Source organism: Nannobrachium achirus (genome assembly GCF_963921795.1).
Source record: "Nannobrachium achirus genome assembly, chromosome: 5".
Taxonomy (NCBI): domain Eukaryota; kingdom Metazoa; phylum Chordata; class Actinopteri; order Myctophiformes; family Myctophidae; genus Nannobrachium; species Nannobrachium achirus.
The window spans coordinates 34604839-34749017 of NC_137814.1; the positions used below are offsets into that span (position 1 = coordinate 34604839).

General features: G+C 43.4%; 3 protein-coding genes and 1 long non-coding RNA gene across 8 annotated transcripts; 2 read left to right on the forward strand and 2 right to left on the reverse strand.

The window, feature by feature from the left end:
• Positions 1-12487: 12487 nt before the first annotated feature.
• LOC308285460 (insulin-like growth factor-binding protein 3) lies at positions 12488-18326 on the forward strand (the record flags this gene model as incomplete). The annotated part of the gene is made up of 4 exons (XM_080726230.1): positions 12488-12872; positions 14075-14322; positions 15989-16108; positions 18201-18326. 4 exons carry the CDS (start codon positions 12488-12490, stop codon positions 18324-18326), a joined length of 879 nt encoding a protein of 292 aa, XP_080582356.1.
• A 1296-nt stretch (positions 18327-19622) lies between these two features.
• LOC308285907 (insulin-like growth factor-binding protein 1) lies at positions 19623-23374 on the reverse strand. Its single transcript, XM_080726807.1, has 4 exons — positions 22922-23374; positions 22606-22745; positions 21958-22086; positions 19623-21288 (listed from the first exon to the last, which is right to left on the reverse strand). The coding sequence occupies exons 1-4, from the start codon at positions 23265-23267 to the stop codon at positions 21163-21165; spliced, it is 741 nt and encodes a 246-aa protein (XP_080582933.1). The 5' UTR covers positions 23268-23374; the 3' UTR covers positions 19623-21162.
• LOC308285908 lies at positions 23143-27780 on the forward strand. The gene is made up of 3 exons (XR_013962092.1): positions 23143-23280; positions 26051-26163; positions 26618-27780. It is a non-coding gene; the product is annotated as an uncharacterized lncRNA (long non-coding RNA).
• A 14927-nt stretch (positions 27781-42707) lies between these two features.
• Positions 42708-101424, reverse strand: LOC308285906 (adenylate cyclase type 1-like; the record flags this gene model as incomplete). 5 transcript variants are annotated; one of them, XM_080726805.1, is made up of 21 exons in its annotated part: positions 42708-43214; positions 46342-46466; positions 47005-47119; positions 47438-47536; positions 48428-48574; positions 49486-49602; positions 53017-53143; positions 54532-54794; positions 56319-56408; positions 56854-56938; positions 57988-58085; positions 58449-58652; positions 63421-63576; positions 66936-67077; positions 67380-67538; positions 70327-70454; positions 82460-82571; positions 91934-92052; positions 94072-94221; positions 100497-100778; positions 101086-101424. In XM_080726805.1, the coding sequence occupies 21 exons, from the start codon at positions 101422-101424 to the stop codon at positions 42780-42782; spliced, it is 3492 nt and encodes a 1163-aa protein (XP_080582931.1). In that variant the 3' UTR covers positions 42708-42779. The 5 variants fall into 5 exon arrangements, with proteins under 5 accessions (XP_080582931.1, XP_080582930.1, XP_080582929.1 ...); XM_080726804.1 differs by having other exon boundaries at positions 49474-49602; XM_080726803.1 differs by having other exon boundaries at positions 49441-49602.
• Between the last annotated feature and the right edge of the window lie 42755 nt (positions 101425-144179).

The following is a 144179-nucleotide window of genomic DNA, read 5'->3' on the forward strand; positions in this document are numbered from 1 at the left end:
GGGGGGGTCCTTCACATGAAAAAGTTTGAGCATCACTGACATGGAAACATAGGTTTCTTGGCACACATTTTCATGATTTTTCAAAAATAGCAGATCTACAAGCTCGCAGCGCGGCACTCGGTGCCGCGCTGTGAGCTTGTATATCTGCTATTTTTCAATAGTTAACATTCATGGGGGGCCCGCAGTGAATCCTTGTACCCACAGGGCCCAGAATTTGGTGTGACGCCCCTGATCTGGACAGCTCTAACTGCAGCCAGCTGTGATGATGAGTCACTCCTCTCCACACAGGCAACTAAACCACATCTGGCGACCACAGACCACCGTCACTTCCAAGATAAATGGAGCATTGAAGAGTCTTGTGTCTGCCGGGGCGAGGCCTCCCTCCAACTGCTATGCTATGCTTTTGCCATTGTTCATTGTCATTGACAGTGTTGTCGCAGATATATCATAGCTCATATTATGAGCTAGTCTGATTACAGTACACATGAACACATTTACACGAGGGGCCTTCAACGTTTTCAGGCCAAGGAGCCCTTAGTTGAGAGAGAGATGGAGCAGGGACCCCCCATAACCTTCTCATAGGTTCCATATAGTTTCATCTTTTGACTAGCCTAGTTCCAGACCCCGAATCGCTAGCCACACCCCTTTAAATTTTTGTTTTGGCGAGTGAAACGAAATGTCAATTCAGGCTGAGTGTCAGGCTATCGTTTGACAGCACAATCAGTGTATTTTGGATTCATGTCAATTTGTGTTTTCAGATATTTAACCTCTTGAGCCGTCATTACCTAATAAACTTGACCTTTTACTCTGTACTTAGTCTGCTCTTTTTCCCCTCTACACCAAACCTCTGCCAAAAATAGCCGATCTACAAGCTCACAACGCTTGTAAATCTGCTATTTTTGGCAGATTGGCTATTTATGTTCATAAAAAAGGATTGGAAGATTTGGAGGACCCCCTGTAGTAACTCTGAGGACCCCCTAGGGGCCACGGACCCCCTGTTGAAGACCCATGGTCTAAAAGAATGTCTTAAAACCCTGCTACCCAAAGGAGGGGCAAACAAATCGGGGAAATCTCGCTCTGGATACATTTTAAAGTTCATATTTTAGCCGTTAGACTGATCAGTGTAACATTCCCAGAGGCCAAGGAAGGACCTCTAACCCAACTCTTTTTGATTGATTGATTGATTGATTGATTGAAGACTTTATTAGAAGTTTGCATAGGAAAAGGTACAGTTTCATGACGGTACAGTTCACTGGTACAAGGTCTACTAAAAGGAGATCCATGAAAAGACTAAGCTTATTTCCACAGGAAACCATTTAAGTAACTCTTTCACATCGGCCTGTTATACTGTAGCGTCGTCAGAGGCCGATCTTTGCAAAAAAAAAATTACATTACACACATTATCCTACATATTCTTTCCAAACCTCACACCATTCAGTACACATTATCTCTATGATAATGTAATCAAGATGTATCAGATGTGTCAGATAAGCTAAAATTGCCTTCCAAAGCTTACAATGGCCCGTTTTGAATAAAATGCCACAAATCAGAAATTCAGCATTCTATTGCCACGAAACTTTGCACATGCAGTCCCACTAGACCTAGGCCAAGGAAATATCACCCTACATTTTTCAAATCTGCCTTATGGTGGCCTATAAAATGCCAATTCACGTTTTCCACTTGAACCGTGGGTCATACAATCATAATATATTTCCCCTGGATTCCTTGGATCCTTACCCAACTCTTCAAATCTGACAAGACTTTCAGTCAGGTTGTGTTTTTTTGCAACTCCAACCGATTGTGTCCAACCACACCCAAATACACCATATCTCTGCAATCATGTGATCTAGATGTATCTGCCAGATTATTTGGATTATTTTCTGATTCCTTACGATTGGTTCCCAAAGTTTGAGGGAGAAGCCAGTTTCGCACGAAATGCCACACTCCCAGTAGGCCAAGAAAGATCACTCTGTGATAGCACCATTAGGCAATTTCTTGCAAAACCTGAACTGCGAACCCACATAGGCCACATGGTATATGAAGTGACTGAGCATCTCTAGTCGACATATAAGCTTGACTTTTTCATCATTTGCTGTCCTTTAAGCCAATGGGGAGACTTCCCGGAGACTATCCCATACTCTGAACGGCAGTGTTGCGTGCGTCACATCCTCCATGGCTATGGCATCCCTCTGGTGAAGTCAGGTAGTTTTTTGTAAAATGTTACTGACCAACAAAAAATTGACCATGATACTGAAATGAAACAGCACAACGGGCAAATAGTTACTTAGGCTGCAGTAATAGAACTGCTCATGGTGTCCAACTGCGTTGTACAGCACTGCAGGTCTTAATTCAAACCTTTGGAGGACTGAACGCAACATGAAGTCTACGTTTAAGCTCAACACACTAATACAACAGCGCATTACTTCGTTTTATTCATTTATTTGGGAGGGACAGCACGTTTTCATCAACGTGGAATATCAAAACTACATACAGTAGAGTTGAGGACATAGACCGTAAAATATATGGACAGTGCGAAGCCATTGGTTTCTATGCAGCGCAACTGAAGTATTTTGGGTCCTTGGACCTTGGCATGGGTGTCGCCATCATAGATTGAAATGCGAACAGAGGAGGCTATTGGCTGCCAACGGTCACGTGCAACCGCAGAGATACATGGGAGAATGTGGTCGGAGCCTCCCGAAATACAGCACACGAAGAAGAACACTGCCCAGTAGGGGCGAGATCATTTAGCGACCTACAACTGGGTTGCAACCTGGTCGGTAGTTTTCACCGACTGGGTCGCTAAATCTACCGACTGGGTCGCTAAATCTACTGACTGGGTCGCTAAATCTACCGACTGGGTCGCTAAATCTACCGACTGGGTCGCTAATCTACCGACTGGCTCGCTAAATCTACCGAGTCGCTAAATCTACCGACCGGGTCGCTAGATTTACCGACCGGGTCGCCAAATCTACCAACTGGGCTGCAAAATCACCGACCGGGCCAGGTCAGTGATTTAGCGGCCCGTTCAGTAGATTTAGCGACCCAGTCGGTGATTTACCGGCCCCGGTCGGTAGATTTAGCGACCCAGTTGGTAGATTTAGCGACCCAATGGAGAACAATTATTTTTGCGATCAGCCGTGGGGAAAAAACAGCGCAACTAGCGGCCAATCATAGGAAGTTTTAGTTCCGTATTGGAATCATTTTAAATCGGCGGAACTATGCCCCTGACGAGAAAGAGAAATGAAGAGAGAGAGAGAGAGAGAGAGAGAGAGAGAGAGAGAGAGAGAGAGAGAAAGAGAGACAGAGGAGCACATACAAATAGACACAGACTACAGACAGGAAGGAAGCAATAGTGTGTGTATGTGTGTGTGGGGAAACCTGTCCCCATCCTGAGAGGCACCACCCTCCTCAACCCACTTCAGGCTCTCTGCAATCTGTCAGACGAGGTGTTGAGAGCTCCTCTCCCTCTCTATCTCAGTGCTTCCCAAGCCTTTTAGCTCCAGACCCAAACACAGAAATGAGACGTTTGCCCGGGACCCAAACTATAGTGAAAACAGCAGATGTACAAGCGCACAACGTGTCGCTTCGTGCCGCGTTGTGAACTTGTAGATCGGCTATTTTCACTCTTTTATGGAATTTCTTAGATCATTCTTTGATTTCTTCATGAAATGACTGAAAAGAAATCATTGAATTTTGTTTTGAATGTCTTTTATATATATATATATATATATATATATATATATATATATATATATATATATATATATATATATATATATATATTGAATAATAATTAAAAGGGACCCATAAAAATATGTCCGCGAAACACAAATGTGTCCGCGACTCAGTTTTTGGGAAACGGTGCTTTATCTCTCTCTCTCTCTCTCTCTCTCTCTCTCTCTCTCTCTCTCTCTCTCTCTCTAACCGACCTAATTAGGGCCTTGGGCTGCTTGGGGAGGCCAGGCCTCCAGTGGTGGAAAAAGTAGTAAAAGTAACAATACTGCAATGTAGAAATACTCTGTTACAAGCAAATGTCTGGAATTAAAAATGTACTTGAGTACAAATATCAAAAGTAGGCCTATTCATTGTGCAGAATGTCCCATTTCAAGCTTTCAAACGTATGCAAATGTTTTGAAAATGGCAGACCTACAGTGAGCTTGTAGATTGGCTATTTTCAAATAGCCGAAACGTATAGGGCTGAAGTTGTCAATGTATGTTTTGTAATAATAATCAAGATCTACAAATTAACTACTAACTAAAGTTTTCAAATAATTGTAGTGGAGTAAAAGTGCAATATTTGGAACCGAGATCTAGTGGAGTAGAAGTAGAATTATTGTAAATTGGAATTACTCAAGTAAAGTACAAAATAACTGTAGCTATCTGTACTTAAGTGTACTTAAGTACGTACAGTACTTAAGCAAATCTACTTTGTTACTTTTTACACCATGCAGGGTCCCTCCATCCCCCTCCGCTCCTCCTGAAGAGGCCACTCCAAAAAAAGAACTAACTGACCCTGGAATCAGATGAAAGGTGACCTTTTGCCCTTTCATCCCTGCATTTTGTTCACTATTCCAAACCGTGTCTCTAATAATAAACGCATAATTGCTGAAGCGCCACTGCGTGCTAACGAGTGCTGAATCAAAGGGGAAAAGGGACATTAGCCATAATAGGGACCTTTACGTCCGATTAATCTGCGATGAGGGAGGGGTCTGTTTGAAAAGCGCTCAGACGGGGACAATTATATGAGAGATTGTGTTGGAGAGATGGTCACAAGACTGGGGGACAGGGAGCAGAGGGGCAGGGGGGCTGGGGGGGTGGAGGGGAGAGAAAAGAATAACAGCGACTGTGCCAGACTTGTCGTGTGATCTTCGGGGGAGCTTCATTCCTAGACAGCAAAACCAACCCGCCCACTGTCCCTCTCTCTCTCTCTCTCTCTGCCCACCGAGGCACATACATCCCCTTCTTCACCAACCACTCACTTACACACCGCAACACCCCCAAAATACCAAGGATGGATGGATGGAGTTATGGCTGGTTGATGTTTCGAGAGTGGGACACACACATGCACACGCACAAAAGAAATAACACATGCACACACACACACACACACACACACACACACACACACACACACACACACACACACACAAGCACACACACACACACACACACACACACACACACACACACACACACACACACACACACACACACACACGCACGCACACACGTACACACACATACATACCACTAGGGGTGTAACGATATAGTAACTGTATCGAAATATCGTTTTTAACTTAAAAAATCGAAGTAGCCTATATCGGAATGAAAACAGCTAAAATCGAATCGAATCGTTTGAATTTGTATCGTATCGAATCGGCAGTGCAAAGAATTGTTTGTATCGATAATACCTGCTTGGGCATTGTATTTATCATTTTTAAGAGGAAAACATGAAAAGGAGGGGTTTAATTGCTTTTACTTTCCATATAGCTACACTGGTCTATCGATAAATGTGTGTAATCTCTGGGTTCATGTCAAGGTGCAGGTTTGTCAGTATACAATGTCCATGTATTTGGCAGATAATCAATGTGTTTACTTATTTACATCCATAATAATACATGTTTCCCTTAAAAACCTGCACTATCCACACCTTTCACACAGATTGAATTTCTTTGCTAAATAGTTATTATATCGATTTTAAATCATTGAATCGAATCGTATCGTATTGCCATGAAAGAAACAATATCGCCCATGTATCGTATCGTCAACCATGTATCGTGATATGTATCGAATCGCTATTAAAATGTATCGTTACACCCCTACATACCAACCACCCTTTACTGGATAAACACCCTCGGCGGACCTCCAGCTGACTCTACAGTATGCTTTCCTCTGTGTGAGCTGTGCCAACCTCCTCACTGTCCCAACAGTGACACTGAACCCCACCATGATGTCCATGGCAACCACCCAGCATCTGACATAATATACTGCACAGTGCCAATAGAACACCGGCTGATCAGCGTCGACCATCAGCGGTCCAAATGGACCCTCAACGGGTCTGTCATTTTGAGAGTGAACAAATGGATTCTACACTGTACAATTCTCAGTGTTTATTCAACTCTGAGAATTTACAGTTGGAAGCAAATGGACGGGACCCGACGTTATACAAACAAGGAAAACAAGGAAAGTAAGTTGTGTTACAGATTACTGAGGAGAGCATGGCCTGCACGCGCGCGCGCGCGCACGCGCGCGCACACACACACACACACACACACACACACACACACACACACACACACACACACACACACACACACACACACACACACACTCACATACACCTTGATTCTCAGGGACGTGCAGAGAATGTTAGACATTTCTAAAGGGGCCTTTTGGTGAAAATATCGAAAATAGCAGACCTCCAAGATCACCACGGTGCTTGATACCACACTGAACTAAGCATAATCAAGTCAATACTGGAGATGTGGCATATTATTTCAACATAAGATGCTGCGTTCAAGTTCAGGAGAGTTTGTTTGGACAAGGCAATTCTCTTGAATGCTGCCTTCAGGTCTGGCATGGAAAGAGGGCATTTGCATTTTGTTTCACCTTAGTAAAAAAAACCTCTCTCTCTCTCAAAAAAAAAACCCCTCGCTCAAGCTCCCTTTGATGTCTATGTGTGCACGTGACTGTTGATTCTACTCAAGTTCCCAAGTGCAAGTGTAGTTGATTTGTCCAAATTGTCTCAAAAGTGTAAAATTGGATTGGGCATTAGGGTTTGACAGGCAGTGGGCCTCTGGACAGCAGCTTATGTTAAACACATGTACAGTAATATCCTGTGTGTAAAAGGCACATTCTTCACACTCACTCTTTATGGAGTGGCTGCACGGCGGGACAACATTCCAGTTGCAAGACCTTCCAATACATTACAGTGGCGTCACAAGGTAGGGGGAAAAGTGGGACTGAGTTACTAGGGCCCAAGGTGGAGGAGGGGCCTTCGTTATTTTATACTTTAGCTATTGAAAAATAGCAGATCTACAAGCTCACAGTGCGGCACCGAGTGCCGCGCTGCGAGCTTGTAGATCTGCTATTTTTGAAAAGTCGTGAAAATAGTGTGCAAATTTTTTTAAGCGAACATTTGTAACTAAAGTTTTGCTTCTGGGGGGTTCCTGGAACTAAATATTTTGAGATGGGGGTTCGTGTGGCCAAATCATTGTGGGGGTCCTTGACATGAAAAGGTTTGAGCACCACTGACATGGAAACATAGGTTTTTCAAAAAACCTTAGAAGGATTTAGAAGACACTTAAAGAATCGGGTTAAAGATATTCAAAGACGATTTTTCTAAAATAGCAGATCTACAAGCTCGCAGCGCGGCACTCGGTGCCGCGCTGTGAGCTTGTAGAGCTGCTATGTTTCAATAGTTAAAGCATAACAAAGTGGTTAAAGTAATAATGCGTCTAAATGGGTTAAACCCCCTCCCCCTATGAAGAACATTCATGGGGGGCCCCGCAGTGGATCCTCGTACCCAGGGCCCAGAATTTGGTTGCGACATCCCTGACATTACAGCCTGGTGCCCAACGCTGTCCTAAGCTATGCCGAATATGCGCAGGTGGCTGAGAGACCCCCTTCCACAGAGCTACGACCGGAGGAGAGGGAGGAAAATCAGCAGGCTTTTTTTTTTTTCAGCATATGAAACAAATGTTTGGCATTCCACTGTGCTGTAGACCTGTCTGTTAACAGGCAGGCAGGACGCCAGGGCTTGCTGGCAACTGGATTGACGCTTGGCTTCCAAGAAATCCGAGGCACAAAGAGGACCTGTACACCTCGCCTATCCCGCTGTTATTCTTTTGAGGTATTTTGGACGTTTTTGTGCGGCTATAGCCTATTCCTTCTCTCATCTGCAACCAATTAATAGCGGACCAAAAAAGAAAATCCTATACAGTAGATGCTATTACTCAGGAATGTCCCACTTGCATGTTTAGCATCATGTCTCCTTATTTTAAGGGCTGTTTTGCGGCACTAACAACAAAGAGCCAGAACGTGCTCAACAATGTCAGAGACACACTTCTGTAGTATGTGTGTGTGTGTGTGTGTGTGTGTGTGTGTATGTGTAATGCTCTGGATTCGAACCCGGGTCTCCTGCGTGGAAGTCTAACATCTTAACCATCAGGCCAAAGGAGCATCCCTTTGGACTGGGGGACTTGGACTCAGATACCAAACTGTTGAGGTCATCAGGCTGAGGCAAGCCACTCTGCTACACTCGCCCCCCTTTTGACCTCCTCCCACGGGGAAACCCGATCCGGGTCACGGCACCGTTGTAATGCCCGGGATTCGCACCCGGGTCCCCCGCGTGCAAAGCCTATAACATCTTAACCACCAGACCAAAGGGACATCCCTGCGGACCGGGGGGAGATACCAGACTTTAGACGTCATCAGGCTGAGGCAGTGAGTCACTCTGCTGCTGCATGTGTGGCAGAGATGCACAAAAACATCTCTGCATTCTGCATGTGATTCCAACTCACTGACGCTCCCATGTGAAGCCCAAGTGTGTCATGTTTTTAACCCATTTAGAACGGGTACACATTATTGTGTAATCATTATTTTATGCTTTAACTATTGAAAAACAGCAGATATACAAGCTCACAGCACAGCACCGAGCGCTGTGAGCTTGTATATCTGCTATTTTTCACTGGTTAAAGCATTCAATAATTCTAGGCCTAAATTTAATTGAGAAATCTGCACCGACGTGGCCGGCCATCTGCCGAAGCATAAATCACACTTCCCCATTTCCGCCTATATGGGGAAGTCCCTTTGAGTGACATTTATAGGCCAAACGCCGCATTAGATGTTGGCATGGAGGACATTGATACCGGGAATAAATAGCAACGATGTGTCACTAACCAATCCAGCGGTTCAAAAATGAGCCCTTCGGCGGAGCCTCAGCATCTTCCAGGCCATGCCCATTACATCTGGTCCACACAAGGAGGGCTTGGTTTACCAATGAATCTTATCCCTAGGATCATCGTCGTTCCATTTTTAGGAAAAACCCAGCCTAGGGAAGTCCTCCAAACTTCCACACCGGGTTATCAGGCCCCGCAAGTGAGGGCCAATTTAAGACATGGCTCACACGAATGCGTGCAGTAATGCCTAATTTACGATCTGGTCCCATGACCGCATTGCCTGCCAGAAATAGCACAAAGCACACCAGACCTACAAGCTCAATATGGAAGGATGCAACGCCTTGTGAGCTTGTAGGTCTGCTATTTTCGGCGCCTGACGCCTCCGTGCGACGAAGCGGTAGGTATGAACTATGAATATGGCTTTCAGTCTGTCCAGGGCAGTGGGACATGAGAGCATGAGGTGATGAGAGGTGACATTACAGGTGAGAGGTGACCGCATACACCATTATGTAAGCGAGCCAAGAGGATAATGCTCCCAAAATAACTTGTTGTTGTGGTCACATGATGATGGCAAACACAGAAAGGGAAGAGCAACACTTAAAAAGATAAGACACGCTTCTATGACATGTAAAGGTGTCTCCTGCAGACTGCACAAGCTGGTCACAGTAGTCAATGAAATGATACAGGCAGGTGTTTGTTGTATATTGTATTTAGATGAGTATTTTATGATTTATACATCTATGGTACACATTATTGTGTATCATTATTTTATGCTTTAACTATTGAAAAACAGCAGATATACAAGCTCACAGCGCGGCACCGAGTGCCGCGCTGCGAGCTTGTAGATCTGCTATTTTTGAAAAATCGTGAAAATTTAAATTTTTGTGAATGTTTTACACAATTTCATTTCATGTACTTACAATATTCAATATTATATCAAGGGTTGAACTAATCTGCTTATGTGTGCTTTCAAAGGCTGCAGTTAAGCCTACATGAAACAGAGGTCATGTTGGGTCATGTGCCGCTCCTTTGGCCAGAATGAATAGACTTAAACGCACGTGTGCACGCACGCACGCACGCACGCACGCACGCACGCACACACACACACACACATGCGCGCACACACACAAACATAGAGCGAACAGTTTAATGTGGACACAAAAAAGCTGATCAGTTGGATCATCTATTCTACTGTGTTGCGCGCACGCACGCACGCACGCACGCACGCACGCACACACACACACACACACTCTTGCCTGGAGTCATAGGGCTCCTTTCTCACAAGGCATCTCAGGCTGTGACATTCTGAGAAACACTATGTGGTTTAAAAAAGCACAGGTAAAAATAAGTCAGGAAATGAATGGGTGGGGAAAGGGCTCGTTTTTAATATCTCCACTGACCACTGCATTCATCTGAGAAACATGGCCAGCCTAAAGGAGAGATATACCTTCTAAAGGTAGGCTATATAAATGAGCAGGATACAGGGCACAGTCAATTTGATGCAATGAATGATTTAGCTCATAATAACCCCCAGTTTTTGATTTAGTCTGTTTGTTTTTCAAACTGAGGAATATGCATTGCATTCTCAGCACAATTCTGGTGCTGTATTTTACTTGTATTTATTTCTGCAATTTGAGGTGACTTGACTATATGTTTAAGTATACTATTGACAAAAAACTAAAGCTGAACAGCAATCGTTTTCTCCTTTTCAAATAGCATTGTCAAAGAGTATTAGCACAGACTTATACCCTGCTAGAAAAACCAGCACAGACCAGCACAATTTTCATGCTGGTCTGTGCTGGTCTATGCTGGTTTATGCTGGTTCATGCTGGTCTGTGCTGGTGCTGGTGCTGGTCTATGCTGGTCTGTGCTGGTCCCATGCTGGCCCACCAGCACAGACCAGCACCAGCACAGACCAGCATGAACCAGCATAAACCAGCATAGACCAGCACAGACCAGTACAGACCAGCACCAGCACAAACCAGCACATGTTGTGTTTTACTGCTGGTCTGTGCTGGTGCTGGTGCTGGTCCAGCATAGACCAGCACCAGCACCAGCACAGACCAGCATGAACCAGCATAAACCAGCATAGACCAGCACAGACCAGTACAGACCAGCACCAGCACAAACCAGCACATGTTGTGTTTTACTGCTGGTCTGTGCTGGTGCTGGTGCTGGTCCAGCATAGACCAGCACCAGCACAGACCAGCATGAAGCATAAACCAGCATAGACCAGCACAGACCAGCACCAGCACAAACCAGCACATGTTGTGTTTTACTGCTGGTCTGTGCTGGTGCTGGTCTGTGCTGGTGCTGGTCTGTGCCGGTCTGTGCTGGTCTAAGCTGGTCATATACAAATAGGGACAAACACCCATTTTAACTAACAGTTTCCAGTGGCGCCGAGGATAAGTGCAGGACTGAAGTGCCAGAGGTAGTAAGTTCGAATCCCACTCACAATGTCAAAAATAATGTCACAATCTAATATGGTCAAATACCCATGGAGCAGAGCATCAGAACAGGATTCAAGCACCAGAGCAAAGAGCAAATTAAACCAGCAAAGACCTGGTCCACTTCTCAGGGGGGTCCCCCGGGGGTCCCTGACCACACCAGCACAGACCAGCACAGACCAGCACCAGCACAGACCAGCAGTAAAACACAACATGCGCTGGTTTGTGCTGGTGCTGGTCTGTGCTGGTTCATGCTGGTTTAGATGGTGGGACCAGCACAGACCAGCACCAGCACCAGCACAGACCAGCAGTAAAACACAACATGCGCTGGTTTGTGCTGGTGCTGGTCTTACTGCTGGTCTTGTGCTGGTTTTTCTAGCAGGGTAAGGATGAAATAATTACATTGGTTTTTAATTCATAATCATAAGTCTTCACCAGCTACACCAAAAGTTGTGTAACATTTCAAAACTTCATTTAAAGATCATGAAAAATAATACGTACCAACATATCTTATTCTAATGTTTTTAAAGTAGCCTAATAACCTAAGCAGATCCACTCTTAGCCAGTGGTTCTCAAAGTGGGGTCCGGGGAGCCCATGGGGTCCTTGAGGGGGTTCCAGGGGGTCCCCCTGATAAATGATGGATAGTTATTGAATGGACCCTAATGTTGCTATAACTCTGAAAGTGTACAAATGGAAAACCCATTTGGTTCCATTTGTACACTCTCAGAGTTATGTTGGTCGGTGGTCTACCCTGTCAAAGAGACCCCCACTGCCAGCTATTTTCAAAAGATATTGACATTCTTTGAAAATATTTGAACATTTTTTACATCACAAATCTTTTATGGGGGTCCTTGGCACAAAGCATTTGTCAGATGGGGGTCCGCGGCCAAATACACATTAATTTAGGGGTCCTTGACAAGAAAAAAGGTTTGAGAACCATTGCTGGCAACCCATCATTCACCACCAGACCGCAAGCCATTCGGGGGGTGTGACTACAGTCACCATGGGTCTATATATTGAGATGTCTTGTTGAGTGGCTTTATGTGAATGAGACAAGCGTCAAGTAAAAAGTACACACGAGCGTGCACAGTGTACAGCTACTCACAAAGACAACCACACCACGTCTCCATTACACGACGATGGACACCTGCTTGAGAACACTTTGCATGACCTTCGTTCTGACATCGTTTACGCGGCGATCAGGTGCCATCGGACCGGTCATCCGATGCGAGCCGTGCGACGCCGGAGCGCGGCTATCGTGCAAGCCTCTGCCCAAGGACTGCGCTGAGAGGGTCCGCGAGCCGGGCTGCGGCTGCTGCATAACCTGCGCGCTCGCACACGGCCAGCCGTGCGGGGTGTACACGGGGAGATGCGGCTCCGGGCTGAGCTGTCAGCATCAGCCCGGGGAGACCAGACCCCTGCAGGCTCTGCTGGAGGGGCGCGGGATCTGCGCGAACGCCACGAGCAAGAGACTGACCGCTGCTGCTGCTGCTGGACCTGCAGCTCCGGCCAATGAAATACCAGGTAAGTGCATAATATGCATGCGTTACACTGGTGGGGAAAAGTAGCCTACTAAAATGTAGCCTAAAGTGAAAGTATCAATACTGCAATTTAGAAAAATAGCCTAGGCTACTCTGTTACAGGTAAAAGTCTGGAATTCTACACATTTACTTGAGTTCTGTAAAATAGTAGCCTCTATAAAAATTAAAATGTGCTTAAAGTACAAAAGTAAAAAGTATGCTACTCCAAGTTTTCAAATGTTTAAAAAATCTTTTGAAAATAGCAGATCTGCAAGCTCACAATGCTTTCCATCATGCATTTTTTAGTTTGTAAATTGGCTATTTCCAAATGGCCGAAATATTAAGGTAGGCTATGTTTTGTAATAGGCCTAATAATCAATCAAAGTAACTATAACTAAAGTTTTCAAATAATTGTAGTAGGGTAAAAAGTATTTGGATCCGAGATGTAGTGGAGTAGAAGTAAAAGTATTGGAAATTAAATGGAAAAATAGCCTAAATGTAGGCTACTTAGTTACTTGACATCACTGACCAGTGATGTCAAGTGTTATGCATGCATTATTTAGCCTATATCATATGCTAAAGTTTCAACGTTTTAATAAAATCCACTTGGCATGTTGCTTTCTTCTTTTAAATGAGTGCATATTCAAACACATAGGCATATAGGCTATATTCCATATTGACAAGATGAAATCAGTATAAAGATGATGAGGGGGGAGGAGAAAACGGGGTGCAGCAACTCAGTATTGAAAATGGAATAAGCAAGTCTTGGCTGCCTCCAATTTTTCATTTTGGATGATGTTGATATCGGAATACTCCCAGAGATGGCGTTTCATTTTCTTAAAAACTGGAAGACAGAAGTTCACAGAAATTCATACTTTTGGCTTGAAAAATGATAAAGTCAATACATTAAATTAAAATAAAAGTGATACATTCATAGTTCTTGTTAATTTCCTGTCAAAAAATCATCAAAAGGCCAGTGTTATCCTCTCATCTAAGTAATTGATTCTTAAAGTAGATTTTATTTGGCCTTTGAAAAGAGCTCCACAGCTCTTGACTTGTCCCCATTCATTGGCTTGATGGACTTAGAAAAACTAACCCTAACCCTGAAAAAGCAGCTGATAGCCTATATTCAATAACAACAGAAATAATTGTCTTGGAAATTGAATTTCAATGTACAGCCATGCATGTGTTTTCTTTGAACTTCAGTGGAGAATGTTGAAAATCCAGAAGACCGCAATTCCACCAGCCCTGGCCTTCCGGCCCCTTTCAGCACTCGCAAACCCATCGCATCCGCAAGACTACCACTTCACCCCTTTTTCCACTCATCCAAGACAGAAGTTCTGAGGCGGGAGCAGGCAAAGAAAGCCCAGAGCTTCAAGATGGAGGAACTCCCCGGACCACTCAGCACAGACCAGCAGAACTTCTCTTTGGAGACCAAACAGGAGCCTGAGTATGTAAGTACTAGAACCAATATTTTTCTCCCCCCAGAGCCTATACTGGCAGGGACGTGCTGGCCATTGGGAAAAGCGGGACAACTCCTGAACGGCCGGTTCATTCTCGGGGCGGTCCAGGCCGGGCCATTAGGAAAAAATTTAACTGTTTGCACAAAAGTAAAAATTAAACTGTTTGCACAAAAGTAGATCTACAAGCACACAACGCCTCACACCGCGAGGCGTTGTGTGCTTGTAGATCGGCTGTTTTCACTAGTTTAAATCATTTTTGAGCGGTGGTCACAACGCTCCTATACGTGGCCGTGTGTGTGGGTCTGTCTGTCTGCGTGTCTGTCTGTCTGTCTGTCTGTCTGTAGCCTGCAGTAACCTTTTCTGACCACACATGTTAAGGGAGGGGCGCTGTTGTTCAGGCCAGGCCAGACCAGGCACACACACACACACACGCACACACACACACACACACACACACACACACACACAGGGGGGAAGGGGGGGGGGGGGGGGAACCACCGCTCAGTTCACACGGGTGTGATTTTTTAAATGATAAATACAAAACAAACGGTTTTGGACATACAAGGTTTCCACCCAACAACAACGAAATATAGGCCTGATTCATGTAATTGGCCCACTGGCTTGTCACTTGTCATGATCTGAAATGGCAAATATTTGAGTAGAGAGAGAGATCTCTCTCTATAGCGTGCAATGAGGGCCTCTCCAACTCTTTTTCCCGGGCTGAATCAGGGGCCCGGCACGTCCCTGGATTATACTGGGGAATGTTTTTCTCCTCTCCCCATGCGTTTTGGTGTTTGTGCTCCCCCTCTGCGGGTGATGAAATGTTTGGGTATGGCGGTGCGGACGGCGGGCAGGCATGGCCAGCAGTAGAATGGCATGGCAGCCAGAGTGGGCACGCTGGCCCCGTGGCTGACCTGGGTCAGTCGCTTGTTTAGCCGCAAGGCGTCCGCGTGCCGGCTGTACAGAGAGCGAGCGGATGATGGATTGGCCAGTGTGACTGCCTGTTTGGACGCTTGGAAGTCCTGCAGCTATTTTGATCTTCACTCTGGCCAGAGAAGAGAGTGCACACAAGGAATGGGCTTTAACCACTTAAGCCCCATTTTATACTTCCTCATACGGCGGTGTTGCGTGCTGAAAATAGCTGATACAATCTTACAAGGCGTCACATTCCAGTGTGTTGAGATCTTGTAGATCTGCTAATTATAAAATAATAATTAAACTATTTTTAACATTGTTGCCTATAGTGACATTCCCAAAATACTGTAGGAAGTGTTTTACTGGATACTTTGATTACTGGCTGGAGTACGTGGACAACCCTATTAGCTCCTTCTTGGGGCGTTTTTAATGCACTTCACCCCCCTTTGAGTAAAGTATTCAGAGTTTTAAGCAGCTTTAGCAAACTCATAAGCCCCCACAAGTTGGTCAGATGAATTCATTAATTTCCAATTTGTCACCTTTCATGTTGAGGCCACCTTTGTTCATGTCTTACAAAGAGCTGTGTGGTGGTGCACCTTACCTGAAACAATCTTGTTGTTTTAGTCAAGAATGTGGAGAATTGACAGTAGATTGCACCTGTATTCTTATACTTGCTTATGATTTCAGTATAATATATATATATATATATAATAAGTGATTATGCATGTTCTTCCTTCTGCAGGGTCCTTGTCGGAGAGAGATGGAGAGTATTCTTAACAGCCTCAAGGTCACAGACATTCTCAATCCCAGAGGGTTCCGCATACCAAACTGTGACAAGCAGGGCTTCTATAAGAAAAAACAGGTAATAAAACCAGGGGGGGGAATTACATTTGAATGTCAACCGACAGACCTCTTGGTACTGTATATGGTCTGGATATTAATTTGCATAAAAGAGAACGGCAACTTGACACTTTGAAAAACGTCCCAGCTTCAATCACTTTGGATGCATGTCCTCATTAACAAACATCCAGCCACTGCAGTGCATAGAGTGACTCCAGCACAGCTTAGATTTTGGTCTGCAGCAGACCCAATTACAGATTGGTATAGGCTAGTTGTCCTCCTGCAGTCCACTGTTAGTTATTAGAGCCTCATCATTGAAACACCACACCAGTGAGGTAGACCCTAGCCGCTGGCTCTGGAGACAGGAACCACAGGGGCCAAACCCCAGTGGGGCTGACGGCGGGGACGACAGGGCCGTTTAACGGGAACCCTCCCAGGGAGACAGACGTCAAGGTGGCCACCGGCACCCGACGTACTCGCCTCATAATTGCTGGACTTTCGCGAAGCAGGCACCAGAAATAGAGCTGCAGCCGTCCTCGCGTTCGCGTGGTCCACCCACGATTGGTTTGTAATAAACGAGTGGTTCTGACGCATTCATATGGAGCCACTTAAGGTCTCCCCGCTCAACAGCATCGGCAGCGCAGCATTTCTTATTACATAGCAGTCTCTCCTCCTCCTGCACTAATGGAAGTGTTCTCCTTGAGCTGCAATCATCTCATAACCAGCGTCCCCACGCCAGACTCATTGTCTTTGTTTATGTAGAACGGACGACCAGAGCCCTCTAGGCGCTGAGGGAGTGGCACTTGTTTCATGTCTGTCAGTTTACTTTGGAGGATTGTGTGACTCCGAGCCCCACAACATTTCTTATTAGGAGTCAATTTAAGTTTTAGAGGATTACGCCCATTGGAACGATTGTTCCAAGTAAGTGACGAGTGCGCTTACTCAGAGTCATGTTTGAAACCGATTCTAAATCTAATTATTGCATTCTTTTTGTTAATTGTTTCCTCCATGCTTCATTGTGTAATGTAATTTCATGTTTGTTTATTTACCCGAGGCAAAATGAACAGCACGTGCGCTACTGCAGCCGCCGTCTAATAACATTTTAATATAAGGTTTCATTTTGATAGTCGTCTCACCCCTCAAACTGTGCCTCAGTGGCCTGATGGTAAGAATCCTGCAGCTCAAATTAAATGCCTGGACAAATCCCCCTGCGATGGACAGAACAGGGGCAACTTCCATGCTGATAGGCTTTAACTTCCCTGCGTAGCAGCAGCAGCAGCAGCAGAAAAGCGTGCTTTTGCCCTTCAAATGAATGGCTGCATGTTTTACTAGAGTAGAGGTTGACCTTTAGTAAAATTGGCAGTAAAATAACAGCCCTTGGGTTAGCTCCACCGACTCTGTAAGTCATTTGTAGTACCCATAATTTGGAGCTGTGGGGTATAATCAGCAACAGATGATTTGTACTGGCCACTAGCTTCTGAAAATAGATCTTGGTTCTCAGTTGTTCACAAACGGGACTAAGCAAATATTTTACCAGGTTTCTGTTTACCTTTAAGGTCTCTATATGTGTGTGTAACAGGAGGTAGACCATAAAAGCAGCTCAAAATACCACAGCGGGTTGGATAGCCAAGTCTGTATCTACTCAGCACAATCTGGACGTTAATGCCTCTCAACTACCTCTGCTCTGCCTCACTGAGTCAGCCCGGCCGCTGACTTCTGTATCGCTGCTGTCGGTCGGAAACATTGGCCATAAGCTTGTCTTCCAATGGATCCAATGTGTAGTTATTAATAATACTTTTAATTGGTTAAATGTTTATAATACCCACAGACAGACTTAACCACTTAAAACCTGGCATCCCTATCTTGGCCAGATCATTATAGGCGGAATCTACAAGTTCACAACCAATCACATCACGACTGTAGATCAGCCATGTAGATACGCGGTTAATGTGTAAAATTGATTTATGAAAAATACAAATAAAAAGATGAAATATGGAGGTACAGGATTTCTGGCCAACACAACGATACAGAATATCTAACAGGAGGTATAATTGTCTGTCCTTTTGTACATTTTGTTTCTCTTTTATTCAACTAGTCCCTTCTTTCCTTCACAGTGTCGTCCATCCAAGGGAAGAAAGCGAGGCTTCTGCTGGTGTGTGGACAAATATGGGCAGCCGCTGCCAGGATTTGACGGGAAGGACCGAGGAGACGCCCAACACTACATCTCAGAGAGCCAATAGGACTAGCGAAGTAGGGAGACAGGGAGGAAGGGAGGGAGGAGATCAAGAGAGAGAGAGAGAGAGAGAGAGACATAAGTACTGTAAACACATTGGTAGAGATGGAAGATGTTGGAACTTGGAAGCGAGGGTCAAGAGATGGCTCAGCCAGGAAACAGATGGCTGCCACGTTATCTGCGTGCCCGTGGGACCCTTAACCGAGGCGGGACAGAGGGAACAGCGGGAGATCGCAAAGAGGAAAAGGAGGACTCCTCATGCCAGAGACATTCTCATCCTTACAGTGCATGACGGGATGTATTCTTTATAAGCTTTACGGGTCAAGACAACCCCCGGCCAGCCTCTTAAGAACGAGACACACTTCCTGATTCACGCTTTTGTTTTAAATCTCAGAAGCCCTGGTCTGATTATCACACACTTGATTCCAGAGACTTTTATACTTGTCACAGACATTGATCGGAGGGCTCTACATTTACGCACAATTAAGTGGCACTATACACGTGTGCATGCTTGTGATGTGTAATCGTATTCGTATGCTTGTGATTGTGTATAGAGTGTATTTGTTATTAACGATTTATTTTGTGTGTGTGTGTGTGTGTGTGTGTGTGTGTGAGTGAGTGTGTGTGTGTGTGTGTGTATGTGTGCGTGCGTATGAGTCTTGAGTGCTAGCAAGGCAGACATACAATGTATGTTGTATAAAATGTGTCTTTCTTATTCAGGCATACGAGTGCTGTTGAGGCCATGGCCTCATGACGGGGCCTTATGATAAAGTGCAGTGCCTTTAGCGTTTGCATTTACACATTCTTATTCTACGTGAATGGGTACATTTTGCAACAATTTACTTCGGTCACGACCCGCTCCTTGCAAACCTTTCAGGGGGAGTTGGACATGACTGGTTCTGTGCAGCTCAATACACTGCAGCGCATGTACACTTGTTATGCTGGCTGGATGTCGAGTAACAGAGGACATTGCCCATAATCAATACTGTGGTTATTGTTTTGTTTCTGTCAGTTTGCATAAGCTGAATCACTGAGGTAAAGGCCACAAACCTTTATCTTATCTGTGTGCACCCTTTCATTGGTTATAGTGTTTTCAGTGATCATTTTGTATCACGTGCAGGTGCCTAAGTGTAGGCAAATATGCTGTATGCATGTACAATGCAACCCTCAGAGGTCTATTTTTAATTAATAAAGGCAGTATAAACTGATGTTTTGTCAGTCTTTCTGTCTGTTTCTCTCTCTCTCACTCTGTCTCTCAGCTGGTGGTGGAAGAATGCATATTGATTTACACACAATCACATGATACGTTTATGACATTTATTGTACCTGTACATTACACATAATTAGAAGAGAAATATGTACACTTTCCTTTTTTCCTCCAACAAAAGAAATAGCAGCATTCTTGGCAGAAACAAGTAGGCCTAATACTGTACATGACCTCAACAATAAACAACAGTATGAACACGCTGAATCATAATAAATACATTCACACTGCAGTAGAGAGAGAACATAAAAGACCATCATCATCATAAGAAACAAAACAAAAACAAACAGCCCTAATAACGTGAGGAACGTGGTTGTGGAGAGCTAGGGATGGGATGATAATCGTTATCGTTTATCATGATAAAAAATACGATAATCGTATTGTGGAGATTTAAATTTATCGTGAAATTATTCTCCGTCATGCACTGGGATCAATTCACCTTTTATTTGCCGAGCAGCATGTCCGGTACCACTTAAACACTCTATAATTGGTAAATCGGAACCTGGAAATAACATACTTTAAAGTATTTATTCACACTCTTTGCCAAAAAATAGCCGATCTACAAGCTCACAGATCTGCTATTTTTTGGCAAATGTTCCGTCCCAGGATAATGGGTGTTGGGGACATTTTGATTATCGTGATAATATCGTAAATTGCACATTTCTTTGGTCACAATAATAACATTTTCATATCGTCCCATCCCCATGGAGAGCTACCAGAGAAGAGCTCCAGTGAACCTTTGCTAAACCTGTAGAGCTGCAGAGCCCCAGTAGAGGTAGACAAATGCAGAGCTGCCCATACTAAACCAAACCGCACGGTGGCTTGGATGAGCCCTGATATGTTTGTGCTGGGCCGCTGTACACATACTTGCGGAACTTTAAGTATTTCCCCCAATAGCCATTGAGGAAACATCGAGGAATACTTAACTGTAGTCGTAATACGGTGTCCCAGGCCAAAAATACCAGCTCCCACAAGCTGCGACATGTTGTGAGCTTGTAGATCAGCTATTTTGTGGTGCGGGAGGGACACTGTCGTAAGACCAAGTATAAATGGATCTCAAGATACATTACAGCACTGTATGTATGAATGAGTAGCTGTGTCATTTTGTGTAGCATGCACAGCACTCCCTTTTGAATTATTATTTTTTCTGTAGACTCTGAAACGGGCTTGGCAAAGCCAGAGACCTGTGGTCTCAAGCAGAGGAGTTATTTAGTCAGAAACACAAATGTACAGTATTTGTGCCCTATTTACAATAAAAAAAAGTAGGCAAACATAAAAAAAAATAACCAAAAAATTACAAACGGGTCACGCTGGACAGCGTATACCAGCTTTGAATAAATAACTGTTGATACGTACACCTAGTCGACGGTACTTCTCTTAAATAGGATTTTATAATGTGAGCTCATGTATACGAGTGTGTGCTTGATGTGTAGCCATTTGGTCAAATTACATGGAATTCGTGTGGTGGTTGTGCGTGGCTTTCCACGCAGTCAGTCTGTGTGTGTGTGTGTGTGTGTGTGTGTGTGTGTGTGTGTGTGTGTGTGTGTGTGTGTGTGTGTTGTGCAGCAGTGTCCATGGTTCAGTGAGTAACTTCCTGGTGGCACTCTGAGTCACCCTGCAGGTCGCTGGAACCCGGGATCTTCTTCCCATTCCAGGAGGACACGCACCAGCAGCGAGCAGGCGGCCCCACCAGAGACGACTCACACTGGGACAGAGAGACACAAACTCATGATGAGAACATCTGCATTCTTTATTTAACTCTGACGACCAGGGGTGTCAGTCACACCAAATTCTGGGCCCTGGGTACAAGGATTCACCCACATTTTGTGCTTTAACTATTGAAAAATAGCAGATATACAAGCTCGCAGCTTTTGTAAAATCGTGAAGATCTTTGAATATTTCAAATCCTTCCTAAGGTTTTTTGAAAAACCTGTTTCTATGTCAGTAGTGCTCAAATATTTTCATGTGAAGGACCCCCAAAGTGATATGTATTTGACCACAGACCCCCATCTCAAAATATTCAGTTCCAGGGACCCCTCCAGAAGCAAAATTTGAGTTGCAAATGTTCGCTAAAAAAATACATATATTCAAAGATTTGCACAAATGTTCACGACTTTTCAAAAATAGCAGATCTACAAGCTCGCATTAAGCTTGTATATCTGCAATTTTCAATAGCTAAAGTATAAAATAATTAAGACCCCTCCACCTTGGGCCCTAGTCACTCAGACCCACTTTTCCCCTCCTTGTGACGCCCCTGACTCTGACGACTGTACAAAATGTAACCATTTGTACATTCTTCAGTAATGCAAATTAATTTACACCGTGTGTGAAACCATACGGATATTTATGTGGTAGCTTTGATATGGTCTCTCACCTGTTTTGACTTGTAGAAGCCATGCTTGTCACAGTTAGGCAGGTAGAAGGTGGTGAACTTCTCTCCTAATTTCTGCTGAGAACTGGCTATCATGTCCAGTGCTGCGTGGAGTTCAATATGACAGGGGCCCTGAGAAAAGATAGCATGAGGAGGAAGGATATAGGCCGTTAAAGCTCACTGGCAGAGTCAGATTATGCATATGGGGCTGTTAAGTCTGACATCATTTTGTAGGCAGAGGAGAACTTTTGGGGCCAAAAGGCCCCAGCGCCCGTGAATCTTTTTACTATTTTTACTATTTACAAATTTTTCTTCTCTTTGTTGTTGAAAGGAAAGTGGTAGAATTATACTTTAGTCGTTAATTTTGTCTCGGATCTGTTGAAATAGCGAGGGACAGATATTGACAATAAATCTGCTTGGAGGTCTGACTACAAAATGATGTCACGGCTTAAAAGCCCCATTATGGGAAATGCATAAACACAATTGCATAAGGCTATGGTTGACAGGTCAACAACATACAAGCTAAAAATTGCAATGTTTTTATAAAAAAATATAGATCAAGTTAATTTCTACTTATTTTCAATAGCCCCCCTTGAAAGTGTACAACTTTTACAGTTTACAAGTCGACATGCAAGTCATGATGTTCCTCACCTGCTGTACCAGTTTGGTGAGGATAGCGTTGACTTTAGCCTTGATGCTCTCCTGAGCCTCAGGATTCTGTGGCTCCAAAGGCGCGTTGAGCCCCAAGAGGTAATGCAGGGAACCGTGGTCAGGGACTCCATCTGCTTCCTCTGAGGAGATCAAAAACAAATAATAGTTAGCATCATCCATGGGTTTGTCTTTGAAGGTCCAACATAGAGGTGGGTCCCCACTGACACATTTCTAAGAACACAGAAATAGAGTGTGACAGATGACAAAGGTGTGGGAGATGATGACAGGAAAAACCTCTTCAAACAATATGGATTACCTTGGCCCTGGTCCTCGGTGCAAACTCCCTGTCCTCTGGTAAGGGCGTGGAGAGGTCTGGGCTCCCCGGGTCTGGGAGTGCAACGGAGCCCCTCGGCACAATGGGCCGTGTGCACCCCACAGGACGCCCCTTCCTCCAGAGCACAGGCCATGCAGCAGCCACAGCCTGGCTCCCTCAGCACCTGCTTGCACCCCGAGGGGATGACGGGACACTGGTTGAGTTTGTCCTGTGTGCAGGGTGCACAGCGGATAGGCTCCGGGCGCACCACTGGAGATGTCCTCACTAATGCCAAGAGAGTCAGAGGCACCACTGCCACAAGCACCAGCTTCTGATTTAATCCAGACATCTCCAGTCCTCAGGTAAAGTTGTTCCTCTTGTTTTTTGTGTTTTCTGTCGGAATGGGGTTTGTACTCTAAAGCTACCCGGCTGTCGTTTTCCTTCTAAAGTGTTTTCCCCGAAACAACTATTTATACAGCCGTCTGGCCTCCAGAGTGGTTAATGTTTGACACAGGGAGTAAAGATATTAAATATTTTGACCAAGTTGCTGTAATGGGTGGATGACCCTGCATGAAGTACGTAGATTCAGGCTGAGGTTCACAAGGGCCATTGTCAATATTGACTCAGGAACATACAAGTGAGTAGGCCTACATCAAAACAAAGTGTTTTTGGACAACTTTGAAGTGAAATCTATGACTGTATCCTGCAACATTATGGCAACTGCCACAGACTTATCGTAAAAATACAAAATGAGCCTTATCCAATGATGTATAAGATAGGGGACAACCTCTTTCTCATGTTATATTAGTTATTGTTGAACGAAGTAGCTATACTTGAATTGTATTTGTAGTCCTGTATAAATCAGGTTTTAATACTGATAAATGTGATTTGACACCACTTCAAAAATAAAACCCAAACACACACACACCCACACACAAAAAGAAAAAAAGAAAAACATATTTGTCAGGTGTTCGAAGGTCCTTGTCAGTCAGACACACAAACAAGATCATTCCGCTTTAGCATTGCATAACCCTAGTATTATGGATTCTGTACAGCGATCATAACATGTTTGTGCAAAGCAAGTCTGTAGTAATTGGTTGTTTCCTTGTTGTAGTATTTTGTGACAGCTATCTGGGCAGAACTAGAGTTAGACAACCATACACACTGTATGCTTAAAGCACACGAGTGCCAGTCCCATGATGTCAACCCACCCTCCTGCTGGGTCAAATTTATATCTCAGTGACATGGCCCCCAGGCCTACACATGACCCTTCTAGGTACTGTTAGTGCATTTAATACCAGTGGTGGAAAAAAGTACTCACATTTTGTACTTAAGAAAAAGTATCAATACTGCAATGTAGAAATCCTCTGTTTCAAGTAAAATTCCGAACACAAAATGTACTTGAGTAAAGGTAAAAAGGTATTGGTATCAAAATGTAGTTAAGTAGCAAATTTACAAAGTATAACCTACTCATTATGCAGAATGTCCCATTTCACAAGTTAAAAAAACTTTTGAAAATAGCACCTGTAGTTCGGCCATTTTCAAATGGCCTTATGCATATATGCCTGAAGTGGGTAATGTATGTTTTGTAATAATAATCAAAATCTACAAAGTAAATAAAGTTGTCAAATAATTTTTGTGGAGTAAAAAGTATCCTATTTGCCTTTAAGATGTAGTGGAGTAGAAGTATAATTTGAAATGTGGACAATAGGACTCCAATAAAGTAAAAGTACCTCACAATTGGACTTAATGTACAGTACTTGAGTAAATCTACTTACAGTATTTTCTGGACTATAAGGCGCACTGTCAATGAATGGTCTATTTTCAAACTGTTTTCATATATAAGGCGCACCTGACTATAAGGCGCACATAATAGACGCTACCGTTGCGTTATGCATCCAACAGATGGAGCTGTGCTAAAGGGAATGTCAATGTCAATGAATGATCCATATATAAGGCGCACTGGACTATAAGGCGCACTCTAGTTTTTTGAGAAAATTAAAGGCTTTTAAGTGCGCCTTATAGTCCGGAAAATACGGTAGTTATTTTACACCACTGCATGGGTCAGGCCTACACGTGACCCTTATATGTACTGTTGGTGCATTGTTTAATACCTGCAGCGATCCACCTTATTCATTTCAAGTACACACAGTTTGATATGCATAGGATTTTTTAATTCTTTTGACAAAAAAAAAAATACCAATCAACAACCACACAAAGAAAATATATGTGTTTGCTAACATAACACAGCTCTCAATGTTAGTACCACTATGCTGTAGTTTAAAACTAAACATCAACTTAAGGACTTCTCCTAAAATTAACTGTGTGAGTTGCCTTGCCACTCACACAGGGAGCTCTGGAGTGAAATCAACTGGCTGCTGGTGGGCTTTGGCCAGCAAGTATGTCTGCCTGTTAGCCCCCTCTGCTCCATGTGTCTGAATCAGAACATCTGCCCCTTGGCCCACCAAGCCTCTCCATCAAAGAAGCCCAAAGCTCCTGCCAAACACTCCATTGCCTCCAGGGCGAAGCTGGAGACTGGACATGAGCCCCCTGTCGCAGAAGAGAATAAGGAGGAGGAGACAAGACCAATCTGGCTAGTCATCGTCAAAGAAAAGGTCGGTCCTTTTCACTTGAGCATAGAAGTCTGTCCTCGAGAGACTACTCAATGACCAACTCATGAGTTGTTGCCTCCTCAATGTTGAACATCAGATTTCTCACCCACTTCGGAAAGAGATCCACCTTGGAGGGAAACATTGAAATTCAGGTAAGAAAGGTTTGAGCCTCGATTTCTTTTTATTTCAAAAGCTGAAACATCTAATATTACTGGTACCCACTTTTATGCTGCGTCTTCTCTTGAAAGGACGCCCCTGTTTGTCTTGTGTCGTGTACCACACTTGCCTTGAGAAGAACCGCCTCTGCCTTCCAGAGGATCCACTCTGTGGGGATTTGAAACTAGAGTTCTCAACGGGCCTGAAAACTAAGGGGCCGGCCTGAGGCTCGGCCCAGCCCTAACAATTGCTATCATTTCAGGCCGGAAAACCCAAGAGAGGGGGGGAAAAAAGAAAGATCGCCAGTAGACAGCAACTACTAAACCACCATCACCCTGATTTGAATTCATTTTCACACCATCAGGACTCATTACTGGTACTCACATCACTGCTGCTGCTCTCCTCTTGGCCTTCTACTGTCCCCCATATGACGTCCTCTTGGTCATCTGCCGTCTCCCCTGCGATGCTGTCCTGTTGGTAGGCTTGTCACAATTATTACAAAATCTCCTAATAATCTATCAAGACAGATTCTGCTAGCAGCAGTTACAGCACCACTGCCTTAAACATGTATTGTTGTTGTTCTGAAGCACCCGGGAGGAAGTGGACTAAGAAAGGGGAGGGGCCAAACCTAGTTCCTGTTTCTACACAGAAAAGGAGGGGGTGGCTTCACCGAATGGGTTCCCAGATTGCATATCCCCTGATGACAGTTATTTGAGATATAATAATCGGCAGAATCGCATCTACTGTATGTATTGTGAGCCTGTAGATCGACCATTTCCACTATTTTAGAAAATCTTTTAAAAAGGTATAAAATGTATTTTCCATGAACACAAATTGTTAAATCGCAATGATTTGTGTGACATGTCATCGTCTACTAAAATGTCATAATCATGACAACCATACCTGTTGGTCTTCTTGTGTCTCCTCCAAGATGCTGTACAGCTGGCGTTCTGCTGCGCCAACCCTCTGTCTGGAGGAGGACCTAGTCTGCCTGGAGGAGGACCCACTCTGCCTACTGGGGAAACTCTTCCTCTGTGGGGAATTCATTTCCACACAGTCTGGCCTATGGCTGTTCAAAACAATATGTGATCATTTGACCATTATCCCTCAAGTGTCCCCTTTCCTCACCTTAAGTCCATACTCTGACCTCCATCGCCTGCCAATGATGTGCTTTTTTGGGCTGCCTGTGGACTGCGGTGGGTAAGTGCTGCGCTGGTCTAAGGAGTGAGAATGTTCAGGTCTCAGTCCCTGTGAAAGATGCATATAGACTCTTTCATTTTCACACAACCAGGACTTGGCAGAGCTCAAAATAATGTACAACTAGAAGCAGTGCTCTAGTTGTTCTCTAGTCGCTCCTGGTGGAGCACAGGTCTCCACCAGGGCAGGTGTCCTGGTGGCGTCACGGCAATTGGACGCTGCATATGATTTGAGGCATTGTGTACCAAAAATTTGTTGTCCACCTGCTGGTGGGGCTATAACAGGCCAATGTGAAAATGGTGCCATTTGTCACAGTAATGGCTGCGTTGATGATTTGAGGCATTTTGTTTAAATACAATTTAATGTGATCCTGCAAACTTTGAAAGCCAATATAAGCCAATTAGATGGAATGTGAAATATTGGACAGATCGGTCTTGACTCTTGATCACATAACTGTAAAGATAATGTGTACTGATTTGCATGATTGTTGGAGTAAATCTGATGGAGTAATAGCAAATAATGTGTTTTACTTAAGTTGGCCTCCTGGTGGCGCTGTTTTGTTTAAATACAATCAGCCTGTTATAGCGCTGTGTTCATAATTTGAGGCATTTTATTCAAAACGGACCAATCCTGCATGCATGCACGCACGCACGCACACACGGACAGGGGAGAAACATACTCTACCCCATGCCTTTGGCTGGTGGAGACAATAATCGAATAGCTTATTACTGGTACTCACATCCGGATGGCCACTTCTGCTTCTCTCCTGTTGGTCTTCTGTTGTCTCCACTGGGATGCTGTCCTCATGGTCTTCCTCTTCCTCTTCTAGCTCTGTCAGCTTTAGAGAGAAAGAATGTCTTACTTTGTAGCCTTTTACCGGTGAAAGGTTACAGTAACGGTACCAACATGGAACACCACCTACTAAAGAATGATTTTATTTGGTGAATGGTTCGTGACGTGAGGTTCCTCATGTGGTTCTAGAAAACCTTTTCTGTCAAAGCACTTTGAGGAACCAAAACAGTTCTATCGTTCTTTGAGGCACCTTTAACCAATTCCACACTAGTGTCCCAATTTTGGGCATGTTTTAACTCATTTACTGCCATTTTGAAACAGCTCCCATCAGGGTTCCCCGCCAGAAGCCTCCATAGACTTCAATGTAATTTATAGTGCACGGATCATGCACGCCCATGCACAGATGATGCACCATGTTTGTGCAGTTTGTTCACAGCTTTCAAACAAAAACATCCGATTGGAAATCCGTTCAGGCATTCTTGAGATAATAGCCATTATGTTTTACATGTTATGTAAACAAAAATGGCCGCCCTGTTTGAAAGATGGGGTTGTATGGGGGTTGAACATGCAAAATCGCGATTGAAATCATGCTTACTAGATTTGATGGGGTCCAAAAATAATTTTTCAAAAATTTTTTTTTTCTTTTTTTTCTTTTTTTCAAACTCATCATACTAGTCATAGGCAGAGTGGACACATCCATATAACTCGTCAAACTAGTCATAGGCAGTAAATGAGTTGGAAAAATACAAATAACGAAGCCCTGGCTGGGAGACACTGGTTGATGAGTCCCATTTTTGTGGGTCACGGGTCAATATCTTTTTAATATTTCCTACAATTTTCTAAATCTGTGAAAAACATATTTCCGCAAGTTGAAGTCGGTCCGCCGTTTTGACCATGCCAAGTATTTTATTCCAGCTCTTCTGTATCCTACCACCAGACCTTTCCAAACCTAACCTAGGCAGGCATAATATTTCCAAGGGCAAAATGCTTAATTAAAGTACAAATGTACCATACATAGTAATACTGTACATAAGGACCGCAGGTCTACACTAGAAACGGAGGGTGAGAGAGATTTCTTCTGTTTGGTTCGTTTGATGTACGTTCTTTCTCCCAGTCCGTACTTGGCCGTATGATAAGGTCTGTACACCGACCCTTCCGTACACTTCCCAAATGAACGTACTGGATTTGTCCGTAGCAAGAAGTAACCGCGGCCACCGTTGTCAACCGTAGGGGAAGTAGTGAGGAACATAACTTTTCCTCTGCAAAAAGAGTGAAAAGATATTAGCTACTGTTGTAACCACGTGAAGAGGACGCCTTGACTCCTCACACACAAGTCCGCCTCCAACACTGAGCGAGACGAGTGCAGTGCAGCAACAACACAACACAAGACAAGACAAGACAAGACAAGACAAGACAAGACACAGACAGCTATAGTAGGCTGAGGCACACAAGAAGAGCTGATTTAGCTCAGTGACTCATTTACTTGGGAATTATGTTCAATACCAGCGGGTGTGTTTTGTTATAATTACTCCAGGAGCGCGAGGGTACAAGGTCCAGATCCATGTAGTTAAATCTGTACCCTTGCGGAGTTACATTTAGACTGCGATGTAATGTTGCCAACAGACAGTAATCGAATAGCTTATTACTGGTACTCACATCCGGATGGTCACGTCTGCTTCTCTCCTGTTGGTCTTCTGTTGTCTCCACTGGGATGCTGTCCTCATGGTCTTCCTCTTCCTCTTCTATCACGGGCAACTTTAGAGAGAAAGAATATCTTACTTTGTAGCCCTTTACCGGTGAAAGGCTACAGTAACGGTACCAACATGGAACATGGTTCTAGAATACCTTTTCTGTCAAAGCACTTTGAGGAACCAAAACGGTTCCACTTTTCTTCGGGTCAAGAAATTCTGTGGTTCTACATATTTTGGCTAAATGCTTCCGTTTACACGTGTGTGCAGAACCACCTCCATAGCTTTAAGCTTTTGTTAGCTATTCTGCTCTCGTCTCGTATGCTCTGTGCTTAGAGGCGCAAATGTGGCGTGCGGCCCCAATGGGAGCAGAATTGGAGCGGAGAGCGGGGTCGGCATGCACAAAACGTAGATGAACTATACATGTCGACGCAATTACTGCATGTACTCTCTCACCCAAAACGTACACAAAATCAAGCATAATATGGAACTATAAACGGCCTTTAACAAGCAGCACTCCTCTAATGTCCCACACAACTGAACTGTTCAGTATGTTGAACATGCCGACTGCTCTGGCGGCCCATGTTTTGAGGGGCCCATTCAGACCAATCCTGCATGCACGCACAGACAGGGGCGAAAACATACTCTACCCCAAGCCTTCGGCTGGTGGAGACAATAATCGAATAGCTTATTACTGGTACTCACATCCGGATGGTCACTTCTGCTTCTCTCCTGTTGGTCTTCTGTTGTCTCCACTGGGATGCTGTCCTCATGGTCTTCCTCTTCCTCTTCTATCACGGCCAACTTTAGAGAGAAAGAATATCTTACTTTGTAGCCTTTTACCGGTGAAAGGCTACAGTAGTGGTACCAACATGGAACATGGTTCTAGATTACCTTTTCTGTCAAAGCACTTTGAGGAACCAAAACGGTTCCACTTTTCTTTTTTATTATTGTTCTTTGAGGCACCTTTAACCAATTCCACTAGTGTCCCAATTTTGGGCATGTTTTAATAGGCAAAATACAAATAACAAAGCCCAAAGGTCCATTCAGACAAATCCTGCACGCACGCACAGACAGGGGCGAAAACATACTCTACCCCAAGCCTTCGGCTGGTGGAGACAATAATCGAATAGCTTATTACTGGTACTCACATCCGGATGGCCACTTCTGCTTCTCTCCTGTTGGTCTTCTGTTGTCTCCACTGGGATGCTGTCCTCATGGTCTTCCTCTTCCTCTTCTATCACGGGCAACTTTAGAGAGAAAGAATATCTTACTTTGTAGCCCTTTACCGGTGAAAGGCTACAGTAACGCAGACCAACATGGAACATCACCTACTAAAGAATGATTTCATTTAGTGAAAGGTTTGTGAGGTTCCTCATGTGGTTCTAGAAAACCTTTTCTGTCAAAGCACTTTGAGGAACCAAAACAGTTTCACTTTTTTTTCAAATTATCGTTCTTTGAGGCACCTTTAACCAATTCCACACTAGTGTCCCAATTTTGGGCATGTTTTAATAGGCAAAATACAAATAACAAAGCCCTGGGAGACACTGATTGATGAAGTATATAGGGTTTAAGTGGGTCAATGGGTCAGGACCCATTTGTGGGTCGCGGGTAAATATCCCATTTATATTTCCTACAATTTTCTAAATCGGTGAAAAAACATTTCCGCAAGTTGAAGTCGGCCATGCTCTTCTGTATGCTACCAGCAGACTTTTCCAAACCTAACTTTGGCAGGCATAATATTTCCACGGGCAAAATGCTTTAACAGGCAGCACTCCTCTAATGTCCCACACAACTCAACTGTTCAGTATGGTGAAAATGCTGACAGCTCTGGAGGCCCATGTTTTGAGGGGCCCATTCAGACAGACAGATGGGGTGGAAAAAGACATCATGTTATCTTCATCCCACAGCTTTACATAATTGCCACAATTGTCCATCTCTCCATGGCCCCTTAGAGCAGTGGTTCTCAATCTGTGGGGTCCCCAAATTATTTTGAGGTAGATGATTAACTTAATGTGCAGCATTGTTTTCTCACTCAACAGTAAACAAACCGACATACATTTTAAGTGTATAGAGGGTATCTGACTATCTGCACATTTCTAAAGTGACAATTTAAGGACTTTTCAATACTTCTAAAATGACAAATTAAACACTGGCCAAATTGTCAAATATTAGAGGCAGAAATTGTGAAAATAGCCGCTGCGAGGCGTTGTGAGCATTTATCAGTATTCTCACAATGGAACCGTGTCATTCAAAATGTAATGCCTCAACTCTTGTGCTCGTCAAGGTGGGGGGTCCCCAGTTCAAATATGATTATTTTGGGGGTCGCGGCCTGAAAAGGTTGAGAAATGAGAACCACTGCCTTAGAACGACTGTTGAATCCATCCATTGTCTTGCGTTTGCTTTTTGGATTTCTCATTGCAGAGCTAGAAGGGCCACATTGCATGGTGTCAATAACAAAGCAATCGGCTCCTCAAGTCTACAGGAATCCTCAAGAGCAAGGGTCTTCAACAGGGGGTCCGGGACCCCTCGGGGGTCCTCAGAGTTACTACAGGGGGTCCTCCAAATCTTTGTGTGATAGAAACCTTTTTTCCCCCTGAGAACCTTAGCCAAAAATAGCAGATCTACAAGCCGAGGCGTTGTGAGCTTGTAGATCGGCTATTTTAGGCAAAGGGGTTTAGTGTAGAGGGGAAAAAGAGCAGACTAAGTACAGAGAGAAACTAAGGTCAAGATTTTGACGGTTCAAGTGGTTAAATATCTGAAACACAAATTGACATGAATCCAAAATACACTGATGATTGTGCTGTCAAACAATGAAACTATGGAATCTATGAACAGGTTGTGGGGGTCCCTGCTTCATCTCTCTCTCAACTAAGGGGTCCTTGGCCTGAAAACGTTGAAGACCCCTGCTCAAGAGGATGAACATTCACTGAAGGTATCATGATTATACCCATCTTGTGTAATCTTCAAAATAAATGTTTGGCTATTCATACAGGTTTTGGCCTTTATTATTGAGAGAGAGACAGAGCCAGTGAGACAGTGGGCCTGGCAGCAGCCCTGCTAATCCACCCATGGGAGGTATTGCATTGCAACCCTAGATTCAAGTCAACATAATAAAACAAAATCTAGTGTTGCAATTTGCAGCTAAATTTCCCCTCTACACCAAACCTCTTTGCAAAAAAATAGCCAATCTACAAGCTCACAAGGCTTGTGAGCTTATAGATCTGCTATTTTTGGCTAAAGTTCTCAGAATAAGGACACTAGGGTTCAATTGGTTAATATAAAAAAAGGAGAAAAAGGTTCTATCACACAAAGATTTGGAGGACCCCCTGTAGTGACTCTGAGGAGCCCCTAGGGGTCCCAGACCCCCTGTTGAAGACCCTTGCTTTATATAATATAATTTAACTTACATTTGGCTGCGAAATATCCATGTTTTGTTTAGTGTCAAGGTGGATCAGATTTTCAGTGCTCCTGAACTACTTGTTAGCAAGTTAGATCAGGTGTGCAAGCAGGTATGGGCAATTAGGAGAGTGGATCAGGTGCACAGGTAGCCATTTACATGACCGTCATGTTTCCACCTCAACCTGGCTTCTAGCGAGGTGGACAAAGAGCAACGGTTTGAGTTACAAACGTCAGATTTCAAAAATAAAGTGCTTACCCAAGTCTCATTTCGGTCAGCAATGATGCCGCTCTCGGATTATTTAATAAAAAGCATTTTTATCTGACAGATTTCTGCTTTCCATTGTATTTCCTGGTTTTCCCCAAGATCTATCTTCCTTGGTTTTCCCAGAGCCCTCTAGTGGAGAGTCGCGACGGAGATAGTCTCGCGTGGCCAGACTGTTGCCTCAGCGATTTGGTCAAATGCTCCCGGCATCTATATAGCATTCAGAGATTGTGGAATAGTTGTCTGGCTACGCGAGACTACGACGGAGATGACGCGACTCTCCACTAGAGGGGGAAATACAAGGGAAAACAGAAATCTGTCGGATAAAAATGCTTTTTAATAAACAATCTGATTTAATGGCAAGATGGCCACCGTGTGAATATGGTCAATTGACACATTTCCAGACAACAAGAACCAGTACGCGCTTGCAGACCGGTTAGTGGAGGCAGTAAGACACATTTTACTTTGCATCATGACTTGAAGTTAACAGCTTATTTTTCGGCCTTACTGCCTCCACTAGGTGCCAAAAGAACCATATTAGATGTGTAAAAGTGCACCCCATCAAACTTTGAGATGCTGTTTTCTTCCCAGTGTGGAGGAAGCAAGATTGAATTTACTGTGCTCTCGCTGAAATATACGGTAGCTACCTTGGTTTATATTTTGTGCTGTTGTTCAAACGGCCAAACCCCACACCTAGCCGCCAGCGTGTCTCAATGTTTGTAAACAAGAAATCCAATTACATAATTACATTGCATAACTAGAAAAGCTTTTATTGTCTAAAAGGATTACACAAAAAGGTCCTGTGAACTTGTTTCCACAAGGTCTATAATTATATTCAATTCATCAACATAGCATAAAAGATAACTCAACAATACAAACAAATCTTGTAGAATTACAAACTTAATAGAACAATTTGCTATTAGGGGGGAAAGCGGGGTAAACTGAGACACCGGGTAAACTGAGACACCCCCTGTATCTTGGCAATGGAACACATTTGTGGTCATGTGACCATTATATTTCCAAGCCCCTTGAATTTCCCACTTGCCATGAAGAGAAAGACCTGATAGTGCTGTAGAAAACATGCTTTTTTCACAAAAATGTGTTTTTTGCATGTAAGTAAATTTTCTTGCTGTCAACATAATCAGCTTTTGTGTCAAAGCAAATTGATGCAGGGAGAACATTTTATATTATGTTGATGAACTACCAACTTATAATTCCATGTGATTGATACTAGCTGAAGATTACCCTGAATTGATAAAAGATATCCCTTTCCCCAAAATGTGGCTGTGGGGTAAAGTGAGACAATTGCTTCGGGGTAAAGTGAGACAGTAGTGACTTTAAGCTAGATGATTTTCAGGACGGTAACGCCAGGCGGACTACGGCTGCTATGATGTAATCGCCGTAGCGATCAAAATGGTTAAGCAAAGCCTCGGCGGCGATGGGTTCCCACCCCTTTCACTGAACGCTTTGGTTCCCATGGCGACGCGTACACGCAGCAGACGGAGTAGGCGCTACGTGGGAAGGGACCTTCTGCCGTAGTAGAGACGGCTGGGGCGACGGCAGGTTTATCTATCGAGCGCAGATCATTTCCGTTTACCGTTGTCATCTGCCGTTGCCGTAGCGTTGCTTAAGGTCGCTACTATCTCACATTATCCCAACATGATAGACAGGGAGAAAGCTGTAAAAACCTTATTAAAGGGTGTACCAAACTTTTCTCTGTTGATTCATATGTATTTTTCCCTGTAGAATCCATTTCTGATATATATCTTTTTGTATTGTACATAATGAATGAGATAATTAGCATATTTTAATACATTTGACTAAATATGATAATTATCTCATTAGTTATGCATAATACAACATATAATAACAAACTGAGACACAAGACCGCTTTTTTTAAAACAATCATATTTTCACTGCCTTTTGTCTTGAATACATTCTCATAACTTCCATTGTTAGGAACCAGTAAGACTCCCTAATCGGGAGATAATCGACCATCAGATCGCAGCGTGATTTTAGGCCAAAATCTGTAGGAGCAGTGTCCAAAAATGTGTTTGTAAAAGTCAGCCTGATGGTGGCGCTATATGGGACAGATCCATGTTGATGAGATGAGTGTAGACATACTGTGTACCGATTTCCGTGATTTTAGGGCAAAATCTGTAGGAGCAGTGTCCAAAAATGTGTTTTAAAAAATCGGCCTGATGGTGGCGCTATATGGGACAGATCCATTTTGATGACATGAGTGTAGACATACTGTGTAGCGATTTGCGTGATTTTAGGGCAAAATCTGTAGGAGTAGTGTCCAAAAATGTGTTTTAAAAAATCGGCCTGAAGGTGGCGCTAAATGGGACAGATCCATGTTGATGACATCAGTGTAGAGCAAGTGTGTACCGATTTGCGTGATTTTAGGGCAAAATCTGTAGGAGCAGTGTCCAAAAATGTGTTTGAAAAGATCGGCCTGATGGTGGCGCTATATGGGACAGATCCATGTTGATGACATGAGTGTAGACACACTGTGTAGCAAATTGCATAATTTTAGGGACAAATCTGTAGGAGTAAGGTACAAAAATGTGTTTTGCAAGAATCGGCCTCATGGTGGCGCTAGAAGCGGGCCATGTGAGAATTGATGGGTTGTGGTTGTGGTTTGGCAGGCAAGGAGTGTGTGTGCAAAATTTGGCATGGATCGGGGCAACGGTTGCGGAGATATGAGCAGGGCAAAAGTGTGACGGACGGACGGACAGACAGCCGGTGGAGGTTTTGATAGTAAGTGCGACCTGATGGTCGCAAACATCCCAAATTACTGGGAAATGTGTCCATTTTTAGTACTGATATATCTTTTAGTTCGCCTAGAGGGGAGTAAATGTAAAATGTGTCTCAGTTTACCCCGCTCTCCCCACAGATAAAATGATGACCCAATTTTGGCCCAAATGTAGGGTATCCTTTACTATACAGACAGACATGAGTATAGGCTAATCATGAATACTACTATGACCCAGTTTATCTAGTGAGCGTTGACCCTTTCAGGGGGAGTGTTGTTTGTGAAGATCACCCTATCAACTTTTACCTTGGATACCCTTCATTGCTTCATGGAAAACTAGCACAGACTTCACCATGCCTGTTAGCAGCAGCTGCATTGGTTCTTCACTACTATGATGTTTCTTCACAAAAGCATCCTACTTTCTGCCGGTGCTGAATTAATTCAGGTGTTGGTAATTTGTTGATTATTTGCCCTGCTCTTGTAGGTTAATCATATAAGGATTTGGATATATGGTGCATATCAGGGTAGTGAGTTGCTGTTTTTGCAATGCCTTTCAGTTGCATTATTTGTATCAGATGATAGATCTCTTTTACAGAATAAGCAGCAGTATGTTTAGTTTGTAGAATTGATTTTGTGCTTGGAAGCCTCTGAAGGTTTAACGGCATGGTCAGCCTTGACACAGTTTCAGTAAACAGTGGTGGGGTAAGAGTTACAGTAGCCTAGAGAGTTTCACTTTAATAGGACTGTGAGTGAATTGTTTATGCCCACCGTGCCATATTTAGACAGTGTTGAAGGGCAATTTGCCAACATGACAATGGTACCCCCCCCCCTCTCCCCACCCCCAGTGCTCCTGAAAACCTATTATCACCATGACTGTATCCAATTTGCAATTCTTTTTGCAGGTAATATTGCCCGTCTCTCTTACCTCACAGAGCAATTGCCTGAAAAAGTGATATGCTGCTATACTCAATGGATGTCTGCATAGTCAGATCAGCATTATGAATTGACACATGAATTGTAATAGCTTTTATCTCCTGCAATCACCTCATAGATTTAACTTCAGGGGAGAGTTCTTGGCAGTAACACAGTAAATTGTTGTTTTGATAAAGCACACATCACACAAAATGACCTTCAGAATCTCTTAAGTGAGAATTATATCTGCAGCAGGCTTCAGAGATCACCAGGGGTGTCGCACCAAATTCTGGGCCCTGGGTACGGAATACAGCATTTTGCTTATCAAAAACTCATCAAAATAAAAGTCCAGTTCCAATGACAATATGTCAACAATAAAATAGCATAATGGCAACTTTGGCAAATAAACATTGCTTTCTATTCGATAACAGTTGTACTACGTCAAGTTATTGATGTAATTTGGTAATTTTTACAATTTACAGATTAGCAGGTTCACACAAAGACTGTCAATGTTTTATCATTACCCATAAGAGTAAAATATACATATTCCCATTTTCTCCTTTACCCCCTGCAGTACCCTGCGTACCCCAAGGGGTACACGTACCCCCCATTTGAGAAACACTGAGCTATGTGCACAAGATGCAAGTTGGCACCTCGACAGAGTGCAGTCTAGTTTTAAAATATTTGTCAAAATAGGGTAAGGCAGCATGCAAGTATGTCGACGGCCCACAGTATGTGGCTTGCTAATCTGAACTAAAACCTTGACAGGTTGTGAGTGACATCCGTACAACACTTGACAATAATAGAAGCTCTCTAATCTTGAGTTCCTTCTTTTGTCAAACTTTCCCCATGTCAGTTTAGACATTGGACAACATTAAACTTTAAAAAATGTAAACTTTAAAAATGTATCTATACTCCATTTAACCTCAAAGTTCTGTATACTTATATATTTATGATACATTATTGGCCTCTCCTGTAAATATTTACACAATATTATTTTCATCATTGCCTCCATTAAAAAGAAAGGGAATTCATGTGTTGTTGACCTCTGCATCCATTGCAAAGAACCATCCTGACAGACTTGGTGAACTTGAAGGGGAAATGGTTGAGCAAGTCTGCCCTTTGTTGACTCAACTGTAGACTGCGTGAACCCCTGGCAAACTATACATCAACGCTGAGAAAACATTGGCCCCTAGTCCATGTTTGGGACATGGTGACATCCGTACACGTAACCGCTGTGGAAATATACCAGGCATAATAAACCTGTCATTGTTTGTGGGTGAAACACTGACGGTATAGTTGACACCAAGGCAAAAGGCACATGCAGTGGTTGCAGTCTGTATAATAAAGCACCAATTATGTGCCGTTGTACAATTGTGTTGCATTCTGAAAATAGCAGATGTACAGTCACGCTCACAACACATGGCATGCTACACTGAAGTAGCAGATTTACAGTACAAGCTCATGATGTGAGTTTGTAGATCAGCTATTTTCGGAGCGAGACACAGTCGTCCGACTAAATGTAGATCAGGCTTAAAGCTATTACTACTCATCATTGTCTATAGCCTGCTATTACAGATGCTATACTTTAACTGTTATTAAAGTGTTTTGAATGTTTGTGTGTGTGTGTGTGTGTGTGTGTGTGTGTGTGTGTGTGTGTGTGTGTGTGTGTGTGTGTGTGCGTGCGTGCGTGCGTGCGTGCGTGCATGCGTGTGTGTGTGTGTGTGTGTGTGTGTGTATCCACCGGCAGGCGGACCATGGCCATGTCACTATGACTTAGACATGATATAGACATAACCATAACGTACAGATTAGTTGTAGTGACCACTGCGTCTCTGCGTACTTTCTATGATGTTAGTCTCGTGCTCATGCGGACATAGGGACAGAGGGACCCACTGTCACCTACACGGCTGCTCAAAATGCATTTAGTGATTAGCAATAACTTTCTGATTTGTAAACCCAGTCAGACCCAGAATCCTGAAGGTCAATTACCATACCAAAAACATTTGCTTCATTTAAAGCAATAACTTTAAACATACATCATTGGATATTTTGTTCACCAATATTGCATTTATTACAAAATATTCCATAACCCAACTTTACACTGTACAAGATACAACATAGTTTACAGCTTTTGGCTATGTACAAAAGTAAATATCTGCATATCAAAGTGAATATATCTAAAAGGCAGGTTCAATCACTGTAAGCTTATTGTTTTAAGTAAGGCAAAAACATGATGAATTTAGAATTTTGCAGATCAAGTGAAAGGTTCTACTCTGTTAAAGGACAACTTTGTTTTTTTACAACAAGGGTTCATATTTTAGATTGTAATTAGAGAAAAGAAAAAGTGAGTGTTAAAATCTTTTCATTTGCTTCGTTCTATTGTTTTATCACGTTTACCGTGCTAAAATGTGGGGCATGCGTAGTTGCGTACGCATTGGGGCATGCGTACAAGTGGCTAAATATGTCTAATTAGACACAATAAGCCAGCAGTTTCTTTATTGCTATTTACAGTAACACTTCTAGCCCCCATAAGTCACATCCAACCATGAAAGGTTGCGTTGTATCTTGGGAATGGGCTTATTCTGTGTAAAATTACATATTTAGCCACTTGTACGCATGCCCCCAGCCACTGAAATAAGAATCTCTAAAACAATAGAAAGAAGTAAATGAAATCAATTTAACACTCATCTTTTATATTCTTTAATTACAATCTAAAATATGAACCCTTGTTGTAAAAAACTAAAGTTGTCCTTTAAGCTAAGATAGTATCTAGACAGATAACAGTATCTAGAATGGGACACATCATGCACGCCTGACAGTGTATCTGAGAGACCTGCTGAAGCTTCAGTGCTCAAGGAGGAATAATAGAAAAGTACCATAAATACGGTTGAAGGTTTTAACGACGAATGCAATGCAATGTAAAAAGCATGGATGTATAATGTCACACATTGCACATAGTGTAAAGCACTCGGTTCAGTCTTTCTGTTCATCGGTAGGGCTTGTGCACTTACTATGTTTAATTGTGTCCCGCACTGTATGGATGATTAATGGATGCTGTGTGTGTGTGCGTGTGCGTGTGTGTGTGTGTGTGTGTGTGTGTGTGTGTGTGTGTGTGTGTGTGTGTGTGTGTGTGTGTGTGTGTTCGGGCATTCACAAATAGTGATTTTTAGTATTCGAATTATTCGACAGGACTGGCCAAACTGTCAAATATGAAGTAAGCAAGAGGTGAACATTGTGAAAATAGCCGATCTACATGCTCACAGATCTGCTATTTTCACAATATTTATCTGCGGAACCGAGTCACCTTAAATGTAATACCTACATTCCAAGTGCTTGTCAGGATGGGGGTCCCCAGTTCAAATATGTTTTTTTTTTTTTTTTTTAGAGAAAACAAAAAAAATTAAATAAGCGAATATTCGACTTCGGTGAACAACATCGAATACTGACTTTGATATTCGAATATTTGGTGAATGCCCTAGTGTGTGTGTGTGTGTGTGTGTGTGTGTGTGTGTGTGTGTGTGTGCGTGCGTGCGTGCGTGCGTGTGTGTGTGTGTGTGTGTGTGCCCACACACGTGTGCAGTGTGCACCATGTGATGGTGGGTAATATGTACAGTACCCCTGTGCGATTACATCTACAGTATTATGAGTGATTGGTTCAGGTTTGGCATTAACTTGAGTTTCAGTAGAAGGCATTGCTCTGCAGGTCAACACACCTTCCCCCTACACCCACTCCTGACCCCATGACCTCCTCCTCAAAGCCATGGTCACTACTTCCTGTGTGTGTAGACGTCATGCAGGCCACATAGTCCAACAACATCCTCAAACAGGGCAAGGTAACGTCAGCAAAACACTGATCATCATGGTCGGTTGGCTACAATACATTTCCACTGGTTCAAAAACCAATTGATGCTTATGGATGGTTCCCCTGATTCAGTATCGGTAAAAAATAATTTATCTTCAGCTGTACCGTGAAATCTTATGGCAATTATTCACCCTCTTTTGCTGACATATTGAGTTCAGTCTGTCACACTTGAGATATATCAAACTACGTACACAGCTCATCCCTGGGACGTGAGAGCAGAGATCTCTTTCAAGTAGGGCTGGGACGATATGAACATTTCATGTCACGATTATTGTGACCAAAAGAAATTGCGATATAATATATTTTCGCCATAATCAAAATATTCCCAACATCCATTTTCCTGGGGTGGAACATTTGCCAAAAAATAGCATACCCTTTATCACGATAAACAATAATAACGATTATCGTCCCAATACTTTCAAGTTGCTGAAAGCCAGCGGTTGAGTTGATTTATGTTTCAATAGAAAAGCTGAAGAAAATTGAACTCACTAAAATGGGGTGTACACATTAAAATTCAAGATCCGTTACTTTGGTTTTCTCTCGACACGAGCAACACTCCTATGGCTGTCAACATTGTTGCCCATGTCTGCTTATTATAAACGACTTTGGGCTTGGTTTGTTGTTTTGTTGCTTGTAAATATTGGTCGTTGTAGGTTGCGTTTAGCTTTTTGGCTTTTTTCCTAATGTTGTTTATAAACCAGTGGTTCTCAAACATTTTCATTTTTATGACCCCCAGATTAATAAATATGTATTTGTCCGCATATCCCCCCCCCCCCCCCCCCCCCCATACAAGATTATTGTTGTTAAAATGTTTAAAAAATATTCAAAAATGTCCAAGATTATAAATTTCTTTTGTTGAAAATAGCAGATATACAAGGTCACAACCACACGTTGTGAGCTTGTAGATCGTCTATTTTCAAATAGCTGGAGCCTAGTCACTTCTTTTGGGTTTGTTTTCCATAGACATGGTTGCTTATTTCTCTTGCAAAATCTGGCAACACTGGCTGTCAAGTGTAAACTCATGCACTACTGAATACTGTAGGTGTAAAATAAAAAAGCATTTTGCTGCCGGATAATTCTTTGAGTATAAAAAAGTATTCTTGTGCTATTCCATTACAATTCCAAGATTAACCATGCATACACACATACAAGTACACATGCATGCTTAGATACAGTACATAGACAAAAATAAATATGTGATATTTTTTCTTAGTTTCCTTTTTTGTTTTTTCTTTACACTGTTAATGATCCTTGGCATAATCAGAGAGGACATACCGAACAAAAACTATAGCATGACCAGCGTTATTGTGAACATGAAGCCTGATTTATACTTGGTTGCAGCCCGGTGTCAAGCACCAAACATACATACAGTAGCACATCTACACGTGAGTTTGTAGATCAGCTATATTCACACGCAACTATGTATAACTCAGGCATTACTGAGATGTGCGTGCATATCCCCTCTATTTGGAATGTGTACGTACAGTGAGAACACACACTGTCCCCAGACCTTGAACAACATAGTTCAGTGGTATTCAACCCTTTTCATATCAAGGTCCATTGTTTATTCGGCATTTGAGCCATGGACCACGATAGCCTCTCAGACCCAAGACTTTGAATATTTAAATGTCATTGTATAAGACTTTGTCCACAATTCCATGTTGTATTCCTGTTGTACCGTAGGAGAGATAACAGGCGAACGTTGATCAAAATAACATTCTCTAATTGTGTAGACTTCTTATAATGTAGACGTGTAACAATATGTGTAACAATAATTTAACTCTTCAGAGCGTAAGATGAAACCATTTGGTTTCATTTTACGCTCTCAAGAGTTAAAGATCAATAAGGGTTCATTTGGTTAGCTGGGGACCACCTGGAACCCCATAAAGGACCACTTTTTGAGAACCACTGACCTAGTTGGTCCATGTCAGAATTTCACATGAGATTTAGATAGCCTAGTCCCAAATGTAATTCTGTGGTTGTGCCTCTAAAACGTGTGGTTGAAGTTCCCTACATACACCAGAATCTTTGTCCCATGAGGTTTCATGTCCTGGAATGGGCTATGGGGAGGTGCCAATAGTAGCCCAGCACTGACAGGACCTGTATGGATGACCTGCCTGAATCCGTGGCCTCCAGCAGCGTTGCTTTGCTTTCTTTTGTTACCCCCCCCCCCCCATCAATCTTGAGTTTGTAGTCATGTTTTTCTCCCAGTTACCCTTACACCGTCACACCTGAGGTGGCTGCCACGTCTCCCATCTCCACCTCGATCTCCGACACCTCCAGCTCTTCCCGCTCCACCTTGCCCAGAGCGGGCACATAGGATGAGGGCAGGCAAGTGGCTTGGCTGTGATGGCCGTGGCTGCTGTTGGCAGTTGCCATCTGGAGGGTGCTACTCATGCTGGCATGAGTAGTCAGGCTAGCTGGGGATGAGGTGCCAGCCTTATTGGTCTGGACGCTGGCCTTGCCACAGGAGTGGATCCTCCGCGCCAGGCTGACAGAGCGCATCACAGACGACGTGGTTGCGGTGCCCACGCCCTGGACCTTGCCCTCCAGGAAGTAGGTCAGCATCTCACCTTTCCCCTTCACACTGACCTTACCTCGACACACCAGGTCATAGTTGTTGTTCAGCAGCCGGTACACTTCCTCGGTCACCTTAGATGATAAATGTGGAAACAAAACATGTTTTACTCTCTCAGGGCCCTATTTCTGGGAAATACGTGAATCGCAGTCAATGGCATGACATTTGGTCTGGACGTTTCTGGGCCTGGAAAAGGGTAGAGAAGATAATGAACTGTGTTACATTAGGCTGAATATTGTTGACACTAATTTCTTCCACAATCAAATTGATGTCCTTGTGCAGGAGTTGCAGAGTCGTGAACATTGTCAGGTTATCTCGGGAGAAAATAACAATGTCCGACACTGTCCCTAGGAGAAGTTTCCCAATTTGCCAAATAAACTACGCAGACGAACGCAAACAATTACCTCCTGCGTCTGCCGAGGCCCTAGAGTAGACAGACGGACATCTGCTCAGGGTCTGCTTTGGATCTGTGTGGACATATAGCGGACCCTGAGCAGATGTCTGCCTAGGAGGTCCAGTATGCAGCAGTATTCTCTGAGCGTACCTGTCCATGTGAACTGTCCATGAGGAATGTTGTCTATAAAACAGGGCTGGTGCACTCTGAGTATGCTTCCAGGACACTGAACTATGAGAGGCTAAATTCCGGACAGTCTGCTGGACTCTCCATCTGTGTACTGTATGTGTCTGCCCCATCGTAAACACTACATAAGCGTCTTAAGAATGACGACGAGCAGAACGCGGTGATAATCTATATAATGTAGCTAACCCGGTGTTTCTCAAACTTTCATATTTGAAGGTCTCCCCTTAACTCTGACAGTGTACAAATGGAACCAAATGGACCCATTAGGGTCCATTTGGTTCCATTTGTACACTGTCAGAGTTACAGACTTGTATGGGTCAATTTAGACACCCCTAAAGGAACCCTCAGAGTCCCTGGAATCCACTTTGAGAACCACTGAGCTAACCAATCATTAAGATATGTATGAAGGAGAAACCAATATTATGCCTGCAGTTTTGTTGGATACAAACATTTCGCTATTGCCACGTGTTGGTTAGAATGCATAAAAAACATGCTAACACGTGTTTTCCAGCTTGAGGGATTCATACCAAAATGAAACGGACAAGCATAACATGTATAAACTGTGTCTATGTGATTTTGGAGACGTCTATCTGGGTTTTCGCCTCCGGCTACTAAGATGTGCCGAAAATAGTGCTGGGCGAGCGGGTGGACAGCGCAAGTCGTGGTCCTCTTCAACCCCAAATTGCAGTGAGCTGCTGATTTGCAAACAACACAACCCCGGCCCCTGCTGCACCTCTCCTCCCTCCGCGGCACACGGCGAGTCCCCAAAATACCAAACACACGCAGACAGGGAAAAACCTCGCCTCTGGAAATTGTCCATGCACCCATTCGCTGCACGACTCACCCGTCACGCCAATCTACCTGTCCCAAAATAGGGCCCTCTCATAGTTAAAACTAGAAGCAGTGCTCTTCCGAGCACAGGTCTCCACCAGGCTGTGTGTCCTGGTGGTGCTACTGTATAATAGGCCAATGTAAAAAGGGTGGCATATGTTCTTCACCATAGATCTTTCATGGAAATCGGATGCTGCATGCATGATTTGAAGCATTGTGTTCCAAAAATGTGTTTTGCTAAACTCTACCTGCTGGTGGCGCTATAACAGGCCAATGTGAAAAAAGGTAGCATTTGTTCCTTGACCTAGTGGGAATATGTGTGGCAAATTTCACGGTAAACGCAAGCTGCGTTGATGATTTGAAGCATTTTGTTCAAAAACGGAGCAATCCTGCAAACTTTGGAAGCTAATATTAGCCAATCAGGATGGAATATGAAATATCAGACGGATCGGACTTGATCACATGACTATAGAGATACTGTGTACCGATTTGCGTGATTTCTGGATAAAATCTCAAGGAGTAATATTCAAAAATGTGTTTTACATAAGTCGGCCCAAAGGTGGCGCTATAAAAGGCTGATGTGAAAAATGCAGGGCAACGGTTTATCCTTAGCCTCTAGGGAGTGCGCTTACAAAGTTTGAAACTGATCGGTGGAATTATAGGTAAAACCACAAATCGGCCTGTTATAGCGCCACCATGAGGCTGATTTAAAAAAAAATAAGTGGCATTTCTTCCTCGGCCTAGTGGGAACGTGTGTGTGCGATTTCATGATAATTGCACTTTGCGTTTGGGATTTGAGGCATTTTGTTCAAAACGGCTCAATCCTACAAACTTTGGAAGCCAATCTTAGCCAATCAGGAAGGAATATGCAAAATCGGACAGATCCGTGTCGATCACATGACTGTCGAGATACTGCCTACCGATTTGTAGGATTTTTGGACAAAATCTGTAAGATTAGTGCACAGAAATGTGTTTTGTGGACATCGGCCACTAGGTGGCGCTAGAAAAGGCCCATTTGAAAAATTTAGGGCAGAGGTTCTAGATTGGCATCCAGGGAATGTGTGTGCTCACTTTGGCAGCGACCGGGCCAACGGCGACTGAGATTAGCTGCACACAAACTGCGAGGACACACGGACGGACGCACGCACGGACACACGGACGGACGAAGGGGAAAACATACTCTCCCCCAAGCCTTCGGCTGGTGGAGACAATAACACCAAATACTGTGGAATACAATACTCGTGGCATACAGCAAGACATCCATAATGCTATGAAGAATTATTATTATAGCATCATTATTTTTAAAGGAAGTTCTGCACAGTTGCAGTCTATATGATAGAATATAGCCTGCAATACAAGTTTCTACCTTCATCAAAGCAAAACATTTTCATTATTTTACCATTACTAATTAAAAAAATTAATGCAACAACAAAAGGAAAAGGGGTATTCTAAACACTAGAATACAAATGTTTTTTCCTTTTCTTTTTTTTCTTTCAAGTTTACAGAGATTATACAGTCTCTCCGTTCTTCAACTTCAAGGTTATTGTCACATCCATCACAAGTGGCAAGGAAAAGAGTGGGTGAAAATCTTTTTAGTTTTCCAGTTTTTCTTTTTGTGTGTGCTCAAGATGCCAAGCTTTTCAGCTTCAAAGGTGGCTTTGCTACAGTACCCGTATCTTTGCTAAAGTACCCGTATCTTTGCTACAGTACCCGTATCTTTGCTACAGTACCCGTATCTTTGCTACAGTACCCGTATCTTTGCTACAGTCCCTGTATCTTTGCTACATTACCTGTATCTTCCCAGGGTTTCCAGTGCTGTCCATCCTGCTGGCCACGTTGACCGTGTTCCCCCAGATGTCATACTGTGGTCTTCTGGCTCCGATCACTCCTGCCACCACTGGGCCAACATTGATACCTGCACACCCACAGCCAAGGGTTCGAACACATGTTGACAATGTTAAAGGAGTAGTTCACCCCCAAAATGACTTTTTTTCTATTGATTACTCATGCCATGGAGACTAGAGTTCAATAATATTTTTTGGTTTTTGTCACATTCCTAAGACAAAAATTTGATATGAGTAAATTTTCCCCCATTGATTCCGGATGGTGACCCGTTTCGAAACGGGTCACCATCCGGAATCAATGGGGGAAAATTTACTGTTATCACATTTTTGTCTTAGGAATGTGACAAAAACCAAAAATTATTATTGAACTCCAGTCTCCATGGCATGAGTAATCAATAGAAAAAAAGTCATTTTGGGGGTGAACTACTCCTTTAAGCCATTGATTCTAAAATGTCTTCTAAATCCTAACAGTTTTCTGAAATACCTATAATGCTATATCAGTGTTTCTCAAACTTTTTCCGTGCAAAGGACCCCCAACATTATATGAATTTGGCCACGGACCCCATCAAAATATAATGTAAGAAATGCAAGTTAATAACGTATACATACCCACTCTCAAGACAAATTCGTTGTATGACTGATAGTTGATTTCATCCAGGACATCAAACATCTCAATGGCATAGTCTGCTATTGTGCTCAGATGGTCATAAGGAGATTTTTTGTCCTTAAGGGCAGGAATTATATCAAGAGATTACGTGTTAAATATTGAGGCACGTATGACTAAAATACATTAACAGCACTCAAATCATGAGCATATAGTGCGAACATACGCGCGCACACACACACACACACACACACACACACACACACACACACACACACACACACACACACACACGCACACACACGCACAAGCACACGCACACGCACACACACACACACACACAGACACACACACAGACACACACACACACACACACACACACACACACACACACACACACACACACACACACACACACACACACACACATCTTTTTACCTTGGTACCAAGGGTGGGGACGAGACCCACAGCTGCCATGTATGTGCTGCCAATGGTCTTGATCTTCTCTATGTCTTTGTAGCACTGTTTATCCATGAGCTGCAAACAGCAATCCAAAGGTGTTTTTTGTTACCCGTTTCGCCATGCAATGAACGGAATCGCTCAAAGAACACCAGAAGCAATGGATAAATAGTTATAGTAGTTATAGATAGTATCATCAACAGTACTGTACAACCCAAGGTTCTACAACATCACTTTAGTTTGAAGCAGTGGTTCTTAAAGTTCCTTACATGTCCGTAACACTGATAGTGTACGAATGGAACCAGATGGACCCTTACTGTAAAGGTCCTTCAAATAAAAAAGGTTTGAGAACCATTGCTTTAACCCATTTAGAACGGGTACACATTATTGTGTATCATTATTTTATGCTTTAACTATTGAAAAATAGCAGATATACAAGCTCACGTTGCCGCGCTGCGAGCTTATAGATCTGCTATTTTTGAAAAATCGTGAAAATTAGAATTTTGACCCGATTCTATAAGTGTCTTTTGAATCCTTGTAAGAGTTTTTGAAAAACCTATGTTTCTATGTCAGCAATCTGGCCAGCCATCGTCAAAGAAAAGGTCCTTTTCACTTAACTGGAGCTCAGTTAGTCTGTTCTTGAGAGACTACTATGTCAGTGGTGCTCAAACCTTTTCATGTGAAGGACCCCCAAAATGATATTTATTTGGCCAGGGACCCCCATCTCAAAATATTTAGTTCCAGGGACCCTCCAGAAGCAAAATTTGAGTTACAAACGTTCGCTTTGAAAATATGCATATATTCAAAGATTTGCACACATTTTCACGACTTTTTCAAAAATAGCAGATCTACAAGCTCGCAGTGCGGCACTCGGTGCCGCGCTGTGAGCTTGTATATCTGCTATTTTTCACTGGTTAAAGCATTCAACAATTCTAGGCCTAAAAATGTAAGTGAACAACTAACACTCACCTCATCGAAGTCAGCAATGATCTCATTCAGCAGTCTCAGACACTCTACTCCCATGTTGTTGCCATCCAGCTCAATGTAGAAATCATTGAAGTTTGGGATGGAGGCGAACAGGACGCCCACTTGTGCGTAGGACTGATAGTATAGATCCTGATGGGGAGGGGTGGGTTATCTGATCAATATATGTGACTATATTAAGGAACATAAAAGCATATAATACTGTATACCAGAGCAGTGGTTCTCAACCCGAGGGTCCCCACAGGATCGCCTCATGGAGACTTGAATTCATGGACATTTGTTTGTTTTTGTCGCATTCCTTAGCCAGTCATTTGATGGTGATAATAAAGACCCTAATGTATCCGGTAGTAGGAGACAAAAGGAGACTCTTGTGTCTCCAACCAGAACCACTGTGTGGGCAATCACATTATTGGCTTAGGAATGCGACAAAAACTAAAACAAAAAATCCATGAATTGAAGACCACATGGGGTGAGTAAATGATAGAAAAGAAATCTTTTTGGGGGTGAACTACTCCTTTAAGAGCAAACTAACTAAAAAAATCGAACCTCGGTTCGAAGTGAAGCGGTGAATTCTTATTCTACGAGATATGAAATCTGTGTCTAGCTATGACATTCTATCTTCTAGATCTATACTTTCTATGTGCTTTAGTTCTATATTTTCATGAATTCTGAATTCTGAATGATTTTGTCTGGAGGGCCAAATTGTCATGTGAAGCTTGACCAATCCTCAATTCTGCATGCACGGGACAGACATGGGACAGACAAAGCCACACCTTGGAAGCGGCTTTCACCGCTTCAAAAACTGGTCAAACATTGGCCAAAATAGGCAAATAAAAGATGAAAGAGGCAAACGTTGTGGGCTGCGGCCTGAAAAGGGTGAGAACCACTGTATTAGGGAATATAAAGCATGCATGACATCTCGTTATTTTAGTTAATGTCTGCTAATTTTTTTTTATGTCACCCACTGTTGTTGTCCACGTGGATGCCTGGCTGGCAGTCTGTCTGTCTGTGGGTGTCTCAGTCCGTCCTACGTGGGGACTCACCATGTTCCTGGGGTTGGACATCAGGAAGTGCTGAGCCACGTGCGCCGGCAGCAGGTTGAAGAGGATCCGCCGGTTGTCCAGCTTGACCTTCTCCATGCCGTCCCGCTCCTCCTCTGCCTGGGAGTAAGGATGGGACCATATCGTCGTTGTCGGGTGAAAACCTTGTATTTCCAAAACCGTTCGTTTTGCATTTATCATTTAAAGTTTTTTACTAAACTACGTGAAAACAGCGGATCTACAAGCACACAACGCCCGACAACGACGATATGAAAATTGTGACCCAAGAAATTGCGATTTACGATATCATCGCGATAATCAACATATCCCCAACTTCCATTATCCTGGGGTGGAACGTTTGCCAAAATATAGCAGATCTACAAGTTCACAACGCGTTGCGACGCTACGACGCGTTGTGAACTTGTAGATCGGCAATTTTTTTGCAAAGAGATTTGGTAGAGAGTGTAAAAAAGACTGTATCAAGTACGTATATAAGTATGTTTTACTAATAGAGGGTTTAAATGGTACTGGACATGCAGTTCGGCAAATGAAAGGTGAATTGATTCTAGTGCGTGATGGAGGACGATTTCACGATAAATTAAATCTCCATGATACGATTATCGTGAGTGTGTTTTATCACGATAAACGATAATATCGCTTATCGTCCCATCCCTGCCTGGGAGTGCACCAGTGGTGGGAAAGAGTACTCAAATGTTTTACATAAAGATGGGGGTACCGGAATATATTCCTAATTGTAAATCTAACTACCCAAATCTATCTCTTGGCCATAAAACGACCATTTCTTGTCTCAGCCGTTATGATTTCTATTGATCAAATTCTACTATACTGAAGTAATAATGAAAACACACACGCACACACAGTCACACGCACACACGCACACGCACACACACACACACACACACACACACACACACACACACACACACACACACACAGACAGAAAATAATCTAGGCAGATCTACATTTTGTCCACATGGGGTCAGTCAAGCACCTGGCGGTGTATCATCATACCATGGACAGCACTGAGCCAGTGGTTCCACTTGACCATTTATTTCATCAGGCTCTACTAGACCTGGGACTCCAGATACTTCAGGAATCAGTGGTGGAAAGTAACTAGGAGTAGTTCACCCCCAAAATGACAGTTTTTGATACTGATTACTCAACCCATGCATGGAGACTTGAGTTCAATAATATATTTTAGTTTTTGTCGCATTCCTAAGCCAATCATTTGATTCTAATAAATGTACCCCTATTGATTCTGGATGGACGCAATGCATTTGGGTCTATATACAAGTACAAAATCATCTAGTCAGCGATTCTCAAACTGTGGGACTGCAAGCCAACCCCCATCTCACAATATTTTGTTCCAGGGACCCCCAGAAGGGAAGATTTAAAAATGTTCGTTTTGCGGAACCAATAAGTGACACGCTATGAGCTTGTAGATCTTCTATATTTGAATAGCCAAAGAAATAAAAAAATTACACAGATGCTTTCCCAGTCTTAATGGAGTCCAAACTATCAGAAAGTGATGGGGATCAAATTTACCGGAACCCCACCCCATTTCTGGGGGGTCATCTATTTTGGGACCTCCCAGAACAGTACGCCAGCCAGTTAATGTCCGATTTTCATAGCAGCCAGAAGAATATCTTTCTGACTTTCTGTGGGGTCTTTCCTCACCTGGCACACCCAAGACTAACCCATATGGCTAGCTTAGTCATCATTACATTAATCGCTCTACTCCCGCTCTTTTCTCAATCAATACAACTTTTACAATTATTCTTTCAGGGGCATCCAGTGACAATCCAGAGACAGAATTCATTTGCAAATCAAGACTGCTGACTATCATCACCTGGATCTCCATATGACGATCACAACACTGACCTCATCACACCCTGGATATCCATAGATGGAGACGACTGGATCATCACCTACAGTAGATCTCCATATATGGAGCTGGTCAATACAGTACCTCTACATCTGACCTCACAGACTCCATATATGGATATAGCTGCCCCTTTCTGACATCATAGTGATGTCTCAACCAGCTCAGCAGAAGGGTACACATGCCAAAGCAACCATGTGCACGCACCCATGTGCGTGAGATCGCTTCTCGCCCTTCGGGCGTCTTACTGGTTATTATCATTATTATTATTTATGGGGTGATGAGGACTGCATATGGTGTGAAATGTAAGCTTCACACCATATGCAGGTGTGAAGGGCTGGGGGGACCACTGTGACATGTTGCTTTTTCACCACAGTAATATAATACACATTCCCTACAGGACCTGCAAGTCAGGACAGTGGTTCTCAACCTACTGTATGGGTCGGGTCCCCACATGACAGTGAAGTGACAATTTAATTTAAATAGAAAGAAAGAAAGAAAGAAATGAAAAAATGTACTACATTAGAAGTAATCAACAAACTATACACTAAAACTGGTCAAACATTGGCCAAATTGTCAAATTATATAAGAAAGAAGAGGAAGGAAAATTGTGACAATAGCAGATCTGCCTCAATTCCTACAGTTCCAAGTGCTTGTCAGGGTGTGTGTGTGTGTGTGTGTGTGTGTGTGTGTGTGTGTGTGTGTGTGTGTGTGTGTGTGTGTGTGTGTGTGTGTGTGTGTGTGTGTGTGTGTGTGTGTGTGTGGGGGGGGGGGGGGTGTTCCCAGTTCAAATATGATAATTTTTGGGGGTCACGGCCTGAAAATGTTGAGAACCACTGACTTAGAAAAACATGAACCAAGCTCCCATCCTGTCCCCACACATCATGCACACAGACACACAGCACACACACACACACACACACACACATACACACACACACACACACACACACACACACACACACACACACACACACACACACACACACACACACACACACACACACACAAGCACACACAGCACGCCGCGTTGTGAGCTTGTAGATCTGCTGTCACTAGAGCAGGGGTTCCCAAACCTTTTTGTCTCAGGGCACCCCGTAAATATTTTTTGAATCCGAGGCACCCCATAGCATATCGTCGTTGTCGGGTGGAAACCTTGTATGTCCAAAACCGTTCGTTTTGTATTTATCATCTATAAAATGTACTAAACTAGTGAAAAGAGCAGATCTACAAGCACACAACGCCTCGCAACGCGAGGCGCTGTGTGCTTGTACATCGGCTGTTTTCACTAGTGCGACGGTCTTGTACTGTATGATGAAGCAGGGCAAAAGACGTACACATTAGAAACTTGGAGATACAAGGTTTCTGCCCGACAGTGACGATATTTTAGTGATTATGTTGCGAGGAAAACATTGAGATAATAGCCATTTTGGTTAGAACTGACTGAAAATAACTTTGTACTTCAAGTTTAAAATTATACTAAATAATATCTTTTCAAGTGTCCAAATAAATTCCAAATATTATCAAATGATCTCCACTTTGAAAACCCCTGCACTAGAGTTTGGGTCCAAAACAGATCTCATTTCTCTTTTGGGTCCTGAGCTAAAAGGCTGGGGAAGCAGCGCTCTGACCTGTACAGCCCATAGGAAGTCCAAACGGAGCTTGAGGTCCAGCTGCCTGGAGTGGAGGGCCAGAGCACTGGAGAAGAGCAGCAGAGAGAGGATGGGCTCGTAGCCTCGGATGTGGAAAGACCCCCCACTGTGGATGAGACCAACACACACGTCAGCACCTCACATTACTGGACCGGACCACACAGACAACCAAACAGGGGGGAGGGGGTGGATGGACCCCCCATGGAGCAAAGAACAAGCGTGGCGTGAAAAGAAGAAAAAACACGTCACAGTAATATACAGGAGTACCGGAGCGCTGTGCCGTGAAAATAATTAAATTGGTTCCGTTCCAAGAAAGAAAAATAATATTATGGTTATCTCTCTAATGCAGGGGGGGATTTTCTTTGTTTTCTTTTTACTTTGAGTTTGAATGTTTGAAAATCTGTTAAAAAAGTTCTTTACCTAGAACACACTCGAAACTAAGAAATCTATTTCTGGGAGGAATATTTGTGATTTGACTAACATGGTGAAGCCCTTAGTGCTGTAGGCCCACACAGGCTTATGATTCGGAGCTAATGAGAACGTGTGCTGCTTCAAAGAGCGGAAAATGAAAGAGTGCGTGGGCAGAGGACAAGCAAAGACTCCTCCACGTGTCTCAGCTCATGTAAATGCCCTTGTGACTGCTGTTTATTTGCTCCATCTCCAGATCAAACAAAGAGCCAACCACAGCACAGCAGCCAATCACACCTCAAGTAATTGAGTGACAGGCGAACGTATGAGGGTTCCTTCCTGCTATGACCTTTGACTGGGAGGCAGGAGTCGGACAGTGTGTAACAAGCACGTACGGTATACAGTGTATAAGTGTGTGTGCGTGCAGGGCAATTAACCAAAAATGTATCAAAACCAAAATGTAGACCCAATAACTGACTTATAATTGAACAATCGAAGAGCACGTTTTTTCTTCTTTTTATACTGTAGCCTACAGTATATCAACATGGAAAACATCCAATACATTTTTTACAATCGACTAAATAATACCCTTTTTCACTGACAAAAACGGAATAAAAACTAAATGAAAACAAAGCTATGATGAGTACAACTAAGACTAAATATAGCCTATTCTAAATTTTGTCAACAAATAAAGACTAGACTGGTTCCCAATCACTGGCTCGGGACCCATCTGTGGGTCACAGACCAATTTTTTATAGGTCACGAATCAAGTAAAAATCCCATTTCTTTTCCTACAAAAAATATAGTATTTAAAAAATGGTCCACTCCCAGAAAAATTTAGAATTTTTACATTTTCGTACAAAGAAACAAACACATCAAATACATTCCATAAATAAAATATAATAATAATTAAGAAGTTCTGCTATTTTCACTAGTTTACGGCCCGGGCGAACATGTAACTTCTCTTTTGGGTCACAGGCTAAAAAGGTTTGGGAACTTCAGCAGTATACTACGGGTGCACGCGTGCGAGACGAGTGCACGTGTGTGCGAGTCCATGTCGGCCCCAGCGGGCGGCGTCCTACTCACCCCGCGGTCTTGCGAAAGCTGCTGAGCTCCAGCACGGTGACGTACAGCACGCCCAGCAGGAGCAACAGCGCCATCTTTGGCAGCCAGGAGACGCGCAGGAACAGCGCCAGGGTGAGCGTGCCCACCGCGCAGGACAGGAAGGCGTAGCGGGCGCCGTCGCACGGCAGCTCGGCCATGGTACGGTTGGCCCCGCCGGCGGCGTCCAGGACCACGATGGAGCTGTTGGAGTTGGCACCGCCCCACAGCCAGGGCATGCAGCCCACCTGGGTGCAACACAGGAGGAGGAGGAGGGAGACAGCTTATCGTCACTGTGGGGCAGAAACCTTGTGTGCCCAAGTTTCACATTTGTACGCTTTTTTTTAAGTAAAGCCCTGCTTCATCACACAAGACTGTCGCACGAAACTAGTGACAATAGACGATAAGCACACAGCATGCTTGTAGATCGGGCGTTGTATGCTTGTAGATCGGCTATTTTCACTATTTAAAATCATTTTTAAAATGGTAAATACAAAACGAACCATTTTGGACATACCTGTACAAGGTTTCCACCCGACAACAACGTTATGTTAGGCCTGGTTGAGACTTTAGTCGTTTTTAGTTTTAGTCTCTGTTATGGTTATGGTCTTTCTCAAAGAGAAAATGCTGCTGTCCCTCAGACTGTTGGCCCTTTTGGTGTCTATTCAGCCCTGCAGTAATGCGTTCGGTTTTATTGTGTATTCTGTAAATGAATGATGACATTTAAAATTGTGTTTTTATTGTTTTAGCCTGATCGTTGATTTCTTTTAGCCCCTTTCCCCTCTCCCTCAAGAGGCCTTAATCGCCTTTTGCCAGGCCACAGTTGTAAATACGTATTTGTTCTTAATCTTGCTTTGCTTTTTTAAAGTAGCAAATCTATAAGCTCACAACATGTCGCAGCGCATTGTGAGCTCATGAATCTGCTACTTTAACACAATTTTAAAGGATGAAGCTGATAAGAAAAAGTAGTAGAGAATCTAGTTCAATGCGTGGCATTCAGTCATTTGCATCCTCAACCTTTTTCATTTCAAAGACCCTCAGTTTGATATGCATATACAGTAGTGCCACGGACCCCATTTCATTGATCTCTGGCACTCCAATGTACTCTAAAATCCTCAGTGTTTTAACTCTGAGTTACAGACCCACAAAGAGTCCATTTGGTTCCTAACTATGAATCCTTGAGCTGGAATCCCCTCAAAATCCCCTGGGGGTCATCCGAACCAACAGCAATCCAGACCGTTTATGCAGCCATATGTCCTAAAAGATGTTTCCAGGAAGCTTCCTTGGAAATGAGACGATCCCTTAATGCAATCACATGGTAGACTATAGTGTTTAGAATGAAAACCTAATGATGGCACATCACTGGATGCATCTGGTCTAGGCTCAAACACATGCTCAAAGCCAGACACCAACATTGCACTCTTCTTTCAAGTCCTGCAGCAAATTGAAAAGGCATAGGCTGAAGCTCAGAGCTTATTTATGCCTATCCTTTCCACATAACAATTTACATTTCCATTTAAAATAAAAGTTAGACACTTGTTCACTCAGGCTTTTGGCAAATAGTTTGTTCATTTTTCTAATTGTAAAGCGTCCTCAGGTTTTTGAAAGGCGCTGTATAGATTCAAGTTATTATTATTATGCTGCATGGTAGTTTTCTTTTTGCAGTGTCATTTGAAATGAATCACAAACAAAATGTTAGAGTTTGAATTTCCTGGTTTTAGGCAGGGAATGATGCAGTTAGCTTTTCGGCTTTGTGAGGGTACTTTACTTACCACACAGGCCTGGGCCACGGCGTAGATTAAGAGCACTATGAGTAATGACAGAACAGTACGGATCTGAATGGTCAGGCACCCTGGAAAACACTGAGAGAGAGACAGACAGAGACAGAGAGAGACAGACAGACAGACAGACAGAGACAGAGACAGAGAGAGAGAGACAGAGAGAGAGACAGTTCCTATAAGTGAGCAGAAGGAAGTGCGGAGGAGGCAAGCTTACCAAGCAGAATGTAAATCTGTAAAAGGCACAAAACGTAATAACTGACGTGGTCAGGAACCTTGAGGACATTAGCCTCAGCAAAGCTGAAAATAATGGATCTATATTTTAAATTTTAAATGCATGCACGAGTGAGAAAGAGCCAGGATTACAGGCCCAATAAATATATCTTCTAGTAGTTTTCGCTCTCTCAGCAGAAAGCACACTCTACTGTCATAGCAAGTGAAGTGAAGTTTGCCAACGTTGGTTCAAATAGAATTGCGTTGGTTATTAATTGAGTGCAAACACCAACCAAAGAATTGAGAAAGTATTTACCTGTATTCTAGCGATATGTAGGTACATAATACAAGCTACAAGGAAACATACACAGAAGACCAGGAGGACCAGTACCACTGTACCCCTGAGAGACAGACAGAAGGAACAAGGAGGAAAAGGGGAGGGTAAGAGGATTAGCAGGTGACGACAACCATAAACCAGTGGTTCTCACACATATTCATGTCAAGGACATGAGGATACTTATTTGGCCACGGACACCCATCCGAAAAGAGACTTGAAACTTGCCTCATGTACAGTACAGTCGGTACGGATGTAAACCTTTACCTCAATGTCATTTTTTTTACAGAGTTATTGTGGATGTGTTCCAAAGTTTTGAATGATTTGAAGAGTCTAGCTAAAAGTAGTTCCTGGATAAAAGATTGATTTAAGAATGAAACTTCTTAACCCTGCAGTGAGGTGTAGCCAACATTAACTCAATTATCAAGGAATGTCAATCTATCTAGTCAAAATCAAAACAATAAAGATGGAAAGAAAATGTCTGTTTATGTACAATACACTGGATCCAACGACAGTATAAATTTGTTTTATTACCACCAAAGGTGACATTTTTGTTTGGCACTGCATTGATGATTGTGCTTTAATTATTGCTATTTGTGTTATAAGCGTTGACTTGCTTTTCGACTTTATGTATATTCTTCTTTTTTGTGCCTTGCTTTTCTACCTACCTACCTACCTACCTACCTACCTACCTACCTACCTACCTACCTACCCACCTACCCACTCGCTCACTCACCTACCTACCTACCTACCTACCTACCTACCTACCTACCTACCCACTCACCCACCCACCCACCCACCTACCTACCTACCTACCTACCTACCTACCTACCTACCTACCTACCTACCTACCTACCTACCCACTCACCCAGCTCCTAGCTCCTTACACCCAACCAGTCCAAAGTGGTTTGAACCAAACAAGAGCCAGGCACTCTCACTAGTGTGGCTAAGAATGAAAAAGGGACATCTAAATTATTATTGATGGCAGAAGGGGCGGCAGGCACACATACTGTATATTGTATATTAACTAGGCTTTAGAGGATATTGTATATTAACTAGGTTTTAACTGCTAGTGAAGAGAGAGATACCTAATGTTTCTGATACTTTCATACATACTGTGGTATGATGAGAAGGTAGACAAGGCCAAACAAGGCAGCTAGGATCAGGGAGAGGACCACCGCGCCGGTGAAGTTCTCATCGGGAACCTGGTGATACTACAGAAAGAACGATCCAGTCACACATTTGGCACTTCGAACATATCGTCACTGTTGAGTAGAAAACTTGTATCACCAAGTTTCAATTTTTTATGTTTTTTTCATAAAGTAAAGCCCTGCTTCACCATACAAGACTGTCACACAAATCTAGTGAAGATAGCTGATGTATAAGCACACAACGCCTCGCGGTGCGAGGTGTTGTGTGCTTGTAGATCAGCTATTTTCACTAGTTTAAATTCTTTTTTTAAACGATAAATTGCGAAACGAACGGTTTTGGACATACAAGGTTTCCACCCGACAACAACAACATCATCATACCACAATAACTAATTTGCATTGTGTGTGTGTGTCGGTCGGCCTCACCCTCTGCTCACGCTCGGAGCACTTGTACATGAGCGTGACGTAGTTGAGATCGGCCGTGTCGGACTCCGTCTGCCGAGCCTCGATCAGCCGGCCGATGTAGCGGTTGACCCGCGTCCTGGGGCTGCTCTGGACGGCGGTGACCTGGTGCGGGTGGTTGGGGCGGTTCCTTATCAGCTTCTCTGGAGCTGTGCGCATGGCCCTCCGCTGCCGTGGGGTTGTGATCAGGGGCGTCACAAGGGGTAGGAAAGTGGGACTGAGTTACCAGGGCCCAAGGTGGAGGGGCCCTAGTAACCTTAGCTATTGAAAAATAGCAGATATACAAGCTCACAGCGCGGCACCGAGTGCCGCGCTGCGAGCTTGTAGATCTGCTATTTTTTGAAAAGTCGTGAAAATGTGCGCAAATCTTCGAATATATGTATTTTTTTAAGTGAACATTTGTAACTCAAATTTTGCTTCTGGGGGGTCCCTGGAACTAAATATTTTGAGATGGGGGGGGGGGGGGGGGTCCTTCACATGAAAAAGTTTGCGCATCACTGACGTGAAAACATAGGTTCCTTGGCACACATTTTCACGATTTTTTCAAAAATAGCAGATCTACAAGCTCGCAGCGCGGCACTCGGTGCCGCGCTGTGAGCTTGTATATCTGCTATTTTTCAATAGTTAACATTCATGGGGGGGGGGGGCCCGCAGTGAATCCTTGTACCCAGGGCCCAGAATTGGGTGTGACGCCCCTGGTTGTGATAAAAGGTGAGTCTGTTTGTGGAACTGTACAGGGGCCGTGGCCGCGGACGGTGCACACGCCACCGCAGCTCACTGACACTGAGTAGACCCATGATGAGTGTATAATCACATTAACGGCGAGAGTTGATGATGAGGAGTCAACAGCAACAAACAATGGCGGCTGATTATACATTCAAATCATGACTTAAGGCCCTCACACTTAGCTTCATTACTGAAGGCACCACACTGTGTCTAAGTGCATCTTGGGAAGGCAAAGTCAGCATTAATTATAATACATTGAGCAGCGGAGCATGGCCGATGAGTTAACAAGGCAGAGTGGATGCGTTCACCTGTGTGTGTGTGTGTGTGTGTGTGTGTGTGTGTGTGTGTGTGTGTGTGTGTGTGTGTGTGTGTGTGTGTGTGTGTGTGTGTGTGTGTGTGTGTGTGACTGTGTGTGTGTGTGCGTGCGTGCGTGACATGTGCACACAGTAGGGGAGGATTGCGACGCAGCATTTGACGCAGCATTTGACGTAGCATTGACGTAGCATTTGTTCGACGTCCCATTAGTTCGACGCTGGTGATGAATGCTAACCTGGTGAAATTGCTAACCTGCCGACACTGGTGAATGCTAACCTGGTGAATGTTAACCACAATGCCTAAACCTAACCCAAAACCTAACCCTAACCTCAGTCAAACTATTCCTAAACCTAAACCTAACCCTAAAACCTAACCATAACCCTACCCCATAGTCGAACTAATGACGCCAACACGTGAAGGTGATGAGACAGCTCAGAGACCACCCGTGTCACAGCCGGGGAGGGGGGGGGGGGGGGGGGGGGTTGCTGGCCGGGGGTGCGGGGGGATCGGGCAGGGGGAGGGGGGCGGGGCGGTTGAGCGAGCAGATAGATGGATGAGGATCACCAGAGTGAGCATGATAGAACATTAATAAGTACATATCGTCGTTGTCGGGTGGAAACCTTGTATGTATGTACAAGACCGTTTGTTTTGTATTTAAAAAATGTTAAACTAGTGAAAACAGCCGATCTACAAGCACACAACGCCTCGCACCGCGAGGCGTTGTGTGCTTGTAGATCTGCTGTTTTCACTACTTTTGTGCGACGGCCTTGACTGATGAAGCAGGGCTTTACTTTGTGAAAAAAACGTACAAATTTGAAACTTGGAGATATGAGGTTTCTGCCCGACAGTGACGATATAGTATAAACCAGTGGTTCTCAAAATGGATTCCATGGATTCTGTGGGTTCCTTTGGGGCGGGGGGGGGGTCTAAATTGACCTTAGTCTCGCGTGGTCAGACAGTTTACTCCGCGATTTGCAAATGCTCCCGTCATACAGTCTGGAATAACGTATAAGAAGAACGATGAGAACAATGAGGTTAAAGCGGAAGTGAAGCCTCCTCCTCACTTCCGTCTCCGTCACACATTGGGCACATTTATCCTAATATAAATAAAAATCATATAAGCATATTTAGCTTGCTGCTTAGCAGAAATGACATTTTAAAATATATTTTCTTGAACAGAAATGCCATGTTTCCATTACTCGCCGTTCAGGAGCTGCAGTTGTTGTGGAATAGTTGTCTGGCTACGCAAGACTAAATTGACCCATAAAAATCTGTAACTCTGACAGTGTACAAATGGAACCAAATTTGGTACATTGTCAGAGTTAAGGGCAGACCTTGAAATTTGAACGTTTGTGAAACACTGGAACAAACGTGACCGAAACAAAATGATTCCTTCCTTCCTTCCTTCCTTCCTATCTTCCTTCCTTCCTTCCTTCCTTCCTTCCTTCCTTCCTTCCTTCCTTCCTTCCTTCCTTCCTTCCTTCCTTCTTTCCTTTTTTTAGGCCCAATTCCAATCCGTTGACTTGCTGACTCACTGACTTAGCCAACGTGCGAATCTGGCCGTAAATTGTTCTTCTCAGTATGGCTCAGGCCCACCCGCCTGAGGATTTAGACCTCTCTATACAGTTCACATGTGGTTGACAGAGTGCCAGCCGCTGAATGTCACCTCGAACAGTGTGACAATGTGTGACCTGAATGTGACATTACCTTTCCTGTGTATGGAAGGTGTTGTTCCAACCCTCTTTTTCTATTTCCCATGTTTCTGTTTTATGCCATTCTGCCTACAATTTACCACTGGGTTTGTACAAATAATAATATGGATGGGACTCGGGAGATACATCTATACAATTATAGATGAACTGTTTAACTAGTGAGGGCTATGTGGATTAATTATTATCTGGAAGGTTAAGTTCACAGTAATTAGTCATTTAATTATTGAGAATAAAACATTAATACCCACAGGTACAGTACAAACACACGCACGCGCACGCACGCAAGCACGCACGCACGCACACACACACACACACACACACACACACACACACACACACACACACACACACACACACACACACACACACACACACACACACACACACACACACACACACACTGATCACACATTCACAACTGCAGCACATACACCTGGTCATCATGGATTAAAACTAGAATTGTACAGCTGCCAATCCACAGGATTGCTTTTCTTTCCGCTGACACAAAGTCAAATAAGAGCTTTGACTGTTTGTCAGATTATCAACATCACTGATGGTATGAGGCTGGGGGAATGGAACATCAATCTGGATGGGACAACAACACACGCTGAAGGGTTTATACCACAGGGTCACAGCAATAACCATCATTTCCATCCACTTCAGTCCACTGTACAGTCACATCACATCATACTAAAGGCTAATTCATACTTCAGCACACGGCCGTGTTACTCAACAGAAATTATGTATTGTCAGTTGAACAAGTAAAGGCATAAGACAGTAATTGGTCTAATTTAGGGGTCTTCAACAGAGCTTTGGTGTAGAGGGGAAAAGGAGCAGACTAAGTAGAGAGTGAAAGGTCAAGTTTTATAAGTATTGACGGTTCTAGTGATAAATATCTGAAAACACAAATTGACATGAATCCAAAATACAGATGATTGTGCTGTCAAAGGATGAAACTACAGTATATATACAGTAGAATCTATGAAAAGGCGTGTGGGGGTCCCTGCTTCATCTCTCACTTAAATAAGGGGTCCTTGGCCTGAAAACGTTGAAGACCCCTGGTCTAATTTATGAAAAACACCCATGATTAAGGGGCTTTGGCCAGCGGGGGCATTCTTTTTCCTGGCTGAAAACACCAAGGCGCTCGCCTAAAAATGCTTCCAACCGCCTCAATTGAAAATATTCCAGCTCTCAGCAAGCAGATAAAAAAGCCACGGCCCACAGGTGAACGCGGGAGGGCAAATTAAACGCTCCGCACCTCATCAAACTGCTGCTCAAAAACATAATGTGCCTTTTAACCAGCAAAATAGGAGGTGTTGAACACATTTATGCCCTATGTTTTATGTGCTACCGTCTAAATAGGGCTATAAAGTGTCCAATTATAGCATATACTGTATGTAACCTTCCAGTCCAAGCTTTAGCAAACAACAGTATGTTACAATGTGTGCAGTTTGTGAACAAAGCCTTAGGAATCACAATTAATGGAGTGTTGAAAACCAGCAAGAAGAATTCAGATGGCATCTGTCTCTGTGGTGAAAAACCAGTCTGCTTGTGGGAGGGCTGACTAATGTCTACTCCACGTCTCCTTTGGCCAAATGGAAATAGCAATCTTAATAAATACGTCACCTATAGCTATAAAACTGCTTCACAAGGACAATGTTGGTGTAACTAAGAGATTCGCTGAAAATTGTTTGGCAACTGTGATTCAGCTGTCACACTCTTTGTGGGTTTTATGACTTTCACTTAACAATGTATTTCGTTCTGAAGCCACATGGGCCATCTTCATTTATGGCCGGGGACGGGTAGTTCTGTTTTGTTTTGTGATATCATGCAACCTAGTGGTGGCAGATATACTGTATAGTGTACACGCACGCACACACGCACGCACGCACGCACGCACGCACGCACGCACACACGCACACACACACAGACACTGTACATACATACATACAATACAACATGCACACATACTATACAAACACAAACCCTGTTCTAACTAAGGCTTGACCTTTGGTGTGACCAAAGGGTGACGAGTGACGACAAAGCATAAATTAGCCAAACACCACCTTACATCCTACATGGGCAGTAGCTACGGACTGAAGAGGACTTAGGAAATGACCGTTTGAGTCACTTTACAGAACAAACACAGAGACACGCACAACACATGCACTGGCGGCCCGTACCTTGTCGCCATCCTCACAGTTCATGACATTGGAGAAAGGGATCTCAGCCTTGAACATCTTCCGGCAGTGCATGAGCTGCACCAGTAAGTAGCACACGGTTTTGAACTTCATCTTTTTGGCAGGCTTTATATCCGAGAGAATCAATCCTGGGAATATCTATCAACAGACAAGCAATGAGAACAGGGGTTTTAGACTGGATCTCACAACACAGTTGTAGGAGTAGTATTGGTTTTGCATGCTTGGAAAGTACAGACAAAATAGATAACACTCTTGCGCTGAAAATAAATTGAAAGAATTAAGTGAATTCAAAGTCCTATCCCTGGTCAATTTAACAGAATCCTCTTGTTTACTGAGTACATCCCATTTTGAATTGTTAAATCCTGTGGAGCCATGGTCCACAATTCAATAAAGTGCGTGCATGCATGGGTACTACGCACGTATGCAGGCTGAGACAAGGCATATTGTAGAAAACATTACAGTGACTGTCAGGCTGAATGCAGAAATTAAATTAAGCGAGCAGTTGAAATATAACAACCTCTGTTCTTTAGCACTCTGCTACCCTCAAATATAAACGTTATTTAGCATGTGTTTGATCGATTGACTGTTTGAATACTTTATTAGTCAGAAATGTAAACAGCAAGAGGTAGAGTCTGACATTAAGGCTAAAAGGATAACACAAACAAGTCCTGGGGACTTTCCATTGTGGTCTCATGTATTCAATTCATCAACATTTTTTGGAGGAATGTGTGTCATTTATAATAATAATTGTGTCCCCTTTAGTTGTTGTATTTGTTAAAGTACATTTGCACACATACTGTATACGTATAATTTGTCCTCTGCATGCTAACTATTAGGAGTCAGTGTCCCTTAGTTCAGTGGTTCTCGACCTGTGGTTCGGGACCCCCAGGGCGCTCCCCAAATTATTTGGGGGGTCCCCAGATGATTAACTTAATGTGCAACATTGTTTTCTCACTCAACAGTAAACAAACCAAAAATAAAGTTTAAGTGTATAGAGGGTTTATGCATATTTCTAAAGTGACAATTTAAGGACTTTTTAATACCTCTAAAATGACAAATTAAACATTGGTTAAATTGTCAAATAATAGAGGCAGAAATTGTGAACATTTGTGAAAATGCTCACAACGCCTCGCAATGCAAGGCGTTGTGAGCATGTAGATCTGCTATTTTCACAATAGAACTGTGTTATACAAAATGTAATGCCTCAACTCTTAGTGTTCGTCAGGGTGGGGGGGGGGGGGGGTCCCCAGTTAAAATATGATTATTTTGGGGGTCACAGCCTGAAAAGGTTGAGGACCACCTTAGTTGCTAAGTGACACTGACTCCCAGACAGCCCCTATACCCTCTCAGCAATGGCCACCCCAGTGTGCAAGTTACAGTATGTTAAGAGGGCATACAACGATGGATTGCCTTTACAAACAAATTAATAATTAAAGCCACCACACAGCTCAGCGGATGCACCATCTCTCTTTGAGCAATGTCTTTGATGAAGTAAGTCTAAATCATCAGCTCCATTAAGAGGATTAGCCAAACTCTTCCTGCATATCAAAGGCTCACATGAGGACACAAAAGCTGATATATATGATCATATTGCATAACGTGAAATCTGCCATCAGTGTGATAATAATATTGCTAGAGTTAAACATTTGACAAGAGGAGGAGAAGGAGGAGGAGATGGAGCTTAAATCCAGATGAGAGGAGAGGAGAGGAGAGGAGAGGAGAGGAGAGGAGAGGAGAGGAGAGGAGAGGAGAGGAGAGGAGAGGAGAGGAGAGGAGAGGAGAACTGATAGTGAGAGAACACTGAAATCCCCTCTCCAGCTGCTCCTGGCACATCTGGTGGAGATAGCCTGTAATGAAAGACAGAAGACTGGGAGGCCCTATATTTATGAAAGTGCAAGTGCGTGCGTGTGGGTCCGTCTGTGTGTGTCTGTCTGTCTTTCTGTGTGTGTGTGTGTGTGTGTGTGTGTGTGTGTGTGTGTGTGTGTGTGTGTGTGTGTGTGTGTGTGTGTGTGTGTGTGTGTGTGTGTGTGTGTGTGTGTGTGTGTGTGTGTGTGCTTGGGCCGGAGGGGGTGGGGTGGGGTGTACACATAGACATCCAGACTTGTTTGTGTGTGCGTGCGTGCATGCACAACACACACATATGCACACCCGCACGCACACACGTACACAAATACAACTGTGTCCAAGCCAGTATCTGTATGCTTGTGAACCCGTGCAGATCTAAGCTGATAGATGCCGTGAGCCGTTTATTACACCCCCCAGTCCAGTACATCACAGGCTGCAAGGCAGATCATCTGAACAGCAAGCAAATGAGAGAGAGAGGGAGAGGGAGAGGGAGAGGGAGAGGGAGAGGGAGAGGGAGAGGGAGAGGGAGACAGAGAGATAGAGATAGAGATAGAGATAGAGATAGAGATAGAGATAGAGATAGAGATAGAGATAGAGATAGAGATAGAGATAGAGAGACGTTGACTGTGTGATATAGTGGGCCTCAGCCCCTAGCTTTCACCACACATCATTTCTATTCTAGGGTCAGCGAGATCCGGCATTACAATAGATTTCCAGCACAAGGTCAACACTGTTCAATGAGACTTTTGTTTAAGCTAGCGGTAGCCTCAGACTTACCTGGTAGGCCCATTAACATGGATTAGCTCCTAGGGAAATTGAGCCAACATACACACATGTGTACGTGTTAAGAGGTACAAGATGCTGCTGGCATAGTAGCTTTCAAGTACTGCCAAGGTCTGAGAAGGAGGTTGAACTATAAGGATATTGCCTCTACAATGTCAGCAGACATTAGCTGGGTCTCGAGCTGTCCCACATTGCCCCTTCAGTCCTTTGACAACAGCAATGGTAAATAAAAACGGGTATTAACGGTGCATTTCTTTTGCACATTTTTCCAAAGCACTTTGCAAATGTGAATTACATTCACCCATTCACACAGCGCCGTTGGAGGCAACCATGCAAGACAGCTACAGTAACTGCTTATCAGGAGCAGTGCCTTGCTCGAAGCCACTTTGAAATGAAGCCAGGAGTAGCCGGGAATAGGGATGGGACCATAATCTGATAAAAAACACTCACGATAATCGTATCGTGGAGATTTCATTTATCACAAAATCGTCCTCCGTAATGCACTGGGATCAATTCCCCTTTTATTTGCCAAGCTGCAAATCCGTTATTTTAAACCATCTCGTCGCGTTTTCACTCTCTTCCAAATCTCTTTGCCAAAAAATAGCCGATCTACAAGCTATCTACAAGCATGTTTCCGCCCCAAGATAATGGATGTTGGGGATATTTTGGTTATCGCGATAATGTCGTAAACTACAATTCTTTTGGTCACAATAATCATTACATGAATTTTCATATCATCCCATCCCTAGCCGGGGATCCACCCGGAAACCTTCTGATTCCAAGACGGCCGCTCTACCTCCTGAGCCACTGCCGCCCCAACAAGAACAGACACTCCGATGGCCACTCATCAACAACCTACGGCACAGTACCTTCCGTCGGTGAGATGGCACTATGAAGAAGGTTTCGATCTCATGCTTTTTCAGAAAGTCGTTCCTCTCGTGTCCGTTTCCGGGCTCCACCTCGTAGTCTCCGTTCAAGCACTCCAGGGTGGATTTGGTGATGTGGACTTTGCTGTGGGAACACAGAGATGAGATGGAGAAATGGTGATGGTGGTGTTCATAGACAATAATCAATGAAGTCAGAGCCAAAAGTTCCCTGATTTTGCATAGCAAGCATGCATGTACAAAATTCAGGGAACATCTCCGAACACGGAGCCCTTTAAGACCAAGTCTAACTGTATTCTGTTGCAATAAATGGTTAAATCTACTTTGACGTGAGTGTTCCTGACTAAAATAATGAAAATGTATAATTTTGTACAGTAAAACACAGAGCAAGAGAGCTGGTGAGATATACATAGCACTACTAGCACTGACCCCGGCAGCCCTCCTGCCTCCATCACATTGGCCAGGGTCACGTCATTGGACCACACGTCATACTGCCATTTCCTCAGACCCAGGACGCCACACAGCACCCGGCCCGTGTGCAGGCCTACACGCATGTTCAGGTTGACCTCTGTGGCCTCTGCAACCGACCTGCAGGACAATGACACACTGGTTAGAATGTGTGCCTACATGCACACAGCATGACGTATTCAAACCAGTAAGACGCCCTAAGGGCGAGAAGCGACCTCGCGCTGAAGCAAAAGAGACTGACACAAGGTCCATATATGGGCATTACCAGATATGGCCTTAATATTGATGACATCAGGGATATCCATATTTGGGCATAAAAGGGACAAGGATGGAATTCATTTGCAAGTGTGACTCGCGTCGCGACAACCACACTGGTTATCATGAGACTGACACAATATGTCCATATATGGTCATTCCCAGATATGGGCTTAATATTGCTAATATATTGATAATATTGATGACATCAGGAATCTCCATATATGGGCATAAATTTAAAATTGCATTTTAATTTACAAGTGTGGTTGCCATGACGTGCGTCACATTCCATTCCATTCCATTAATTTCCCCCGAACTTTTACATTTGATTTTCTTACCTTAATAAACGTTGTCATAAATACTTTATGGTTCCTGTAACTAGTTTAAAGTCTCGTTTCAATCACCATGATTTGCGTTTTGTGAAAATATGGTCCAATTTATGTTATAGTTGATGTTATAGCAGGGTATGCTGTAGGAGGCGCTTGTGATCATAGGCTTGTGATGATTCTTCTTCGTGTGCTTTATTTTCGCTCAAGACACTGTCCCATGTATCCCTGCGGTTGCACGTGACCATTGGCAGCCAATAGCATTCCTTGGGTACCATTAAAACAATGATGGCGGCACCCATACAACAGCCAAAAAAGCTTCATTTGCGCAGCATAGAAACCAATGGCTTTCCACTGTCCATATTTCTTTTTAAAGTCGATGTTGTAAATCCGTGTTAGGGCTCCAGTATGGTTTGAATATAGTTTTGTGCAGTTGCTGAGCTATCATGGTTACCAATGGACAGATTGTGTACTGTACATGTGTGCATGTCTGCTTATAACTCACTCATACTAATTCTTAGCTCTGGTCCATCGCGTCACCTCCAGTGACGCTCTGACAGACCCGTCGGCAAATGAGTAGACCCTACGAGCGCTCAACTTGAGTCAAAATAGACAAAACTACTTCACTACTCACCAAAAGGTAGTTTTGCGTTGTTGAAAGTCTATATTCTCCACGGTGGTGAACCCCTCAGCACCCCACCTACTCTGTAAAATACATTATTTTTGTCATGAAATAAAACGCACCCACCTCGAGCCACCCAGCGGCCACCGCAGATACAATGGTTCACAATCCGGAAATAAGAGGCGGTCGAGTTGGATGCACTTTATTTCATGCCAAAAATAGTGTATTTTGCAGATTGGGTGGGGTGCTGAGGGGCTCACACCACCGCGGAGAATAGACTTTCAACAACGCAAAACTAACTTTGGTTTGGTGAGTAGTGAAGTAGTTTTGTTTATTTTGACTAAAGTTGAACGCTCGTAGGGGCTGAGAAATCGCGGTCTATTCATTTGCCGACGGGTCTGTCAGAGCGTCACTGGAGGTGACACGATGGACCAGAGCTAACTAATTCTCAGCTTTGAAACACATCTCCATAAAGGAGCATGAAATGTGTTTTTGTACTCTCTCACACTCAACTGCACCGCTTACTGCAGGAATGCATTAAACACCATCCTCACTTCTAGAAAGGAACGCCTCGTCCGGCACTCACTTGGTCTCCACAAGATAATTGATTTATTTCCGGCAGACCTCATTTTTAAGTGTAGAATATCGTCACTGTGGGGCATAAACCTTGTATCTCCATGTTTCAAATGTGTAAGTTTTTTCGTAAACTAAAGCTGCTTCATCATACAAGACTGTCGCACAAAACTAGTGAAAATAGCAGATCTACAAGCACACAACGACCTTGTATCTCCATGTTTCAAATGTGTATGTTTTTTTCCGTAAACTAAAGCTGCTTCATCATACAAGACTGTCCCACAAAACTAGTGAAAATAGCAGATCTACAAGCACACAACGACCTTGTATCTCCACGTTTCAAATGTGTACGTTTTTCTTTCGTAAACTAAAGCTGCTTCATCATACAAGACTGTCGCACAAAACTAGTGGAAATAGCTGATCTACAAGCACACAACGCCCCAAATCACTTTTGAAATGATAAATACAAAAACGAACGGTTCTGGACACGACACAAGGTTCCCACCCGACAACAACGATATGTTAATCACAGACCAAAAATGGAAACGGGGCAATTATAAATAATTGTCAGGCCACTCGGATGATCAAGGCAATTACTAAATGTGTCCGCCAAGGAGGGAGATAAGTGGCAGTGGCAGGCAGGTGTGACCCAGGCACCAGGGGCGTCACACCAAATTCTGGGCCCTGGGTACAAGGATTCACTGCGGGCCCCCCATGAATGTCAACTATTGAATGAATGTCAGCGAGTGCCGCGATGTGAGCTTGTATATCTGCTATTTTTGAAAAATCGTGAAAATGTGTGAAAGAAACCTATGTCAAGGACCCCCAAGATGATATGTATTTGGCCACGGACCCCGATCTCAAAATATTTCGTTCCAGGGACCCCCAGAAGCAAAATTTGAGTTAGAAATGTTCGCTTAAAAAATACATATACTCAAAGATTTTCACACATTTTCACAACTTTTCAAAAATAGCAGATCTACAAGCTTGCAGCGCGGCACTCGGTGCCGCGCTGTGAGCTTGTATATCTGCTATTTTTCAATAGATAAAGTTATTAGGGCCCCTCCACCTTGGGCCCCAGTAACTCAGTCGCACTTTCCTACCCCTTGTGACGCCCCTGCCAGGCACTCACGTTATGGTGTCTATCATGTCCAGGCCCATCTCCACACAGCAGTGTGCGTGGTCAGCCTTGGGCTGGGTCAGCCCAGACACACAGTAGTAGCAGTCCCCCAGGATCTTAATTCTGCGACAGTGGTTCTCCTGTCCGCCAGATGGATATGTAGAGTGAGAGAGAGAGAGGGAGGGAGAGAGAGAGAGAGAGAGAGAGAGAGAGAGAGAGAGAGGAGGGGGGGGGGCAGAGAGAGAGAGAGAAACATACAGTAGTAAGGGGTGAAATGCACTTTAAAAAAATGCGCTGCGATTCAGCGATAGAATTTCATTGTTGTGACCGTTCGGTGTGTCAGTGGTGTACTGTGCACCTGTCCTGACCTGCACGTGCTCGGATATTGTCAGTGGTGGAAAAAGTACTCAGATCTTTTATTTAAGTAAAAGTATCAATACTGGAATGTAGAAATACTCTATTAGGGTGCACACACACCAAAATACCTAGAGTGGAATCTGCATTCCGCCAATGCATTACAGTTAGTCCATGGGCCATACGAGATGTCGGTATCCGAAAGGTGGCAAAGGTCACCATGCATTTTGAAAAGCTCTATATCTGTAGATTTTGGTATGATAACCCTTTCTATATCTGCGCGCCGCGCCGACCTTGCATTTATGCTGGAGCAGATAAATTCTCCACGCAGATTCTGGTTTCCCCCCCTCTGTCCAATCGGGTGAGTCGAAGGCAGAATGGGGAGGGTTCTGGAAGTGACTGACAGGCGTGGCATTGGCTTTGGGACAGAAGCACTCTGTGTTTTCAGTCAGACGCGCACCAAAAGAGTTTATCAGACCATATTTTGGTGTGTGTGCACTCTTAGGGTGCCCTCACACCAAAATACCTATGAGAGTGGAATCCGCGTTCCGCCAATGCATTTCAATGAGAGTGAAGCGGTTTCATGCCAGCAGAGGATTTCTGCAAAAACGCTCCCTTCTCATTGAAATGCATTGGCGGAGCGCGGATTCCACTCTCATAGGTATTTTGGTGTGAGGAAAAAGTCCTAAAAAGTCCGGAATTCAAAATGTACTTGAGTAAAAGTACAAAACTATTGGCATCAAAATGTACTTAAAGTATCAAAAGTAAAAGTACTCATTATACAGAATGTCCCATTTCAGGATTTCAAATGTATAAAAATCTATTGAAAATAGCAGATCTACAAGCTTGTAGAATGGCTAATTTCAAATGGCCATAATGTATATGGGGTTGAAGCGGTAAATGTATGTTTTGTAATAATAATCAATATACAAAGTAATTAGTAGTGACTAAAGTTCTCAAATAAATGTAGTGGAGTAAAGTTACAATTTGCCTCTGAGGTGTAGTGGAGTAGAAGTAAAAGTGTTGGAAATTGGAAATGCTCAAGTAAAATACAAATACTTAAGTACAGTACTTTAAGTGAATGTACTTAGTTACTTTCCACCACTGGATATTGTTTGTTTGCAGACACTCTATCCAACACAAGCTCCTTAGGCTTTGAGCTTAGATCAGGGCTTAAATGAGCCCTCCAATGTGGCGGCTAATCAGCGGATCACTCTAACTTTGGTGAATAGGTGAGTCATGTTCACTGTAGTGTCCAGAGGCAGTTTCATGAAAGGACGGCGTATAAATATAACCCGTCAAGCCACAGACATTCATCTAAGCAAGGAGGCACGGACGCACGGACACGTTCTCATAACCTCCCATTGTTCCCATGGAGGTAATGGGATTGTGGGCCAAGCATGTGAAGCGCACAGAGACTCATAATTATGCACATCGGTGTGCACAAGACGAGGTTGGATGCTCTATTTTTAACATGCAAGCCGTGTGAGTTCCAGGAAAGTGAGAGACAGTGACAGCTTGTTAGCGGCACAAAAAAAAAAGACTATTTGCTTTAAGCTATTCTGACATACTGTATACAGTACAGTAGTATTCTGTGAATGCTCGGCAGCAGTGAGGCACACTATATGTAGAGTTCATGTCAAATATTACATATATATCCTGTATGTACAAAGAAGCACTAAGGAGCAGCCACCTTTCTAAGTTAAGCAGCAACAGAGAACTGTACAGTACAAAATAGAGGGGAAAATAAAGGAATCTCACTAAATTGTGCTTCAGACTTGAATCAATATTTTCTCAAGTAAAACCTCAGGACTTGTCAAGCTATAAAACAAGCATCGCAATTAACCCTAAAATGTATACTAAACAAGTACTGAAGAGAACGGAATTCTGACTGTGACAGTGAGAAAACAGTCATAAATCTCCATTAAGACCCCACAAGAGACCAAAGTCTGCTGTGCTGGTCTCCCTGGGGCCCTCACACCAAAACATGACCCATTTTAACTACACATCAACTTGAATTTGGACGACGAGGGATAAGTCACATGAAGTCATACGGGCTCGGCTCAATAAAAGGTTCTCCACATTTTCTTATCATATTTCTAAAGCACCTCATTTGTGTTCTTAATTTTCTAAACACCTTGCCTTCAAAAGATTGTTATAGCCTAACACAGTGTTTCTCAACCTTTTTTCTGCATGGGCACACTTTTCATGTCCCAAGAATCCATGGGCACACCAACATAATACGCGGGTGTAAATATTGTCACTGTCGGGAAGAAACCTTGCATCTCCAAGTTTCAAATTTGTACGTTTCTTCGCAAAGTAAAGCCCTGCTTCATCATACAAGGCTGTCGCACAACAGTAGCGAAAACAGCAGATCTACAAGCACACAACGCCTCGCACCGCGAGGCGTTGTGTGCTTGTAGATCGGCTGTTTTCACTAGTTTAAATCACTAGTTTAAATCATTTTTAAAATGCCAAATACAATACTGGCTTTCAAGCAGTTTCAAGGGACACACTTGGCCCTTCTCAGGGGCACACCAAAGGTCCCCAGGCACAGTGGTTGAGAAACACTGGCCTAACAGAATATACGGTGTATGATTCTGCAGGGTTCAGTGAGGTCGTTCAGGGGTAACTCAGGCCACGTCTTCTGAGGGACAGCAGCAAGGCTGAAGCATGGGTGAGGCTATAGGAAGCGCGCAGGGAAAGCCCCCGTACTTAGAAAGTCTCCGCCTCAGTACTTCTTCGGTGTTAATCTGCACTATAGGGGTTTAAGGAGCTGATTCAGACCCAAGCAGGATTACCATGGTCATGTGACTCAAGCACTATGGACAATCTGGGTGGTCATGTGCATACATGTGTGTGGGGGGGGGGGGGGAGAGAGAGAGAGAGAGAGAGAGAGAGAGAGAGAGAGAGAGAGAGAGAGAGAGAGAGAGAGAGAGAGAGAGAGATCTTACACTTGCACGTGAGTCTTCTAGTTCTCAAATTCATATACCGTAGTCATAGTTTTTGTGGAAAAACAGCAGTCAATTTCCAAGTGTAAGGTCCATTGTCATTTTCTTTGATTCAATCAATATTGATTGATTGAGTATTTTATTAAACAAAAAGTAGAGAACTGAACAAGTATGGTCAATTAAAAGAATGTAGGACAGTACAAGTACAGATTAAACACCCTGCCTAAAAGGAGAATCCCAAATAAGTCCATTTACGGTCTTTTCTTTTTTCGTCGGAAGTCCTAGGTATTCAACTCGTGGATATAACAAATAGCTAAAAAAATAAATACAAATAAAAAATAAACATTCAAATGTCAAATACACTGTATTGTTAACAGAGCTAAAGGATATGTTGCTCTTTTACAAATGTTTCCTTGCTCGCTGCTGTTTATGTGTGAGTGTGAGCCATACAGCTATAATGCTGATTGTAAAAAGTATTCTGGCATTAAAATCCATCGTCTATCAAAATTCCACTTTCAAGCAATGTGACCATATTTCATGTGGCCATTAGGCATAGTTTCTATGGCATGTTATAGCATGTTTTAAGTCAATATGGTCACATTTTAGACACCTAGAGCATGTATCGCTGGGGGCCTCTAGTGGGCAAAGGCACTAGACATACTGGTATTACACTTTCACTCCCCCCCCCCCCCCCAACACAATAAAGCCAAATGGAGGAGAAACGTTTTAAGTTAATGAAAACAGATAATAAAGCTGCTTCTATATGTTGCATTAGAAATAGTTTATTAAACTTCACATAAAATCAATCAATCAGTCTTGTGGAGGCCACTGGGGTAGATGGGGCTCTTGGGATGACGCCTTTGCCTCAAATCATGAATGCAGCACCAGATTACAGTGAAAGGCCGAAGAAGACATGGCACCCTTTTCACATAGGACTATCATAGCGCCACCAGGAGGCTACCTGGCGGAGGCCACCTGGCGGAGGCCTGTGCTCGGAAGAGCACTGTTTCTAGTTTTCTTCTTCTTTTTTTCAGTTTAGCTCAGCACCAGAGACGGAAGATGCACGTTGTATTTCCTTTCTTTTCCTCAGCATGTCCACTACTATCCTCTGAGCACCAACCACATCAGGCTTGACAAAGCATGCAATGTCTCCTTCATGGTCACCAGCGGTAGACCAGCGTAGAGGTCAACACTGTCGTCTGTGTGTTTCGTCCACTGGACATCCTGGGCTGTATGGAGTATCCTGGTTTAACACCTGTCCAACGAATTCCCTTCGCAAGCACAGCAGTGTTCGAAAATGAGCGCGATGTCGTTGACATAGTCGAGGTCAGGTGACTGTAACAGCTGGTACTCGACGACTCCTCCTGAGTGGAAGGGAGGACCCGAGCTCCAGTTCATGTCCACTACAGCGATGGTCTCACTCAACCAGGGACATGCATTGCTGGGCCCCTGATTCAGCCCGGGAAAAAGAGTTGGAGAGGCCCTCACTGCTACTCAAAGATTTGCCATTTCAGATCATGTGACAAGCCACTGGACCAATTACATGAGTTATATTTTGTCGTTGTCGGGTAGAAACCTTGTATGTCCAAAACCGTTTGTTTTGTATTTATCATTTAAAAAAAAATTAAACTAGTGAAAACAGCCGATCTACAAGCACACAACGCCTCGCACCGCGAGGCGTTGTGTGCTTGTAGATCTGCTGTTTTCACTACTTTTGTGCGACGGCCTCGTATGATGAAGCAGGGCTTTGCTTTGCGAAAAGATTTACAAATTTGAAACTTGGAGATACGAGGTTTCTGCCCGACAGTGACGATTTACTTTGTTGGCCACCCAGCCCCCAAAATGGAACGAAGGCCAACATTTTATTTTAATGTTTTTCCTAATGGCCGGCCTGGACCGGCCGGGAATGAACCGGCCGTTCGGGAGTTGTCCCGCTTTTCCCAATGGCCAGCACGTCCCTGCTAGAGTGCAATAACGAGGGTGGTAGGGAGCAAGAGTGTCACCCTGCATTACACTGGTGAGGATGTCTCGCTGTCAGCCAAGAGGACTGTGGCTGGAGTGTGCTCATACGACCTGCCGATACTGTACTGTAGCCTGGCACTAGCCTCTCAGGAATGCTCCATGCCCTAAGCTCAGAATGTGGATGAGTTTGCCTCAGTGGATTGTATCCAATTCATATCAATTTGTCTCACGGTGGGTCTTTAATAAAAAAAATTGTATTAACTAAAAATGAAGAGTATTAATTAGGGCTGTCGCGATTATGACATTTTACATTACGATTAATTGTCCCTCAACTAATTACGATTTAATTGTGTTTTTGTCGTTGACAATTACATTTCTGTTTGGCTTTTAGGCTTTGAAGTTGCACATGGTAGATATGACACATAACCTAAATATACAAAGAAATTACTGACATATTTGACAACTTTATACTTAAAAAAGAATATTGATGCGACGTGTTGTGAGCTTGTAGATCTGCTATTTCCACTATTTTTTTTTACTTATATGAAAATTTTTCAACATTGAAACGATTACGACGATTATGAAAAAATAAATCGTGATTATGTCAAATAATCGCGATTAGACGATTATGTAATAATTGTGACAGCCCTAGCATTAATAGTAACATATAGGTGCACTAGCAAATCAATTAATCTAAAAGTCTGTACAATTGCATGCAGGATAGACGTGTGTCGTGTGTTTTATATTTTACAAACACGTGCTTGCAGAATCACGCGGCTAAATTCATGTAACATGAACACAAAGTGGGTAGGCGGATTAGAACTCATCCTAAAAATGGAAGCAGAAGGAAAGGTAGAGGGAGCAGAGAACCATGGGGCATAAAAAGACACAGTTGAGGGAGGGAGGCTGAAGCACGGCGATCAAAAGACCGAGAGACAAGGAGCGGAGGAGTTGGAGCGCTGTGATGCGAGGAGGCGCGGCGAGAGGAGAGACAGGGATGAAAAGCTTTGCGAAAATCTGCCATGGAAACAGAGGCAGGCTGTTTGGAGCTCACGCAGGGAGAAGTACAGTTTTATAGAATAGAGGATGGCTTTATTTTCTTCATTATGTTCTAATTATAAGCCAAAGCCTCTACTTAAAACAGATTTCCACTCTCACTTGTTTAACACCTGTGACAAAGTGTGCAACAATAACACACTGAGAGGGTACAGCATCATAACGACTACACTGGTGTAATATGTGTAGTTATGATTGGAATATGTAGCATTATCGCTTCTAGAATAAAAGTAAAAAAACACTGCAAGCTCACGTCGTGTCAAGGTAGCGCTCCACCGCGGTGGTAAAGGTCTTTGCACACTGCTGCGTTTTTTCGGGCCGAATATCGGAGTGAATTTCGGAGCACACAAATAAAAATATCTACCTCAAGTTATGCCAGTCACGTTTGCACACTGCCGCCCGTTTCGCACACCACTCGGTCCCTTGCTCTCTCTATCTCTCTCTCTCTATCCTTGCCCTGAAAAACGCATTTCGCAACGAAAAACGCAGCAGTGTGCAAAGACCTTAAGCATTGGAAAGCGTCTGTGGCCAAAGATCTGTTGTCGAACGGGCAGTGTGCACACTGTCGCGTCGGGTCATAAGTTTAAGTTGTAGGGAAGTGTTGAAACTTGCTCGGTCGGCCTTCAACCGTTGGGCTGGCAGGGAGGAGGTAGAGCTCTCTGGTTGGCTGCTAGGAGGGTAGCGGGGACCCCTTCTAAAATGCAATAGGCCTACAGAGTATGGCTGCTATTCTATAGAGCAGGGGTTCCCAAACCTTTTTGTCTCAGGGCACCCCATGAATATTTGTTTAATCCGAGGCACCCCTACATTATAATTTTCACTCCCAGCACCTTATATTTATAGCACATCGTCGTTGTCGGGTGGAAACCATGTCAGTTTTGTTCTTATCATTTATAAAATGTACTAAACTAGTGAAAACAGCAGCTCTACAAGCACACAATGTGTGCTTGTAGATCGGCTGTTTTCACCAGTTTTGTCCGACAGTCTTGTTGAGATAATAGCCATTTTGGTTAGAACTGACTGAAAATAACTTTGTACTTCAACTTTAAAATGATACTAAATATTCTTTCAAGCAAATTCCAACTATTATCAGATGATCTCGTGGCACCCCTGGACTGCCCACTTTGAAAACCCTTGCTATATAGAGGACTTTTATTTTTAAGACTTTTTCACTCTTACAAGCTTATAACGAACAGTGCCAATGGACTGTCGGAGAGCCTGTTTGATCCCATTACTGCTCCAAACATGTACAAATGCTAAATATGAGGTGTTTGGCTTCTTGCTCCAAGTGTTCCATCAGGAAGCTCTCTGGAATGTGTCAGTCCATATTGTTCAATAATGTTTTACTCAAGCTTGTCTCGGAATTTCCTCGATTTCCCAAATGCAGTTGCGCTCATTTGGGGAAACGAGGAAAAGCAACATTGATTCCGAGAAAAGCTGGAGTAAAACTATAGCCTGACACATTCCAGAGAGCTTCCTGATGGATAGAGAACACTTGGAGCAAGAAAGCAAGCATATTATGCCATTGGCACTGTTCGTTTATTATTTATAGCTACTCATTCTCTTTTTTCCACACCTTCCAACTGACTGATCTCCCGACTTCATTCGACTGCCTTTCTGTAGTTGTCTGAAGTAGTCTGTTTGCAGAGCCACCTTTAGTTTGTAGATCCTCCCCAGACAGCACAGCGACATAACGCCGATGTCTTCTCTCCCTCTGTAACAATGTAGGCGCTATGTAGCGTCGGGAGCGTTTGCTCATTGGGAAGATGCATTTGCGACGTCGCTGCGCGAACGAGGAGCTAAATTGGCAAGCGACGTCGCAAATGCATCTTCCCAATGAGCAAACGCTCCCGACGCTACATAGCGCCTACATTTTTACAGAGGGAGCTACTAGGTCGCTGTGCTGTTAGGGTCATGTCTGTTCTGTTGCTGCCTAGTGCTTACTGAAGTTAGTAAAAAAGTATGTACATACATTGATACACGATGAAGATTAAGACCGAACACAACTAACTACTGTAAATGTTTCACTCTTAAAATCAAGTCATTAACTTCTTCCACTATTGGATAGAATCTCTGTGTGACCCTGTGCCTCTGCCCTGTTATTAGTGGTATCAGGCTTCTCCTGATCAAATGATGTATGACGTTCAGAAACAAATCAATCTGCGGCTAATTTGCATATAAATGAAGTTCACGTAAACAGGTTGTTGTTTTTTTGGGCTATTTCGGGGTCACAGCTGTGATCAGCCTCTCCACAGACTGAAATATTGGTCCCGCCCCATCTCTTCTTGTGAATGGTCGCTTGCCCTAAAGCTGACATTGATGAGTAGTGCTGCTCTGCAAGGGTTTTACGGGATGTGTTTTTGGAAGCCATCCAAAAACAGACACCAAATGACTGCAATCGATCAGACAAAAGTGAAGCACAACACAATGTTAAAAGACGTGCATCTGCCGCATGTTTACATTGATAAACAATGAAACACAAAACTGATGGAGATGGGCTGATGGAGATGGGAGGGGAGGGGAGGGGAGGGGTAAGTCTACTACATGAGTGGTTCTCAACCTTTTCAGGCCGCGACCTCCCAAAATAATTATATTTTAACTGGGGACCCCCCCCCCCACTCTGACGAGCACTAAGAGTTGAGGAATTACATTTTGTATAACACAGTTCTATTTCTGCCTCTAATATTTGACAGTTTGGCCAAGGTTTAATTTGTACCCCTCTATACACTTAAACGTTATGTCGGCTTGTTTACTGTTGAGCGAGAAAACAATGTTGCACATTACGTTAATCATCTGGGGACCATCCCAAAATAATTTGGGGACCCCCCCTGGGGGTAATGACCCACAGGTTGAGAACCAGTGGTCTACTACATCAGTCGGACTTTGGGACAGCAGCAGCGCTACATTCCTGGCCCACTTCCTGTGTGTCTTGATGAGTCCATAGAGTGAACAGGTGGTGTGTGGACGGCACTGGGATGACGCAAGGAAACAGTGCCCAGTGGACATGTGGCATCGCCCGCTCCTCGTCTGGAACCGGGAGAGACAGCATGCCCACTGTGGCCGCGGCCATGAGTCATTGCCACTGCCACTTCCTGCCAGGGTGGATCAGAATGAGCGGGGCTTTGGGTCAGACGCAGAGCAAGGCTAAAACCTTCTGATGATGGAACTTATGGGAGCCTATCAGTGTAACTACTCCAAGCTCCCCGGCGAGCCACCAAAGAGCCCGTAACTCGGTCATTCAGATCGCAACGATGAGACAGTGATATGTTTCCAAATGTATCATTTTCATCCAAATAAATATCCAATTAAAATGTGTCGACTTGTTGACATGAATGGATTTATAAATGAGTCTGTATATCGTCGTTGTTGGGTGGAAACCTTGTATGTCCAAAACCGTTCGTTTTCATCATTTAAAAGAATGAACTAAACTAGTGAAAACAGCCGATCTACAAGCACACAACGCCTCGCACCGCAACTTCACTACTTTTGCGCTACGGCCTTGTATGATGAAGCAGGGCTTTACTTACGAAAAAACGTACACATTTGAAACTTGGAGATACAAGGTTTCTGCCCGACAGTGACGATATATTGTTGCATGTAATAATTGGTTCTCCTTATTTAACATGCTTAATTGCAACTCGGGATAAAGTACAACTTTTACAGGGATGAAGGAAGACTGTAGCACACATATGGATACGCAAGACAAACAATACTAAGTTTAATGAAGCAAAAGTGACCAAAACCGTTTCATGTAATTTGAACAACCAAAACACAAGAAGAAAACAAAAATGCTGCTCCCAAAGTCATGTTCAATTCTATTTTGTGCATGTAAACAAACAAGTTAAAAATAGACTCCCCCAATAAAGCCAAGAAAATGTTGTATGAAAGCAAAAAAGGGTTAGCTGTAATCCGGCGGATTAAGGGATTTCACAGGCACATGTGCCTGATAATAGAAGTAAGTAATAGAGGCCAGATTACATGCAGATAAGTCAGCTGCGGGGTGATCTGCAGGAGCAGTTGGGATTCAAACCTCTCACCAAACAAACATATGTGTCAGACAAACTCACACCGGCCAGTGAGCCACGGAAATTACAATATCATTCGGTAGAGGCACATAAAAATACAAAAGATGCAGGGGCTTCAACACAATTTTGATTCATACATTCGCAATAGGAAATCCCCGAAATCGAGACAAAACTGAAGCAGATGTCATGACAGATGTGATGATTTAACTCTTTCAGAAATAAATTAGCCGTGTGTCTATTTTTACACTCTCAGAGTAACCTATATATTTTGACCGGGGTCTGTATTACCACCCTACTTTTTTGCGCTGTGAGCTTGTAGACCAGGGTTCCCCAATTAGTTTTCCCCAAGGGCCGAATTATGTCTAGGGTACCAAGCCGAGGGCCACAACATTGCAGGGGGCGACAGTGGCGTTCCCGCTACTCCAGCGACAGTTCAGATATCGTCGTTGTCGGGTGAAAATCTTGTATGTTCAAAACTGTGCGTTTTGTATTTGTCATTTAAAAAATGATTTAAACTAGTGAAAACAGCCGATCTACAAGTTGTGTGCTTGTACATCTGCTGTTTTCACTACTTTTGTTTGACGGCCTTGTATGATTTGCGAAAGAACGTACACATTTGGAGATACGAGATTTCCAGCCGACAACGACGATATACTAGTGTTGTTGCTGCTCTTATACCACCATTATTACTGGGGTTGGTGTGGGCCTGACGGGTCGCCTATTGGGGAACCCTGTTGTAGACTGTCTATTTTCCCCTGAATGTTGGCCTGTTGTGACATGCCCAGAATAGAGGCGCTAGGGTTCATGTGGCTGAATCAACACACATATTTGACTGTGTGGAGTTCCCTTATGCAATATGCAAGACCAGCACCCGTTCAGCTCCACAGCCTCTTCATTCAGTACACAGAGATTGCCAGAGTGGAGACAAGGTTTAGTCAAGGGTAAATCTGACTTGGATTAAAGACTTCTGCCAACTCTTCCTCAAATGAAGCCCTGTGTAATCATACGAAACATCATAATATGGGCCTCCGGTGTTCTCTGTAACATCATGCTAAGCTGGCATGACAGTGGAGTTAGCGAGTATAGCCAGCATGTTCAAAGCCATACACGCACACACGCAAAAACATGCCACCACTAGGCGAGCCTCACAAGTCTCGGAGGCTGGACAATGCACACACAAAGATCAAAAGGGACGAACATTTCCAGGTGATTGATATCAATGATGTAAAAGGAACAATACTGTTCATAGGACAGGGTTCCCACCCATTTTTACCAATTAATTTCCAAACCTTTTCCAAAACTATTCCAGAATATTTAACCCAATTTCCAGGACTATATAACAATAATTCAGCTCATTAACAAGTCGCTTACTCCTATGCGCAATGCCCAAAGACAGGTAGTGTATGCCAGTGGTTCTCAACCTTTTCAGGCTGTGACCCCGGAAATAATCATATTTGAACTGGGGACGCTGACGAGCACTACGAGTTGAGGAATTTTGTATAACACGGTTTTATTGTGAAAATAGCCGATCTACATGCTCGTGAGCGTTGTGAGTATGTATGTATGATATTCTCACAATTTCTGCCTCTAATATTTGACAATTTGGCCACAGTTAAATTTGTCATTTCAGAGTTATTAACAAAATCAATAACCAAAGACAATGCATAGCTATTTTTTCCAGGACCTTTGATCAATTCCAAAATGTTTCCAGTACTGGAAAAATATTTTTCTAATTTCAAAATATTTCCAGGAATTTCATGACCGTTGGAACCCTGATAGGAAGAACAATAGACTCACCGTGGCGAGCTCGTCAAACTTTCCAAACAACTCGTTTAGCAGTTTAACCAGCTCCTGGGCTGTACACTGGGAGGCCAGGCTGGTGAAACCAACTATATCTGCAAACAGGATGCTGTTGGAGAGAGGGAGAGAGATGAGGGGGGGGGGGGGGGGGAGGGGGTGTCAATGAAAGTTATTTATAGCAGCATGTTAGACAGTATCACAGAGACCAGATCATTGCCTGAGTGCCTGATCAGATTAGCTGGCAGGGATTTGTTTAAAATGACATTTAGGAAGCCAGAAGAACCAAAGTCAAAGTAAACATTCCCTTCTGTCAACCTGTTTACCGCAACCTAACTAATCAAACATTGAAATTAATGACCCGAGGAAGTGAAGAGGCCCCCCCCCCCATCCACCCAGTCTGAGTGGCAGCTCAGTCGAGCGTGAACAACCTCAAAATAGAACAGATAGCATTCTCACCGGGATCAAAGTGAAGCCATGTTCTGTTAGGAGCAGATGGGAAGACATTTGTGAGATATAATTCAGTCCTCCAGACAGACAGTAGCAGTCAACAGCGTAACATAAGCCCCTCTCACCAGGGGGAATAATGTGCAGGTGAACTGGCTGACCCCAACTCACAGTCCATTCACAGGGTTGAGGGGGCCTGACATGTCACTGTGTACGGGTCAAGGGGATGATCTAAACCGCTGAGGTGCTCCTCCAAAGCATTTTCCCGGACGCTATTTCCTTCATTTATCATCTGGCCACAGCTTGACGACAGCTAGGGCCTAAAGCTAAAATGAGCTTGATGCTGCTTGTCTGCGCTAGTGTCTTACTGTGGTCCTCCTCCAGACCCCCGAGAGACCACTTATCACCTTGTATCAGAGCGCGGTGGCTAATCTGAAGGCCCTGTTCTGGTAAAGGAATTGCCAGCGGCGTTGTGTGAGGGTGGAGGGTGTGAAGGGGGATTAGTCATCGAGACGTTGGCTGACCAGAAGCCCATGCACATCCATGGCCAGGGGCGTCACACCAAATCCTGGGCCCTGGGTACAAGGATTCACTGCGGGCCCCCCCCATATGAATGTTAACTATTGAAAAATAGCAGATATACAAGCTCACTGCTATTTTTGAAAAATCGTGAAAATGTGTGCCAAGAAACCTATGTTTTCATGTCAGTGATGCTCAAACTTTTTCATGTGAAGGACCCCCCCCATCTCAAAATATTTGGGACCCCCCAGAAGCTAAATTTGAGTTACAAATGTTCACTTAAAAAATACATATATTCAAAGATTTGCGCACATTTTCACGACTTTTCAAAAATTGCAGATCTACAAGCTCGCAGCGCGGCACTCGGTGCCGCGCTGTGAGCTTGTATATCTGCTATTTTTCAATAGCTAAAGTTACTAGGGCCCCTCCACCTTGGGCCCTGGTAACTCAGTCCCACTTTCCTACCCCTTGTGACGCCCCTGTCTATGGCCCCCGCGTTGTCAACATCCTGCCGTCTTCATGTGGGCTGGAGTCTTCACCGTGTGACAGAACGTACCCGCTAAATGCCATCTTATCATCTCACTGATGTCAACGTAATGAGGGGCAAAAGGGATCGATTTGCTGCGAATATTTTAATTGGTGGCCATCTGCGGCTGACAAACATTAAAGACTGAGATATTTAAACGCTGCGCTTAGTGGGTACAGTTCTATTGGCTAGATTTGAAACAAAGTAAAGAAATGAAACACCCAGCAGTGGCCTGGGCGTGTCTGTTTTGCAATTTTGAACTACCGTATGCATATGCAAGCAATATACTGGTACTGTACATGAACAATAATTTTTATTTTACATTCGGTTAGGGCACAGGTTGACAGAAAAGCATAAAGTATTATAGATATGTGTTTGTTCATGATAGTGGGACATGTTTTCTTAGCAACAAGAAGCAATCATGTATGACTGGCATATAATATAATTATGTGAGTGGGTTGAAACAACAAAGAGATTTTCCAATCTGAATTCATGAAACCAATCAGCTACAGAGGACAGACATATAGATTAGGTGTGTTTTGTAGATACAATATTGGCTGTTGTGTTTTGAGTCCTGTGGTCAAGGAATTGCCTAATGTGTAAATTTATTTGATTTCCAATATTTTGGCATGATTGAGTACAGTAAGAGTATGTCATCTAGGGCAAGGCCATTTGCATATAGAGTCGGCATCTCTAAATAATCTCACAACAATTAAGCCAGTAGCAGAGGGTTCCCTTATGCTTTTTGACTCAAAGGCATAATAAACATCCTGCTCCTTAAACCCATTCAGGCCTAAGTCCGATTTGAAAAAAGCCTTAAAGACCTAAGTCCGTTTTTTAAATTACCCACTGTTTTTTTCTGGAAAACATATTACACATTACCTCTGTAGCAGCTAGAAACAAAATTCCAAAACTATTTGATAGCTTACACTTTTGGCTTTTATGGAAAATGTTCAGGAAAAAAAATCAAAAATTACTCTACTACATACTGTACAATGTACTGTAATACACCGGCCTGAGGGGTAAAAGCACAAAAATGTGTACCCGTCCTGGGCTGGCCTCCTGGGTTAATTGCTTAAATGCTACCTTTGGTGATCAAGGTGACCAAGCCTTGCTATCAATATCCCTACTCTTACATTATTTTCCACAGACTGGCGCCCCCAGGGTGATGTGAATCACCTTGTTAAGACTGCTCTAAGATGTCAATTACCTTGTCAACCAGCACCTCCACAGTGAAGGGCACCATGGCCATCCTCTCTCCCACAATAACATCAGAAGATACAGTATGTGAATACCATCTAACAGCACAAATGTATTTGCATAAACAATACAAATGTCTATTGACCTAATACAGGTTAAAACAAACACAAAATGAACCACTAAACATTGGCAACAATGTTGAAACACCTGTTTACAGCTTGCTCCTATGGCACTGAAGTCAAACAAACAGCCATATTGGGTACACATTAGGGCAATACTCATGTTTTATTTTCAAGTTGCCTCATTCAGTCAAATCCTCAACACAAGCCACTCCCTCATCCAGTTCATGCCTCTTTCACAGCCAGATCCATTCAAAGCAAGCCAGGCTACAAATCCATTGAAGCCATTCATACAGGGATGATTAGTTATTCGTCATCTAATACACCCTCTCTGCAATCTGCAACAAGAGCCATATTTGACCTCCTCTCATCCACAATTGTCCTTCCAAGGGCTCAAATTCCAAGGGGCATTCCTCCAATTATGCTAATGTTCCTATTCCTATCTCCCTTGTGGCACTAGCCATCTATACTATAATTTTGCGAATGTCTGTCTGAGTGAGTGAGTGAGTGAGTGTCTGTCTGTCTGTCTGTCTGTCTGAAACAGCGTTTCTCCTCAGTGGCTGGAGCAATTGATCTGAAATCGCATCACCATTAGCATATGAACACACCTAACATAACTGTGAAGCCCGTTTGTCACTTTCACAAATCATATACTGTATATTAGCATTTTTATGGTGTATCTATATCTATTTAGCCTACAGTACCTTTTGTGACCACACATGTTAAGGGAGGGGCGCTGTTGTTCAGGCCATGCACAATCACACACAAACACACACACACACACACACAAACACACACACACACACACACACACACACACACACACACACACACACACACACACACGGGGGGGTGGGGGGGGGGGGGTGGGGGTGTGTGTGCAGGCGGGGGGGTTCTGGCCCTCTTACAGATGTTGTCCAAAAATCATGCAGATCGGTACACAGTATCTCTGTAGCTGTTAAATGGAACGGGTATTTCTTACATTGATGCTCCTACATATTAGCATGCAAGCACCAGTTAAAGTTACTTTCCATCCCTCATATACTGTGTGCACAGTGCACATCCCATAACCCACACACTGCACATCATTTCGGAGCTCATATTTTTGAACGGGTAAGGGCTAGTCTAGACAAATGAGATGTACAATCTAATCATACAGCAAGAATACATGTCTTGTGCCATCTTTGGGGTCAACGACCTCCTGGAGCATATGTACTGTAGTCAGGTGTTTGTTGACATCTGGCCAAATGAGAGAGAGGTGACCGTGACACCGAACGACTGAAGCATCTGTTCAGTGATGAGGTATCTGTGGTGAACGCAGCAAATGTCAAGAAGAAAAGTGGCTGCAAATAAGTGTGCAGGTGTGTGTGCGTGCAGATATACATGCTCACAACGCCTCGCAGTGCGAGGCGTTGTGAGCATGTAGATCTGCTATTTCCACAATGATCGCCTCTTGCTTACTTCATATTTGACAGTTTGGCCAGTTTGGTATTAAAACGGTCCTTAAATTGTCACTTTATAAATGTGCAGATACCCTGTATACTTATGTAAGTTTGTTTACCGTTTTTTTTTTTTACATTGAGCTAATCATCTGGCGACCCCACAAAATAATTTGGGGACCCCACTTGGGGTCCCGACCCCAAGTTTGAGAACCACTGTGTTAGATCATTCTTGGGCACTTGGATGGTGCAGGGGTTAAAGGTCTTTGTACACTGCTGCGTTTTTCGGGCCGAATATCGGAGTGAATTTCGGAGTGCGTGAATAAAGAAATCGACCTCACCTTATGTCAATCACGTTTGCACACTGCCGCCCGTTTCGTATTTATTTTCGGACCAGAGTTGATTTTTCCCGATTTTTGTCCCTTGCTCTCTCTCTCTTTCTCTCTCTCTCTCCCTGGCCTACGGCTTTCGGATTTCCAAAACGCAACGAAATGCAACCACCTTAAGTCCCTGCCCACCACTGTGGAGACTTTAGGGGCCCTGGCGTCCCATTGAACACAATGGGGGTGCGTAGGGTTGCTCCGACACAATCACCACGATGTTGCGTTCGTCCGACTCTTCCCATTACTAATCTTATCTTGAACTCTAACCCTAACTACACGCGTAGCCAAGTGGTCGGAGTAAGAGACGTCGGACTGATGTGTTCCTCCCACACAATGGAGCCTGTCTTCTCATTCTGAAGAAGACGTTTTAGTTGAAACGTTAATAAAGCTTCTGACTGGGAGCCCTGTATGCCACAGTGTGCAGACTTTTTTTTTTTTTTTTGCCTGTGAATTTTGTTGGTCCTGCACCTATCAGTGAATGTGCCAGCTCTGTTTTCTTTTAGGGGAAGTGTCCCATATTCCCTTTCATTTGAGTCTACAACAAAAGGAGAGATTTCTCACAGTCTGCCATTCTCTTTCTCTGCACAGGTGCAAAATTATGCATACACTGTCAAATTCATGTGTTAATTAGACTCTGAAAGTGAAAAGATTCCGGGTTCCGGGTCCATTATTTTAGCTCTCAAAGTTCAATTAACACTTCAGATATTATTTCATACTGTAGAAAAATCTCTTCTGCAGTTATTCCATCTAATCAGGGTAGGCTATGCCCCATATAGTACATAATTATGCAGAGTCAGGCTATACTCCTCACAATTCTCAATTTCACTCCATGCCTTAATTGCCCCCACCACAACCTCCTGAGATCCAAATATGCTTAATGGAAGTAGCAGAGACACTCAACTCCATTATCTGCTTTATACCCTATTGTTCTCACACAAAATCTAATATGATGAAACAATTAGAACTGCGATTTGAAACACTACAATCAGATTATAGTACAGTCTAGCATTATAATATCTATTAAGCCAGTATATTTTGGGCATGTCACTGTAGCTGAAACAATGTTGAGCTCACAATTCATTGTACAACATGAAACTTGAGCTTCCACTTGCCATTTTGCGTCCATATATGAACACAGCAATTCTTAACCATTTCTGGAAATGCCTTCACTGCGCTCACATTAGATGAATCCCCTAACTAACTATAAGACTTTGACATCCCACAGCTTTGGGGTCACTTGGTGCCATTGCTGATTTATTGTACTGTTTTTGCAGGACCATAATTATTACCACATTCTCTCGTATTGGATTTCAATCAAATCAAATCAAATGTCGCCCTCAGCCTCGTAAACGTAATGAGAAAACGTTAAGTAAATTGTACTGCTCACTGTTTGCGTTCTAATTACGGCCCACCCAAATCACATAAATCATGTCCGCATCGAGCGTAGATTACTCTCACAGGGTAGCTTTAGCTGAAGGAGTGCAAGGCACAAAAGCAATCAGTGGAGCTCCACTGAGATGTGTCCACATTTAACCATCACACGCACAGTGTTATGCAACGACAATTTAGACTCCACTGCTTTTAATCCCCTGCAGCAGCTTAATCCCGGGGCTAAGCAAACTCTGCCTCGTGCCTCCCCGCTTCTCTGACAGCACAAAGGGGAGGAGAGGTAAGATAAGAAAGGGGAGCATGGAAGATACAGACAGAGCAGGGTGGTGCGAGTGAATTAAGAAGCACCGAGAGAGAGAGAGAGAGAGAGAGAGAGAGAGAGAGAGAGAGAGAGAGAGAGAGAGAGAGAGAGAGAGAGAGAGAGAGAGATGGAGAGAGTGTATTGGTAAGTAGGGAAGAAACGAGAAGGGAATGAAAATGTGAATCAAAAGTATTTCAGAAAGTGTTTAATCTCCCTTGAATTAAGAATTCAAGGGAGATGAGGTGAATGTACAAAGAGTCACATTTTCATGCACGCAGGTCTATATATGAGCGATGACACGGTACAAAGGTACAGTATGTAAGAAGATAACCACAGCTATCAGTACAGTAGTTACAGGAGTGCACTCTGTAGAAGTAAGATTTGAAGGATACAGTCGCAACAGGAAGCAGAAATGAAGAGAAACAATCAAGTGACTGAGATATTAAAGACTAGCTCTGGTCCATAGCGTTAGTGGAGTTCTCCCTAACGCTACTGTATATGTTCCTCTACTCCGCTCCGGCTTGGCAAAACCAGAAAGCCGTCTTGTCTGGTCCGAAAATAACCAAAACTGTTTCACCCCTAATAAGGTATCAGTGGGTAGTTGAAAGCTTACTCTACTTAGTGGACGCAGTCTGAGCCCCCCACACACTTAAAATACATTTCAAGGGCAAAATGAAAAATATTCCACCGGATGGAATAGCGTTAGGGAGAACTCCACTAACGCTATGGAGTTAATTAAAGACATGCCTAAAGTTGGATGTGACTGGACAGTCAGTGGCTGCTCCATCTACAGAACCACACACCCCAGCACGCAACGTTCAGTTTACACACACATTTGCACTCAAAGGACCACAATGGAAATAAGTTATCAAGCTTTTTTGTGTTTTATATACATTTGACAGATATTTACAACCATATGTCTATAAATGTATGCCAATAAAAATGACAATCAATCAATCAATCAATCAATCAAAGATTGAAAAAGGAAATCAGAGAAAGGTTGGCAGTGATGTACAGGGTTAGAATGAAAGCAATAAAGTACCATAAGTAATAATACATAAGGACCGCAAGTCTACACTAGAAACGGAGGGGGAGAGAGATTTAATCCGTTTTGTCCGTTGGTCTCTCTGTCTTTCTCTCTGTCCATACCCTTACGGACAACACTCAACCCGACGGATTAAAACCGATAAAAACGTACGTACACATGAACTACCCGTGGCAAACTTTTGTCAACCGTGGGGGACGGAGGTGAGGGAGAAATGTTTCGTCTTTTTTTCTGGACTCCATTTAAAAATAAATAAATAAACTAGTAAATAAACTAGTGAAAACAGCCGATCTACAAGCACACAACGCCTCGCACTGCGAGGCGTTGTGTGCTTGTAGATCTGCTGTTTTCACTACTTTTGTGCGACAGCCTTGTACGATGAAGCAGGGCTTTGCTTTGCGAAAAAATTACAAATTTGAAACTTGGAGATACAAGGTTTCTGCCCGACAGTGACGATTTACTTTGTTGGCCGCCCAGCCCCCAAAATGGAACGAAGGCCGACATTTTATTTTTATTTTTTTCCTAATGGCCGGCCTGGACCGGCCGGGAATGAACCGGCCATTCGGGAGTTGTCCCGCTTTTCCCAATGGCCAGCACGTCCCTGCTCTTGTAATACGTTGGTTCAATTTTATAAAACTCAAAGACAGACTTAACCACTTTCACTTTCACTTAAAATCTTCACTTAAGATCTACAAGCTCACAACGTGTCACATCGGCTATTTTTGCTACTTTCTGTGACACTCTAGTATGATGAAGTAGTAGGGCATTCATTCATGAAAAAAAAACATAAAAGTTGAAACACAGAGATATGAGATTTCTACCTGACAGCAACGATTTAGAAAGACACACAGAGCAGATAAACCCCAAATCAGTTGGGAAATTGGCAAATGGGCGGGACATTGCACAAGACAATTCTGCAAAAGGAAGCAAACTTTTGGCGGAAATATTAGATCTCTAAGCTCACAACAGATCACGTGACGCGTTGTGAGCTTGCAGATATTGTAGCTCTTTTGTAGCAGACATTTGGTGTAGAGCAAGGGTCTTCAACAGGGGGTCCGGGACCCCTAGGGGGTCCTCAGAGTTACTACAGGGGGTACTCCAAATCCAAATCCTGAGAACTTTAGACAAAAATAGCAGATCTACCAGCTCACCACGCTGCGAGCTTGTAGATCTGCTGTTTTTGAAAGATTGTGACAATTTGTGCAAGTCTTTGAATACTTCAAATCCTTCTAAGGTTTTTTGAAAAACCTATGTTTCTATGTCAGTGGTGCTCAAGCCTTTTCATGTCAAGGACCCCCAAAATCATATGTATTTGGCCACCGGCCCCCATCTCTTTCTACAAGAGGTGGCATGTGTTGCACCCACAAGCAATCACTTGGAGGAGTCATTCAAAGAGCTGTGACCTTGCCATTCTGCACTGACAGTGAAATGCACCAGTGTGTTTTCAGGCCTGGGTGGTGTTAAGTTCTGTCTTTTTTTTTTTTATCTCATTATGCAGCCTCCATGGTGTTCCCCTGGGGCCATGTAAGGTCAAGTTATTCTTTTCATACAAAGCATTTATCCCCCATTTGCGAATAAAATTGCCACAAGGAACAAACAAAGGCTGGAGATTGAAAGAAGACTGTCAAAGCCAATTGGCCAGCTTAGATGAGCTTATATTACAGCAGTGGTTCTCAACCTGTGGGTCGGGGGGGTCCCCAAATTATTTTGGGGGGGGTCCCCAGATGATTAGCTAAATGTGCAACATTGTTTTCTCACTCAACAGCAAACAAACCAGCATACAGTTTAAGTGTACAGAGGGTATCTGCACATTTCTAAAGTGACAATTTAAGGACTTTTTAATACCTCTAAAATGACAAATTAAACATTGCCCAAATTGTCAAATAATAGAATAGAATAGAAATTGCGAGGCGTTGTGAGCATGTAGATCTGCTATTTTCACGATAGAACCATGTTATACAGAATGTAATTCCTCAACTCTTTTTATATAATATTATTTTGGGGGACGCTGCCTGAAAAGGTTGAGAACCACTGTATTACAGTACAATCATTATTCATCTATTGTGACATATAGGTCCATTCAGACTGTTGGGAATTGAATCCTACCTGACATTGTCATGACGCTGGATGTAGATTTTGTGAAATATCCTTTCCGGAGGCTTCAGGAAATCCTCCTTCATCTCCATAGCTACATTCCTGGGCAATAGACTCATCAACAGCCGCTCCTATTTGTGTGTGTGTGTGTGTGTGTGTGTGCGTGTGTGTGTGTGTGTGTGTGTGTGTGTGTGTGTGTGTGCGTGCGTGCGTGCGTGCGTGCGTGCGTGCGTGCGTGCGTGCGTGCGTATGTATGTGAGGCAAAGGGACAGAGAAAGAAACAGAAAGAGTGAGAGAACTACTAAGATAAAGTTATATAGTCTCACATAGTAATCATATGGGAGAATGCCAGAAGCATGGAATGAAAGTACCAGACAGAAAGGCTTAATGTCAGAGGTGAATTCAACGTGTGTGTGTGTGTGTGTGTGTGTGTGTGCGTGTGCGTGTGCGTGTGCGTGTGCGTGTGCGTGTGTGTGTGTGTGTGTGTGTTTTTGTATATCGTCGTTGTCGGGTGGAAACCTTGTATGTCCAAAACCGTTCTTTTTATCATTTAAAAAAAATGAACTAAACTAGTGAAAACAGCCGATCTACAAGCACACAACGCCTCGCACCGCGAGGCGTTGTAGATCGGCTGTTTTCACTACTTTTGTGCGACGGCCTTGTCTGATGAAGCAGGGATTTACTTCGCGAAAAAACGTACACATTTGAAACTTGGAGATACGAGGTTTCTGCCCGACAGTGACGATATATATACCGTATGTATGTACAGTATATCTGCCACCACTAGGTATAAACAGTAAACACAGTTCACAAGAGCCACGATGTTGTATATATTCCGGAGATTGGTTGTTCATTTGACCTGTATATGGAATAAGTATACATGTCTAAGCTAATGAAATATAAGGAGCTGATGTAAATAATCACCCGTTTGGGTCATCAGATCCTTATTTTTGGCAGCTTAGGACATGTACTGTAGTACGGGGACTGCAAATCACGCAGGCCCTTTTAAGAGCAAAGACAAGCTACTTGCAAAGAATTGTTCCATTTCTGTTGCAGCTGGAAGCCTGTCTGTGTGGAAAATATGATGTGTCTTGCCAAAAGTAAGTCGTACATGGGATGAATTATCCAGTAACGCTCCATGAACTGATTCCACATTACTGCTGCAACACTCAAGAGAGATGAAGTCAAAGCATCCATTAAGACATAAAGTATTTGAGACCTTCAGTGTGTGTACGTGTGTGTGTGTTAGGGCATTCACCAAATATTCGAATATTCGAATATCAAAGTCACTATTCGACGTTGTCCACCGAAGTCGAATATTCGTTTGTTTTTATTTAAAAAATATATAGTTTATAAAGCTTGGCTACATAGGAAGTCATAAGAATGAGTTGTCAATGCCCCTGGTGAATGAATTTGTTAATGCTCTATACCAGGGGTTCTCAAACCTTTTTAGGCTGTGACCCCCAAAATAAACATATTTGAACTGGGGACCCCCACCCTGACAAGCACTTGGGATTGTAGGTATTACATTTAATGTGACTCAGTTCCGTAGATGAATATTGTGAAAATAGCAGATCTACATGCTCACAACGCCTCGCGTTGCGAGGCGTTGTGAGCATGTAGATCGGCTATTTTACAAGGATTCAGTGCAGGCCAAGCCCCCAGTGAATGTTCTTCATAGGGGTTGGGGGTTTAACCCTTTTAGACTGGGAACTCATTATTACGCATTATTTTGTGCTTTAACTATTGAAAAATAGCAGATATACAAGCTCACAGCGTGGCACTGAGTGAGTGCCGCGCTGTGAGCCTAGTCTTTGAATATTTCAAATCCTTAAAAAGAAAAACCTATGTTTCTAAGTCAGTGGCGCTCAAACTTTTTCATGTCAACGACCCCCAAAATGATATATATTTGGCCACGGAGCCCCATCTAAAAATATTTAGTAACCTGGAAGCAAAATTTGAGTTCCAAATGTTCGCTTAAAAAACACATTCAAAGATTTGCACACATTTTCACGACTTTTCAAATACTTTTGGTATTTTTCAATAGCAAAAGTATAAAATAATTAAGACCCCTCCATCCTGGGCCCTAGTAACTCTGTCCCACTCCCCCCCCCCCCCCCCCCTTGTGACACCCCAAGGTGTCTCTGTACCTGTTTCTCGTTCTCATCCTCCATGCGGAGTTTCTCTTCGATGCAGTTCCTTGCCTGTAGGAAGGCCTTCCTCTGGGCTCGCTCTGTCAGGATGCGCACGAACATCCCTGACAGGTTGACGCTGGTGAACAGCACTGTGTTGGCAACAAGCTGTAAAGCAACACAATGCAGATGCTATCACACTTTTACCCATTTAGGCCTAGGATTATTGACTGCTTTAACTATTGAAAAATAGCAGATATACAAGCTCACAGCGCGGCACCGAGTGCCGCGCTGCGAGCTTGTAGATCTGCTATTTTTGAAAAATCTAGATTTTTCTTTGCAAGTCTTTGAATATATCTATTTAAAAGCGAACATTTATAACTCAAATATTTGCTTCTGGGGGGTCCCTGGGACAACATATTTTGAAATGGGGGTCCGCAGTCAAATACCTGCAATTTTGGGGGTCCTTGACATGAGAAAGTTTGAGAACCACTGATTTAAAGGAAGGATTTAGAAGTCGTGTCAAAGATCGGGTCAAAGATATTCAAAGACTTGCACTCGTTTTCACGATTTTTCAAAAATAGCAGATCTACAAGCTCGCAGCGCGGCACTCGGTGCCGCGCTGTGAGCTTGTATATCTGCTATTTTTCAATAGTTAAAGCATGAAATAAGGGTTAAAGTGGTTAAAATCTAACGCGACTCGGGCGCGTTCCAGGTATCTGAGAGTTAAACGCTTTCATTTTCCACAAACAATTATCTTTTCATCTTTTCCCCTTTTTTTCTCCCAATTCAGTCACTCTGCCAATTCCCACTCCCCCCTGTACGACGTGGGAGGGTGTATTTTGATGCACGAGAAGCCACCAGAGTTTCACTGAGAGGACGTGACGCAGGGGAGAGTATTTTTTGCAGGTCTTTCAGTCCGAGTGTATCGAAAACATGTTAAGGTGGAGACAACCTCCCGTTGGCCGGACCAGGTTAACATTCACCAGGTTAGCATTCACCAGCGTCGGCAGGTTAGCATTCACCAGCGTCAGCAGGTTAGCATTCACCAGCGTCGGCAGGTTAGCATTCACCAGCGTCGGCAGGTTAGCATTCACCAGCATCGGCAGGTTAGCATTTCACCAGGTTAGCATTCACCAGCATTAGTTTTACTGAGGTTAGGGTTAGGGTTAATGTTAGGGTTTAGGTGTATCTCCGTCTCCCTGGTGTTCGGCTCCTCCGCGCAGCCAATCACAAGCTTCCGCTGCCTTAACCCAGTTGCCTTTTTGATACATTCGGACTGAAAGACCTGCAAAAAACACTCTCCCGTGATGAGGTGGAGGGACACATTATTCCAGTTCAGCTCCCCCTAAACAGGTGCCCTGACGAGCAGTAGGGGTCACCAGTGCAGAGACGGACAGAGGTGGCCCTCCCCGCCTGGCTTCCCACACGCACATAAGTCACATCTGCTTTCCACACAGCAGCAGCACATTTGTACCATTAACACATTATTAGTTTTATATAGTCACTGTCCGGCAGAAACCTCCTATCTCCAAGTTTCACATTTCCAATTTGTTTTTGTAAATTAAAGCCCTGCCTCATCATATAAGACTGTTGCACAAAATTTGTGAAAATAGAAGTTCTACAAGCACACAATGCCTCGCAATTTGAGGTGTTGGGTGCTTGTAGATCTGCTATTTTCACAATTTTAACCTGTTAAAAAAAAGAAGGTTTTGGACATATAAGGTTTCCACCCGACAGCAACGATATGTGTTTCCGGTTCAAATCTGCCGCAGAGCCAATACAACAAAGCTACAGTATGGGAAACTGAACTGGAACAGGAAACAGTTATGCAGCATTCTGGAAACCCCCGGGACTACAGTTATCCTACTATTATAATTAAAATGCTATTGACGGATAAATATAGGTCTGATAATTATGTACCACATACTAAAATCATGGATACTTGACATTATTCCCCTCATTTTCCTTAGTATACATTGTTTTCACACTTTGGAAACAAATTCCTATTTAACATTGAGCTGGAAACAAAGTTGAGCTGCCCACTGGACATACCCCCGTCTGGGGGTACAGGGGGCTTTCACATAGGAACGGGGTTTGGCCTCTTCCAATTACATCTTTCTAGTTTCTAGTTGTGTTTATTGGAGTGCACCGCTAAGGATTCAAAGCCCTAGCCTACTCTCCACAGTGGTGGGCAGGAACTTTACCCCTGCGAAACATCTTGAGCCACTAGCTTACAAAATAGAAAGTACACTAGAATGTCTTTAGCTGTGAAGTACTGTATGTTAAATGTGTGGGAATTTGCCTCTGTAACTGTGATGACATATAACACGTAGTAAAAGGCCGACAGGCCCTATGGAGCCCAAAGGCACAGAGGAAGTCATACAGTATGATGATAAGCATTACATGTTTTAAAGTAGGCTACTTTGGCTTGACAAGTTGACAGGCACATTGGAATAAAGTGCAACTTCTTGTGGCGCAACATATGTGCTGTTGCTTTACATTTATTATGCATGATGCAGCTGAGAGGTTAAGTTTAGATGTAAGGTAACTGAACCATCTGGTGTGTGTGTGTGTGTGTGTGTGTGTGTGTGTGTGTGTGTGTGTGTGTGTGTGTGTGTGTGTGCGTGCGTGCGTGCGTGCGTGCGTGCGTGCGTGCGTGCGTGCGTGCGTGCGTGCGTGCGTGCGTGTGGTCTTACATTTGTGACCTACTAAGGACCAAATGTCCTCACAATAGTAGAATTGGAAAAAATGTGAGGACCTACACTTATAGAATCGGGTCAAAATTCTAATTTTCACAATTCTTTCAAAAATAGCAGATCTACAAGCTTGCAGCGCGGCACTCGGTGCTGCGCTGTGAGCTTGTATATCTGCTATTTTTCAATAGTTAAAGCATAAAATAATGATACACAATAATGTGTACCCGTTCTAAATGAGTTAATTTGTTGTGTTTTTTTTTATGCAATTGTGTGTAGAGTATAACAATGTGCATATGAAACTGTGTTAGACGTGTGTTCCTTCCTCTATATCCAAGTATATTGGGAAGGAGATACAAGGTGCTCCTACTTGAGACACCAAGGTTGGCTGAGTGTGATTTCACGCACGAACAATGGGAACACTGTGTCAAAGAGTGGGCCGTTGCCCTGAGCAAAAAGTCAATATAGCCTTTCATTCTCTCCATGTGTTTGTCCAGTCATTCATCATTGGTGTTTGCTACAGCCTAAGTCAATGATGAAGTATAAAGAGTGGGCAGCTTCTAACAAATAACGCAATATCTAATTAGTTGGAACAAATGGTACTGGGGTCTTTGGGTTTGTTGTGGTAGTTTTCTGTCTCACTGTTTATAGCCTATACAGTATATCGTCGTTGTCGGGTGAAAACCTTGTATGTCCAAAACCATTCGTTTTTTATATCATTTAAAAAAATGAACTAAACTAGTGAAAACAGCCGATCTACAAGCACCGTTGTGTGCTTGTAGATCTGCTGTTTTCACTACTTTTGTGCGACGGCCTTGTACGATGAAGCGGGGCTTTGCTTTGCGAAAGAACATACAAATTTGAAACTTGGAGTTACAAGGTTTCCACCCGACAACGACGATATATAAAAGACTGACAAGGAATCATATACAAGAGAGTCTGAGAAACAGATCTGAGGTTCTGAATTCCTAATGAAGCCTCAGGTGTCTCCCGCTGGTGATCCCACTGACACTTCAAACTTGATTAATTTAGCTAACAAAACACAAACAACGCCACGAGCTGTTATTTAGATGAAAATAGTTAACATATGGCACAGCCAACCTGACAGATCGCTGATTCATTGCACCCTCAGCCAAGGAACGTTTCACGTAATAATTTATTTGAGGCCCTAAAAGTTTTCTTTGCCTTCCAAAAAAGAAACACTTTGTCACTGCATTTTGATAAATGTTCTTGAGTATGGTTCTTATAGTCCCTATTCTGTCTGCTACATTTTTGTGAACAATTTGCTGGGGGATGGGGCTGGGGTTGAATCTATCCATACTCTGCTATTGATTGATGATCATGCATTTCTATTGAATATCTATCGGGATGTTTTATCCCTGCTTGTGGTCAGACTGAATTAGGAAAAAATAGTCAGACTTTTAGGAAAAGTATTGTAGTCTGTCTGAAATGTTTGATGGTTTTGTTTGATACTATCACAATTTAACAATTGAATTTAAAATGCAGGTTAACCACATTAAACGTGTCATAATTTCATATTTTGGGCAAATTAGCAAATTGTATCGAGGTTTGTCAAAGGTTGTAAAATGTGAATTTTTGCTAATCGTAAAACAATTAGAAAAGAATTGCACATGTACAGTACAAGCTCGTAGATGGGCTATTTCCGCTATTTGTCATGCGAGAAATTTGTTATACTTTTTTCAACACATCCAACCGTGTTTGTAACACACAGAGCAGCGTGCTGAGAAGCAGGCAGAGGTGGTGTGATCTATGGGGTGGTTAGTAAAAGGTGATGTGGGGTCATGACACAGCTTAGTGGATTAGCAAGCTGTCCCTGGTAGTACAGCTAACACAGTCCTTCACACATTGTCCTGGCTACAGCATACATAGTAGGAAGAAAAAACTATCCAACAACAACTGTCCTTGTCGAGGAGGGGGAAATCATATCTCAATCTCTCCTCTAGTGAATACACAATCTTCATGGTACTGTATACTGTATGTTGTTGAGGCAAAAGGTTTCAATTCCCCTTGTAGAGAGACTGATGTGTCATGTCTCATTCCCTACACCTGACGACATTACATGAACGTGCGTACACAGGGGCGTCAATTCGGTATGGCAGGGGTATGCAGCTGCCATACCCTGGGTCGAGGGGGGAAAATAAAAGTATATTCCCAAGTTCCGCAGGTGAGCTGCACAGGTGCAATGCATTATTGTTAATTGTGGCAAGATTACTAACATGCTAAGTTTAGCTGCACTTGAAAAACCATTCCAGGCTGCCATATCCAGCCCAAGAAACCGTAGAAACCAGTGTAAAAAACTGACAAAAGTCGTTTTTTTTTTTCCAGACATCTGCGAGGCGTTGTGAGCATGTAGATCAGCTATTTTCACAATAGAACTGTGTTATCAAAAATGTAATGCCTATTTTCCATGAGGACTCCCATCTTTGCCATACCCTGGCTTTTGCTGAACTGACGCCACTGTGCGTACATACGTATGTGCGTGTGTGCGTGCTTGTGCGTGTGTGTTTGCTTGTTCGTGGGAATGAGCAAGAAAGACACTATAGGGGAGCGGGGGGAGGCAAGCATATGGTAGTACACCAATTTCTATTTCTGCTCTGAGATGGCATTCCGGATTTTATTTTTTATTTAATTTTTAATTTTGATCCCACGACTTTGTAACACATTTCTTCAATTGCCTGACCTGTAATCCTGGTTTCTGCTCTCCCTCTGCCACGCCTGGGGAGCCCCGGCTGGCCAGGGGGAGGCAGTGTATAAACCATGATTACTGCATGTTTTTGTGAGGGTATCTACCCTAGGAGACACGGGGAGAACATGCAAACTCCACACAGAAAGGCCCTTTCGCCAACCCCACCTAGGGTGTGGGCGTTGATGACACGGAGGAGGAAACACGCCCCCCCCCAGCGCCCACAGCATCCCCCTGAGGGAATCGAACCCAGGGCCCCTGATTTTATTTTCATAACCAAAGAATTGCACAGTTTTATCAGGGCCTCTGACAGGGGCTAAAGCTACAGTACAGAGAAGAAAGACAAAGGGTACAGTTCCTCTAAGTTCTTCTAGTTCGTAATTCTTTAAAACTCTGGTCCTTTTGGTTATGTGAGAGAGGGGAATGTAGAGGTAAAGTGATTGATCCACATTAGACTGTCTAATGGAAACAATGACCTGTACAATAAAGCTGATGATAGGAGAGTGAATAAATAAGGATAGCCTATAACACTTAAGTCTCAATCAACTATGTCAAATCTTAGGGAAGGTGATAGGAGTCAGGACTTAGGGAAGACTTTAATAAAAGCTTTAAAAATGTACTTGTTATTGCTCATTGTCTGTGGCCAAAACGTCATAGCAGCTCTTGTTTAGATCTCAGTCTCAGATATCGACTGGCCATGACTCGCCTGGACACATTAAGAGCTGCCTGCGGGTTAACTCATTATAATGTCTTTGCTTTCCTAAACATGTGTTCATTCATAATTAATCACATTTGACACCCGATTTGTTTTGAGTGGCCGCCTAGCCTACTGTATGGCATGCAAGTGGGACTCTGCGCGAGGAGCTGTCCGTGGTGCTGATTTGAACTCGTCTGATCGCTCAGTCCAGTTTGGTTGCTTTTAATAACAATGATTCAAATACAAACCTACGAGGTTATTAGATAGCCATATAGACCTATATATTTGTGTCTATGCGAACTGGGCTGGATATGGTATGGTGTTAATTAGTAAGTAGCCTACTCACCGTTCTCCATAGTTTCTGTGTCTTGACTGTGACCGAAGTGGCGGTGACGATCGTGTGCGAGATGGAGACCATGATCCCGAACACCACGGCCAACAGTGTCCTCACGGGCAGGAGCGCGTAGGCCACGAAGGTGACCAGTATGAGCTGCCACATGCCCTGCTCCGGGGACGGCGGGTAGGACTCCGCTCCTCCTGCCCCGCCGAGGGGCAAGGGGCAGCAGAGGAAGGAGAACGTGAAGCCGAACAGCAAGGTCAGGTTGACGATCTGCTGGAGCTGGGTCACCTGCAGTCAGAGGCGTGATTTCAGAGGGGAAATAAATAAGGGGTGGCAAAAAACAATTGGTTACCACTTTAGCCTAATTTCTAAAACAGCGAAAACAGTCCACTATTTTCGCTATTTGTTTGGGGGGTCAAAAAGAGAAAATGTTTGAAGATGTTCGCCTGTAATGTCATTCCCAAAATTGGGACGCCACGTTGAAAGTGGTTAATAAACGAGTTCTGGACTACATGCATAAAATAACGGAATTTGAGGTTAAACGTGAACACAATTGCCAATCCCCTGGTGCCCCCAAATGACGCCCCGTGGTCACCTGCAGGTACTTGACATTGGTGACGATGAACAGGGACACGAACACCACGCAGTGGACCGGGTGGGAGCCCTTGGGCACGGTGAGCGCGGGCCCGCCGGACAGCACCTCGACCACGGCCAGCGTGGACGCCAGCACGATGAGCACGGCCAGGGCTTTGAGCGTGGACGTCTGCTCCAGCCGCAGGTTGTAGTTCTGGAAGAGGCACTCCAGCTCCTTGCAGTCGAACTCGTCCTCGCACGCGATGCTGCCGGTCAGAGGCAGCCCCGGCGGACAGGGGCTCTTCTTTCGCCTGGTTTTGACCTTCTGAAACGGTATTTCCTCCATGTCAGTGCCATTCATAAACCGAAAAGCAGTTCACGCGTCAGGTCCACGGAAAAACACCCCCGAATCTCCCACATGCACGCTTGTTGCTGTTGCTGCGACCCAGAGCCAGCACGCTGCACGCAGCACGCAGCAATGGGCTGGAGGCAGTCGGAGCGTCCCACTCCCAGATAGAGACTGACTGAGTGACCACAGACGGGAGTGAAATCTCCAGACGCGCGCGCACGCACACGCACAGTGACACACACACACACACACACACACACACACACACACACACACACACACACACACACACACACACACACACACACACACACACACACTCACTCTCTCTCTCTCTCTCTCTCTCTCTCTCTCTCTCTCTCTCTCTCTCTCTCTCTCTCTCTCTCTCTCTCTCTCTCTCTCTCTCAATATCCACAGGTTGCAATGTGTTGTTCGACGAAGAGATCAGTTATTATTATTATCATCAGTGAAGCCAGCATTATTTCCGTCTCAATCGCAATTGAGGACGATTTTCTTGAACGAAACAAGCTCAACTGTCATTCGGGTAGAGCACAGCCACAGTGTCAAGTGATGTGCACGAAAAGAGAGAGAGAGAGAGGGGGGAAAAAAAGAAAGAACATGCACGCACACGACGTCGAGTTCAGATTCCTAACAGCTACAGTAACAGCGAGAGGGCTCACATTGGATCACGCGTGCGCACTGAGTGGTGGAGATTAGACGGGTCTCTGTCAGCTACTCCACACAAAGTGGAGAAGACAATAGCCTAATTTTGGTGTATCTCTTTCTTTCTTTCTTTCTTTCTTTCTCTCTCTCTCTCTCTCTCTCTCTCTCTCTCGCTCTCTCTCTCTCTCTCTCTCTCTCTCTCTCTCTCTCTCTGTGTGTGTGTGTGTGTGTGTGTGTGTGTGTGTGTGTGTGTGTGTGTGTGTGTGTGAGAGAGAGAGAGAATACATTTGCAGTCATGCACATGCTTATCAGACCATGCTGAGAGATGTGCTCACAAGATATCTTGAATCCACAATCCCCATCCATCTCTCTCTCTCTCTCTCTAGTCTGTCTGTCTGTCTGTCTGTCTGTCTGTCTGTCTGTCTGTCTGTCTGTCTGCCTGTCTCTCCCTCTCTCCCTCCTTCCCTTCTTTCTGTCAACCCAGAATCAATGAGACAGTGAAGCTCATGTGATTGCACGCGAGAGATTGGTCCTAAGTGGCAGCTGTGGTTCAAAGGCATGAGTGATATGAGGAGAAGGATGCACTTACACATGTTGATCATAGGATTTCTATTTGGAGGCACCCGCCCACCCTGGCCATCCGCTTGGCATTCAGAGGCCAGAGCATCTCATTCATTACCAGAGGAGCATTAGTCATCCTTCAGAGGCTGTCGTGGCCATGACCCCTTAGTGCCAAGGAGGGTCGAGGAGACTGATGGATGGGTGGCCCACATCAAGACCACATCTCAGCCATTGTATTGTACCCAAACTAACACGCAGTTTTCCCTCTCTCTCTCTCTCTCTCTCTCTCTCTCTCTCTCTCTCTCTCTCTCTCTCTCTCTCTCTCTCTCACAGTGGTTCTCAACCTGAGGGTCGGGACCCCCAGGAGTCCCCAGATGATGAACTTAATGTGCAACATTGCTTTCTCACTCAACAGTAAACAAACCACCATAACGTTTAAGTGTATATCTGCACATGTGTGTGTGTGTGTGTGTGTGTGTGTGTGTGTGTGTGTGTGTGTGTGTGTGTGTGTGTGTGTGTGTGTGTGTGTGTGTTTGTCAGAAACACACAAATCCCTGATCATTCATTGTAAATAATTATATTTTGTACATTATCATATTAGAAACAATGTTACTTAGTCTACACTACTCTACTCTACAACGGCGTTTGAGTTTTAATTAACTGTAAAAAGAATAAATGAACGCTCAGTGTTTTTACAGTGTAGCTTCCTATAATGTATCCGCACTTCAACCCTCTGAGAGAAAAATGTGGGACACGTTTCTATTAGAGTGGCATTCTGTCTCATTTAATCATCTTATCTACGTCTTACCCAAAAAAAAGGCAGCACTTCTCACATAATATCCAAGTCAAGGGGGACAAAATACTAACATTTCACTTCTATATTTGGCTCACATCACAATAGCGTGATGTCACGACTCACAATAGTGATGTGACTCATGAGTCAAATAAGTGAAATGTGAATATTATGTCCTCCCTGACTTGGAATTGTGAGAGGCTACCCTTTTCATATGTTTGGTAATATGCTCACTGGATTTTGGGTTTAGAACTCCACTGAGAGTCACGATGTTGAAGGCATCCTCCTAAATTCTTTCTCTCTACACAGTGAGGACTACGGTAGCAGGGCAACAGGACCCGTGAAAGCATGCAAACTAAACATGAAAGTATTGTCCCTGCTGTAGTTAGCCAGCATCCATATTCTATGTGTGAACATTAGACAAAAATAGCAGATACCGGCTCACAAGCTTGTAGAGGTTGTAGATCTGCTCATTTCAGGGAAGAGATTTTTGGGGTTGAGGGAAAAAAGGAGTGGACCAAGAACAGAGCCCTGTGGCACCTACTAGTTCATTTTCCCTGATCTGATCTGGAATAGATTTTCTGTCATCATCCTAATCAATATTTCAATAATTTAATTTATAATTTAATTCAGTATAGGTAGCCTCCAAATTAATCTCAGTAATGATCGCCAACAGTTTTCCGTTTCAGAAAACATCTCACGTTTCCTTTGATGCAAAATGTCAGTCTAAGCATTTCAAACGAGTTGGGAGATGTGACATTCAAAGGTGCACGTGCAGTTTTCCCATCTGTTTTCAAGCTGATTGCTGCTGACGGGTAGTTGGACCCCGTTCATTTCCATGAACACGTGCTGTATTCCCAGGGGACCCTTTGGCCTGTTTGTGACACGGGGTGTCTGGGATGAAAGCACAGACACAGAACGGTATAAAAGTGTTATCCTCCCTTCGTTTGATGGCCTCAGGTGTCAGCTAACAGCGGCGCTCAGCCGAGGCCCTCATCTGCTGAGAACAAAGAGAGGTCTCTGATGGGAGTTCACAGTGTAGAGCTGCCATCCAAGGGCAACTGACAAGGAGACGGCAGCCTGCTTTCTGCTGCCCGCCTCTCTATGAACGTAGTTTTTACTTTCTTTATGCCAATTTTGATTACATTTTCTTGGTCTTTCATCACAGTGGTTCTCAACCTTTTCAGGCCGTGAGCCCCCAAATATATTTTAACTGGGGGACCCCCCCAACCCCACCCCCCCACCCCACCTTGACGAGCACTAAGAGTTGAGGCATTACATTTTGTATACCACGGTTCTATTGTGAAAATAGCAGATCTACATGTACACAAGGCATTGTGAGCATGTAGATCTGCTATTTTCACAATTTCTGCCTCTAATATTTGACAATTTGGCCAATGTTTAATTTGTCATTTTAGAGGTATTAAAAAGTCATTAAATTGAACGGGAGAAAAAAAAGAATTTAACATAATTATAATCGTATTACTTGAACAACAGCATAATTTCTGTCTACAGTACGCACAGGGGCTGACGCTGACTCCAGTTACTCCTTTATGCTTTCTAAAGCTTTCAAACCTGATGTGGATTTCATGGCCTTGCCAAAATGTTTGTATTTTCAACCGAAAGATTGTCACACAATATTTTTTTCAGAAACAAGACTAAGTCAACACCTACAGTACTACTGTATATGGCTCGACTGTATGAAAGCCCTCAGGGCACCTTTGACAGTTTGCAGGAGCGTCACACCAAATTCTGGGCCCTGGGTACAAGGATTCACTGCGGGCCCCCCCATGAATGTTAACTATTGAAAAATAGCAGATATACAAGCTCACAGCACGGCACCGAGTGCCGCGCTGCGAGCTTGTATATCTGCTATTTTTGAAAAATCGTGAAAATGTGTGCAAGAAACCTATGTCAAGGACCCCCAAGATGATATGTATTTGGCCACGGACCCCGATCTCAAAATATTTAGTTCCAGGGACCCCCAGAAGCAAATTTTGAGTTAGAAATGTTTGCTTAAAAAATACAGATTTTCACACATTTTCACAACTTTTCAAAAATAGCAGATCTACAAGCTTGCAGCGCGGCACTCGGTGCCGCGCTGTGAGCTTGTATATCTGCTATTTTTCAATAGATAAAGTTATTAGGGCCCCTCCACCTTGGGCCCCAGTAACTCAGTCCCACTTTCCTACCCCTTGACAGTTTGACACCCTTCTTGTTCACATCCAACTTCCATTTCAACTCATGTCAACTCATTGTCATGTTCGTTCGTGCTCATCCCACCCATGCCTGCCAGCATCAAGAGTTGGATTGTGTGTTGAACCTTTCGATGTGCAGCAATAGAAATGCATCTTTTCTCGTGAGTCTACTGCAGTGCGATCCCACAGAATCAGAGATGGTGTCAGGGGTGTCAATTGGGTATGGCAGGGGTATGCAGCTGCCATACCCTGGGTCCAGGGGGGGGAAATAAAAGTTGTCTCTTTGTCTATCTGTGCTGGTTATTATGTTGTTAAATTACAATAAAATAACAACAAATGCAAAATTTTACAAAATGTTTACGTTAACAAGGTATTATAATTATATTCTCCACACTTTTATTCTCCCCATCTTGACAAGATGGTATATTCCCAGGTTCTGCAGGTCAGCTGCACAGGTGCAATTCATTATTATTGTTAATTGTGGCATGTTTACTAACATGCCAAGTTTAGCTGCACTTGAACAACAGTTCCAGTCTGCCATATCCAGCCCAAGAAACCGTAGAAACGGGGGAAAAAACATAAAATGTACTTCTTAAAATACATTTCTCATGCCGGTTGCTAAGGTATGGCAACATGACTGGTGTCTTGAAGACACCAGTCATGTTGCCGTACCTTAGCTTTTTCTGAACTGACGCCACTGGATGGTGTTACAGTAAAAGATCAAAGAATAGCAGAGGATCAAAGCCAGCTACTGTCCTGGGCTTAATAGGCCTCTAACCCAAGCTGTCATCAAGTGATCATCCGTGATCATAGCAGAGCAGCCAGAAAGTCCCACCAGCGTCCAGATGTGGCTAAAGCATCATTGGTGTTAATTGGTGATAATCACAGACAGATTGGCTCAACACCAGTCAATGAAACAGCCAGGCCAGACCCAAGAGGGACATGCAAAGTATGGTGCGTATCAGTCTTAATTAACATGTGCTGAGGAGAACAGTTTTTTTTGTGTGTGTTTTTATGTACTGCTGTAAACATACAATGCCTGAAGGATAACCAAAAAACAAGAAGAAAACACCCAAAAGTAGTCTATAGTTAATTACGCTATCCCAGTTAGCCCAAGATAGATGCCTGGATCGGTCTTTAAAGGGGTATTTCACTTTAAAAAAAAAACGTTGGTAATTTGGCTTTTGGAAACACCCGGGACAGTTTTTAAGTTGCTTAATTCAGTATTTAGATATTTCATATTCATTTGCAGACACATCCCCTTCCTATACAAACCAATTTTCCCAAAGAATTATTAAAAAGAAATGAAAAGGAAATTGAAAAAACACCGCCTCCTCACGTATTAGGAGGGCAGAGTCACCAGGACCAAGGATGGGTGTTTTAATGGGTTCATATAGGAAGGGGGCATGTCTGATAAAACAAATACTGTGATTCAGTGTTAAGTAAGTAAAAAAAGGGACTTTTTCGATGAGGCAAACAGAGTGTTACACCCGTGTGTGTGTGTGTGTGTGTGTGTGTGGGGGGTATAGATTCAAGTGAAAATACATTTGCATAAACTGCATTCGGTTACGATATGAATACAACAGAGCAAGCCAGTGCTTCCAACAGTGGAAACTCTGGAAGCACCTTTTTTTCCCCTTTTTTCTACATACTGTAGTGTTTTATATTCGTCGGTGATATTGTATTTAGGTGCTATTTTAATGCTATGTTGATGACTTGAATACATAGGACCACAATGGAAACAAATGTTGTGTTATCCTTTTAGCCGTTTCCATTTCTGTCTAATAAAGTATTTAATCAATCAATCAATATGAGCTGGCCTCGGGAATGGGCGAATTAAAAAAGCAATAACATTGATTCAAAGTGGGCTGTCAGTTGTTTCATAAAACAGGGGAGATCAAATAGACATGGCTGCACTTAAGTTTACATTACATTTTTCCAAAAGTGTTATCCTCCCTTTTATTTATGGCTTCAAATGTCAGCAAACGGCAGCGCTCAAGCGGGCCTCATCTACTGAGAACAAATAGAGGTCTCTGGTGGGAGTTCACAGTGTCAAGCTGCCAACCAAGGACATCTGACAAGGAGACAGACTGCTTCCTGCTGCCCACCTCTCTGTCTTTACTTTCTGTATCCCTATGTCTTCTTTTGTCTGTGTCATGCTCCTTCATACCCACATGAAATCTCTGTTGAAATATTCCTGTTTTTTCTTTTGTCTTTGTCATGCTCCTTCATATACATTAACCCATTTAGGCCTAGAATTATTGAATGCTTTAACCAGTGAAAATTAGCAGATATACAAGCCCACAGCGTGGCACCGAGGGCCACGCTGCGAGCTTGTAGATCTGCTATTTTTGAAAAAGTTGTGATTATGTGTGCAAATCTTTGAATATGTATTTTCAAAGCGAACGTTTGTAACTAAAAATTTGCTTCTGGGTGATCCCTGGAACTAGATATTTTGAGATGGGGGTCCGTGGCCAAATAAATATCAGTTTGGGGGTCCTTGACATGAAAACGTTTGAGAACCACTGACACAGTAGTCTCTCAAGAACAGACTAGCTCCATTTAAGTGAAAAGGAGCTTTTCTTTGACGATGGCTGGCCAGATTGCTGACATAGAAACATAGGGTTTTCAAAAAATCTTAGAAGGATTCAAAAGACACTTATAGAATCGGGTCAAAATTCTAATTTTCATGATTTTTCAAAAATAGCAGATCTACAAGCTTGTGAGCTTGTATATCTGCTATTTTTCAATAGTTAAAGCGTAAAATAATGTTACACAATAATGTGTACCGTTCTGACTGAGCTAAATCTCTGTTGAAATATCCATATTTTTTCTTTTGTCCGTGTCATGCTCCTTCATACTCACATGAAATCTCATGTGTTCTTATTTCTGTTGAAATAAGATTTAAAAAAGTGTCATGGTACGGTACAAAAGGTTCTCTATAGGTCTGTTCAGCATTTCTTCAAATGTGTATGTTAAAAACTGAAAGCAATAAAAAGTATTGATCACACAAAAAAAAACATTATTTATAATACAGTGTTTATTGGCATAACAGCTTCAATTCCATCTTATGCACAGGGGCTGAATCCAGTGCTCTGTAGCTTTTTAAAGTTTCATCTTTAAAACATCTAAGGGAACGTGGTAGAGACGCTAGGGATGGGACGATATGAAAATGTCATATCACGATTATTGTGACAAAAGAAAACGCGATTTACGATATTATCGCGGATAATCAAAATCCAATATCCTGGGGCGGAACATTTGCCAAAAAAATAGCCAATCTACAAGCTCAAAACGCGTCGCAATGCGACGCGTTGTGAGCTTGTAGATCGGCTATTTTTTTGCAAAGACATTTGATAGAGCGTGAAAAAAAAACTGTATCAAGTACGTATATTAAAGGAGTGGTGACGCGCCCCGAAATTTAACATTGTGCTGCAGTAGGTCACGTGGTCTTTCTCCAAACAGTCTGAAAAGGAGGCGGGGCCGTATCAGTTAGTAGTGAATGTATACTTCGTCCGTCGTGCGGTGCCGCGCAATGTATACTTCGTCCGTCGTGCGGTGCCGCGCACAACGTGATGCGTTGTTGTTAGCTTATAGCCCGGCTAGCGCTGCACCGCACGGCTATTTGCGAGAGCTATTGTGTGTGTACACACACACACACACACGCGCGAAAGCACACACACACAGGCTACGCACACACAGAGTGTATGAGCCACGGACCTCCTCTGCGGAGGTCGGAGGAGGAGATCGCTGGACCCTCGTTCTACGCTTGCTCCGGTGTCCCGGGTGCTCCAGTCAGGTTTAGGGCAAGAGACAGCAGGGTATGGCCGACAAAACCGTCTCATAGACGGGGAGAAGCGTGTTGACCCTCGTAACTAATCTAACACCTTTTTTGAAGAAGACATGTACTTTTTTATCGGTCTAACCATTGATTTTATAGCGAATGCTATATAATTTTTACCCCTAGAACTGATAGTTTTAAAGTTGGTTTAGAAAGTCGGAAACACACCTCGGACAGCTTTTGTTGGGTCAGTTTCAAAAGATAATGATATGGATGCTCGACTCCGCCCCTCCCCCCCATATTAGCCCAATCAAATTAATGTATTGCCGTTACTGTACAGAAAGTACTACTTTCAGTACAGTAACTACAATAAATTAATTTGATTGGGTAATTTAACATGGGGGTACATGACATCATTAAAAAAATTGGCTAATTTGATAGCAATAATTAGCTGTTTTGGCCATATCACCAGACCTTCAAGTACCTTTTACCAATTATAGAGTGTTTAAGTGGTACCGGACATGCAGCTCGGAAAATAAAAGGTGAATTGATCCCTGTGCATGACGGAAGACGATATCACGATAAATGTAATCTCCACGATACGATTATCGTGAGTGTTTTTTATCACGATAAACGATAATATTGCGTATCGTCCCATCCCTAAGAGACGCATCTCTCCAAACAGATGCTTCAACATGCACAGTAACATAAATAAAGGCATTTGCAGTCATCTCTTCTGTCAGCTGTGTAGTTTAGCATGTCATTCTCTTCTTGCACTCAGATAAATATTTAACAAAAACTCAGAGCCTTAAGGGACCACACCAGTGATCTGTCATTTAATGTTTAGACCACTGAACACAACTCACAGTATACTTGACATTAATTTCCAAAGCATAGAATACAGTGGTTTGTTTGATTTTCGATGGAAGCCATTGCATTCCATATTACGGTATGGCATGGAAATCATCTAGCAGAGACTTAGCTTCAGGTCAGGTTGTCATTTTAATGCATTTTAAAGCACAGATTGATTTGAAAAGTGTAGACGAATGCAGCTCTCTGATCTGTTTACAAATTAAATTCAAAGGTTCATGACTTATTATATGGGTCAGTAATTATTTATTATCGATACATTTGAATGACATATGGTTGATGTGATGTGGTAAATCCTCATATCCTCAGTCAATGGACATCTCTATGTTTTCTAGATGAAGTACACAAATTCTCAGAATTGTCTTAAAGCTGTACTGTGGAAGCTGCTCAACTAGTGGTCAGTAGCGGTATTGCTTTTTTCGGCCGGAGTCGCCGCGGACCACCGGAACGGGGGTCCGCGGACCCCCGTGGCCGTCGCGAGCACCTCCGCCTCGCCGATACGATTCCGTAGAGCCGTCTCCCATCATTTTTAGACCAGGATTGAGGGAGTAGCAAGCAAGATTCCTTCACCAATGTAAACACAGTTGCTGAGGGAAGCTACTTCCTTTAGAGACAGCAAGACTCGCTGTGATTGGCCGGTGGTGTATGATCGGCGCTGTGATTGGCCGGTAGTGTATCATGTGGGAGATGACATCATTTTGCCGGGAAATTCTCCCCCCCTCACAACTCATAGAAAACATATAAAGAGAAGGCTTCAGAAGCTGAAAATAACAGAGTGGGGGTTCTAAAACTTTAGCGATTTAACAGTTAGGACAATTTTAAGATTTGTTTTATAAAAAAAGTTACATGGTATAACTTTAACTGAATGTTTTACATAAGTTTGAAATCTGCATGCAACCCTGGTGATTACCTAAGTCATTGTGTGAATCCATCTGGTTTCTAACTTGGCAGGTTGCTCAACAAGGGGCGCGTAGTGTTGTTTCGACGGTACCTAACGCTAATTAACCCTAACCTCAGTAAAACTATGCCTAAACCTAACCCTAAACCTAAACGTAACCACCGTCGGACTAACGGGATGTCGGACTATCGAGATTTTGCCCTCAAAAGTTGTCAATTTGTGCCTTGGGTGATGCAGAGTGAACGTGATGCCTACAGATTTACAGTTTTACTGTGGATTTCAATATCTCCTTATTTAACTGGGCATTGACTCAATGAGGGCTCATGAGGGCACGTTCTCACAGAATATGCCATGCAATACTGCGTGAACAGCAGCGTTCTCGGTGACGTCACCACTTCAGCAAGTCTAGGCCACAAGGCGTAAGCTGGTTTAAAGGGCTGTGTCATTTCTTGTTAATTTAAGAATTTATGCAAGTTTTAAGTCATCGGTCCCATGGGATCTGCACAACCGGATCTCCATACAGTATATGCCTATGCCTATGGGCGTATTGTTCTGCTCGGTTCTGGACAACCACCACCAACCGGTATGTATCTGACTGACTTGGCAGTCGCTGATGCAGTCAGAGATGCATTAGAGAGATTTATCACATAGTGATATGTGGCCAAAGCTGTGAATGGACGTGAAACTAAATAAATCATGAATAAGATTTAAAGGCTCACACGGACACCAACCAGTGTGAACCTTTAAATCTAATTCATGCTTTGGTGGAGAAGTTGTGTGCAATATGTCACTTGACAAAAATGATATATTTCAACTAGAAAATAGTGTTGACAGCGTGAGTGTTTTTTTGTTTTTTTAAGGGCAAGAAAAACAGACTACTACAAGCTACTGCCTTGGGCTTAATAGGGCTATAACCCAAGCTGTCATCAAGTGATCTGCAGCCGGAGAGTCCCACCAGTGCCCAGATGTGGCTAAAGCGTTGTTGGTGTTATAATCACAGACAGATTGGCTCAACACCAACTAATGAAAGAGCCAAGCCAGACCCAAGAGGGACATGCAAAGTATGTTGTGCAGCACCTAATGTCAGCCTTAATTAAAATGTGCTGAAGAAAACCAAAAGTTGTGTTTTGTTGTTTTCTTACTCCGTCATCTCCAAAATCAGGTGCACAACTCCATTTGTCAGAGGTGAAAACATATAATGCACACATAATGACCAAATCAAAAGAGGAGTTTGGAAAAATCCACAGCGTTAGTCCTTACAACAGAGAGAATGGTTTATAAGGGTTTATGATGCTTGAACCATTTAAGAACCCGGAATTCTCTGTTTTCAGAGCTTGGAACTGAACAGACTTGGGTCTGACAACACGTATTGGTCTAGACTAGAGGGGTTTAAGACAATGCAATGTTTTGCATTTGCAAGAGCTGGGAAATCTCTGGATCAAAGCCTCTCTCTTCTGCACATATCCGTGTGAATCTGATGTATATTTGTAATTTTGGTATAATGTATATGTTTTGACTGAATGTAGTGTATCTTCTATGGACCCGAGGAAGATTATCTGTCACAGAGTTGTCAGCTAATGCATTTAATAAACAATAAACAATGATTTGTTTCTACACCACAACACAAACAGTACAGGACATTCCTCTAACCCTTGACCCACTGTACAGCCTGGGCTATGGAGTGCACACTGGACACAAGCTGTCCTGCCGGTATGGGATGTAGTCACTATCCCTACGGTATGTATTTTTATTTCTATACCATTGTCTTAGTTAACAATATTAATTACACCAACATTGTTCTTGGGAAGTAGTTTTGTTATTGGAGAACATAATAAAAATCGATATAGCTGTCTCTTCCACACAGTGCCTAGACTAACACACACACACACACACACACACACACACACACACACACACACACACACACACACACACACACACACACACACACACACACACACACACACACACACACAGAGAGAGAGAGAGAGAGAGAGAGAGAGAGAGAGAGAGAGAGAGAGAGAGAGAGAGAGACATCAAAAGTCCAAGTCTGATTAACACCAACATACAGTACATTTAGAACATGACAACACCCTGTGTAGTGTGTACCCATGATGTGATCGCCGCTTGACGACCTTGAAGAGTTATTCCCACTTCCCAGCGGACCAGGCCGCCACCGACGACTTTGACGGCCTATTGCTGCATGGCGCTGTTCGCTAGCTTATGGAGCAAATCGAGGAGTGAAAACAATGTTGGCATTCAGTGTGTTAATGGCCCAGAGGATGTCGCTATTTCACCTTCTACCGGTTGCAATACCTTATAATCTCAGTACTGTGTATGATCTCAATACATGAACAAGGTTTTGGGTATTTTATACTTGATTTTATTACATTAGTTAACCTTTTCATAAACCCTATGTTTTCAAACGCTAGTTGTCTGCCGACAGGCATGGCGAAGATATGTTTTGCACCTTCTCTGTCTGTCATTCCGTGGTGAAAATCTTGTACAAAATATATCTGACAAACACCACATCAAAGCACTATGTAAGAAAATGTACAGAGAGATTGAGAGAGAGAGAGAGAGAGAGAGAGAGAGAGAGAGAGAGAGAGAGACAGACAGACAGACAGACAGACAGACAGACAGACAGACAGACTGACAGAGTATAGGAGGACAGAGTTTCAGAGAGAGAAAGAGAGATGCAGTTTGATGTAACTGTGTCATTGTAAATGTTATTATTGGGACATACCTATACTGGCAGAGGTTTTCACTCCACAGAGTGCCCCTTTCTAGCCGACACTGAATCATCCAGTCTCTCTTTGATAGCATGACAGCTTGCTGATTGTAATCTTTTGTTTGAGTGACCGGTTGGGTTATCTTGATCACAGACGGTACTATTTGCCCGGTCCACTGCACAACGCAGCACTGCTAATAATCACAACAGCTGGTGTGCACTATTTCACATTTTCAGTTATCTACCATTCTGGGAGGCTGTGTGTAATGTGCTTAGGAGCATTTGACTAAATATAGGGACCTTCCCAGTGTGCTGTTTTCTCTTTTAACAAGCTGTTGCTGTTAAACTGGGCGATTTCTGTCCATAAAAACGGACCTGGTAACAGAGTAGGGTAAATTTCAAAGTAATGTAATAAGAATAATAAATCAGAATCAGATCAGAAAATGTTCATAAGTGAGCATTCAAGGTCAGAAGCTTATTAACTGCAATTACACAGTAACAATAGCGTTTGTTTTGAATACAGTAGTACCGTATGTGTCTATTATGTCGGCTTAGGGCAGATCAATAGCTACTAGGTCTAAGAGATTCAATGGAAACACTCCCACAGCAGAATCCTCTTAGAGCTTCTGACAGGTCAAGTAATCTGGGAGAGGCCAGACTCTGCCTGCCTGCATGCGTGCGTGTGCGCATGTTTGTGTGAGTGCATGAGCGTGTGTGTGAGACGTGAGTGTAAGTGTGCATGTGTGTAGGTGTCTGTCTCCGGGTCCATGTGCTCTTAGTCTCTTCCCTCCCACCGTGGCTCACGTGCCTCATACACAGCATCTGATTGTAGCACCGGGGCTTATCCTCTGCACACCTCACTGACGGAGGGAGAGTGTATGAGGCACGAGCTGTAGAGAGAGGAGACAGAGAGACAGAGAGGCACGTACGCACACACACACACACACGCACGCACGCACGCACGCACGCACGCACACGCACACACACACACACACACACACACACACACACACACACACACACACACACACATTTGCAACAAAAAAAAATGGAAAAGGTGAAGGGGGATGAATACTTTCAGGAGGCATTAGATTAGACTGGCTGTCAGTCCTGTAGTGTACAGCATTGATTCTCAATTTCTTTTTTTTTTTTTCTTTTTTTTTACATTTATGTCAAGGACCTCCAGTTTGATATGCATTGGCCCACAGACCCCTTTTTATTTGAATATCTGACTGGGACCCCAATCTACACTGTGAAATCCTCCGTGGTAATTGACCTCTGAGAGTGTACAAATTGTAGCCTGAAAGCTAGATATGGACACAAAGTTATGAATTGTTTCATAACTCATATTCAACCAAATGGACCCTTTGTTTTAGGACCGGTTGAATGTACCCTACTTCCCCCAAAAGAGATATTGACTCTCTACTCCATGGTGTCACCCAACACCACATTCCAAAGTGCCAGTATAGTGTTTTATTACTCTGCCGATCAAGATAAGGGACATCCTGCCAGGGTCTCTTCTCTTCATGTGCACACAGTATTGAGCTCCACAGACAAGATGTGGAAGACAATGAAACGATGGAATGTGAGGATAAATGTTTGATGCAATGACATTTTATAACATAAAACTACATGGTTGTATTCCAATATGATGCACATCAACTATGCATTGATCTTAACATGTACGAATATGTATTTCTTTGGTAATTTAACTTTTTAACCCATCTGCCCTCTGAACGATATAAAACAATGATGCTTGATACCTCCACGTGTCTAAAATAATGATAATTACAAATATCTGGTCAAATGTAGGAAATCACGTTTCCTCAGAATGTTGATAGGAGTTTTAATTTGACTTCATTTAAGAAGAGGGAGGTGACAGAGATCTTTGCTCCAAACTCCTCCTCATGCGGGCCTAACATACAGGCCGCACCTACTCACTTTATAAGTGACTTCCTGGTTTTCCCTCACGCTCTTGAAAAAAAATCACTGAACAGACAACTACAGAACAGTAGGGCTAAAGACCACTCACCCACCGGGGGCTGTCATGCCCCGGTGATCACAGCTCTCTCTCTTCCAAAAATGCTCCTGAACAAATAACAACAGGACAGTAGGGCTAAAGACTACTCAGCCACCAGGGGCTGCCACGCCCTGGTGACCACAACGCTCTCTCAACAACAGAGGGGACAAGACTGTCCTCTGCAGCTCTACCAACACAGGGTTCCCAGGATCCCCTGGGCTCATCATCAGGACGGCAAATACTCTGCCAGTGGGATTGGAGCATGCGGTCTCTCCCCTCCAGCGGTGAAGACAACACACGTGGGTGACCACCACTCACCACAGGGTGGAATCCCAGGTTCCCCTGTCCCATCATCAGCATCTCCTCCAGCCAGCGGGGGGTGCCCCTCCATCCTGCTCTGCACACGCTCCACTTCCTGTGGGCATCCAAGATGGCCGCCTCCACGCAGGCCGCATGGCCAGACCTCATGGCGATGACACCCAGCCAACATGGCCGACCTAGCGCATGCTAGCAACCAGCTAGCTCTCTCTCTTTCTCCTCCTACTCCCACACACGTGACGCCACGGACCCTCTAAAGTAAGGCAGTGTGTGTTTACATGTGTCAATGGCAACTAAGATAGAGTAGGGTTAGATATCGAATGTTTAATGATCTTGTATTGATTTCATTTCTTTTATTTCTTTTCTTTTGGTGATTGTTTTGATTTATAGGTTTTTGGGGAAACGCTATACAACACTGGATAACATGTACAGTAGTCTGCCATCTATTTTGTACAGTTTGACAGGTTTTGAAATGCTATGCTTACCATTTCCCTAGGAACCCATTATCTATCTTTTGCTTGAAGAATCAGACATAGTTATGCTAGTCTGAATGTACATTTTATGATTTTTATAATAAATCACTTTTTCATATTTTAACCTTAAGCCAAACAGTGTGGACCTTGACGTTCTTTCTGTGTGTTTTGAATCAATGTGATTGGTACTGGAATCTTAAATGCCTAGGCTAATATAAAGAATCTACGTTTCGAACAGTGAACGAGAAGAAAAAATATATTTTTCATCATTTTGTGAAAAAAATATTTTTTATTATTAATATTCATATTTGTATTAATATTGATATTAATATTACTGTCATAACGCTTACAAAATGATGATTGATAATAATGAATTCACCTGGGGAACCTCATCAAGGACCCCTGGGGTTCCCCCAGACCCCAGGGTGGGCCTGTGACAGCAACAATAGGGCGGGTCAGATCAGGTATTGGGAAACAGACGAGACTCCAATAACACTATAGGGTCTATGTTAAACGGTGCCTGGATAGCGAATTTCAAAGGAATAAACAAGATTTGGAACAGAGACAGAAAGGGTGTTGGGGCGGGAGTGCAGTTTCCTTGTATTTGCCTGTCCTTTGCTGTTCTCCAGTGGGCCAAACAAGCACTTCCCTCAGTCAGGCGATAGTCGGTGATCAATAACCAGGAGAAAGTGGCCGCCGCCAGCCTCGATGCTAATTAGTGCAGGGTTAGAGCAGATTAGCTGGCACCTGAGTGAGTCCCTATATCTAAACAAACTCCCTTCCTATCAGCCTACCCGGAGGCACCTGCATCAGCAGACCACTGACACACAGGCAGGGGCGAGGCAGTTAAGCGGCCATGCCCTTCTGTTAGTCTGTTTTGAACTAACCTCGCCTCACCAGGCTTTCTGCTGGGAGAAAGCCTGGTCTTCGTTTACAAAACAGGTCATTTGATCCGGTCTAGACCGGATGGGCTCCTACGTCATTTTGTATTCAAAATGGACTACACTTTGGCAGGAAACACCAAACCGGAAACAGTTTCAACCCAGTTAGCGCATGCGCAAGTAGTTTGTGCATGCGCAAGTAGGGGTTAAAACTGTTTCCGGTTTGGTGTTTCCTGCCAAAGTATAGTCCGTTTTGACTACAGAATTACGTAGGATCCCATCCGCTCCCGACCGGATCAAAAGCCCGAAATTGGAAGCCAGCCCAGGCTAGTTTTGAACAAAATGCCCCAAATCGTGAACCTAGTGCGCAATCTCCGTGACATTTTCAAATCAGCCTCATTGTGGCGCTATAACAGACCGATTTGCGTTTTTATCCAAACTTTGCACGTTCACTCCCCAGAGGTCAAGGAAAAAACTCTGCCTTGCCTCTGCCTTTTTCACATCTGCCATTTATAGCGCCACCAGGGGGCCTTCCTTTGTAAAAATACATGTTTTAAATATTATCCTACTCCTTCAGATTTTGTCCAAATGTCACGCAAATCGGTACACACTACACAGTATCTCTATAGTCATGTGATCAATAGAACAGATGTGACAGAACAATAACCTACCTAACCTGGCGGAGACCTGTGCTCAGAGGTTATTATTGGGACATACCTACTGGTTTCACTGATAGTGGGAGCAGGGCGGTTGCCAAGGTTACGGTGTTGTTTGTGGAAGAGAAATGAAAGGAGTGATGTGTGCTGTAATGTCAGTGTGACCCAGCCCAGAGGAGGTAGTTTATTTATTTATCCATTTTCCAATGCTAAGCTACATTTTAGAAATGAATGGAGTGATGTGTGCTTTAATAATAATAATAATAATAATAGCTGAAATGTATATAGCGCTTTTCTAAGTACTCAAAGTCGCTTTACAAGAGTGTGTGGATGCGTGTGTGTGTGTGTGGCAGATAAAAACAACAACTTTATTGGGGAAAAAACTAGCATAAGGTAAGATACAACTCGTAAGACACCTGAGGGTGACATGCGACCTCAGGGTGACATGCGACCTCGCCCTAAAGGGCGAGGTTGCGCCAATTCTTGACCATCTGGCCAACCACAGCATTTCTCTGACGATTCTAGTTGTTGTCATTCTGAGGGGAGTTTGTTCATGTTTTTGTGAGGGTATCAACCCTAGGAGACACGGGGAGAACATGCAAACTCCACACAGAAAGGCCCTATCGCCCACACCCTAGGTGGGGTTGGCGATAGGGCCTTTCTGTGTGGAGTTTGCCTAAACATGGAGATGTGGTACAGAATGACTCATACGGTATATGGGCATAAAAAGTATGTCATGTGACATCACTTCCTGTACAGACAGTCAGACAGACAGCCATTGACTCCGGCCTAACAATGGCTACTGTCTATGACGGTAGTCCCATATGACATGATGGACTGGACTATCTCCATATATAGTGTTTTCCACATCTCCATGTTTAGGCCAAACAGGTTTGCTCCATTTCTCCATGTATAGGTCCAAATGGCCAACGTTGAGCTTGACAACGAAACGTTCTTAACACAGCCGCCCCCATATTTACGTTAGAGATGGGCGAAAATACATTGAAAAGTATTTTGATACAAAATACAAATACTGGGTCAAAAAATGTATCAAAATACAAAATATAAATACAGGCCAGAGAAATGTATTTGAGATTCAAATACGTATTTTGTATTTTGAAAATACATGAAAATACATTTTATAAAAAATGATGCAATGATTAATAATTTTATTGATTGATTGCCAAGTATTAAATTAATTGCCTGTCAGAATTTCAAAAAAAAAAAAAAGAATGGTGGAGCAGGCAGCCTAAATGTTTACCACTGTGTGTCAGTGTGTGAGGGTGCAGGCCAGAGTTACCGGTATCTTCAAAGCTAGACGGGATCTAATGGCATGAGACTGAATGCACTGCCTCTATACGCCAGTACTTCGTAGAGTGCAAAACCGCTATGCCAGCCTTATAACAATAACTAAAACTGCACTCTGTCAAGGTGCCAACTTGCGTCTTGTGCACAAGTAGTAGGCCATGTATGGCCTACTACATATACCTGTATACATATACTTGTGCGCTAGCAGAGCGGGCCATGAGGTGCGATCACCACTGGCATCACCAAGAATGCTGGTCCCTCATTGGCTGTTAATGATGATTATTGCCAGAAATGCTGGTCCCTGATTGGGCTACGGGCTTAAACACACACAGTACCTACCCACCTACCTACATACGGTACGCAGCCGAACGCAGTACGCAGCCGAACGCAGTACTTGCGCGCTCTGCTGGTGCAAGTACAGCACGTTATATTTGAAGCAAATCAAAGTCAAGTGCTATGGGCTATGGCTATATCATACACACGAACCACCAGCAAATTAGATTGAAAGAAAATGTGTCTTTCCCCCTAAAGTTTCACAAAAAAAGTATTTTGTATTTCAAATACAGAAAATACTAGACCTGAAAGTATTTTGATACAAATTACATCCAATATTTTCCATCCCAGCCAAATACAAATTACAAAATACAAAAAAGTATTTCAAATACGTATTTCAAATACATGTATTTCAAATACTGCCCATCGCGGTTAGACAATATGTTAAATTCTAAGAACGTTTCGAGTACCGGTTTGATACAAGAGCGAATAAGCGCTACACTTCTGGAATCCTGTGCGTCGACTTAAAGTCGGATCCAGGCCTAATAACTTTATCTGGCTGCCCCGTTGCCACCTCCTTGTTACATTTTCTTTTCTCCAGGTGGATGGACATTCTTTCATAGGTGATCTAAGTCCAGCCGCCCCGTATCAGATCGGAGGAGGATACAGCACATTGTACCTCATCCACCCTTTCTTCTCTCTCCTTTTGGTATCTTTATCCTCCTCCTCCTTTTTTCTTTTTTATTCTTCTCTTTTTTTGTCTTTCTTAGTCTTGTGTATCCTTCTCTTTTTGTTTTGTCTTTCTTAGTCTTGTGTAGCCGCCCCGTACAGGAAGTGATGTCACGACTCACTGACATCACACTGACATCACTTCCTGTACAGAATACACTCAAGCGACAACGTTTTTCAGGGTATAAATGCGACCTTCGGTCGCAATAAAAACAAAACAATAGTAGGTCAGCTGGGAAAAGCAATTTTGAATAGGTGAGTTGTCAGAGCGGTCTTGAAGGAGGGAAGGGAGGGGGCGTCTCTAATGTCTCTTAATGTCAGTGTGACCCAGCCCAGAGGAGGTAATTTATTTATTTATCCATTTTCCAATGCTAAGTAGCTACATTTAGTCAAGCACTGTAGGCCTACTTCAGAACAGTTACTTTTAGTATTTACTTTTGTATTTACTGTGCGTGCGTCGCTGACCACCCAGAATCAACTATCTGACTAATACGCCCATATGTATGCATATGGAGACTATTCCCAGATATGACCAACCAACTTCAAACTTGACTTGAGGTGTCGAGGCTGATATATTGATGAGGGATGCACCAAAAGATCTACAATTTCAAATAGGGCTTCATAGATGGGACACAGAATATATATGATAGGCACAACTGCTGTCTTGCAGGGAAAGAATGACTAAACAATATTGTTCAAGCTTATCTTTGTTCAACAATTAACCAAATTTAAATCCACCTTTGGTCTTAGAAGGCCATAATGCAGTTGCTCAAATAGTTTGAAATACGAAATCAACTTATCCAGTCAATGTGAGAATAACATTTGACAATGCAGCTGTCCCTGTCGCTCATTGCTTTGTTCATATTTTTCAGAAGTTTCATGAGTCATACTACAGTATTTTATTGCGACCGCAGGGAGCAAGTTAGTGTGAAAACCTGTAGCAGTTGTGTCACGCTGTGCCTGTCACATGTTACTCTTGCCTATCACGCTGTTACTCTACACAATTGCAAAAAGTTGAATTATGAACCATGAACTGATTGTGTCCTCCTACAGGCGTTTGCTGTAACTAGACCTGTAATTAGTGTTAGCTGGGGACCCAGTCACCAAAATGGGAGGGGACCTGTGATTTTCTGCCGTACTTTTTATTTCTGTTTCATCTATTAGTTTGGTCAATAAGGTCCACAGAATGAGAGGCCTGCTCTGCCGGAAACATCGCGAAAAAAAGTTATGGCCATTTGTATATTCACTGTCCCATTGACTCCACTAGAAATATTTAAAAAAAGAAAAAAAGTCTGCTTTAATTAGCATGTGAGGGGTCAAACTAGGGGTTCTTCGTGATTCTGAATCCATTGCAAGCATTTGTTTGGCATGAAAAACATTCCTTGGGATAGATTTCGGCCCCCGAAAACTGTGAGAAGTGATGTGTCATCACTTTTTTTCCACTTTTCACAGTTTTGGGCTGCCGAAAGTTAACCCAAGAAATGTTTTTCATGCAAAACAAATGCTTGCAATGGATTCAGAATCATGAAGAACCCCTAGTTTGACCCCTCACATGCTTCTTCAAGCAGATTTCTTGTATTTTTTTAATATTTCTAGTGGAGTCGATGGGACAGTGAATATACAAATGGCCATAACTATTTTTCGCGATGTTTCCGGCAGAGCAGGCCTCTCATTCTGTGGACCTTAATGACCAAACTAATGGATGAAACAGAAATAAAAAGTACGGCAGAAAATCACTTGAGCTTTTGGGCTTGTGGGTCCCCGGCTATGTGCAATTGCCAGTTCAGTTGTGGTAGATCAGCTCAATTGATGTCCAGCACACCTGAAACTCTGATCAGTTTGGTAGTCTCAAAGTGTATAGATCTCCTCTGCCCTTTTCCTCCTCACGTGTGCTTTGAAGAGCCTTTGCTTGTAAGCTTTGATGTTTTAGTTGTACTTTAACGGTTTGCATCTCTGTGTTTTGTGCGAATGTGCATTTAAATAAAAGACAGCCCTAGTCTCTGTGTATGTGTGTGTGTGTGTGTGTGTGTGTGTGTGTGTGTGTGTGTGTGTGTGTGTGTGTGTGTGTGTGTGTGTGTGTGTGTACATTGCCAGATTTACACAGATTATTTTGTTAAGTCTGTTGTTTCCCCTAGCCCTGCGGTCGCTTTTTGCCCTTAAGGCGTCTTACTTGTAGATAATGTGGCCTAGTATGCTTGTTAAGCCTGAATCGTCTCATGCGTCATCTGCCAAAAATCTACAAACACATCTACAACCTCAACACATGCATGTGCTGTAAGACTAGCCTATAAATTAAGTTATTGGCACGGTTTATTATCTTGCCTTGAAGGATAAGAAGCTTGTGGTTTTACATTCACAATGAATCTTGACTCAGCTGTTTAGTGACACAAAGACAGACGAGGCGAGGGTTATGTAGGCCTAGGTATTTGCTATTTATAGCAACTGTAAATTCTGTTCACAACAGTGGAGTCTGGGGCTGGTCTTTCAGCTAAACACAGGCACACATTTGCACAGTCAAGTGGGTTCATAGAATATTTGAATATTCAACCTATCAAACCCACTATTCAACAGATCAACACAAATCGACGTTGAATATTCATAATTTTTTATTATTATTATTATACTATTATTATTATTATTATTACTATTATGTATTTGTAATTTTTGAGCGGTGCTAACCGCTCCTTCGTCTGGCTTTGTGTGTATGTCTGTATGAGAACGGAGCTCCATGTAAGGAGATAACTAACGTGAGGGACAGAACGGCCCATACAAGGAGATATGCAGTGTGTCATGTTCGATACCATGCGAAGTGAGCACAGGTGTGATTTTTTTCAGTGGCAATATTTCTACCAGTAAGACTCCCTAATCGGGAGATAAGCGACCGTTATAGGTCGCATACACAAACTTTAGAAGGCAATAGTAGCCAATCAGGAGGGAATATGGGAAATAGGACAGATCGATGTTTGTTGATGACATGACTTTAGAGATACTGTGTACCGCTTCGTGTGATTTTTGGGCAAAATCTGTAGGAGCAGTGTCCAAAAATTTATTTTGCAAAAATCTGCCTCATGGTGGCGCTGGAAGAGGGCCATGTGAGAAATCAGGGCTGGAGGTTGTGGTTTGCCAGGCACGCCAGGACGGGAGGACGGAGCGGAAGACGGATCTTCGGCAGGTTAGCATTTCACCAGGTTAGCATCACCAGCGTTGCTCCGTCCTCGCGTCCTCACTCGTGTCTGTGTAAATCGGTGTTGTTACAAATGATGTCAACGGTTTGTGTTTTGTGACCAGAGCTTTGGTCAGCCTGAATAAGATGTGATGCAGTTCTTAAACATGGCATGTAGTCTGAGTACATCCTAGAGAGAGTCTTGACAGGCAGAGTGTACTGCAAGAGTCAGTGAGCCAGGGATATATAGAGGGGGAGACAGATATTGACACATATCTAGAAACCAAATCTTTCCAGTCCGCAATAGACAAAGAAACGCCTTCCAATTAACAGTCCAAGTACCAGCAACTGTGTCCATGAACTAATCTGGCAAGACGTCCCTGAAGACACAACAACCCTTACTGTCAAATGATGAGAAATGGACAGCTCCCATTATCTTCCTTTGTAAGCAGCCAGGAACAAGGAGACACAGACCAACCAAGATCATGTGAGGACTTCATCTCAGCCAGGGGAAGCACAGAAACATCTGATGACTTACACAGGAAGGAAAACCTCATATGTGATAAGAGCTTCATTGAGTTATCGACTCTGAATAAACACCATCATGTCCACACCAAAGACAAACCTTTCCACTGTAAACAATGTGGCAAGGGTTTCAGTCAGCTAGGCAACCTGAACACACACCAGCGTATCCACACGGGAGAAAAGCCCTTTGTGTGTAATCAATGTGATAAGGATTTTAATCGGCTAAATCACCTGAAGACACACCAGCGTACCCACACTGGAGAAAAACCTTTTGTGTGTAAACAGTGTGACAAGAGTTTCAATCAGCTAGTTCACCTGCAGACACACCAGCGTACCCACAGTGGAGAAAAACCCTTTGTCTGTAAACAGTGTGACAAGGGTTTCAGTGTGTCAAGTACCCTGAAGATACACCAGCGTATCCACAGTGGAGAAAAGCCCTTTGTGTGTAAACAATGTGACAAGAGTTTCAATCAGCTAGTTCACCTGCAGACACACCAGCGTACCCACAGTGGAGAAAAACCCTTTGTCTGTAAACAGTGTGACAAGGGTTTCAGTGTGTCAAGTACCCTGAAGATACACCAGCGTATCCACAGTGGAGAAAAACCCTTTGTGTGTAAACAATGTGACAAGAGTTTCAGTGTGTTAGGTCACTTGAAGACACACCAGCGTGTCCATACTGGAGAAAAACCCTTTGTGTGCAAACAGTGTGACAAGAGTTTCAGTGTGTTAGGTCACTTGAAGACACACCAACGTGTCCATACTGGAGAACAACCCTTTGTGTGCAAACAGTGTGACAAGAGTTTCAGTGTGTTAAGTAACCTAAAGAGACACCAGCTTATCCACAGTGGAGAAATATGACACAGTCCTTAGACTAGCTTGGGCCTTGTGGACTAGCCTTGCTGAGGTGGTGACGTCACCGAGAACGCTGAGGAGAAAGTAACGCGAAATCTAATAATATATATATTCACACTTGGTGGCTGACGATCTGTAGACCAGCTTTGCAAGCTGGTAAAAACACGAGGGGCTGGACTCGAGGTTGATGCGAGAGGCCTCTATCTTTCAAATGGATAGTTGCGTATGGACCAGGATCATTTTCTGATTCTAGCACACCCGTGGGCGTCTTTTGAATGCTCCGGTGGGCGGATCGGAGCGACACAGTCTAGTATTCAGCGATTTTTCAAAAGTTGGTGATAAGACTAAGAGCCAAATGCACCCTTACAGTTCTGTATCTCCAAGGGTGTACAAATGGAACCGAATGGTGTGTAAACAGTTTTTTTTTTTTTTTTTTTCACAGAAGCAGAGAGAGCTTTTCGGTCAATCGGGGCATCGATCTTAAACATATGACAATATTCTGTGACTAACACTATGTTGCTGGCAGTGGTTAGTAGTTTGGTTAAATATGCTTGGCAGTGAATGTGTTAAAGAATAATATATATATACTTATCGTCACATTTTAATATCAAAATATATTGTAGCATAATTTGTGATCTAGTTTTTTTCATCTTTTTCTTGGGGAGGGTCATTGATTTTTTTTTTACCTTCATGGGGAGGGTCATGGCATAATTGACATTTTATATCAGAGCACATATATTTAAATGTATATATCTTTAAAAGAACGACCTGTCCCTTGGCAAATTGCACTTTAGACAAGGACTCAAGGTGGCCCCTGGGCCCATTATCTTTTAGAGCCCCACCCGGGTCGTAAGCCGTAAGGCACGTGTGGGTCAAGAAAGCAGGTAGCCTACTTTTTTCAGGAGTTTTTTTTACATTATATATATGTAGGCTACAGTATTTTCATGCAAAGAATGTAAATAAAACAACTATATAAACTAGGAATACTGTTCCTACGAAACAGTGTGGGCTCGCTCGTGACTATATTCTGCAGCGTGCTGTCATGTGAAGCTCAACCAATACTCCAGCTAACACCACTCCCAGATTTTCCACCCCTCAATTGCACCTCATTGGCTAAGGGCCCTGCCTCACTATATAAATGCTGCCTTTGTACTGTCTGCGACGGAACTCACTATATAAACTAGACCAGGTCAACCTGGTTGTGCCAGACCCCCTGTCTGTCATCATCATTTATGACATCATGCCTTTTGTAGGCATGTCATCATCATGTCATCATCATATATACCCTTTATATAGAAAACCCGGACAGACATTTGCTTATGTAGGCCTACCCATTTCCTGGGTCTGGCAATAATGAAGATAACATAGTGTTCTCGCCTTTCGGGCGAGCCCACAATTACAGTAGCCTATATACTGTATAGGAGGGGCCCACACCCACATATGCCGCTCCAAAATGTATTTACTTAAATATTCTTATATATTTATAAACTTATTGTAAAGTAATTTGTAGATGGGACCCTAGTAGTCAAGGGTCCTTGGGCACTGGCCCCATTGGCCCGGTCCATGAGCCATCCGTGACTGTAGATGTTGCAGTAGTGTTTATCTTATCCAATTTTCTATGTTATGGTGAGTGTCTGGGTGCATGTGTATGTGCATGTGCAGACACACACACACGCACGCACGCACGCACGCACGCACACTTCACCCCGTCTGTCAATCCACATCCTCATTCAAAGTGACACAGGGATATTTGCAGAGCTGCCACCAGTGATGAGGTTTCTATTAACCTGAAGGCTAGCGGGCCAGACAGGAAGCTTTCAACTTCCACTATCTCATCCCTCCATCTCTTCTGCATTCATGTATCACTCCAGCCATTCTCAATGTGGCCTGGGGCCCACTAGCCATGAGGATGTTGCCAAGTAGGTCCCCAAGTAATTGGCAAAATACAACCAACACTTTAAAACCTTGAAAAAATTGATACAGAGGAACCTACCGGTATAAAGTATATTAATCTAAGTCAGAACACAATCGATTTATTGATCATTCAAATAACATGCTCTGCAAATGGACACAGCCCACAGCCCACTAATCTGATCACATAGCATGGCAGATGTTCGGCTGCCGTGTTAAGTGGTCAGATGGGTGGGACACAAACGCTTTTGAGATTTTCTATAGTTGGCCCTGATCAGTCAGAAAGGGTTTTTGAACCACTGAGCTACATGGGTGCTGCAAGTGGACACTGGGACAGTCCAGCAGCCATGTTCACATCAGGCCACAAATATACAGTAAACTGTAGGCTAAAATCGACCAATATTGCTATCAAGTACCTCTCCACACACTTCTTTCTGACCAGTATAGTAAGACGTTGCTTAACCTCTCCTTAATGGGGAACAGAAGGAAATGAGAAGAACAGAATGATAATGATGATGATGATGATGATGATGTATAGTGGGAGATGCATTATGGTGGGCAGAGGGATTTGATTTAGATGCTAATTGTTGTGTAAAGAAAGGAAGCAGAAAGGCACCACAGTGGAAACAGAATTACACTTGACCGGAAAATTGCATTGCATATTTTGAGGCACACGTGTGTGTAACATGTCTGTGACATGTTGGTTGTTTATTTTCTTTTTTGTATTGTGGTGCTGCTTTGCTACGTACAGGCCAGGAACCAAAAACGAATGTGATTCCCCTACTCCTTGACTCACATACCTGACTGTGTGATGTGCCTGTACATGCATGCACAAAGTTAACTGAGAGGGCGCTGTTTTTCCCTTCTTTGACAATGGGTTCCCAGATTGGCACATATAGGCCTAATGGGGCTGTTAAGTCTGACATCATTTTGTAGGCAGAGGAGAACTTTTGGGGCCAACTGCCCCCAAAACCTGTGAATCTTTTTACATTTTTTACTATTTACACATTTTTCTTCTCTTTGTTGTTGAAAGGAAAGTGGTAGAATTATACTTTAGTCGTTATTTTTGTCTCGGATCTGTTGAAATAGCGAGGGACAGATATTGATAATAAATCTGCTTGGAGGTCTGACTACAAAATGATGTCACGGCTTAAAAGCCCCATAGTCCGGCTGCCCCTGAGGTGGGGTATGAAATTTGGTATTATATTTGTTATTGGCCTTAAATATTGTCTATACAGTCATGAATCCACATGCTGACCGCCTGTCCGCGGTCTACTAATACCAATTTGGAAGAATAAAATGTATTCGCTTTCAAATCCTTTTATAATTTAGATGTTTTGGGGTCATTTTAGATTGAGATGTATGTAAAGGGTAAAGGCTACCAATGAAGTGTGTACGGATGTAACCAATACATGGACCCAATTATACCTCATCTTAGGTGTCCACAGGTGTCTATTGTGAGCTTGTAGATCAGCTATTTTTAATACAGGCACTTTAAAGTATAAACCAGACTTTACGGTTCATTTGGTTCCATTTGTAGCTCTCAGAGTTAAATTGTGTATCCAACACGTTAATATTTATATACAGTCAATTTATGACACCACAGAAATGTGACAGGTGTTGTGAACTGTTGTGACACACTCACTCTCTCTCTCTCTCACACACACACACACACACACACACACACACACACACACACACACACACACACACACACACACACACACACACACACACACACACACACACACACACACACACACACCTAACCCTAACCCTAACCCTAACCCATTACATAGACTTCCTTTCATTTTTATGCAAGTCCTGTGGCCTTACCCTAACCTCTATCCCTAAACCTAACCCCTAACCCTAACCCTAACCTTAACCCTAACCCTAACCCTAACCCTAACCCTAACCCTAACCCTAACCGTTGTGGGGACCTACTATTTTGCACAGTCTCACACATAAAACCCACAGGACATAAACTACAAGATGACCTGTAGGATTTTATGAACTAGGGGAACCAACCCAATTTAAAATTGCAACATTCTTTCTTTTTAAAAACAAGATGGCGAAAGCACTTTTCTCTATACTGCATCTTAGGCCTTGACTTGGCCTAGGACAATATATTGAAGTCTTCACTCCCTAACCTAACCCTAACCCTAACCCTAACCGTTGTGGGGACCTACTATTTTGTCCCCACACTGTCAGAGGTCCCCTGCAGGTGACTGTGTAAACATGCGTTTAGTCCCCATAAGTATAGCTAGACAAACTCACACACACACAACACACACACACACACACACACACACACACACACACACACACACACACACACACACACACACACACACACACACACACACACACACACACACACACACACACACACACACACACACACACACACACACACACACACACAACTCCTGTTTGGCTCTCTCCATCCTTCTCTCTTAGATGTGGGGGCATGTGATGAAAAGCCACAGAGAACAGAACAACTAATGAGAAAATTGATTTGGAGGAACTATTTGTTCCTCCATTCCCTACAGAAAGTCTCCCTTTCTTTGTTACAAAATCCATGTGGAATTTTGTATTTGTCTGGTTATTGTTTTGTTGTATAGTTTATTGTGACATAGTAGGGGACTAATAATGTCAAAATAAAGCTGTTGATTGTATTGAAAAGACAAGTTGTCCTCTCTATAACAGTTATGATCACATATACTGTATGTAAGAAGACACAATTGGATCACATTCTGTGTTTTTGTAAAAGCCTGCTTCTTACTAAGTTATATTGGTATATTTATAGTATTCGATTGCAGACATCTTGGTGGAAAACAAAAGGTTGTATTGTAATAAAGGTAATAGTTAACAAGTAGTATTAAATAAAAACATAACGAGGCATTCCAAAGATTATTCAAGATGCAAGATTCTTTATTGTTACATACCAGTATACACTCTTAACATATTTTTTTCTTATTGGTATTGTACTGTGTAAAACATATGTCCCTTGCGCACACCACATGACATAGCATTAGTGCCAGAACGGATATGTGTGGTGCAGGTTCCCAGAAGGTCATCGAAGTTCAAGTCCTTGTCCCACACCTCCAGTTTCAGGACGTCACCAACTTGCTTGTTGGGGAAGTAGAAAGTTGCACTCCAGTGCGGATTCTTGTTGTCTTTGATGAACTCGGTCTGACCACCGAAGGTACCGCCACACCAGACCTTATAATAATAATAATAATAATAATAATAATAATAACTTTATTTATAAGGACTTTTCAAATGAGTCACATGAGTTACAAAGAGCTGAACAGCAGTAAAACATAACATACAGGTAAAAGAAAATATGGACATAAAATAAATTAGCAAGACATTCAGTTCTGACAAGCAATGCACTTTTAGTAAGGAGTAAGGAGACCAAAAGAATATTGGTCTCTCAGTACTAGTAAGACACCTCAGGGTGACATGCGACCTCGCCCTAAAGGGCGAGGTCGCGCCAATTCTTGACTATCTGGCCAACCACAGTGTTTCTCTGACGATTCTAGTTGTTATCATTCTGGGGGGAGTTTGTTCATGTTTTTGTGAGGGTATCAACCCTAGGAGACACGGGGAGAACATGCAAACTCCACACAGAAAGGCCCTATCGCCAACCCCACCGAGGGTGTGAGCGATGGGGCCTAAACATGGAAATGTGGAGAACACTATATATGGAGATAGTCCAGTCCATCATGTCATAATGGGACTACCGTCATAGACAGTAGCCATTGTTAGGCCGGAGTCAATGGCTGTGTCTATGACGGTAGTTCCATATGACATATTGGACTAGACTATCTCCATATATAGTGTTATCCACATCTCCATGTTAGGACTCATATATGGGCATAAAAAGTATGTCATGTGACATCACTTCCTGTACAGACAGTCAGCCATTGACTCCGGATTAACAATGGCTACTGTCTATGACGGTAGTCCCATATGACATATTGGACTAGACTATCTCCATATATAGTGTTATCCACATCTCCATGTTTAGACAGCCAATGACTCCGGCCTAACAATGGCTACTTTCTATGACGGTAGTCCCATATGACATGATGGACTGGACTATCTTCATATATAGTGTTATCCACATTTCGTGTAGCCGCCCTGTACAGGAAGTGATGTCACAACTCGCTGACATCACACTGACATCACAGAGGATACGGAAGGACGGTCACGAGGATACGGAAGGAAGGAAGGAAGGAAGGAAGGACACTCAATCGACACGATTCTTCAGAGTATATGCGACCTTCGGTCGCAATAAATATCAGATACAGACCTTGACATAGGGATCAGGGGGATTCGGAGCAGGGTCTCCATTCAAATTGTTGGCATACATGTTGGAGATGGTGACAGTACCCCCGTGGACAGCAGTCAGGCCACAGAGGAACAGCAGACCCAACATGAGAGATGAGGAGAATGCCATGACCCAGTCACAATGAACTCTGAGAGGTGAGAGAGAGACTTCAATTTAGTATTTTTCAATTACATTCAGTTTGAGTCTCTTTGTACAGTATTTTCAATGACATAAAAATGTACTTTCCTCTTCTTGCATGTCCATCACTTACCTGTAATTAAAGTGGACTGTCTTCTGTTAGTTTCCCCAAAAGACCCAAGAGTGTCTGGCTGCAGTGAAGGTGGCCCTGGTTGACTATTTATATCCAGTTAATAAATGGGTACGCCTCATTTTTAAAGTAGTTTCACCAACCAGAGAGATCCACGCATGCTAAACAACAACTACTTCTTATCTAACTGAAGCAGGTAAACATTTACTTGATCATTGGAGGGACAGCGAGTGCATTTTCCAGCAGCAACATCACTCGCTCCTTCCAGGATCATTGTGAAAAACAAACACATTAATTCTTACATTTATATTTCAGGCATTTAACTACAGCAATACAAGAATGCATACAGTTTCAGTGATTGAATCATCATTTGTTTGAAGTGCCTTGATAAAATAACTGATATTGATAGATTGATACTGTCCAAATACAACATTGTTTCTAAAGCCATGTAATAATAACATAACATAACATAAACCGTGACAGCTGGGGGTGAAGTTCAGGTGTCATGCAGCAATATTTGGCACCAAATATACAGTCTGCAGTGGTTCGCTGAGTGCAGTTTACAAAGACAACTCCGGCCCAGTATACTAATCAAGAGGGTTTAAGTGATTAAAGGGCTTGTATCATGAAATTAGTACGTATATGTTAATAATAATTTGTTGCATGCTCTTAACAGGGCTACTTACTGTATGTTCCCACATTATTGTATGGGGGATTTTGCTTGGATCTGGAACCCCATTAAGGACCCCTGGAGGTCCCCATGATGACCACTTGTCCAGGTGATCAGTGACAATAATGCAGTCAGAGTAAATTGCATCACCCAGACATTACACAACAAGTCCTGTTTACTAGGTAAAAAAAAAAATGTTGCACATCAGATCAGAAAAGTGTGGGAATTGTCTCACTTGTTTCCATAGAAGATTACATAACATTACCGTAAAACAGTTGCCTCACACATGGGAAAGACACCAGATGTAAAATAAATTATCGCTATCATCAAACCTTTTTCTCTTGTGCTGGGAAATGGATAATGCCACTCTTGGATAATGCCACTCTTGCTATAAAATGCCATTCTTGCTACAAAAAGATAATAATAAAAAATAAAAAAGTTATATAAAAATCACACCCCCTCACACAGTAGTAGAAGGACATACTGCAGTATGAGGGGGCCGTGATTTTTCCAATATACTTTTTTTCATTAATTTCTTTAATGTTTCTTTTATTGTCATGGGGAGACTATGTTTTTGCCCCTGTCCGTCCGTCCGTGCGCGTGTGTGTGTGCGGCCCGGTTGGCCCGTTCGCTGCCAAACTTGAGCACACACCAATTCAGAACCTCTGTCCAACATTTCTCACATGGCCCTGTTCTAGTGTCACCATGAGGCCGATGTTTGCAAAACACATTTCTGTACACTACTCCTAGAGATTTTGTCCACAAATCATGCAAATCGGTAGACAGTATCACTACAGTCATGTGATCGACATGGATCTGTCCGATCTTTCATATTCCATCCTGATTCGCTAAGATTGGCTTCCAAAGTTTGTAGGATTGGTCCGTTTTGAATAAAATGCCTGAAATCATGAACGCAGAATGCGATTTTGGTTAAATTGAGCATGCACATTCCCACTAGGCTGAGGAAGAAATGCCACTTTAAAGTGTTCAAATCAGCCTCATGGTGGTGTGACGGCCCTGCCCCTCTGCATCACAGTTGGCTATAGCCGGCAGCCTCTGTGAGGGCCAGAGTGGAGCAGGCCATCAGCCCAACTTGATACCATAGACTGTATAAAAAGCGAAGCCATTGCAGCGCAAATGACACAATATGGGTCCTTGGCATGGGTGTTGCCATCATAGATTGTAAAGGCACCAGAGGATGCTATTGGCTGCCAACAGTCACGTGCAACCGGCTGGTATTAGTTTAGTTGGCCACGCCAACTAACGCAACTTTATCATGAATTTTAACATAAATGGGACCTTATTTTCACAAAACGCATATAATCGTGATTGAAAGGCAATTTTTAACAAGCGATAGGAACCACAAAGTATTTATGAAAATGTTAATTAAGGTTATAACTAAAGGGGAAAATGAATGGGGGGGGGGGGGGGGGGGGGGGGACAGCGCAACTAGCGGCCAATCATAGGAAGTTTTAGTTCTGTATTGGAGTAATTTTAAATCGGCGGAACTATGCCCCTGCTTGATACATCTGGGATATGGGTGTGGAGGACGGTGTATAAGGACCTCTCCTTGAAACTCTTGAGTGTCTCCATTTCCTCTCCAGTCCTGTCTTGGCCAGCTAGGGTTCCCCATGTAGCTAAAACAATATTGAGTATGTAGGTGTGTATGTGTGTGTGCACCAACACCATAACATCTGAATAATTAACTGCCTAATCTGGGCAAGGGTTAGGGTTGGGTTTCCCATTTCCCCATCTAGATAAAGGGTTCCCATGGTTATTTAATAAGCATGGGATTAACTATAGAGGCCCAACGCCCGTTAGTGGTCAATATGGGGTAATTTTGTGTCTGCATTGGTTTAAAATGCTCCATATATGGTATTATTACTGTTGTATATGTGTGTTTTGGCTTATGATCAAAAAGAAGAGAGTCATTGTTAACACACACTCAACTGTTACTTGGATCATAACAACATGGATCTTTTACGTTCTCCTCGGCTCAAACTGTCTGAGTTTACAAATCCCTCCCCTCCCCTCCCTTCCTCTCAATACAGACCCAAATGCCAGCAGAACAGGTGCATAAAATCCATGAGAGTGCACAACTTTGAAAGTAGTCCAGGTAAAATTGATGTGCGAATTAAACCCACAAGGCGATAGACTTGACTTCAAAGTGTGTGTGTGTGTGTGTGTGTGTGTGTGTGTGTGTGTGTGTGTGTGTGTGTGTGTGTGTGTGTGTGTGTGTGTGTGTGTGTGTGTGTGTATGTGTGTGTGTGCTGTGTGGGAGTGTGTGGGTGTGTGTGCGCGCAAGTGTGCGCATGCGTGCACACACATACAGGCACATATAGTATATAACAAAAAGATCTGAACTTTTCATCAAACATATAATTATCCAAATGTCTTATGAGTGTCTGTCTGTCTGTCTGTCACGACATTTCTGGATGGATATATGTCGATACCTAAATATCTGAAACATGAACCCACTGGCGTTTCTGTATCCAACTGAGAATTACTTGGTACTGTATTTAAAGGAAGTAAGATTGACTTATTCAAATTGATCTTGTAGCCTGAGATGAAACTACATTTTTGAATGATACTTAAAGCTGCGGGTAGTGACTGTGGAGTGTTATCAAGAAATAATAATAAATCATCCGCATACAGGGATATTTTATGGTATGTGTTATTTACTGTTATTGGTTTTATTTCTTGGGAATTTCTGATTTTTTGAGCCAGGGGTTCAAGAGATATTGCGAATAATAGTGCGGAGGCAGGGCAGCCCTGCCTAACGCTACGTCCAATGGGGAAAGGTGTAGAGCACTGGTTGGATGTTATAACCATGGCTGTTGGATTATGGTACAGTACTTTAAGCATATTTATAAATGTATCTCCAAATGCCATATTTTTCATGGTATACCATAGATACTCCCACTCGAGCCTATCGAAAGCCTTCTCGGCATCCAGAGACAACACTGCACATGTTGATGTTTTAGGAGCCCTGTCAATAATATGTAATAGTCGTCTTAAATTATCTGATGCAAATCTTTGTTTGACAAAACCGGTTTGATCTGGGTGAACCAATATTGGCAGTATAGTCTCTAGACGCCGAGCAAGGACCTTAGCATATCATTTTATATATCCATTTAGGAGGGACAGTGGGCGATAATTGGCACAAATAGTCCCATCTTTCCCTTTTTTCTGTAATAGTGAAATAATTGCAGTACTTATGTCTCTGTTAAAACTTCCTTTCATAATGGCTTGTTGGACCATCTCAAGTAGTAGAGGACCCAATTCATCCCAAAAGGTCAAGTACAGCTCTGGCGGAATGCCATCGAGGCCAGGTGATTTCCCGTGTTTCATTTCTTTAAGTGCATTATATATTTCGGTCAGGGTGAAGGGAGAGTCTATTAACCTTGTTTGTTGTTCTGTTAATTTAGGTAAGTCCAAGTCTGACATTTTGAGATTACATTGAATACATCTGTGTCACAGTAACAAAGCTGTTGATTGTATTGAAAAGACACATTGTCCTATAACAGTTCTGACATCCCATTAATCACATATACTGTATGTAAGACACAATTGGATCTGTGTTTTTGTAAAAGCCTGCTTCTTACTAATCTATATTGTTATATGCATAGTTTTCAATTGCAGACATATTGGTGGAAAACAATAGTTACATTGTAATAAAGGTAATAGTTATAGTAACAAGTAGTAATTAAAACATAAGGCATTCCAAAGATTATTCGAGATGCAAGATTCTTTATTGTTACATACCAGTATACACGTGCATGGGTACCGTAACTTCTTAACATATTTTTTTCTTATTGGTATTGCATTGTGTAAAACATATGTCCATTGCTTACACCACATGATATAGCATTAGTGCCAGAACGGATATGTGTGGTGCAGGTTCCCAGAAGGTCATCAAAGTTCAAGTCCTTGTCCCACACCTCCAGTTTCAGGATGTCACCAACTTGCTTGTTGGGCAAGTAGAAAGTTGCACTCCAGTGCGGATTCTTGTTGTCTTTGATGAACTCGGTCTGACCACAAAAGGTACTGCCACACCAGACCTTATAATAATAATAATAATAACTTTATTTATAAGGACTTTTCAAATGAGTCACATGAGTTACAAAGAGCTGAACAGCAGTAAAACATAACATACAGGTAAAAGAAAATATGGACATAAAATAAATTAGCAAGACATTCAGTTCTGACAAGCAATGCACTTTTAGTAAGGAGTAAGGAGACCAAAAGAATATTGGTCTCAGTATAAATATCAGATACAGACCTTGACATAGGGATCAGGGGGATTCCCAAAAGGGTCTCCACTCAAATTGTTGGCATACATGTTGGAGATGGTGACAGTACCCCCGTGGACAGCAGTCAGGCCACAGAGGAACAGCAGACCCAACATGAGAGATGAGGAGAATGCCATGACCCAGTCACAATGAACTCTGAGAGGTGAGAGAGAGACTTCAATTTAGTATTTTTCAATTACATTCAGTTTGAGTATCTTTGTACAGTATTTTCAATGACATAAAAATGTACTCTCCTCTTCTTCTTGCATGTCCATCACTTACCTGTAATTAAAGTGGACTGTCTTCTGTTAGTTTCCCCAAAAGACCCAAGAGTGTCTGGCTGCAGTGAAGGTGGCCCTGGTTGACTATTTATATCCAGTTAATAAATGGGTACGCCTCATTTTTAAAGTAGTTTCACCAACCAGAGAGATCCACGCATGCTGAACAACAACTACTTCTCATCTAACTGAAGCAGGTAAACATTTACTTGATCATTGGAGGGACAGCGAGTGCATTTTCCAGCAGCATCACTCGCTCCTTCCAGGATCATTGTGAAAAACAAACACATTAATTCTTACATTTATATTTCAGGCATTTAGCTGACCTTATCCATAGAGTTATACTACAGCAATACAAGAATGCATACAGTTTCAGTAATTGAATCATTTGTTTGAAGTGCCTTGATAAAATAACTGATATTGATAGATTGATACTGTCCAAATACAACATTGTTTCTGAAGCCATGTAATAATAACATAATATAACATAAACCGTGACAGCTGGGGGTGAAGTTCAAGTGTCATGCAGCAATATTTGGCACCAAATATACAGTATGCAATGGTTCGCTGAGTACAGTTTACAAAGACAACTCCGGCCCAGACGCCCAGTTTACTAATCAAGAGGGTTTAAGTGATTAAAGGGCTTTTATCATGAAATTAGTATGTATTTGTTAATAACCAGTAAGACTCCCTAATCGGGAGATAAGCGACCGTAGGTGGCTTATCTCCACAAATAGGGCAAAAATTTGTTTTTCCAAAATCTTCCTGATCCATGTTGATGACATGAGTGTAGACATGCTGTGTAGTGATATTCGTGATTTTAGGGCAAAAACTGTAGGAGCAGTGTCCAAAAATGTGTTTTAAAAATCGGCCTGAAGGTGGCGCTAGAATAGGGCCATGTGAGAAATGAGGGGTGGGGTCTCCGCGTTGCCTTGGCGGACGAATAGGTACCGGCCCCGGCTCTCCCGGACGCTCCTAGCCCGAGTTACGGCATTTTATGTGCGCTGCAGTGGCAGGGGGTCCTCCACTGGGGGCGCCACCACTTTTGCATCCGTTGTGGAGCACCAGGAGTCGGTGGTCCCCGGGAATTCCCCGCGAGCAGCCCCGTTGGGGTGGTCATTTGGTCATTTTTGCACATTTGGTCATTTTTTACATCTGGGGGTCCCCCAGGGACCTGGGGGTCCCTGGGGCTCCGGGGGTCCTTGGAGGTTGTAGTTTGGCAGGCAAGGAGTGTGTGTGTAAAATCTGGCATGGATCGGGTCAACGGGTGCAGAGATATAAGCAGGGAAAAAGTGTGACGTGTGACGTGTGAGCACATTTGGTCATTTTTTACATCTGGGGGTCCCAGATGTAAAGGACCGGGGGTCCTTGGAGGTTGTAGTTTGGCAGTCAAGGTGTGTGTGTGCAAAATTTGGCATGGATGGGGGCAACGGTTGTGGAGATATGAGCAGGGCAACAGTGTGACGGACTGACTGACTGACTGACAGACAGCCAGGGGAGGTTTTGGTAGTAAATGCGACCTACGGTCGCAATAATTTGTATGCATGCTCTTAACAGGGCTACTTACTGTATGTTTCCACATTATTGTATGGGGGATTTTGCTTGGATCTGGAACCCCATTAAGGACCCCTGGAGGTCCCCATGATGACCACTTGTCCAGGTGACCAGTGACAATAATGCAGTCAGAGTAAATTGCATCACCCAGACATTACACAAGTCCTGTTTACTAGGTAAACCAGTAAGACTCCCTAATCGGGAGATAAGCGACCGTAGGTCTCGCTAGAAGAGGGCCATGTGAGAAATGAGGGGTGGGGTCTCCGCGTTGCCTTGGCGGACGAATAGGTACCGGCCCCGGCTCTCCCGGACGCTCCTAGGCCGAGTTAGGGCATTTTATGTGAGCTGCAGTGGAGGGGGTCCTCCACTGGGGGCGCCACCACTTTTGCATCCGTTCTGGAGTAGCAGGAGTGGGTGGTCCCCGGGAATTCCCCGTGAGCAGCCCCGTGGGGGTGGTCATTTGGTCATTTTTGCACATTTGGTATTTTTTTACACCTGGGGGTCCCCCAGGGACCTGGGGGTCCCTGGAACTCCGGGGGTCCTTGGAGGTTGTAGTTTGGTAGGTAAGGAGTGTGTGTGTAAAATCTGGCATGGATCGGGTCAACGGGTGCAGAGATATAAGCAGGGAAAAAGTGTGACGTGTGACGTGTGAGCACATTTGGTCATTTTTTACATCTGGGGGTCCCCCAGGGACCTGGGGGTCCCTGGGGCTCCGGGGGTCCTTGGAGGTTGTAGTTTGGCAGTCAAGGAGTGTGTGTGCAAAATTTGGCATGGATGGGGGCAACGGTTGTGGAGATATGAGCAGGGCAACAGTGTGACGGACTGACTGACTGACTGACAGACAGCCAGGGGAGGTTTTGGTAGTAAATGCGACCTACGGTCGCAATAATTTGTATGCATGCTCTTAACAGGGCTACTTACTGTATGTTTCCACATTATTGTATGGGGGATTTTGCTTGGATCTGGAACCCCATTAAGGACCCCTGGAGGTCCCCATGATGACCACTTGTCCAGGTGACCAGTGACAATAATGCAGTCAGAGTAAATTGCATCACCCAGACATTACACAACAAGTCCTGTTTACTAGGTAAACCAGTAAGACTCCCTAATCGGGAGATAAGCGACCGTAGGTCTCGCTAGAAGAGGGCCATGTGAGAAATGAGGGGTGGGGTCTCCGCGTTGCCTTGGCGGACGAATAGGTACCGGCCCCGGCTCTCCCGGACGCTCCTAGGCCGAGTTAGGGCATTTTATGTGAGCTGCAGTGGAGGGGGTCCTCCACTGGGGGCGCCACCACTTTTGCATCCGTTCTGGAGTAGCAGGAGTGGGTGGTCCCCGGGAATTCCCCGTGAGCAGCCCCGTGGGGGTGGTCATTTGGTCATTTTTGCACATTTGGTATTTTTTTACACCTGGGGGTCCCCCAGGGACCTGGGGGTCCCTGGAACTCCGGGGGTCCTTGGAGGTTGTAGTTTGGCAGGTAAGGAGTGTGTGTGCAAAATCTGGCATGGATCGGGGCAACGGTTGCGGAGATATGAGCAGGGCAAAAGTGTGACGTCTGACGTGTGACGGACGGACTGACTGACGCACGGACACCTGGTGGAGCTTTCTGTAGTAAGTGCGACCTATGGTCGCAAAAAAAATGTTGCACACCAGTAACACTCCCTAATCGGGAGATAAGCGACCGTAGGTCACTTATCTCCACAAATAGGGCAAAAATGTGTTTTGCCAAAATCTTCCTGATCCATGTTGATGACATGAGTGTAGACATACTGTGTAGTGATTTTCGTGATTTTAGGGCAAAATCTGTAGGAGCAGTGTCCAAAAATGTGTTTTTAAAAATCGGCCTGGAGGTGGCGCTATATGGGAGAGATTCATGTTGATGGGATGAGTGTAGACATACTGTGTACCGATTTGCGTGATTTTAGGGCAAAAATTGTAGGAGCAGTGTCCAAAAATGTGTTTTGCAAGAATCGGCCTCATGGTGGCGCTAGAAGAGGGCCATGTGAGAAATGAGGGGTGGGGTCTCCGCGCCGGCAAGGCGGACGAATAGGTACCGGCCCCGGCTGTCCCGGTCGCTCCTAGCCGGAGTTACGGCATTTTATGTGAGCTGCAGTGTAGGGGGTCCTCCACTGGGGGCGCCACCACTTTTGCATCCGTTTTGGAGCACCAGGAGTGGGTGGTCCCCGGGAATTCCCCGTGAACAGCCCCGTGGGGGTGGTCATTTGGTCAGTTTAGCACATTTGGTCATTTTTTACATCTGGGGGTCCCCCAGGGACCTGGGGGTCCCTGGAGCTGCGGGGGTCCTTGGAGGTTGTAGTTTGGCAGGTAAGGAACGTGTGTGCAAAATTTGGCATGGATCGGGGCAACGGTTGCGGAGATATGAGCAGGGCAAGAGTGTGACGTGTGAGGTGTGACAGACAGACTGACTGACTGACTGACTGACTGACGGACTTACACTTTGTGCAGGGTTTGATAGTAAATGCGACCTACGGTCGCAATCAGATCAGAAAAGTGTGGGAATTGTCTCACTTGTTTCCATAGAAGATTACATAACATTACCGTAAAACAGTTGCCTCACACATGGGAAAGACACCAGATGTAAAATAAATTATCGCTATCATGAAACCTTTTTCTCTTGTGCTGGGAAATGGATAATGCCACTCTTGGATAATGCCACTCTTGCTATAAAATGCCATTCTTGCTACAAAAAGATAATAATAAAAAATAAAAAAGTAATATAAAAATCACACCCCCCTCACACAGTAGAAGGACATACTGCAGTATGAGGGGGCCGTGATTTTTCCAATATACTTTTTTCATTCATTTCTTTAATGTTTCTTTTATTGTCATGGGGAGACTATGTTTTTGCCCCCGTCCGTCCGTCCGTCCGTCCGTCCGTCCGTCCGTCCGTCCGTCCGTCCGTCCGTCCGTCCGTGCGCGTGTGTGTGTGCGGCCCGGTTGGCCCGTTCGCTGCCAAACTTGAGCACACACCAATTCAGAACCTCTGTCCAACATTTCTCACATGGCCCTGTTCTAGTGTCACCATGAGGCCGATGTTTGCAAAACACATTTCTGTACACTACTCCTAGAGATTTTGTCCACAAATCATGCAAATCGGTAGACAGTATCACTACAGTCATGTGATCAACATGGATCTGTCCGATTTTTCATATTCCATCCTGATTCGCTAAGATTGGCTTCCAAAGTTTGCAGGATTGGTCCGTTTTGAATAAAATGCCTGAAATCATGAACGCAGAATGCAATTTTGGTGAAATTGAGCATGCATATTCCCACTAGGCTGAGGAAGAAATGCCACTTTAAAGTGTTCAAATCAGCCTCATGGTGGTGTGACGGCCCTGCCCCTCTGCATCACGGTTGGCTAATAGCCGGCAGCCTCTGTGAGGGCCAGAGTGGAGCAGGCCATCAGCCCAACTTGATACCATAGACTGTATAAAAGATATGGACAAAGCGAAGCCATTGGTTTCTATGCAGCGCAAATGACACAATATGGGTCCTTGGCATGGGTGTTGCCATCATAGATTGTAAAGGCACCAGAGGATGCTATTGGCTGCCAACAGTCACGTGCAACCGGCTGGTATTAGTTTAGTTGGCCACGCCCCCCGCAACTTTATCATCAATTTTAACATAAATGGGACCTTATTTTCACAAAACGCATATAATCGTGATTGAAAGGCAATTTTTAACTAGCGATAGGAACCACAAAGTATTTATGAAAATGTTAATTAAGGTTAGAAAACAAAAGGGGAAAATGAATGGGGTCCAATGGAGAACAATTTTTTTTGCGATCGGCCGGGGGCCAGCGCAACTAGCGGCCAATCATAGGAAGTTTTAGTTCTGTATTGGAGTCATTTTAAATCGGCGGAACTATGACCCTGCTTGATACATCTGGGATATGGGTGTGGAGGAGGGTGTATAAGGACCTCTCCTTGAAACTCTTCAGTGTCTCTATTTCCTCTCCAGTCCTGTCTTGGCCAGATATAGGGTTCCCCATGTAGCTAAAACAATATTGAGTATGTAGGTGTGTATGTGTGTGCACCAACACCATAACATCTGAATAATTAACTGCCTAATCTGGGCAAGGGTTAGGGTTGGGTTTCCCATTTCCCCATCTAGATAAAGGGTTCCCATGGTTATTTAATAAGCATGGGATTAACTATAGATGCCCGACCCCCGTTAGTGGTCAATATGGGGTAATTTTGTGCATTGGTTTAAAATTCTCCATATAGTATTATTACTGTTGTATATGTGTGTTTTGGCTTATGATCAAAAAGGAGAGTCATTGTTAACACACACTCAACTGTTGCTGGGATCATAACAACATGGATCTATTACGTTCTCCTCGGCTCACACTGTCTGAGTTTACAAATCCCTCCCCTCCCTTCCTCTCAATACAGACCCAAATGCCAGCAGAACAGGTGCATAAAATCCATGAGAGTGCACAACTTTGAAAGTAGTCCAGGTAAAATTTATGTGCGAATTAAACCCACAAGGCGATAGTGTTGACTTTAAAGTGTGTGTGTGTGTGTGTGTGTGTGGGGGGGGGGGGGGGGGGGGGGGGGGGCATGTGCGTGTGCGCAGCCACACACACACACACACACACACACACACACACACACACACACACACACACACACACACAAATGCACATAATAGTACATAACAAAAAGATCTGAACTTTTCATTAATTTAATTGATTAAATCATAAATTATTCATAATTGAATTTGTCAATAGTAAGGATGCTGCATCTTCAAGGCAGGTGAGCCATCATTCATGTGAATGTTTTTGCAGTCACACAAGCGTGGGAGTGATTGAATTCAACTAAATCAATTGAAGAGTGTTGGAGGAGGGGTGTGGGACTGGGAATGTATCTCCATGGGGTAGTTTAAATTCTCCATCACTGCAGCTGAAACTGTGCCTCTATGCGTGGAGACAGAAACCCAACATGGCAAACCTCTCAGATCATGGATGCTCTCTTGTTGCCTCTTAAAAATGTCTGGGCTGTGACCGTAAGAGCCTTCATGTAAAGCTGTTCATGTTTACACAGTTTAGTCTATAGTAGCATCGCCAAGCCACTGAAGACTAAACTGCAGGGCAGACCTCCCAAAATAAGCTTGTGAGATTGTGTCTCAACTTGCACCCCAAGTCTCACCTAACTCCAAACCACTTTAAGATAGAAGGGCTCATGGTGGACGAAAGAGTTTCCCAGCTCTCAGAGGGTCTGCTTTTCAAGATACTCAAAGAAGCAGTTATCAAGTACTTCTTTGTAATTCAACATTATTCACCATTTTTCAAACACTTGCAAGAGGGCTTTTATACCTTTATTGATAGGACAGTAGACTGACAGGAAATGGGGAGAGAGGTGAGGAGTGACACAGCAAAGGTCGTCGGGAACAGGATTCGAACTCACGACACGCTGTCAGGCTGGCATTGCAGTCTATGGGTACCCGGAACCACCACAACGGCGGCCTGCCCACTCTGTGAGCTTGTATATCTGCTTTTTTTGAATATAGCCAAAGATAAAATCTAAAATGTTTTAATGAGTTTCAGTAAAAATGAATGAATTCTACTACACAGTCACAACACACTGGAATGCTCTGCCAACAGCCCTTTAACTTCACCATTAAGGTTTAAGGCTGACCTAAAAGCATGGCTCCATGAACATTCACACTCACCATGAACACTGGCCTCCCCCCAGGGTTGTAAACGGCTCACTTCCTGTGTATACCGGAGCCCCCATCCCCTA

Excerpts from the sequence above, each read along its gene's own strand:
- LOC308285907 (XM_080726807.1), bottom strand. The coding sequence starts at position 23,267 with ATGTCTGGATTAAATCAGAAGCTGGTGCTTGTGGCAGTGGTGCCTCTG. Across the intron at positions 22,087-22,605 it reads TCACCAAACTGGTACAGCAG|GGCCCCTGTCATATTGAACT; the intron begins GTGAGGAACATC and ends ATCTTTTCTCAG. Across the intron at positions 21,289-21,957 it reads GCTTCTACAAGTCAAAACAG|TGTGAGTCGTCTCTGGTGGG; the intron begins GTGAGAGACCAT and ends TCTCTGTCCCAG.